Source organism: Lygodium microphyllum, chromosome 28 (assembly GCF_053477565.2).
Source record: "Lygodium microphyllum isolate KBCC chromosome 28, Lygodium_microphyllum_v1.1.10, whole genome shotgun sequence".
NCBI lineage: Eukaryota > Viridiplantae > Streptophyta > Polypodiopsida > Schizaeales > Lygodiaceae > Lygodium > Lygodium microphyllum.
Genome location: NC_141162.1, coordinates 28,962,815 through 29,102,365, shown reverse-complemented (window position 1 = coordinate 29,102,365; position 139,551 = coordinate 28,962,815). Strand labels below are relative to the sequence as shown.

General features: G+C 41.4%; 1 protein-coding gene across 1 annotated transcript; it reads left to right on the top strand.

The window, feature by feature from the left end:
- The first annotated feature begins 63,397 nt into the window (after positions 1–63,397).
- PGR7 (proton gradient regulation 7) lies at positions 63,398–132,617 on the top strand. The gene is made up of 5 exons (XM_087670311.1): positions 63,398–63,873; positions 91,109–91,189; positions 130,025–130,132; positions 131,825–131,974; positions 132,303–132,617. Exons 1-5 carry the CDS (start codon positions 63,484–63,486, stop codon positions 132,513–132,515), a joined length of 942 nt encoding a protein of 313 aa, XP_087526437.1. The 5' UTR covers positions 63,398–63,483; the 3' UTR covers positions 132,516–132,617.
- The last annotated feature ends 6,934 nt before the right edge of the window (positions 132,618–139,551 follow it).

Genomic DNA, 139,551 nt, shown 5'->3' with positions numbered 1-139,551 from the left:
GAGCTTTTGCTTTTGAGTGTTAAAGCACAAATGCACTCCTCACGGGGAGCTTGCAAGACTTTGTTTTTGGCTTTATTGGTAGTTAGTAAGTGCAATTCTAGCTCACATTTATTTGTTTTAAATTTACAAGACAATGATCAAAGTTGAGATGTATTTTATTTGGCTTTTTGTATTTGGTGGTTAATGAAGATGTCCTTTTGTGGAGTGGCACTTAATAAAACTTCAGGTATATTGATGAATACCTTGTTCTTGTTGCCTAATTGAATTTCTTATTTACATAAGCAAGGAATCTAGCTTTTGTATGAAGCCCAAATGTCTTTTGTTTGGAGCCTTGGTTAGAAACATCCTTTTGATTAGTCACTTGGCTAGGGCCCTTAAATGTAATTTTAGCTTGGACACAATAAGATGCAATAAGAAAATACTTTATGTTGTAAGTAGGAGTGATCATTAAAAATTGTTGATCATAGCAAGGTCCAAAACTATTGTGAACCACAATTGTTATGTTTATATTCTCACTATTGTGGATTATATCTAAAGTTGTTCCCAAGAAGGTCGTTGGCAATACATAATTACCCCTTTAGGAAAGGGAGAAAAATGATGTTATCAGGATTGAAGGAAGAAAATTGGTGTAATTAAAATTCTTAGAAATTTTATTAATTAGAGCTTGATTGTCAAAGTAGAGTCTTGGTTAGGTGCCACAATTTTGCAGATACTTGTAGTGCACTTATGCATCAAACGATGTCTTGGAAAGGGTGCTCATATTGTCATCAACTCATTTAACAATATTGACCAATGACTCACTTGAGGCATTTTTTATAAGATTTAAGAGCTTTTATATGTCCTTGTTACACAACAATATGCACAATGATTTAAGACTCCTTAGGTATTCTTGCATAACCATATCAAAGGTTTTTAATGTTGGGTGTATTAGTAACTTCATAGTTGGTAGTGAGCCCTTGTGGGTTTAGAGATCTCATCAACATACGTAAGGTTCCTCATGAATCTTCTTTTGAATCCTTCCAATGATGTATATTATTGTGTGCACCATTATGAATGGAGTATTGGGTTCACTTATGTTGATATTGGTGGATATCATAATGTATCTAGACCTAGAGCTTGTCTGGTAGAAGAAAATACCATATTCTATTCATTCTATGGCAATTTCTTAGAAATGCAAGCTTTAATGAAATGTTTGATGAGAATCTAACAATTAGCATTACGAGGGTTGCTAGAGAATGTGAGATTCTCATTGCACTTCATTTTTATAGCTACTAGTATCTTGGTTGGGTGGCCGATAGCTACCATTGCTAGGACTAGTATTTACTAGTGTGGAACTAGTAGTTGGCTATTTGCTAGTTGCCAATCTTACTTATGAGTCCTAGTGGTAGTTACCATTTCTATATTGGTAGCTACCAACCATTGTGGTAGCTACTAACTACAAGATGACTTAGGAAAAGACAGAAAACGATGAAGCCTGAAGAAGAATAGTTCTCCTCTGTGAGCACGAGTCCGTTTCTCCTCCCAACCTCGCCTAGATAAGTGCTGGCTCCTCTCTCCCCGTTTCCTCTGCCAACCGTCCACTTTTGGTGAGTCCTACTATTCTTGGACTCTCTTACTCTCTAGGCTCCCCTTAACCCCATTCGGGCGTCCAAGAGCCCGGACGGTCATTCTCGTGCGTGTTTCCCTAGATTTACCTTAATGTCACATTAAATGTCACTTTAATGTCACATTCAATATTTGTGACCTTAACGCTACATTAAATATCACTTTTAATGTCACATTTCCTTCCCCTTAAGAATCGGTTTCGTCCTCGAAAACGATACTTGGAAGGTCTAACTGTAAATCGGGAAACCTTTTCTTTAAAGTACTTACTCGCTCCCATGTTGAGCTTTCTTCTGAATAATCTTTCCACTTAACCAAACATTCTTGATAAATAGTATTCCTTGTTCGTCTATTACGAACATTTAATATTCTTTCTGGTTCATGTGGATTAGATTGGTCATTGAATAGCTCCTCAATATCATCACTTAAGATTAGATTATCCAAATCACCCAGCTTCTTCCTTAATTTACTTACATGAAAAATTGGATGTATTTTACTACCAGCAGGTAGTTGGAGCTTGTAAGCCAATTATCCCACCTTTTTAAGTATTATGAAAGGACCACAATATCTTGGTGAAAGCTTTGGACATTGTCCCTTTTTCATAGTTTTAGTTTGTTCAGGCACCTTAAGATAGACCAATTCTCCTTCTTCAAAGGAGATGTCTCTTCGGTGAGGATCTGCATATGCTCTAGCTCGATTTTGAGTTTTTTTAATATTTTCTTGAGCAAATTTTAACATACTATTCATATCCTCCAAAAAGTCTTTAGCTGCCTGAACCTTTTCCTTATGTAGTCCTATTGCAAAAGAAGCTCTGGGCTGAAACCCATACATTAACATAAACGGACTATATCCAGTGGAAGAGTGCTTGGCACTGTTATATGCAAACTCTGCTATCGGTAAATACTCTTCCCAATTAGTTTGCCTTTTACTTACATATGTCTTAAGCATATCTTCAAGAATTTGGTTAACCCTTTCAGTTTGCCCATCAGTTTGCGGGTGATCCGTCGTACTCATGCTAAGTTTAGTATCCAATTTCCTAAATACCGCACGCCAAAAATGGCTATCAAATTTTCTATCCCGATCAGAAACTGTATTTGCCGAAAGGCCATACAATCGGTATATGTTCTCTACGAACAATCTAGCCAATTCTGGTGTTTTAACATCAATTGAAGTTGGAATAAACCTAGCCATTTTGGTTAACCTATCCACAATCACCCACACAGAGTCGTGCCCCCTCTGTGTTCTAGGTAAAGCAACAATAAAGTCCATGGAGATACTCTTCCATTTTTCCGAAGGAATTTCTAGTGGATGGAGAAGTCCTCCCATTTTTAATCTTTCAGCTTTATTAACCTGGCATTTATTACATTTGACTACATAGTCAAGGACGTCCTTATTCATTCCAGGCCAATAGAACTGTCTTTTAATAAGACTATAAGTCTTATTAACTCCTGGATGCCCCGCGCTAGGGGTATCATGACACTCAAAGAGTATCTGGCACCTTATTTCTGTATCTTTCGGGACACATACCCTACCCTTGTAGAGTAAATAACCATTATCAATGGTAAAATTCTTCCACTTGAATCCAGTTTGAGCAACCCCTAATGCTCCATTTCCTTGTTGAACATCCTCAGATATTCCTTCCTCAGTAGAAGCACTTTCATTTGAATCCCCATTTTTTATTACTTCCCATATGTTGGAATATGCCGGATCAACCTGGCATTTCCTTTTTAAAGATTCAAGCAAGTTGGAAGTGAACTGAGTAAAAGTCAATTCATTAATGATGGGCATTCTGCTGAGTGCATCAGCTACTATATTATACTTTCCTTTTCTATATCTTATCTCATAGTCGAACTCTTGGAGGAGTTCGGCCCATCTTGCTTTACGCCCGTGTAAATCCGGTTGATCATTAAGCCACTTAATGCTTTCATGATCCGATAAAATCAAAAGTTTGGCACCATACAAATAGTGCCTCCATTTCTTCATTGCATGTACTATTGCATACAGCTCCCTCTCATAAACAGAATAATTCTGTTTTGCACGATCTAATTTCTTGCTTTCAAAAGTAACTGGTCGACCTTCTTGTAATAAGACCGCGCCTATTGCCTTATCATTGGCATCAGCTTCAACCATAAATGGTTTATTGGGATCCACTATTAATAATATTGGAGCTATAGCGATAGCTACCTTAAGTTTTTGAAAACTTTCATTTTGGTCTGTTCCCCAATTAAAACTCTTTTCTTTCCCTTTAAGTTGGTTTGTCATTGGAACAGCTATTTTGGCATAATCTCGAATGAATCTACGATAAAATCCAGATAAACCTAGGAAGATCTGCAGCTCTTCCAGGTTCCTTGGAGATGGCCATTCAATAATTGCCCTTACTTTTTCTGAATCCATGTTGATTCCCTCTTTCGAGATAATATGCCCCAGATATTTGACCTCTTGTGCAAAGAATTCACATTTAGTTTTCTTCGCATAAAGGGAATGTGTTCTTAACAGTTGGAATACTAATTGTAAGTGTTACAAATGTTCTTCTCTTGATTTACTAAAGATCAAGATATCATCCAAGAAGACTACTACAAAATGTCCTAGATAGGGCCGTAAAACACTATTCATCAGCTTCATAAAGGTGGCTGGTGCATTAGTGAGACCAAAAGGCATCACCAAAAAATCATAATGCCCGTATCTAGTATGAAATGCTGTCTTAGGAACATCTTGTGTCTTAATTCTTACTTGGTGATAACCTGATCTTAAATCTATCTTTGTGAAGAATTTTGCCTCTTGTAATTGATCAAAAAGATCTTCCATTCTGGGCATAGGAAATTTATTCTTCACCGTTATTTTATTAAGTGCTCTATAGTCAACACAAAGTCGCATAGAACCATCTTTTTTCTTTACCAATAAAATTGGTGAAGCCCAATGTGAATTACTGGGTTGAATAAACCCTTTATCCAGGTAATCCTTAATTTGTCTTTCAACTTCTTGATGCTATGTTTCGCTTAACCTATAGGGTTGTTTTGAAATAGGATGTGTATCCTTATTTATATCAATTGGGTGATTTATATCACCCCTATCTGGTGGAAGGCCACTTGGTAAATCAGAAGAAAACACATCTTTAAAATCATCTAACAAACTACTTAATTCACTATTAACATTTAACTCACAAACATAAGAAAATTGTTGTTTTATATTACAGAAAGTAAAAGTATTCTGTACAGGAAGAGACCATAACATATATACCTCACAAACTTCCTTCTTTATCAGCTTCTGAACTTCAGTAGAACACAGCAAAGGATTATCAGATACTTCATGTTCACCTTGAATAACAAAAGTCTTACCATCCCTTTCAAATTCCAGTGTATTATGGTGATAACTACGTTTTAAGGATGGTTCCAATCCCCATAGCCACTCCCTCCCTAGAGCAATATCAGCTCTTTCCATGTTCATTATTTGGAAATCAAGTTTATCTTTATATCCTTGAATCTCAATTTCCAAATTGGATACCATTGTATTCCATATTTTATTGTCTTGGCCTTGCATCATACGAACAACATATTGATGCCCACCCTTTTGTTGGGGAAGTTTCAATTTTTTGACAATTGCATAATTTATAAAATTATGTGTGGCAGAGTCATCAATCATGACTCTAACCCTCTTTCCAGCTATGAATCCATGTACTCTAAGTAAATCATGTGGCCCAAAAGTAGGCTGCCACATAGAAGTTGACATACAACACTTATGTTGTACATCCATGTGCAAGACCTCTAAAGATTTGTACTTTTCATGCCCCTTTAATTCTAAGGTCTGCACTACATGGATTTGTTTTTCTTTTCCCTTGCCCTTGTCCTTATCCTTTCCTTTATCTTCCCCCTTTTTCTTTTGAGGGCAATTCCAAGCAGCATGGCTAGGGGATAGGCAATTGAAACACAACTTTTCTTTTTTTGCCTTATCAAAGTCATCAGGACTTAACTTTGGCCTTATATATGGTTTCTTTTCAAAAGGTTATTTTTTACCCTTAAAGAATGGCATTTTCCTTTTAAATTTGCCCACAAATTTTGAGGTTTTCAATTCCTTAGACTTGGGCTCCGTATCAGTGAGACTAGTGAGTGTACCTGGACGCATACTATCTTCATGAATTAATGCAAATTTAATTGCCTCTTCCAGCGTCTTAGATAAACTCCATTTTACTTCCTTTTTACAGGCTTTATCGAGTCCCCTAATGAATCCTCTTGTTTTTTGGAATTCATCTATTCCTTCCCATTTGAGGATTATCTCACGATATTCCTCCAAATATGTCAGCAGGGGTCGTCCCTTTTGTCTGACATAATCCCAATCTTCCCAATTTCTTTCCATTTCATTTTCAGGAAGGAATTCTTTCAAAAAGACGGATTCAAATTGAGCCCAAGTTTCAGGTATTTTATTTGCCTCCTTTAAAGTTCGGCACCACTTATATGCTTTGGGCCCCAAAGTTAAACTAGCCTCCAGTGCTTGGAGATGTGGTGGGGTATTTTTTAGTTTATGTAAATCTTCCCATTTTTGGAGGAAATTAAAGATTGTGTCTTTATTCCTATCTTTTTCCTCCTCGTAAAATTGAGGTGGTTTCATATCTTTTAGAACTGGATTATCCCTCAATTTATGGTAAGGTTGGGGTTCCTTAGGATCTCGGATAGTCATATCTAAATCTTTCGATGAAGATGGGACATCCGAGGTTTCTATCTTATTTTTATCTCTTTCCAACAATAAAGTTAATTGAGATTTTATTTCAGTGAGTGTTTGGGTTAAAAAATCCATTTGAACCCCTGAGCTTGCACACGAGCAGTAAGATCATCGAATTGTTCTCGTGTAGCAAAAAATTATTCCCATTGTTCTTCTTGTATTTCTGGTTCATGGGGATCTACCATAGGTTGGTCCCCAGAACTAGAGCTTTCCATTACCCTTTCTTTCCCTTTTTCTGCCATTAATACACTGGAATTGGAAAGCAAAGATAAAAAATTTGCATACAAAGTAAAGTACTTCCCTGATTTTAATGGCAGACAGTTGTTGCTGGTTTGGAAATAAACCCGAAGAGTAAGGAATAAATTTTATCGCCTGAACAAAGTCGGTCACGCAGGAAATGGAGCTTCTTTGCAAAAACGACTAGTATTCAGCCCCCTTCTTTAATAATCACGCAGGCCATCAATGTACCTGTACTTGTGATATAAATACAGTCGAGGCTGAAAAGAAGAATTCCGAACACGCAGTCGACTGATCAAACATGTATCAGAAAATAACTTCAACTTCAGCCCGTGAAAAGGAGAAGAATGCGTGTTTTGTTGGTGTGTTCATGGAGGGGCATTCACAGACAGGCGTGGCCAGGATTCGGTGGCCCACGATCAGCCTACGGCGTTCACGAACAGGCGTGAAAAAAGTGGCTGCCCTTTCGATACGTTACGTGACCAAAATTACACGTCACGTCAAGTTTTTCGTGACGTGTCACCTAACGTTTGACCAGCAGCTTACGGGTCCGTCGACTGTCGACTAAATGGATAGCGGGCACTTGACGTTTGACCAACGGCTTTACGGGTCCGTCGACTGTCGACTGAATGGATCACAGAGCACTTGAAAATCCGTCACTGCCCTTTCGTTGAAGATATCCAGGAATCCACACGGCTCTGATACCAATGCAAGATGACTTAGGAAAAGACAGAAAACGATGAAGCCTGAAGAAGAATAGTTCTCCTCTGTGAGCACGAGTCCGTTTCTCCTCCCAACCTCGCCTAGATAAGTGCTGGCTCCTCTCTCCCCGTTTCCTCTGCCAGCCGTCCACTTTTGGTGAGTTCTACTATTCTTGGACTCTCTTACTCTCTAGGCTCCCCTTAACCCCGTTCGGGCGCCCAAGAGCCCGGATGGTCATTCTCGTGCGTGTTCCCCTAGATTTACCTTAATGTCACATTAAATGTCACTTTAATGTCACATTCAATATTTGTGACCTTAACGCTACATTAAATATCACTTTTAATGTCACATTAATGTCACACTAACCCATGCTTTTTTTCAAATATTATAAAAATGTGGAGCTAGTGCTTACTGAAGCTTGATTGGTCCTCAATAGGTTCATCAAGGAGACTGGGTAGAGTGTGAGCTTGGCTATTCATTTGCCTTAGGAGCTCTCCCATTTGTGCGTAGGATCAATGCCAATGTGGTTTTTCCTCATTATGTGAACTAATAACTAAGGATAGGTGCTTTGCTTCTAGATGTTCAAGTGTGTGTCTCTTAAGGCAAAAAAATAGTGTACATGCGAAATTGCAACTACAATTTCTTAAATAGCATAACTAGACTAAAAATCCATTAGATGCACAATCCTTTATAACAATGCATATCCCTCCTTCATACAATGTAGAGAAACTAAGTCAAGACATAGAGGTTGCATCAGACAAATTTTTACATACTTGCAATCTCACATTTTGTGATGCATATTCATGGCACAATAAGAGGGGTCTTGTAATTAGTGAATTTGAGAGGAAAGAAATTTCATAATGTTGCATGGTGAATTAGTTCATTAAACAATATATCAAAAGTCTCTTTCAAAAAAGAATCACAATAAAAACCAATTCTATATACAAACATTATTTTGATTATTTGAAATAATTAAACATATAGCATTTATAAATGTTTGAAAGTCTCCTATTATCCATGCTCCTTTGTAAATTTTGGCTCTAATTTTTTCATTATGCTATGGGGAAATATTTTAGAAATCATGGAATGTACACATTTATCATTTACAATATTCTTGCCATTTTGTGGCTCTAGAGCAAGTAAGGTGCTTAAATGATTGTAGTATTCCCCCATTTCTATTGAATGCCAAATTGTGTTCAAACATTGTGGTTGTGTGTGTGTGTGTGTGTGTGTGTGTGTGTGTGTGTGTGTGTGTGTGTGCGCGCGCGCGCGCATGCGCGTGCATTTATACTCCTTGCAACTCAAGCTCCAAGAGGTATGCTATAATACTTACATATATGCATTTGCAATGCCATCAGTTGTTTCAAGTTCATTAACTAATAATAAATCGTCACTTTCTTTTTTGGTGAGGTATGTAATGCATACAATCAACATGTGATGTTTGTGCTTTCATCACTCATCGCTCATTATCATAATACACATTGTGATAAGTTGTAAAAAAAAGTTCGGCTCCATAGCATATGCACCATAAGATTTCACTACAAAAGTATCTAGCACATCATAAACACCAATTTCTCTACATCTATTTCTAGTCATAGATAGGCTTTTCTCTTAAAGCAACTATATGCATTTTGAAGGAGCAATTTGGTATGTGCTTTCTTTATTGTCATGCCAAACTTGCATATCATTTTTGAGTGGCAATGTGGTCCTTTTCTACTTATCATGCCACAACTGCTTATCCATTTATATTATTTGAATCATTAATGACATTGCAATCCTCATCTTTGCACATTTTTATGACATATAGTAGTACCAATTGGAATTTATATTTTGAAATGCATTACCAAAGGCAATGTACCCTTTGTTAACCCTTGACATATGATGAACAACTCTACTCATAATGTACTTTTCAATGTTTCTTATATGTCCAAAGACCCTTTTGTCTTTGTTTGAGACTTTTTCCTCATTAGTCCTTTCCCCAAGGATCTCATATTAGAGTTTGATCTCATGACTACCACATAGTGCATCCTCAAGAGAGAGAGTTTAACATCACATGACTTGGTGGTATTCTATCACCACCGTGATGACTTTCACTTTTCAATTGCATATACATATTCGAACTTGCTTCCATATGAGCATTTTAAAAAAATATTATGATTGCTTTGTAAAATATTATGATCACTGAGGTTTCGCAAAGCAACAACATTTGGTAAATGATTATTTCACCATGAAATATATATTTCTAAAGTGTTTACATTGTTGTTCAAAGCTTCATGATGCATAATATAGTGTGAGAACTAAGAGGAGCAATCCAACTTGATGATGATACGGTCCTCTTATTTTGACTAGCAGGAGAAGCAATTGGATTAGGTGATGATATAACCATGTCCATTTGTGTATTTCTCTTTTGAGAGAATACACTAGAAAGGTTCAATTGTAGAGTATCCTTCTTTGGACGTGCAAGGCCCATAATCTAGAGCAACATGTGATGTATACCATTTTTTGTTAGTACGTAAAACTAAATACCTATGGTATTAGGTTTTTCCACATCTTTGTGTGTGTGTGCGTGCGTGCGTGCATGAGTGCATGCATGTGCGCGTGTAAAAAGCAAATTCGTAAATAAAGAAAAATAACTCAAGTAGATGTGTGTGTATTTGATGGAGACCACGAACTCCAAGCTCCATATAGAAATCTTGATTTGTCTATACTTATTGCTCACTACTCTAAACAAAAATACTATCAACCATAGCCAATATATCCTTCCAACATTAAATTAATGTGTCAAATGGCCACAGCCTATTATTCTACCTTACTAACAATGAATGGTAAGAATTAATACATATTATACTCATTGCAATAAAGAACCACACTATACAATTAGGAAATTGCATATCCACTTAAATGCGCTTAGCATTATAAGTATGGTATAATAAATGCTATTGATACTTTGATTTTCATCCTCGTCTTGCTACATGCATGGAGGTTTTGTAGAAAGTGTACTCTTTGAAGGATGTACTCCTCCTTAATCTTGGGAGTTAGCATTTGATGTCCTAATTTAGTGCACCATCTTAAACTATGGGGGACTAATCTTGCTAACATCATCCAGGCATCATCCTAGCATCAAACTACAAGTTACAAATCTATTTGCCTATCATCATCCATGACACCTACCTATGATTAGCAATAATATATTGATCATTATCGTTGTCTTGCCATTTTTAGAATATGTAGGTCACGCTTGGGCTATAGTCTAGGTGCTCAATCCATTTGAGTATTGAGACTACTTTTGCATTGTACACTGCAGCAAGCAAGCTCATACCAAGTTCTCAAGAGAACTACCTAATATCCTAAATCCTATAGTATAATGATGTTTTACCAATAGTAGAAGTGCACATTCGAGAATGTCATGTAGCATTATAATGAATGAAGAGGTTTTGTTTACTTGTACAGCTATGTGCAATGGAACCAATAGTCGCTCACTATGAATGTTTAGCTAAATCTCTTTACATTGTGTCAAGCAAATTGCATAATGATGGATATGTTTTGTTTATGCTACATGAATCATCTTTCTAACACATAAGGAGTATAATTATAGAAAATTGCATCATGTATAATTATATTTGAAACTTAAGAGCCGCTATTATAGCAAAAAGACAATGCACATTAGAAAACCTCAAAAAATACAAGAATTGCATGTGAATATAACATTCTTCTTTCGAAAAACAAAAACTTTATGGATCATCACATGTCATAAGCAACAAGAAGAATATCTCTTTCTTAATATGTCATCACATTGGGGTTGCAATGCTCCTTTAAACCATTCCATGCAAGATACATGGCATCCTAACCCTTCATGTGTGGATTTTTCTTACCATTGTATGATAGAAACATCAACATGTTTAATGTCTCTAAACCTAAGTGATTTCTCAAGAGACTTTGTTTTATTCATTTAAGAAAATCTTCTCTCACAATCCACTCTACTTGTTACAATCACGAGCCATGCATGCCAAAGCTTCTTCATTTCTCCATGTAGTTTCTCCCAATGCTTATCAACATCACATATTACCCATGCCTTATGCATAATCATAACTCAACATGTTCTTTCTAATTGGTCACGAAATCTTCATATTGAAAATTCAATGAATTCATATCAACTAAGCCCTCAATTTTTTCTGATAAGAAAGGCATCTACTCTTCCTATTGTGAACATTGCCTTATGCTTAATAGGTACTCCTTTAGATCAAATACTTTTGCTACTTCAAAGAGATTGATATCTTTGAATTAAAGACACAAGAATGATATTCCAACAAATCATCGACCTTTGGACATGCAACTCTCCTAAGATTTTAGATTGCCACTAGCACCCTTATCTCCAAAAGCACGAGTGTATAGAGCATGCATTTTTGTCCACATATATCACATGCATATCAAAGATATCCATCATTTTTTGTTCAACAAAGGACATGAATTGTTGTGCTCTAAGATCAAATACATCTCTATGAAACCTTGTCTCTCATGTCTCCATTGTTACTACAAGCACAATGGCAATGGAAGTTACATCAATCTTGTTACATTGGAGCTTCATATTTAGGATATAGAAATAGTAAAAAGCATTTGCAACTACATGTTGGAAGAATTATAACTTCAAGGAGGTAAGAAAGTTACATAATTCATTCCTTTCGATAGTTACAATCGAGCAAGCATGGACTTTATGAATTTTGTTGCAACCTCAACCCATGAGAGCCAACAAATATCATATATAGTCAAAATCTCATGCATTGGCAATCTCTTTAAGCTCTTTGTGAAACTTATAAGAACTTCTTATCCACTTTTTCCCCTTCTTGATAATCTCTTCTAAAATTTTAGAAATAGGAGATAGCTCTAGTCCTTCTTTAGATATCCCTTCTTACCATGTTAATTAAAATGATGATTCTTCTTCCATAGGATACCCCTCTATGAATCTCCAACAATTGGAGCACTTAGAGACAACATCCTCACCAAAACCTAAATCTGAACACAACAAGTCTACAATAGAATACTCATAGATGAGTAAACATTGTGTGCATGTTGGTCATTAGTAAGAAGTTGGAGGAGCCATAATGAAGTAGAGATAGAGAAGATGAACTAAGGCAAGGCATCTTGAGGGACATATGTATGCCAAGAATACAGACTCGCAAGAGTTCAAGCAATAAAGAAACTACATAGAGAAGGGACCAACAATATACAAGCGTAGTTGATGGAACACAATAACTATATACATAAGAACACTCTCTAAAGCAAAGCAATAAAACATAGAGAAGATGACCAAAAACAAGACTATGGTTACATAGAGAGTAAAAGAAGATCAATCAAGAGAGAATAGACTACTTGCATCCAACAAAAGCAAAGACTAGCTTGAAAATATTGTCATCTAGCCCTACATAGGAGTAGAAATAAAAAATATAGATGTTGATGACAAAAATGCATGTAGGAATAGCATTAAATGCAATCAACTTGCAAGGAAATAGTTTATCTTAGCTTGCAGACACAATATGCAAACATTGTGAGTAAAACCACAAGATTTTGGGCTAACAAATGGTCACCCAAGTAGTAATAGGGCAAAACAGGTCCAATCAACAGCAATAGAGATAAAATGCAAACTTGTCGTAGTAAACAGTATGAGCACACCTCAAATGGGAGATAGCAAGCTAGTATCAAACCCCAACCTGAAATATGATACCATGTCAAAGTGGATGCAATGATGGAAGTGCGTGAAACTCTTATCACAAACTACACAATACAAGAGATGAAAGAAGAGAACCCTATAACGAAAGAAGAGTAGATGGTTTAGAGAACTCATAAGAATGCCCAAGAAATGGAATCCATATACCAAGACAAGAGGTAGTACAAAAACAACAACGAGTCACCAACTGTGTGGACATTGGCTTTGGCTCCCTCTCTCCAGCAAAAACAACATGTAGGTGTATGCTAAATGAATGATAAAGGAGGAGGGATCCCAACCTAAAATTAGTCCATGAAGATGAACTAGTTGGTCAACAAAATCCGGTTGGGACCACCAAAAATAAGTCAGCCATCATAAAGTACATGTTAATCACAGTGTGGCACAAAATAAAATGTCACCCAAGACCACATCTTAACTAGAAAATGTGCCCAACCCACTAGAATATGTACAAACTCACACATGAACTTAATGATTTGCTAATAGTGTGACAATGGTAGCCACCACTAAATGTATGGAAGTTTTAAGTGCTTACATTATATGATGTACTAGAGCCATTAAAACTTTGAAGCTTCAAGAGTTTAACTTCAAAGGATTTGAATACATCATAGTTTAGGGACATCAATAGTTTGAAGCTAGAAACTTTTAGTTCTTACATTACCTCATGGGTTACAATCATTAAATATCAAAGCCTTAAGAACTTCGTCATTCTATAATCGTTCAAATTATTTATAAGTTTCAAAACTTGGTATTCATTTCAATGTACCTGAAAACATTAGAGTTCTTGAAGAATCTAGAGTTTAGGACATCAAAAGTTTAAAGCTATATAATATTAATAAGCATGCGATAATTTACATCATTTCTTTGAACATATCAAGATCTAGGCTTCCTAGGCAAAGTGTTTTGACAACCATGTGGTCTTGGCAACATTGCTTTCAACATCTCTCTTTTGCTTGAAGGGTGAACACATTGTGATTTTCATACAATCTATTCCACCAAGCCAACTATTGAGCAAATTGGAGACAATTTTTGTAAGATAATGTCTTATCTCTAGGTCATGGTCATCCATTTTCTTAACTATAGCAAGTTGTGCCTAGGGGATCCCATAATATCTTGAACACATTGTCATCCACCATGATAGTATTTGATGGCACAAAATCTAGTTTCAACTCCCAAAAGTATAATAACTTCTTGTAAAACATTGGTTATTCCTAGGTCTTTGAAAAGCATTATCTTATGTATAGTTTTCTTAAGCAAAGAATACATTGAACCTATGATGGAAAGAAACTCTTTAATAAATAAAGTATTTTCCCCTTCTTGTGAGACAAATCCACACAAATACATCAAAAAGTGACAAGCACCAATCTAGGAATGATTGAGCATCTTATTTGTAATCAATAAATAAGTTAGAACCCATATTTAGAATTCATAGCTCAAACCAATAGTGTGGTACTATCTTGAGAAATATAATTAAACCAACAAAAACTTTGGCCCTTCTTCTTATTCCATGAGATGTGTAATGTATACAAGCATCCTTTGATCACATTAAATATATGTGCTTTCATCAAGTATCAGCAAAAAATATGGGCTTTTGTTAAGTTCAACACATTGATCTTATCAAAATACACCTCATAGGCTGTGAGAAAAAGTTGTGCTACATAGGAAAATATGTATGCACCATAAGAGTTCACCATAGGTGCATTTGGCACATTGCAAGGTACCACTTCTACCTCAAAGTTGGAAATGGGGTTTTCCTTTAAAGTAATTGCATATAAAGCTACCTTCTTTCCTTCTTCATTGTCATGCCAAACTTGCACATGCTTTTCAAGTGGCAATGTGGTCTTTTCCTACTTTTCTTACCACATTTCCTTATCCTTTATATGTTATTTGGATTGTTAATATTCTTGTAAGCCAAGTCTTTGCACATTTGAAATATTTACACCAAAGATACTATATACTTTGTTGACCCCCAACATCATATGATGAGTAGATCCACTCTTAATAAAATTTATAATGCTTATAAGTCTTAAGTATTGGGGTAAAGGCCAATAGCCAAAGGTTGGATGGGCACCCTTTGTACTGGTATACACTATACTATCATATGTAAGTGAAGATCGTGAAGAATAAGGCTAGAACAAAGTACCCACTAAAAGTGTCGTATGTGCTTTGTGTCCTCTCTCTCTCTCTCTCTCTCTCTCTCTCTCTCTCTCTCTCTCTCTCTCTCTCTCTCTCTCTCTCTCTCTCTCTCTCTCTCTCTCTCTCTCTCTCTCTCTCTCTCTCTCTCTCTCTCTCTCTCTCTCTCTCTCTCTCTCTCTCTCTCTCTCTCCATTACATTGACTCCATGTCGCACCATTTCTTTCTCTCAACCTGGTGTTCAAGTGGCATTCCATAGAAGCTTGTAGTTAGAGTGAGGAGCACAAGGTGTCAAGCTTTGTCATGATTTTGAGGATTCAAACTTCATTGTGACATTTATGATTGCTATCTAGATTAGAAATGTATATTATCACCATGATCTTTGAGTTAACTAAACAAATTCTTTGATTAAGGAAGCTATTGAGCCTTAGTTTGAAGGCTTCCATAACCTAATGTCATAAGCCTATTCTAAAGTGTTTGAATTCAAGGTAGTTTGGTTGGTTTTTGGATTGCTTGGCAAGAGATTTGGGTACACATATTGATTTATGCAAGCACAAAGGCTACTTAAGCATAGGGATAGCTTGTTGTCTCATAAGCAAGTGGTAAGCTTATATGGAAAAGTAGGGGGACCTACTTGCTATCTTAAAGCTTAGGTCCTACTTATGTCTACTAATAGAGAAGAAAAAAGAGATAAATTTGGTGTTTAACTAAGATTTTTTTGCTTATGGCCTCTACTATTCATTTGATTGCTACAAGACTTTATTCTTAACAAAAACAATGTACTTTGGTGCAATGACTTTCACTTGAGACTTTGCCTCAAAGTTGGGATACTTTGAGGACTACAATAAATAATGTAGGTTCCAAGGGCTCTAGTGCAATTACAATGAAAGGGAGGTCAAATAAGAGGGGAAAATCCTATGATGGAGGGAACTCAAGAAATAAGTCATGCACAAGGAAAGATATGGAATACTTTTATTGCAACAAGAAGGTTGCATTAAGGACTACTTTAAGTGGGAAAATAAGAACAAAAGCAAGCAAAAAAGTGTTGAAAATGGTAAGAAAGATGAAAATTTGAAGACTAAAATTCAAGAGGTGAAGAGCATACACAATAATAGTGATGATGGTGATGCATTGTATATCTCCACTCTTGGGGATACATCTAATGTGTCACTACAAATGATAGAATGTCTCAAGATTGGATCCTTGATTCACAAGCATCACTTCATGCTACTCCTCATTAAGAGTGGATTGCTATACATAGCATGGATAGAATGTGATATGTTTGATTGGGAAGCAACTTTGCATGTAGATTTTTGGAGCAAGAGATGTTGCTCTTGGAAGATATGTAAAGGGTTACTTGTTGTTGCTAGAGGGCCAAGGTTTGGCACTTTGTGCTTTTTGCACATATCTAGTGTGAGTGACCACATTCTAGTTGTCACTAAATCATAAGGAGAGAAATATATTTGATCAATTTCAAAAGTTCTTGGCTTATGTGAAAAATCAATCAAGTAGGAAGAAGCTTAAATGCTTAAGCGCTAATAGTGGTGGGGAATATACTTCTTATGTATCTTAGAACTTTTCTAAGATGTCTCATATCAAAACAAAGTCGATTGCTCCTAAAAACTAGACTCAAAATGGGGTGGTTGAAAAGATGAATAGGACCATACAAGAAAGAGTTCAAAGTATGTGATCAAATGTTAGTCTTGTAGTTTTTTGACTAAGGTTATTAAGAGAACTATTCGCCTAATCCATTGATCATGTAGCAAGCCATTAGATGGAAAATTTTCTAAGGAGGTGTGGTCTAAAGAGAAACCCACCTGTAGTCACTTACGAGCATTTGTTTGTGGAGGCTATATGCATATTAAAGGACTAGCTAAATAAGCTTGATCCAAAGTCTAGAAAATGCACTTTGCTTGGGTATGATGATTTACAAGAGATGGAATACCATCTATGGGATCCAAACGCTAAAAAGATAGGTCACAGTCATGATGTAATCCTTAATTAGGAGAAGATGCATAGACATCCCATAAAGTCTATTCTGATACATAGGGTGGGTTTCCAGAGCATGGACAACCACCATATAAGTAGCATATATGAATTATCCTACATGATGCATGACTTGGATAGCTACAAAAGGTTAAGGTGGATATACCACATCCAAGTAGACAACCACACATAGAATAGGAAAGACAATTGGGATAACTAAATGCCTTAGCTAAGCCAATATTAAGATGATCTATGAGAGCCTCTAGACCACTAGAGAGGCACACTCTTTCTCTTGATTATGTTGTGGTGATAGACTATGGAGAGACTTCATGTTATGATGATGATATGACCAAGGATAATATAAAGAATGTAATGTAAATAGAGATGGACTCTTTGGCTAAGAATTATACTTGATATTTGGTTCCTTTACCTAAGGGAAAGCCTTCCTTACAATGCAAATGGGTTTATAATCTAAAAATGTCTCCATTTGATGTATTGCCTAAGTACAATGCAAGATTGGTAGCGAAGGGATTCAAGCAAGAGAAGGGGACATTCTTCCCACATGTAATTAAGATGACCACTCTTCATATGGTGCTTGCATTAGTTGCTAAGGAGGACATGGAACTTATGTAGATGAATGTCAAGATAGCTTTCTTGCATGGAGATTTACATGAGGATTATTATATGCAATAGCCAAAGGCCTTGCTATGAAAGGCAAGGAATAGTTGGCATCATGCAAGCTACATAGGATTTTATTTGGATTGAAGCAAGCTCTTTAGAAATACATGAGATCCCAAGGTTATACTAGGAGTGAGTTTGATTGTGCTTATATACAAGGAAGGCTACGTATGGTAGCCTTACAATCTTGATCCTTTATGTGAAGGATATGCTTATTACTAGGAGATTACTCATGGATGTAGATAAATTGAAGAAAAGGTTACATGAAACCTTTGATATAAAGAAATTGGAAAATGAGGTCACATTTTTAGCAGACAGATTATGAGCAGTAAAGACAAAAAGCTTCTCTATTTGTCTCAAAAGGAGTACATTGGGAAGGAACTTGAGCATTTCAATGTAAAGAAGGGGAAGGCTATCAATGCTCCATTGCTTCCATATTGAAACTTAGCCAAGGGGATAGCCCTAAGTCAGATCCAAGGGGATAGCCCTAAGTCAGATAACTAGAAGAATAAAATGTTTAAGGTCCCTCATGCATCTGCGAATTGGTAGCTTGATGTGTGCTATGGTTGCTATACGTCCATACCTTGCTTATGCAATGTGAGTGGTTACTAGGTCCATGTCTTATGATCACTCCTAGATTTTTGTAAGGATAGCATTCCATACCATGATTGTTCCCTAAGTATGATAAAAACAACCTTGCATGTAGCATTGTGTGGTTAATACAATCAGTACATACCATATACTCCTTGCAATAAAGAACCAAAGGATGACTAATGCTACTCTAACTTTCACACTCACCTTGATCTATGAATACCAACCATTCTATAGGAAGTGTGCATTGTGTAGTATGTATTGATACTCACTTAAGAAGTTTACACTATGTAGTATGTATTGATCCTCAAGTTGGAGTCAATACTCACTCTTCTACTTTAATGCACCATCTTTAACTATAGATCGATCAATGATATCATCTTATAGCATCATCCTAGCATAAAATTTTAAGTTAGAACTCCATTTGGCTATCATCATCCTCATCACTTGATTCTCATTTTAGAGATAATATATTAAAGATTATCATCATCTTTCCATTTATGGAATCTATAGGTCACATTGAGTTGTGTCCCAAGTGTTATCAATCCATTTGAATCTTGAGACTCTTCCCTTTTTGAAAACCAGTCACATTGATTTTACAAATAAAAGAATTTTTTCCCTAGTCAACTCAAGCTCCAAGGGATATACTATAAGACTTTCATATAATGCATTTGTGAAACCATCAATTCTCTCAAGCAATCTCATAAGACAACTATTGTGACATGCCTACCTAACGAATCCTTAATGGCACAATTTCAATAGTCCATCAAGAGATATGCCTAGGCAACTCCATTCAAAACTCCAAAAGAATGTTCAAATTTTGTGGAGTAGGGTCACTTGAGTTTACCCTCGTAGTAGAGGAATCTCTACTACATTCCCACAAGGATCAACCTACAACAAGGGTTCCCAATTGACTTCTAAGATTAGCTAATAGATTGCTAGTATCGATTATGGGTAGTTGCTTATGTGAGACAACCCAAACTGAAGCAAATCTATGTTGCACTTAGTCCAAAGAGAGTGAGAGATGAGGGGGAGCTAATGCATTGACCCCTCTATCCATAGGGTAAAGTCTCTTGCCTAAAATGAAACAAGATCAAGATCTACATTGACACTCTAAGATAGTCAATGTTCAAACCTTCCTAAATTTCATTAACCTAGGATATGCTTAAGGGAAACTTCATGACTAACCAAAACCACCCTACCGAATCCATCAAGGATTTTTCCTCCTCATTCCCATTTCTAGTGAGGTTTCTTAGTTGTCTAATTACCTACCACCTTTAGTTTTATTTATAAAAGTAGATTCCTTAATTAACCCATTAAGAATGGGTCATTTGCATAAATTAATTATGGAAATGAAAACAATATAAAGATGGTCAATATAAATATGAATTAACCCATTAAGAATGGGTTCATTTGCATAAATTAATCATGAATATGAAAACAATATAAAGATGGTCCTTCCAAAAAACAAAACTTTTATTCCAAGTTAGGTAACAATGTTTTATTGCATCAATTTGATAATTCATGTATAGACTTCGCCCAAAGGGATAACCACCAATCCACCTTTAGTTAGTATCGAGGTCTTCATGTGATAATGATTCTTAGCTTGCAGATGGTTAGACTAATCTTAGCATGCCCCCTGGCTCTTGGCACCTTCTACCTAGCATCTAATCTCTACGAAAAGACCTCTCACTTCCAATACCTGGTCCTAGCATCTACAGCAAATGAAACAACTCCATGGTGAAGAGCCCCACAACTAGCCTTAGCAAAGGTCTATATGCATCTAAAGTTTAACCTATGTTGGTACAAACTCAAATTAGAATAGAGAATCATCTAAGCAGTTTTTCTTAATGCACTAAACAATTTTTAAAGTATAATCTATGCATCAAAATCCATTCTAGGTGTGTCTTTCCCTCCAACTTAAAGATATCAATCTATCATCCTTAATGGGTGGGTTTTGCTTGATTGCCATGAACTTAGGAAGGATATCAATCTAGTCTCTTGAAGAGAATTCAACTTTTGGGTTACTTTGGCACTTTACATTGAGTCCAAATCCTCTCTAGGGAATCTTTTGATTCTCCTAAATTTTAAATAGTTAAGTAATAAAGGCCTTTACGGTTTCTTCAAATAATAGTCCTCTCTTATGCATATAAAAGTTTAGCTACATGACTTGTTAAGTCTACAAGAAGTTTCCTTTACAAGGATTTTTTAATGAATCCACTAGGTATCTATAGTTCTCTAAACCTTAATCAAATTAATCTAGGCTATTTATCCTTTGTCTTGAGTTTTATAGTAAGGGTGGCATCTTGCTAGTACAAGAAAATTAAATCCCTCAACTAGGATGCTTGTATTCTCCTTAACTAAAATTTCATGTGGTAATACCTTAATGAAATGGGTTCTTAAATGATGCTTAAGGTTATTGAGTTCAATCAAGATTAGTATCCTTCTTTGCTTGCTTAGACTATCTTAAACATCACATAACTTATCATTTCTAGTTTTGAGAAGGACTACAATATGACCTAGTGTCCCCTCGAATCCTTCTTTTAGAGGAACCCTAGCTAAGTTCAACTTAGCACTTTATTAAGTGTAGTTTAAGGAAAGGAATCCTAATAAATTAGATATATTAGAGAACTTTGACTATGAGTTTCTTCCTTTATTCGATCCATGTTCGGTCATCATAAGAATAGAATGTATTCTAACTATCACAACCATAACATGGTATGCACGAACTAGTCCCATCTTGGTAGGGGATTCTCTTTTTGAAAATCCCTCCTAGGTAATTAATTTATGTTCAGGGAGTTGTAACTTGTAAGCATTGAGTCCTTGGAACTTTAGGATCTTGTATGCCCCGCAATATCTTGGGCTCAATTCCTTGAATTGTCCCAAGGACAAGGAACGTTTCTTAGGGTGCACATGGACAAAGACCATGTCTCCCTCCTTGAAGATCTACTCTTGCCTTCCTAGATCAACATATGCTTTTTGTCCATCCTTGGAAGCCTAAATATCTTGCTTGAGAGCCTTAACTTGCTCATCCATTTCTTACAACGTCTTCTTGGAAGCTTCTACCCTTAGGGTAGGATTGGAAAAGTTGAGTGGTGTAAGACTGTGGGAACTCTTCGAGCTCTACTCCGAGGCCTACGGACCACTTATTACTCAAGTGTTTCGAACTGAGTAGCCATGGCTACCTCTCACATAGCCGTCGCGCAATGCCTACCTTGTGGGTGTAGTGAGCTTACCTTGATGCTCGATTGAGTACCTTCCTCTCTCTTGCACCCCTGCAGCTCCTCGATCCTTGAGGCGAGCTCAAGCAACCTCAATCCCTCTCCCATGAGCTTCATCCTCCATAGCCACGTTCAAGACCGGAGGAGAAGATGAAGAGGGAGAATGGAGAGCTTCTTCTCCAAGATCCCTTGCCCTCCCACGATCACTCCCTCACACACTCTCACGCTCTCAGTCCCTCTCACAAGCACAAGCAAGGAGGCACGAAGGTGAGAAACAGGAGGAGAAGAAGAAGACGATGTCTGCCACACACGAGGATGATCTTCTCATTTACTTTCTAACTTTATATACATGCCCTAATTTCCATGGGCGGTCATCTCCCTTTTTTACATGGCCGGCCATTAGCCTAGGCCCCTTTTCTCATTGTCCGTCTATCCTTCTAGCTTCCTTTCCACCGCCTGTCTACATTTACAAATTGCACGGGTGAGAGCCCGGCACTCTTTTACACGATTTCAAGGTGCGCCTTTTCCATTTTAAAATGCGTCTTTCCCCTTCGACATTTGCCTTGGACTTTTGAGGTTGCCCTTGCGCTTTTGGTCTTTTTTCCTCTTCTTTCTTCAGTCAGGCTACCTTTTTTCCGCCTTTGCCCTGCGTCTTTTCCACTTTCTTTTGCTTTCTTCGTGTTGGGGTTAACATTACCCCCCTCCTAGACGAGTGCCAGTCCCATGGCACTGTGGCGGGAAGTAGTGGGATAAAGGATGCTATTGCTAGGTGTGACTGGCGGTTAGAGGACACTGAGGCTTGTGAATGAGAGGTGAGGGGGTTTGATGACGATGCCCAAGAGAGATTCCAGCGTGCTTTAGGCTTCCTGACGATTGCGGCATCTTTCTCACTGTCCTGGTGCCCCTCTGGAACTGGTCGTCGTTTGAGTATCCGAAACGCTTGAAACAAGAAGCAGTCCCTTAGGAAGATGGTATTGGAGGGATTTATTCTGGAGAAACCCCTTGAACGCTGTTTGTCGTGAAAAGCCGTGGCATGGGCTGAAAAACCCTTGTCTGGGAGTAGAGAATCTTCAGTTTTGAGTTGAAAGTCTTCAGGCTTGTGGTGCTAATAAGCGATCCGTAGATCTTGAGGTAGGGGGCATGGATCAGCGGACGGTGAGGTTCCAAGGTCTATGACAATGGCAGCCCATCAGTAGGCGGATGGTTGTCAACATGAAATCTGTGGAGCTATTGATACCTTCGCAGCGAAGCTCCTGAAGTTGCAGTAATGAGGTCATGTCCCACTTTTGGAAAAATTCATTGTCATTGGAGGATGTAGTAGACGATCGCCTTCAGCCAAGCAGCCCGTTCTTGAAACATGAACATAACCTGTAAGAAAAGTGGTGCACTTCCTAGGGGGTGTGTCTATCTCACTGTGCAGTGCATGGTGCCCATGCTAGTGGAACTGGGAGATGGGTCTAACCTTAGGCAAGCCCTTGGTAATGTCCCACACTTGAGGACCCAGTTTGTGCGGCTTCTGAGGTGCGGTGCGAAACTCAGGGTGACATCTGAAAGTCCTGCCCTTGATGTGCCCTGAGTGTGAAGTGGGGGAGGGGCTAGAGAGGACTCTAGATGCAGTGAGTATGGTGCACCACAATAGTGAATGAAGACAGCAAGCACTTTTTTTTTTTTGTGGTGAATGAGAGAGAGAACATTGGGCGATGTATGGGGCACCTATTTAGTCACGGGGTGGTCGCAAGCATTGTGATAAAAATGCGCGACTTTGTAGGTATTCCTTAATACCGTCTCTAGCTCTTAGAGGAGTGGTGGACAAAAAGGGGTGATTACACCTTGCAAAACGGGTGTCACTCATATTTTCTAATAGTTCTAAGCAGAAGGCCGGGAGGAGAGTAGCGTGCATCATCAACCTCGTCATGGCTCTACTATCTATTCCTAGGTTAAGATCAAAAAAGAGTGGAGGGAGATGGGCTAACTCTACTGCAGGTTTCTGGAGTAGCAGGAATTTGAGAAGTCGAAGGTAATTATAAGTGGTTAAGAATGCTGGATCAGGGCAGGAAGGGAAGTCAAAATCCCCATGCAAATCTCTGTTGCAATCCACTCCATGCCTACGGGGGTAGGGCATGTAGATGGGATCATTACGCTCTTCGGGGAGGGAGCTACAAAATGCGGTCCAGGCATCAAAATTGGTGTCCCAAATCCTCCTCCGCCATTTCGGTTGTGCCTGGTAGTCTTGGACGGATTTGGGAACCAGACCAACCTTGTCTTCCCAGTATTCTCGTGGCTCTTGTCTCCACCTGGTTACTATTATGCTTCTCTCTTCTATCCATCTGTTTGCGAGTTCGTTAGCCAGATCTTTGATCTTGGCTACGACTCCTAGAGGTAGGGCCCGGTCCAAGGATCGTGGAAAAGTGAATGAGAGCTCGAATGGCCTCTTACATAGCTCTCTCTGGCGCCATATGACCAACTCCTGAGGCCAATCTACAGGATGTGTATCATTTCGCAGTGGCATGGGCTCCTTAGGAAGTTGTCATGGAAATATGCGCGCTCGGCGTTGGGCCTCTTCTGCTAACTCTTGCCTCCTTCTCCTTGCTGCAATTATGCGTTCAGATAGCTCGGCATCGGCAGGTTCCTCCTGTGGGATCTGTGGTTGAGGCGGACTCAGCATCCTTTGTGACTCTTCTTCCTCATCTTGCTCGAAGTCCGAGCCCTCTTCGACATTTCGCTCTACCATAGGAGGAATGACTGGTGGTGGTGGCGGTGGTTGCTCCTGCTCCTGAAAACCCAACTCCTTGAGCTCCGTAGTGGAAAGGCATGTACAGCATAGGTAGTAGAACTGTTGCTCTTTAGTTATTCATGTACTTGTTGGAAGCTCCCGCTCTTGAAGGCCGTATCGTAGCGCCCGGGTGCTTAGTTCCAACTTTCTTTTTACCTGTTCCACTGTATCATCACCCTCGGCTTGCATCACATGGAGCACCGTATTGAGAAAGGCCTATCGCTGGGTCTTAGTGGTTATCTCTACAGCCTCAATCCTAGCCTCGGCCAGCATTCTTGCACACTCTGCCACTGCAAGCCATTCTATTAAATCCCTCACCCTGCCAAAGTTCTTTCTTTCCCACTCCACGGCTCTCTCCTCCATATTTTGCCTTTGTTCCTCTAGCTGGCCCGCCAAGGTGGTTACCACCTGTTGCTGCTCATTTGATAAGAACCATAACTGTTTTCTTCCGTTTAGTTTCTGAGCGAGCTGCTCTTCAGCGATCCCTCTTGCTTGATCAACAATGCTGAGCCTGTGGTGCGCTTCGGTCAGGATTTCTGATTTCTCTTGGACCAACTGTTCTAGGCTCTGGATTTCAGCGCGGAGCAACCTCTTCTGATTAAAGGTCATGGCCATGAGGGCTTCCACGTCCTCCTGGGAGGTCTCCAGCGCATCTTGCAGTCTCTGCACTTCATCCTGTAGTCGTTTTGCTTCAGCTGCTGAGACCCCCAGCCCTTCATTTTTTAGGAATTCGATTTCCCTGATTAGCCTGTCCTGTTCCTCTTGCTCGTGCCATGACTGGGGCTCCACTGCATATTCTTGTGGAACAGTGGCTTCGCCTTCCTGAACCTCCCGGTAGAGCTTTTTCACTTGGACCACCCTTTGCTGGAGATCACTGTATTGCTGCAACAGAAGTTTTATGTTCCTTTGTTCCGCTACCAAGCTCTGCTCCTCATCCTCTAGCCTTTGCCTAAGGGGCTTTCATTGGTTTGGGCTTGCTTCATTTTCTCTTCCAGCTGGTCTTGCAGGGCCTTCATCTCTCTCCGTCTGTCAGCTTCCTGCCTTGAGACCTCTAGCCTGAGGCCCACTGACGTCTCCTTTTCTTTCTCTAGTTCCAGCAGCGCCACCTTCTTTTCTTCTTTTGCCTTGTCCAGTTGTGTTAGTAACTCGGCCACATATGCGTCATAGTCTGCGGCAGGTATGGGAGTATTGGGCGTGGTGGTCGATGCCTCTAGCCTCTGTCGTTTGGGATCTTGCCGAGACTCTGCATCTGTGGGCGACGGGCCTTTTCAATCGAGTTTCAGGGGTAATTTCGGCCACCCTGCTTACGAGCATCTGCATCATGGTCATGAGCTGTGCCGCGTCGAGAGAAGGCGTGGGGTGTGCAGCAGCGACGGTCATGATTTCAGCTGTTGTTGGCACAAAGGAGGGAGGGAGTGGATGTAGGAGGGACTTGCCCTTGCCTACGACCACTGGTGCTACTTCCGCACTTGCGCTGGCTTCGGCTTTATGGTCGGGGCTTGCGGGTACGAGTTCTCCGTCCCCATGGGTCTCTTCCACCGACCTTCGGGTGGCTTCCGCCAGTTCGGCCAATTCCTTGAGTCGCTGCTCCTCAACCTCTTCCTCTGCCCTCCTTTTCATGTCCTCTTCCACCCTCTTCGACTCCTCTCCTATTCTCGCGAGCTCCTCCTCCTCTTTCCTCCTCCTTTCTTCCTCAGCCCTTCGAGACTCTTTCTTAGCCTTTTTGATGTCAGCCCGTTCTTCCTTACTTAATTTCTCTTTTTTCTCCTTCTGTTTCCTATCACTTTTGCTTTGTTCTGAGGGTTTGGTTGCTCGCGGAGGTGGTACTTCCTGCTCTTCCTCGTCGCTCACTATTCTTTCGCTCGATTCCCCTCTGCCATGGTGAGCTGAGCTTTGATGCGCCGCTTCCTCCTCCATGACGCCCTCATTCTTTATTGCTTCGTCTATGATGACTGTCAGGATTCCCCCATATCTGATTGTAGCCGCTTTCGAGGCCGGTTTCTTCCTTGCGGAACGTGCTGTTGAGGCAGGGGACTCTCCTTCTGCTGGTGCTTCCGTCGGAGTGAGGAGGGCAGCTGAACTTTGAATGGTCTTCTATACGAATCCATTCCAGTCTATTTCTTCAGGGGTTCCTGCTGCTATGCTTTCCAACAGTGGGACCCCGATCCTGTTCATCAGCGCATTGTAACGCTGGCCCGAGAAGAGGGTATGGATCATTTTTGCTTGTAGTTTCACCACTGGGTCCAGGATGTCAGCCAAGTTGATTCCATCCACAGTATGCACCACTTCTTTCTTGACTCCCAGCACGGTGTAAACGTCTCACCTCGGCCTTCTCTCTTTCTTTGGCACAAGCCCCAGGGCCTTTTCTACGATCATTGCATTGAGGGGCACTTTGATTCTCCTTTCTTGCTCCCCTGTCCTTACTGTGACGGTGCCACAATTCCTGCTTTTGTCGAAATTCCTCAGGAAATCCGCGCACATGCTGTAATCCACCGCCTGCCCCACCTTCTCCACGTACTTGTGGAGATGGCATCTGTCCACTAAGTCCTTGATAGCGGGTTCCTCCATGATGGCTTCATCCAGATTCAGTGTGTGCTTGAAAGTGAAGTGGCTGAATCTGCGCGTCTCGATGGCGATGCTGAATTTGGTCATTTCCTCTTCTGAGAATGGTAGTTTGCCTCCTTTGTCCTGTCCTGCCATGGCGGTGACCTGTCAACACACCATGCCAACATTTAATGCCTAACAATCGGCGCATTTCTAATTAGAACTAAGTTTGAGAGAAGAATAGATGGGCTTAAAGTGTGCACACTTCCTTAGAGGTTTGACCATTGCTATTGTTTTATTCTGCAATATTCCTCCATGGAAACTTTCTTAATTAACAATCTGCTAGCTAGATAACATAACTTTTCATCCTTGCTCTGCTCTTGGTCACCTTGCTCCCCCCTCCGTCAGGAATCTTGCAAAGAACCCTTCCTAGGATTAGCACAGGAAGGACGAGGGAAGCACTTGTTCGCGTGGGTTAACTTACCTAGCTAATAGCCAATCGTAGAAGTTTGGATTGTATTCGAGTTGGGCATGACAATCCAGAGTGGATGGTTGGATGGACACTTGGGAAATGTAGGTCAAAACATCGTGGAAGAGATCTCCGGTACTGAGGCGACTAGCAACATGTAATTCCTCTTGGGTGAAAAATTGGTCAATGTAGGGGTGGGCGAGCACATGGTCATCCAGATGCTGATCACGGGTGATGGCCAAGACCCTAAACGAGATAGATGCCACGTATGTGGGGTCATATTCGATAGATATGATTGCCCTGCATTGCTCAGCATTGGTCATTATGCGACGACCTTTTTTCTCCCATTGGATCCTTAGCATAAACCACTGCTGCAAGAATGTGGAAGGTGAGCTTGCCATCTGCGTGAGCTCTTGCAGCTCCTGTTCAGGAGCAGAACGCGGAGGCTTTCGATAAGAGGTAATAAGCCTTCTGAGGTGCAGCCTGATCCTTCGAGATTTCATCGTTTGCTATCAGTTCAGCAGTAATTTTGGGAACTTTAGTAGTCATAAGTTCGTATTCCTCCCAAGTGCATGGTAATGCACGAACCGCCGAAGCAAGCATTTCGTCAAGAAGACCTAGGTCTAGCCTCTCGTAGCTTCTAGCAAATGTAGTGAAAGTTTCATCTAACATTTTAATGCAGGTTATTAAATCGTCCCCAGAAGTTGCGGCAAGGTCCTTAACCAAAGAGAGGAAAGGTCGTATTGCGTATGAAGGTTTAAGACCTTCTGGTGGGGCTGGTGCAAGTGGACTAGATAATTGCGACTTCCTCATCGGTGTCATGGGTCGGGCCTCGCATTGGGAAGCCCTTTGAGATACTATAGGAAGCTCTAGAGGCACGAGGGTTGTACATGGTTCTGAGTGAGCAGTAATCGTGGTTTGTAAGTTCTCAGGATTAGGTAGGTTTAGGACCTGGGGCATTTGCTTTGGTCGATAGATGAGCTGAGGCTTGTTAGCCACCATTGGCCCTGGCCTGTTAATTGTGTTTTGGGCGCCACTTGTGTAAACCTCTCTCGTTAGGAATAGATTGCTTGTAGATGAGCTTCTTAGCTGCCATTTTTAGGTGCCCAAATCCAAGGATTGCCCTGTAGTATCCTTGTGCCTGCAAGAGGTCTTTGGGAATCCAGCGCGGCATGGTTGTGCGTCTACGGCGGTAGTGCCTAGACTGCCTCTTGGGTCGGGACGGTTGACAATTTGGACGTTTAGGGTCACACTTGGGTGGTTTACCCTGATGTGGTTTTTGCCGTTTCGGCACCCATAGAAACTTGGACTCTTTGGCCTTGTGAGCACTCCTGGTGGGCATGGGTCTGGGGTTGAGAACTCGGCACGAGGCCGTAGTTTCCGTTTGTTTAGACCCGGGCTGAAGCGTGGTCATGGGGGTTTCTATCGACGGCTTCGTAAAAGTGGGGGAGTTAGGGCAGCCCTTGTTGAAAGTTGTCACTATGCGCACATTGCCAATGGTAAGATGTATGTGATTTAGGTTGTAATCCACATTACAGTTGGTTTGTTTCTTGAAAGTGCGACCTAATAGTGATACATTACCAGCGTCCTTGGTGCCAGGCAACACATGGAAGAAGGCCGGTAAACTTTCAGAATCGATGGAAACGACCACCTTGCATTTCCCTAGGAGTGGGTAAGCGGTACCCCCAAACGGGGTGAGTTGAGCATTAGTGGGCTGTAGTTGCGGTTGACCAATGCGTGTCCAATGGTCATGTGTTAGGATGTTGTAGTCAGCACCTTCATCAATCAAGGCGTCAAAATAATACACCGCTCTTGCTGCAACTGTGATCTGCATGTATGCCGGTGCCACTACTTCTTCGTCCTGATCTGTCAGGTCAGTTACAGTAGCCATGCGGACGTTCAGTGGGGGTTCTAGCATGGGCGACTCATGTAATGGATGTGAAGGAGGATAGTACTTCTTAATGCGGCTGCCATTAAAAAATCCTATTCCCTCACCATCAAGTATCTCCAACTCAACATTTCCGGTCCTACCGATTACGCGTACCCTGAAAGGCCCTAGCCCCCGAAACTTCATCTTCTGTTTATGTCCTTTTACCGAGTACAGCAGAACAAGGTCCCCTTGTTCAAAGTCTCTCTGCATGACATGCTTGTCAAACCACATCTTTCGTCGAGCCTTTTCACAAATCAAAGAGTGAGTGGCGAGGAGTCAGGTCTCCGTTAAGCGCTCAAGTTCTACTAAGCGGTTGGTCCAAGCCTCTCTGCCCTCCCAACGTTCCTGGACTGCTAGCCTCAAACTAGGGATGAAGAATTCTACGAGCATAATGGCTTCAGTTCCGTAAGTCAGCCTAAAGGGCATCTGTCCTATAGCCGTTTTATAAGCTGTGCGATAGGCCCACAAAGCCGCCATTAGCTTGTTATCCCAGACACTTCTCGAAGTAGACACGACTTTTGTAAGCACGTTGACTAGAATTTTGTTTGTGGATTCGGCTTGGCCATTAGCCTGAGGGTAATAGGGAGAGGACTTCTGATGAATTATTAGGAAGGTAGAGAGCAAGTGGGCAATTACTTCATTAATGAAGTGTGTGCCTTGGTCGCTTACAAGTTCGATTGGACAATTGAACCATGAAATGACTTGCTCCCACAAGAACTTAGCAGTGGTCCTAGCATCGTTCATTCTCGTGGCTCGTGCCTCTGCCCATTTCGTTAAATATTCGGTTGCCACTATGATGTATCGAGCTTGGGAATATTGTGCTGCAGGACTGACAGGCCCAATAAAATCGATGCCCCATTTTTCAAAGGGTTATCGGGCTATGACAGGGCTCAACTCCATCTTGTCCTTCCGCACAGGCACTCTGGTCCTTTGGCACTCATTGCAGTGCTTTACAAATTTAACTGCATCGCGGAATAGGGTGGGCCACCATAGCTGGGATTGTACCACCTTTCGAGCTGTTGTGTCCCCACTAAAGTGTCCTCCAGCAATTCCGCCATGTGCTTCGTTTAATGCGCCGTGCATCTCGTGCTCACACATGCATCTACGCAATAAACCGTCTTGTCCCAACCTGTAGAGTTGGCCAGATATCAGTTGATAGGGCTGAATTTTCAAGATAAGTCTCTTCAGCCTGGCCTTCTCAATGGGTCGCTCCGGTAGTCCATTTTCTAGCACTTGCACTATGTCATCGGCCCAATATGGCGTCAGATCAGCTCTAAACAATTCTCGTTCACTAGACAAGTTAAAAAGATGGCCGTCTGGTAAATCATCAGGCATGCCTTGTCCAGCGGCTTCTCCTGTGGGTATGCGGGACATGTGGTCAGCCATGTAGCGAGCTGCCTGCTGGCAAAACTCACCGAGTAATCCAAATTATACTCACCAGGCTGGCATAACATGGCTCCAATAGTGAACTTAGAGGCATCTATGTGCACATGGAATGTTACGTTCCAGTCTGGGGCTCGCAAGATTGGTGCAGTCGTAAGAGCCTTTTTCAATTCTTCATATGCGCGCTGGCAGTCCTCCGTCCACTCAAACACTATCAACAGCTTGTACAAAGGTCTAGCTATTAATGCATAATTTAGCACAAATCGTCGATAATATCCAGTGTGTCCCAAGAAGCACTAAACTCCCTTGTAGTTGTCCGGTGGCGGTAGGTCAACAATGACTCTGACTTTGGAAAAGTCAGTGGCAATGCCGTTCCATGACACTACGTGCCCCAAGATGCATCCGTGTTTTACCCACAAGCCTCAAGGGGTCTTGAGCAAGAGCAATGTAGATATGAAGCAATGGAGCTTCAATGGTGGCTGCCCCAAACTGTTCACAGCCTGTGTGACCTAAGAACTGAAGTAAACCTTGAAGAAAATGATCAAATACCTCTAATGTAATGCCCTGAAGATGCCCAACAATACCGGGAAGGTGCTCGCGAAGCCGGGGAATCAGATATGGCTGTCAGGAAGGAGACCCAATGCAAGTGAGGAGTCGATGGGAAGCTGAGAATGCCACGAACTAAGCTCAAGAGTCGAGAAGCCAAGCTCTGATACCAGTTGAAAGGTGAGAAGGATCGAAGCTTACATGCGAGAGCTATGGCGGGAGAGCAAGAGCAAGAAAGAGAGAGACAAGAAATGGAAACTCCAACAGTCACAATGTGTGACCGGGCCTTCCTTTATTCAAACTGTCACTAAAAGAATAAAGAATAAAGTGACGATGACAAGCCCCTGCCACCTGCAATGTGCAGTGGCGGTGACTATCAATGTAGTAATACACGGGCGACTAGGCAGAGGCGCCTTTACCCCCAACACCCCAAAGAGTAGAGGGATATGAGGCTCAACTAAAGTGATATAAAAATATCTGGGACTTTAACTTAGAGGCATGGATGGCTTTCTATAGCACCTTACCTATGAAAGGGATGATCCTACCTATATGCCCTACCCAAGGAGGATTGGAGTTTACTTCAACCGGGAGGTACATGGTAGGTATGACTTCCCTTTGATCTACAATGTTAATGCATCGACCCTTGAAGAAAGCATGACTCCACTGAAAGGGACCTCCACCCATCCATAGCAAGTTTCCTCAAAGACTTCTCCTCATGCCTAGATCCCACATTCATCACCATCTATAACAATCTCCATCTATTGTGAATATTATTAAAACAAAAACCTACTACAGAGGAAGAGTGATTATTGCCCCTCTTTTTTGATATCAATGTCGAAATAGATAGCTCTGCGATGGTGTGCCTCATGATGAGAGCTACACCTTGCCAGCATTTTGTATAAACCTATTATAAGACATGAGTGACAATAGATGCACTGGGTGTAACCACCCATTTTTGTCATCTACTCCACTCAATATAAGAGCTAACTTGAAGGGGTATATGCAGAGCATGGCCTTCCTAAGCAAAGCCCTTAAGTCTCCACGCAACTTAGCCCCTACTCACGAATGGAATGCCTCCTAGTGTGCTCCCTTTATCGTTCAAAAAAAGGGGAAGAAAAGGAAAAGAAAAAGATGAAAAAAATAAAGGACTAGAGAAAAGAAAAGGAAAACAAGAGAAAGAAGTGGAAAGAAAAGGAACATACCAATGAAATTAACCCATCTATACTCAGATCACTGCACCTAGGTAATACCCTATCCCTCCCCCACATCACAACTTAGGGCACATCAAGGGCAAGACATGATTGATAGACTTGTCTCCCTAAGTCACTCATAGCACCTCCATTTACACGAAGTGGGTCCTTAAGTGTGGGATAACACCTTAGATTTTCAACCCATCTCCTAGTTCCACTATCACTTGCACAATACACAGTATGGTAAGTGGAGCCCCAAGGGAGACACCAAGGAAAAGGGGTTTCTACTGCAAGAATATCTATATTGTAACATCAACAACCATCTCTTTCATCTTTTATGTGATCACAACAAAGAAAACAACACCACTAGCAAGAAATCTTGACGCAGCATCATAGGAACAATTCTCCCACGGTTTTAACTTCAACAAATTTGATCATTCTCTTCATATCCTTCATAGAATTCATCAACAAACAAAAAGAACACAAAATAAACACCACTTTGAATTGTAAAAATATCACATATGATTCATCTTCATTATCTTCCTAGTTGTCTTTCACAGTCCTTCATAGAAAGATGCATTGTTTGGCATAGAATTGGCTATCTCTAACTCTCTCTTTCTCTCTCAATCAATAGTACATCATCTCCTCACTACAATACTATATAATCACTCATAATAATCCTTCTTTGGTCGTGGATACCCCTTCCAAAAGGTGTCTCTGATATGAAAGGTCAGCAAAGCCACTAGAGTGACTCTTCATAGCTCATCACTGTCACTTCACTCTAGTCTTCTCTTGAGTCTTCAACAGCTATTTCTTCCACTTCCTTGAGCTCTTTTAAACTTACATTCACCTCTTTCCAAGGCTAAAAAACTTTCCCAAAGTCACACATACATCCCACATAACACTTACAAAAGCATACATAGCAGAACAAAACAGAAACGGAGCAGGGATAGAGGCTCTACAAAAGCTTAAGAGAGGGTCACAGAAGGTCAACAGAAGGCATTAAAACCTGATAACTCATACTAAAACCATTCCAAACTATCAAAAACAATTCAATGAGCTTTCAAAAGACCTCAACTTCCATCAATCATTAATCCATGCTCAGCTCTACTAAGCATTCAGTCCATTCTTCTTTCCCTTCCCATCGCTCATGTACTACCACTCTCAAGCTACTAGGGACAAAAAACTCTACTGGCAAAATCACTTTGGTTTCATAGGTCAGCTTGAAGGGCGTCTGCCCAACTACCATCTTACGGGCTATCCTATAGACCCATAGTATTGCCATGAGTTTGTTATCCCAGTCGCTACGCGAGGCAGAGACTACCTTAGTTAAGACGTTTACTAAGATCTTGTTCGTGGACTTCACCTGGCCATTAGCTTGAGGGTAGTAGGGTGATGATTTCCTATGGATGATCAAGAAGTTTGAAAGCAAGTGGGTGGTCACTTTATTAATGAAATTGTGTCTTAGCCTAACCTTCTCAATAGGTCTCTCTAGTAGTCTATGCTCTAGGATCTTGACTATGTCATCAGCCCAATAAGGTGTCAAATCAGCTCTGAATAAATCCCTCTCACTGGACACACTAAAAGGTATGCATCGAGTAGGTCATCTGTAATGCCTAGTCCAGTGGCCTCTCCTTTTGTGGGTATGCGAGACATGTCATCTCCCATGTAGTGTTGCTTGCCCTTGTGTACAACCACAAAAAAATCAAACTCTAAAAGCAGAAGTAACCATCGAGCTATGCATCCAATAACACAAGGTTTGTTGACAAGATAAAGCAAGGCTTAATGTCAACAAAGAATATAAAAGGCATGGCCAAAAGATAATGTTGAAACTTATTTACAACAAATACCATGGCCAAACCTTCCCTCTCCATTATGGAGTAGTTCATCTCCATATCCATGAGTAGTCTATTAGCAAAGCTCACTAGATAGTTCAAAATGAAGTGCTAATAGTATCCTGTGTGTCCTAGGAAGCACTGAACTCCCTCATAGTTGGTTGGTAGTAGTAAGTCAGATCTTTGAGAAGTCAGTGGCAATGTCGTTCTTGGACACCACATGCCCTAAGATGCATCCATGTTTCACCTAGAATTAGCACTTTTGGGGGTTTAAAGAGAGACTTAGAGGCTACATCATTCAAAGACTACGTGAAGCTTATCTAGGTGTTCCTTCCAGCTAGTCTACATGCAAAGATCATCAATAAATACTTCTAGCTCTTGCCTAAGTATGTCCTTGAAGATGGTGCACATTAGACACTGAAAGGTAGCAAGAGCGTTCATCAGCCCAAACGGCATGACTATGTGTGCAAATACACCCCATTTCATTGTTGGGGGTAAAGGCGCCTCCGCCGTGCCGCCCCATGTATTACTACACTGACAGTACCTGCCACTGCACACTGCAGGTGGCGGGCGCCCGTCACGTCACTTTATTCTTTATTCTTTTAGTGACAGTTTGAATAAAGGAAGGCCCGGTCACACATTGTGACTGTTGGAGTTCCCATTTCTTGTCTCTCTCTTTCTTGCTCTTGCTCTCCCGCCATAGCTCGCGTGCAAGCTTCCATCCTTCTCACCTTTCAACTGGTATCAGAGCTTGGCATTCTCTTGCTCAAGCTCGACTCGGTGCTTCCCGACCTTCGCATCGACTCGCTTCACGCATTGGGTCTCCATCCCGGCAGCCATAGCTGACCTCTCGAGCTCCCGACTCTCCCCGGCTTCCCGAGCTCCATCGCGGCCTTCTTGAGCTTCATCAGGGCCTTGCCCTTGAGGTATTGCTTCAGCATTTGCAGGCATTTGAGTGTATTCTCAGTTTGAAATAGGGCAGGAACAAAGGGCAGCCACTCTTCTTGAGCTCCATAGCTCATATCTTCCCTCCCCTTTGCATTGGGCCTTCATGGCTTGGTATGTGCCTACCTTGGGCCATCATTGAGCCCCCCCAACCATCATAACTCCACGTGATTGGCAGCAGCACTCCAGGCCTCAACACGCTGAATATGGCGCCCATTTTCAGACTTTGACCTCCACGTTTTACAGCCGAATGCTTTGTTGCTCATGGAGCACTCATCATTAGCCTATTTGGAGGACATTTGAGCCATTTTTTCGATGTCATTTTGATGCTTTGGCTTGACATTGAGGTTGGGAGCTGATCATTCTCAGTTTTTAAACTGTCATTCACTACATAACAGTGCTGGAAACAGAGCAGCACCCCTGACACTGACATTTGTTGCTTATGCCTCATTCCATTGGAGCTATTTGATGCCCGTATGCGGTCTACTTCCTACCCGGATATATTGGAGATGTATGCATTTGGTTTGACCATGATTTTGGCTTGAATTCGGGGCTGAAATCTACTGTTTAGAACAGTAAATACATGCTGGAATAACAGTGGGCTGAAGGTACTTTACATGCTTTGGCACTTACCTACCGATACCGGATGTATGGTTTGAGCTTTGGCATGATGTCTCTGACATTTGGGGACGACTTGGACATATGTATGAGATTATGGGATGCTTTTGAGCTTCGCATTAGCTCCGTCTTCACTGGCATTTGGACCGACGTGGCATGCTTGTGGACCGCCTATGCCTCATGTCTCTGCTTGAGAGTTAGGCTTTTGCATTACATGCTTTGGTTCGTGACATATGCTATTTGGTTCGTGTATGCCATACCAACATTTGGAGCTTGGATTTGGATGTATTTGAGCATTCCCGGCTTACTTGATCACTGATCTTGGTTGCTATTTGGATGTCATTGAGTTGACCGAGAGCTTATTTGGGCTTATGTATTGGTTCATGGTTAATACGACCGGTGCTTCATGTATGTCATGCTCTCTTGGATGCGGTTGATGCATTGATAGGGTCACTTATCACTGGTGCTTTCTCTTGGGTTGTTTGAGCTTCTGAGCTCTCTTTGTATACCTTTTGTGCCAGTGGGAGCATTTTACATGCTTGCTTGACCTTTGACAATTGCATGCTATTGGAGCACTTACATGTATTTGGAGCAGTTTATGTCTTGAGCAGCTACATACGCATTGAGACTTTGGGATCATACTCCGATCTTTATGGATATGCATTGATGTACTCTTGGTTCACAGGATGCTTATGAGCTGAGTCTCATATTTGGATCTTTCTCTTTGAGCAGACACCTATTTGTGTCAGGTTTTGGCAGTTATAGGAACACTTTGCCTAGAGTGTCTGGGCGTGTGCCTTTCACTGGTAGATGTTATTTTGACATGCTTCGGTGTTGAGCTCATGTTCTTTTCACTGTCATTGGCCTTGCTTATGTCCGTTTCATGCCAGCTTTGGACCTAGCATTGTTTGCTTGACATTGGATCCTATTTTGGGACAGTTTGCTCTCTAGACTGCATACCTGCAATTTATTACAACAAGCAGTTATTGGTGGACTAAGGTGTACTTTTCATGCTGAAATATCCTGATTTGGTGTACCGCACCTATTACTAAGTGGGCAGCAACTCTTGGCACACTTTGCTCGCCCTTTGGACCCCGTTTTGATCATTTTTGGGCAGTTTCTGTAGTAAAACAGCAAGCATTTTTGGACTGTTTGGGCATTTCCAGCCTGCATAATGACGTCATCTTCGCATGATAGTGCCATCTTTAACATCACAAAGTTGGATGGTACCAACTACTCTTACTGGAAGAGTCAAATTTGGCAGGTCTTGGTGCAGAAATCTCAGATTAAGCCACTTCGATTGAGTGGGGAGTAGCGTGAAACTATGGACAATGACGACTAGCTTGAACTTGATGAGCTATGCAAGTCCATGATTGTATTGTCTCTCACTGAACAGGTACATTATAATGTATTTGAGGAAGCACAGAGTGCATGGGATCTATGGAATAAGATCAAGAATCTTTATGATAGGAAAAGTCCGGCGAGTCAGATGTACTGGTTGAAGCAGCTTATGGATCTGCGCATGAAGGATAATGCGACTATGTCTGCTCACTTGAGCCAGTTCCATGCTATACTGAAGAACCTGACTTCGCAGGATATCACCTTTGGAGAGGAAGTAACTCCTCTTTTCTTGCTTGGGACTCTGAATGAGTCATGGGATGTTTTTCGTACTGCTCTTTGTGCCTCTAGTGCTACTCTAAAATTGGCAGATGTTGAGAGTGCTCTTCTTCAGGAAGAGGTGAATCGCAAAAACTTGGATGCCTCTCGTGGTAGTCATGCTTTGACAGTTAGAGGCAGGAATGACAGGTATGACCGTGGTAATGGCCGAGACCGTGACTCGCAGAAGGGTCGGTCTAAATCTCGTGGCAAGTCGCGTAGTAAGTCACGTGGGCGCAATGCAAATGTCACTTGTCATCATTGTGGGAAAAAGGGCCATATTAGACCACAGTGTCATGAGCTGCACAATGAGAAGCGCAAGGATAAGGGGAAAGATAAAGTGCAGGAGAAGTCCTCTGATCGCAGCATAGTACCTGCGAAGTCCAGCATCAAGATTGAGGAAATTAATGTCACGCAGACTAAGGAGTCCGATGGTGGTGATGATTTTATACTTGCAGCTAGTTCTTCTGATGCTTCACACTTGACTGAGACATCTAGTATGTATGCACAGTGCTGGTTATTGGATTCAGGAGCATCCTTCCATGTGACGCCTCACCGTGAGTGGTTCCACTCTTATTGCACTATATCTGGTTCAGTCAGACTTGGAGACGACAGGTCTCTTGACATTGTGGGCATGGGTGATATTCAGTTGCAGTTTTCCACTGGCAGTTCATTTTTGCTTAGGGATGTACGTCATGTACCTGCGCTTACGCATAGTCTTATGTCTGCAGGACAGCTGGATGATGCAGGATTTCATGTATGTTTTGGGGATTCTTCCTGGAAGATTACTCGTGGCAGACTTGTGCTTGCTAGAGGCGCCAAGGCTGGCAGTCTCTATCCTCTTGTTGTATTTGGGTCCTCAGTTGACCATGTTTTGGCAGTGGGTTCTATCCCACATGTATCACTTTGGCATGCTCGTTTAGGGCACGTCTTTGAAGGGAATGAAAATGTTATCTGGTTTGCAGTATCTTCCGCCTTTGGATTATGCATGTTTTGACTCGTGTGATCATTGTCTTTATGGTAAGCAGAATAGGTCTACGCATAAGAAATCGGGTAGGCCACGCATGAGTGAGCCCTTGGCATTGGTGCATTCCGATGTTTGTGGGCCTATGCCTTGCATGTCTATGGGTGGCGCGAATTACTTCATTACCTTCATTGATGATTTTTCTAGGAAAGTATGGGCTTATCCCATAAAGCAGAAGTCCGATGTCTTGGCAGTTTTTCAGAGATGGCTTGCTCTTGTTGAGAACCAGACTGGGTATAGGCTGAAATGCCTTAGGACAGATAATGGGGGAGAATATGTCTCGCATGCTTTTGAGCAGTTTTGTGATGACAGGGGTATTAAGCGTCAGTTGACCGCCCCTTACACCCCACCCCAGAATGGTTTGGCTGAGCGCATGAACAAGACTATTCAGGAGCGTGTGCGCTCTATGCTTAGCCATGCAGGCCTACCCCAGAGTTTTTGGGCTGAGGCAGTTAGTACGGCAGTGCATGTCATAAACCGATTGCCTTCCAGTGGATTGGATTTCCAGGTTGCAGAGGAAGTTTGGGCTGGTAAGCCACCCTCTTATGCGCATCTCCGTGTCTTTGGATGTGAGGCATTCTGCCATGTGCCCAAGGACAAGAGGAGTAAATTGGATCCAAAGATCATTAAATGCATATTCCTTGGCTATGGTGAGTCAGGAGAGATGGGCTATCGCCTATGGGATCCACAGGCGCGGAAAATAGTACGCAGCCATGATGTCGACTTCCATGAAGACAAGATGCACAGGCAGCCTGAGAAGGTGGTTGAGATCCGCAGAGTGATCTTTCAGGAGGAACCTAGAGCTCCAGCACAGCCAGTAGTACAACCTGCAACAGTTCCTCCACAGGGCCAGGGTGTTGGACAGGCAGTTAGACAGGCAGCAGAGCCTACGATGAGACGGTCTGCTAGAGACAGACGTCCACTTGACAGATTTCAGCCCTCTATGCATTATGTTTTGGTTACCGATGCAGGAGAGCCTTTCACTTATGATGAGGCTATGCGCAGGGGTGACAGTCACTCCTGGGAGAGGGCTATGCAGTCTGAGATAGACTCCCTGCATAAGAATGAGACTTGGGATTTGGTTGCCTTGCCTAAGGGCAAGAAGGCTTTGCCATGCAAGTGGGTGTACAAGCTGAAAAGTACCCCTGGACACCCCAAGCCGGCATACAAGGCTAGATTGGTAGCAAAGGGTTTTAAGCAGGAACATGGTGTGGACTTTGATGAGGTCTTCTCTCCTATGGTTAAGATGACCACCCTGCGCTTAGTCTTGGCTTTGGTTGCACAGCTTGACTTAGATCTATATCAGATGGATATCAAGACGGCTTTTCTACATGGGGACTTGCATGATGAGATCTATATGGATCAGCCTAAGGGCTTTGCAGAACCTGGCAGGGAGCACCTAGTGTGCAAGTTGAAGAAGAGCTTGTATGGCTTGAAGCAGGCACCTAGGGAATGGTATCATAAGTTTGATGCCTTTATGCAATCACAGGGCTACAGCAGGAGTGCTATGGATCCGTGTCTTTACACGAAGAAAGCCCGTGATGGCAGTTTGCTTATCTTGGTACTCTATGTTGATGATATGCTGATAGCAGGGAAAGCTCATGATGAGCTAGATGCTCTTAAATCTCAGTTGAAGAAGAGCTTTGAGATGAAGGATTTGGGACAGGCCTCACATATACTTGGGATGCGCATTAAGCGCGATAGGCATCAGGGGCTTTTGTATCTCTCACAGCGGGAGTACATTCATAAAGTCCTTGAGCGCTTCCGCATGCAGGACGTAAAGCCTATTGGCTGTCCATTACCTTCTTATGTGAAGGTATCACAGGCCGATTATCCGCAAACAGATGAGCAGAGGGCCGAGATGGCCAAGATCCCTTATGCTTCAGCTGCGGGTAGTTTGATGTATGCCATGATAGCCACTCGTCTAGATATTGCGCATGCAGTTGGTGTTGTGGCACACTATATGGCTACACCTGGCAGCAGACATTGGGATGCCGTGAAGGATATCATGAGGTACCTGAAGGGCACAGCAGATATGTGTATTTGCTATGGCAGCCAGGATACAAGGGTCGTGGGGTACACTGACTCCGATTATGCAAGACATGCAGATAGTAGGAAGTCCACTTCTGGCTATATATTCACCTATGCTGGAGGGGCTGTCTCTTGGATGTCCAGGGTTCAGAACTATACGGCTTTGACTTAAGAACTGAAGTAAACCCTGAAGAAAATGATCAAATACCTCTAATGTAATGCCCTGAAGGTGCCCAACAATGCCGGGAAGGTGCTCGGGAAGCCAGGGAATCAGATATGGCTGTCAGGAAGGAGACCCAATGCAAGTGAGGAGTCGATGGGAAGCTGAGAATGCCACGAACCAAGCTCAAGAGTCGAGAAGCCAAGCTCTGATACCAGTTGAAAGGTGAGAAGGATCGAAGCTTACATGCGAGAGCTATGGCGGGAGAGCAAGAGCAAGAAAGAGAGAGACAAGAAATGGAAACTCCAACAGTCACAATGTGTGACCGGGCCTTCCTTTATTCAAACTGTCACTAAAAGAATAAAGAATAAAGTGACGATGACAAGCCCCTGCCACCTGCAATGTGCAGTGGCGGTGACTATCAATGTAGTAATACACGGGCGACTAGGCAGAGGCGCCTTTACCCCCAACACCCCAAAGAGTAGAGGGATATGAGGCTCAACTAAAGTGATATAAAAATATCTGGGACTTTAACTTAGAGGCATGGATGGCTTTCTATAGCACCTTACCTATGAAAGGGATGATCCTACCTATATGCCCTACCCAAGGAGGATTGGAGTTTACTTCAACCGGGAGGTACATGGTAGGTATGACTTCCCTTTGATCTACAATGTTAATGCATCGACCCTTGAAGAAAGCATGACTCCACTGAAAGGGACCTCCACCCATCCATAGCAAGTTTCCTCAAAGACTTCTCCTCATGCCTAGATCCCACATTCATCACCATCTATAACAATCTCCATCTATTGTGAATATTATTAAAACAAAAACCTACTACAGAGGAAGAGTGATTATTGCCCCTCTTTTTTGATATCAATGTCGAAATAGATAGCTCTGCGATTGTGTGCCTCATGATGAGAGCTACACCTTGCCAGCATTTTGTATAAACCTATTATAAGACATGAGTGACAATAGATGCACTGGGTGTAACCACCCATTTTTGTCATCTACTCCACTCAATATAAGAGCTAACTTGAAGGGGTATATGCAGAGCATGGCCTTCCTAAGCAAAGCCCTTAAGTCTCCACGCAACTTAGCCCCTACTCACGAATGGAATGCCTCCTAGTGTGCTCCCTTTATCGTTCAAAAAAAGGGGAAGAAAAGGAAAAGAAAAAGATGAAAAAAATAAAGGACTAGAGAAAAGAAAAGGAAAACAAGAGAAAGAAGTGGAAAGAAAAGGAACATACCAATGAAATTAACCCATCTATACTCAGATCACTGCACCTAGGTAATACCCTATCCCTCCCCCACATCACAACTTAGGGCACATCAAGGGCAAGACATGATTGATAGACTTGTCTCCCTAAGTCACTCATAGCACCTCCATTTACACGAAGTGGGTCCTTAAGTGTGGGATAACACCTTAGATTTTCAACCCATCTCCTAGTTCCACTATCACTTGCACAATACACAGTATGGTAAGTGGAGCCCCAAGGGAGACACCAAGGAAAAGGGGTTTCTACTGCAAGAATATCTATATTGTAACATCAACAACCATCTCTTTCATCTTTTATGTGATCACAACAAAGAAAACAACACCACTAGCAAGAAATCTTGACGCAGCATCATAGGAACAATTCTCCCACGGTTTTAACTTCAACAAATTTGATCATTCTCTTCATATCCTTCATAGAATTCATCAACAAACAAAAAGAACACAAAATAAACACCACTTTGAATTGTAAAAATATCACATATGATTCATCTTCATTATCTTCCTAGTTGTCTTTCACAGTCCTTCATAGAAAGATGCATTGTTTGGCATAGAATTGGCTATCTCTAACTCTCTCTTTCTCTCTCAATCAATAGTACATCATCTCCTCACTACAATACTATATAATCACTCATAATAATCCTTCTTTGGTCGTGGATACCCCTTCCAAAAGGTGTCTCTGATATGAAAGGTCAGCAGAGCCACTAGAGTGACTCTTCATAGCTCATCACTGTCACTTCACTCTAGTCTTCTCTTGAGTCTTCAACAGCTATTTCTTCCACTTCCTTGAGCTCTTTTAAACTTACATTCACCTCTTTCCAAGGCTAAAAAACTTTCCCAAAGTCACACATACATCCCACATAACACTTACAAAAGCATACATAGCAGAAAAAACAGAAACGGAGCAGGGATAGAGGCTCTACAAAAGCTTAAGAGAGGGTCACAGAAGGTCAACAGAAGGCATTAAAACCTGATAACTCATACTAAAACCATTCCAAACTATCAAAAACAATTCAATGAGCTTTCAAAAGACCTCAACTTCCATCAATCATTAATCCATGCTCAGCTCTACTAAGCATTCAGTCCATTCTTCTTTCCCTTCCCATCGCTCGTGTACTACCACTCTCAAGCTACTAGGGACAAAAAACTCTACTGGCAAAATCACTTTGGTTTCATAGGTCAGCTTGAAGGGCGTCTGCCCAACTACCATCTTACGGGCTATCCTATAGACCCATAGTGTTGCCATGAGTTTGTTATCCCAGTCGCTACGAGAGGCAGAGACTACCTTAGTTAAGACGTTTACTAAGATCTTGTTCGTGGACTTCACCTGGCCCTTAGCTTGAGGGTAGTAGGGTGATGATTTCCTATGGATGATCAAGAAGTTTGAAAGCAAGTGGGTGGTCACTTTATTAATGAAATTGTGTCTTAGCCTAACCTTCTCAATAGGTCTCTTTAGTAGTCTATGCTCTAGGATCTTGACTATGTCATCAGCCCAATAAGGTGTCAAATCAGCTCTGAATAAATCCCTCTCATTGGACACACTAAAAGGTATTCATCGAGTAGGTCATCTGTAATGCCTGGTCCAGTGGCCTCTCCTCTTGTGGGTATGCGAGACATGTCATCTCCCATGTAGTGTTGCTTGCCCTTGTGTACAACCACAAAAAAATCAAACTCTAAAAGCAGAAGTAACCATCGAGCTATGCATCCAATAACACAAGGTTTGTTGACAAGATAAAGCAAGGCTTAATGTCAACAAAGAATATAAAAGGCATGGCCAAAAGATAATGTTGAAACTTATTTACAACAAATACCATGGCCAAACCTTCCCTCTCCATTATGGAGTAGTTCATCTCCATATCCATGAGTAGTCTATTAGCAAAGCTCACTAGATAGTTCAAAATGAAGTGCTAATAGTATCCTGTGTGTCCTAGGAAGCACTGAACTCCCTCATAGTTGGTTGGTAGTAGTAAGTCAGATCTTTGAGAAGTCAGTGGCAATGTCGTTCTTGGACACCACATGCCCTAAGATGCATCCATGTTTCACCTAGAATTGGCACTTTTGGGGGTTTAAAGAGAGACTATAGAGGCTACATCATTCAAAGACTATGTGAAGCTTATCTAGGTGTTCCTTCCAGCTAGTCTACATGCAAAGATCATCAATAAATACTTCTAGCTCTTGCCTAAGTATGTCCTTGAAGATGGTGCACATTAGACACTGAAAGGTAGCAAGAGCATTCATCAGCCCAAACGGCATGACTATGTGTGCAAATACACCCCATTCCATGGCGAACGCTATCTTATGCATGTCATTGAGGTGTACTTGGACTTGGCTATAACTTGAGAAGCTATCCAAGAAACTATAGGCCTCTTTTCCTGCTACTCTCTCAAGCATGTGCTTCATATAAGGCAACAGATAATTATCTCTCTTAGTCACGGTGTTGGCTTTCTTGTAGTTCATGCACACTCGGATTTTTTCATTCTTCTTTAAGACGATCACAATGGGTGACACCCAATCTATGTGCTCACTCTCATAGATGAGTCCTACCTTCAATAGTCTATTGATCTCTTCCTTTACGGTGAGCATACTTTGGATTCATCGGGTAAGGTTGTTGCTTTATTGGCATTGCGTCAGGAGTCATTAGAATGTTATATATTACGACCCTTGGATCGACTCCTTTGAGTTCATCTAAGGACTAGGCAAACATGTCTATGTACTCTTACAAGAGAGTAATAAGATCGGCCTTTTCTTGCTAAGTCAAGTCGTCAGCTATAGACACAGGTCGAGGCTTCTTCCCTCCCTTGCCAAGTCGACTTCTTGACTTTAGAAGGTCCGTCTATCAGTTCACTCATCTATCCTTGTCTTTTTTCACCCAACAAGATCACTACCCTATCCCCTTTCTTGAATTTAGTGAAACGCTTTGGTAGGTCTTGGGGTTTCTTTTGTTGTTCTACTTCCATCCCTTTTAGTTGTCCTCCCTTTCCCTCCTTCAACCTTCACTAGAGGATGCAGTTTCCCCTAGTGGACCAACAAGTCCCCTTTGGTGTGTCTGGTTTTAGGTGGTCAAGGTATCTCTAAATCACTCTCAAATCTTACCTTTGATTCCAAGTTGAACTCACAACCCTCACTAAAGGATGCAAATTCCCCCGGTGGTTGCAACTCTGAGGTTGACTCCATCCTAAAGAGTGATGCAACACTTGATTGGACTAGCCCTGCTTGTTCGTAGTCCATCACACCTAAGTGATCCAACTAGGTGCGATTGCATTCTATTCTGAGGATTTCTCTTCCATTCATAATTGCATTGGCTCTTTTCGGCTTGGAGTCTACCTTTATTTATTCGATCACTCAACTGTCAATGTCGTACTCTATCATCTCGGCCTCTTCTTCACTACTTTCAGTTGTGACGAATAGTAGTTCGCATACTCATCCTATGAATTGCTACTCTCTGATCGCTTTTCATCATCTACATCTCCATTCTCGACTCTCTTTTCATCCGTGATCAGTGCCCAATTGTATCTAAGATTTAGGTCATGCACTTTGGTCCATTGCCATTTCGGTTCATCCATGAGATCTTGGAGTGGCTTTAGATTAGTGTTGGATGATGAGCTAGCTCCCTTGTTAGATACTTAAGAATCTCCTGGAGTTCAAGTCTACTAAACAGGACATGGAAAGGAGTGGGCATTTGTTGCCTACTATGATTTTTGGCCATCATACAGAGTGGCACTAGTGGTAGGGTCTTGCCCCTTGGAAATTGTGGTGTGGTGGCTTTCTAGGACTCATCGGCTGTCATTTTTGCATGCTTATAATATTTTTGCTCATCCAAAAACTAGAGGTCGATGGTGGCTAATACGTGCATCCAATCCCACTCATCTTCTTTGGTGTAGGGAATGTACTTCGTCAATGGTCCATACAAATTCCTAGCTTAGGTGTCTCCTTTCAAGATGGAGGAGATGGCATCTAAGTCAACTGGCATGGTCATCTAGGTGTCCATCTCGAATCTCACTACCTCCTATTTGTTGCCTAGGAATATGAGGCCATTACCCTAGTCTTTCGATTACTCACACATTCCTCATCCACGGTCGGCCTAGCAAGATGTCGTAGTCTAATCCCTTCATAGCAATGAAGTTCACCGAGAACTGGACACATGATATCTTCAAGGGCTAGTCCTTCAATACGTTGAATGGATTAACTTTCATGTCATTAGCCAGCGTGACATTAAACCTTGCAGTTTTCACTGGCGGGTTACCGCAAATTTGCAAAACTACATGGCTAAGTACACTAACTCCTGCTCTCGTATCTACGATCCCCTTTCTCTTGACATCTCCTAATGCTGCCACTGGCACGATTGCATGCAGCTCCGTGTCCTCCCAGGAAAGCATTCACATGCAAGGACTTAGGCACTGAGTTCAATGTGAGGCTGGGTATCTACATGGCTATGTCATGGTCATGCAAGTCAGCTATTCCTGGCTCATTAGATCCCTCTACCCATTGCTCGATTCTTGCCATAATGAAGGGTTTTGCCTAAGTAGATCCCCCATCGGCAATGTTATAAGAGCCGATAGCAAAGTTGTAAGCAGGCCATTAACTACTTGCCTTTTGTCTTACCCTACACTCTTTTGCCACTAGTCTTGAGTAGCCTGCCCACCATTGGCGTCTAAGCCTTGTCTTCGTGGTTTTGCGTGAGGTCCAAACGCATTTCTTGAGTTTATGCATGTTGGTGAGACTACCATGCTTACACTAGAAAACTTGTTGATCTTATCTTCTAAGATGGGCTTGGCATCCTTTAAATGCTCTTGGGCTTCTCTCACCCACTCCTTAACCTTGTTAACTATTTCTAATTGGCGCTTTGGATTAGGATATTTCCCACTCCCCTTCTTCGTGATTTTAAGTGTTGAAGTCTCAACCTCTACATCTACCACTTGCTTCCCTCTCGTTAGTGTGGTCGCATTGTCCATTTTTAGTGTCACATTGGCATCATCCCTCTTTTTCTTTCTTTGACGAGTCTTCTTTCCTATCAAGGCCGCATCAATGTTGCTAGGTCCTGGCAATGAAATACCAGCCTGCTTCATTTGTGCCCTAGTCACGACATTCAATGAGATGGGAGTGGCCTTGCCATCCATCATTTCGACTCCAAACAGCCCCAAGGGCACTGAAGATACAATGGCTGAGCTAGTAGATGCCTGGGACATTTGACATATAAGTGAGTGATTTCACACTCGGGGCATCTCAAATTGACCATTTCTCGGTTGGGTGGATTTCTCTCTTTCGGGGCAACGAGATGAGATATACCCTAGGTGGCCACAAGTCCTAGTACGAGATTGGGTCTTGGCTTTTCCCTCCTAGGCCTCTACCCCTTCCCCAACCTAACACCATCATCAGTATTGGTCTAAAGTTCATTAAGATGGGATTTCCCTCATTGTCATATGAGAGGTAAGGGTTTACACGTCTCGTCTTCATTCAGCTCTCTACGTAATGTATTCGAGCGTCACTCAATGGATGGGTCACGAAGGGTCCAGGTGGTCTAGGTATGCCTATAGGATTGATGTCCATTTTGGGGACAGCCAGCTAGCTTGAAATCATTAGGCACTCGAAGAGCTAGTGGGGCTTCCCTTCCAAATTGAGGTGGTCTATTCCCCAAGTAGTATGGCTACTTGTAAAGCTGCAGATATGGCAATCGGCTCGATAATTGGCAATGCATAGCATCGTGATCAAACCTATCGCAGTTGGCACAAGTTCTGGATCAAGGATCCGCGCACTCGGTCAAGAGGTGGTTCCCTCCACAAAGAGGATCTCTCCCTGTCAAACTAAGTAGAAACCTCTTGTGTGTTTCAAACAAGGGTGTACACAAGTCTTGCTTTATAATGGACACATTGTAAATGAGGTCGTGTAGGTCTTCTAATCGTTTCCTGGAGCTTGGCCACCTGTAGCTTTACATCCACCAATTCTTGGCTAGGGTCAACACTCTTTCCTTGCTCTTGATTACTCTGACTAGATCTCTTGCTAGTGGCGGTAACTCTCTATGAGGCTCTAGAGGCTGCATTATCTCAACTTGTGGCTCTAGAGCTTCTCTCCTTGAGCAAGTCATCTACGCAGATGGCTTCTTCAAAGACCCTAGCTAGCACATCCCTTTGCAAGTTCGGTTTGCCTACCAAGGCCTTGTAGAGCTCTTCACTCCTAATTCCACTTATGAATACACTAGAGACCGCTCACTTACTAGGTCACTCTGCGGGGCTGGGATTCTCTTAAAGAGACTCCGTATGTGGGTGACGTAATCTCTAATGTCCTCCTTCCTTTTGACTGGCATTCATCAATCGAACCATGAGGTTATCCGAGTACCTTGCGTCAAAGAATCTCTTGACGAAGAGACTCTTGAGAGTATTAAAAGTGTTGTGTTTTGTGTCATCTAGACTAGTGTACTACATCTGTCCTTTATCTCCGAAACAAAGTTCGAAGGTTTGCACAAGTTGAGCAAGGTCCATTAGGCCATTCGCCTTACACACCTGCTCAAATTGCTCTACGGAGCTATATGGGTTGTTGTTGGGCTAGTACTTGAGATTTAGACCTTCTATTGCACAAAACCCTACTATGGTTTTCTTCCCTTTCCCTATTTTCCTACCTAAATGCCTACAAATCACAAGCAAATGCTAATGCTAATCAAACCAACTTATCCAAACTTTAAAAATCTAAAACACTTACTTGCATCAAAGATCAAACACCCTTTCTTCCTACCTATCTACCTCAAGCACTAGTTTGGGAAAAACCCTCCAATGCTCGATACCGCTGAAACCCTCCAATGGTCATAGCAACAAAACCAAAACGTGGAAGCTTTCGCTACCGCTGAGACCCATGGACCGCTTATTACTCAAGGTTTCAAGCCGAATGCTAATGGCTACCTCTCACATAGCCGTACACGCTCTTAAGCCTACAAGTGTATTGAGCTTACCTCAATGCTCAATCGAGTACCCTCCTCTCTCAAGCAAACTAGTAGCTCCACGATCCGAGATACAAGCTCAAGCAAGCTCAATCCTCCACCTTCTAGCTCCATGCTCCATAGCTGCACGTATGAGACAAGAGAAGAGAAGAGAAAAGAAGAAGAGAGGAGAAGATTGAGAGCTTCTCCACGGTTCCTCACCCTCACACACTCACTCCCTCACTCTCTCACACACTCTCTCTCAAGCACAAGCACAAGCAAGCAAGGAGAAGAAGAATAAGAAGAAGAAGAAGAAGAGAGTCACTTTTTCCACACACCAAGAATGAGCTTCTCTATTCACTTTTTGGCTTTTATACATGCCCTCATCCCTTTGGGCACCCATTCCCCTTTTTACATGACCGGCCATCTTACCAAGGTCCTCTTTTCCCATTCCCCTCTATTTACATTATGCATTCACCTATGCCCGTCTACTCTTTACAACTTGCACAAGAGGAAGCCTGGCACTTTTTTACAACAATTTTGGGGCACCTTTACATTTTAAAATGCACCTTTGCCTTTGCCTTTACCTCAACTTTTAAGGTTTCCCTTGCTCTTTCGGCCTTTTCTCCTCTTATTTTCTTGTCGGGTCACCTTTTTCCGCTTTGCTCCGCATTTTTGAATTTTCTTCTTCACTTCTATTTTCTCTATCTTGCACTGGGGTTAACAAATACGCATAAAAAGTCTAGTATGACACACGTGAGCCATTGGCTCTTGTTCATTCAGATATATGTGGTCCCATGCCTTGCAAGTTGTTAGGTGATGCGAAGTATTTCATTACCTTCATTGATGACTATACGCATAAGGTCTGGGCATACCCTATTAAGCAAAAATCAAAAGTCTTGGCTACATTGTAGTGTTGGCTTGCTTTGGTTGAGAACTAGTTTGGGTATAGACTGAAATTCATAAGGTTATATAATGGGGGTGAGTATGTCTCTAAAGCCTTTGAGTAGTTTTGTGATAAGAGAGGTATTAAGCATCAATTGACTACCTCATATACCCCACCTCAGAATGGTATAACTAAGTGCATGAATAGGATAATCCAGGTACTACCATACACTTGATAAAGCACTCCCCATGTACTGCTCTTGACCATCAAGTTCTAGAGGAGGTATGGTCTGGAAAACCTCCCTCATATGCTCATTTACATGTCTTTAATTGTGAGGCTTTCTACCATCTACCCAAGGATAAGTGCAATAATTTGGATCCTAAGTCTAGAAAATACTTATTTCTGGGTTATAAGGGATGCAGGTGAGATGGGTTATCACCTATGGGATCTGTAGGCTCGGAAGGTTATCCGCATCCATGATGTTATTTTCCATGAGGAGAAAATTCATAAGTAGCTTGAGCATGTCATTAAGATATGTAGGGTAATATTTGAGGAGGAGCCTCTTACTATTGTACAGCCAGCTAGACAACTTGTAGTAATAGCTCATGCCTGGATGGTCTAAGTCCCTGATGCTCCTTAACACATGCCCCTGTATTGCAATTACCTGACTTTAATAGAACATTCTTCCTAGTAGTCACTGATGCTAGTGGATCTGGAATAGAAGTTGTCATTATGCAAGATTCACATCCCATAGCCTACTCTAGCTGCAAACTTAAACCATCTGAACTCAAGTATTCTACCTATGATAAGGAATTTCTAGCAATAGTACAAGCTTTACGACAATGGAAACACTATTTAATGGGATCTAAATTCATGATCAGGGGTCTTGGTCATAAGTATCTTTCATATGGATAAGGGAATCAAAAGATATCCCATAGATATTATGAATAGTTGGTCTTCTACTCAAGGCATCAGCAACAACATTTTTTTTTCCACGTTGATATTGGATAAGTGGGTGGAAACTTTAAATAAAAGCAGTCCATTTAATATGACAATCAGAGATTCGTGGCTGACTAAGGAGATGAAAGCAGCCTACTAGAGATAGACGATAGCCTACGTAGTTTGAGCCCTCTATGGATTATGTTATGGTGACATATGTTGGTGAGTCTCTTAGTTATGATGAGGCCATGTGTAGAGGTGATAGTCACTCTTGGGAGAGGGCCATGCAGTCAAAGTATGACTCACTGCAAAAAAATCATATGTGGGATTTGGTTTCTTTGCCTAGTGGCAAGCATACATTGCCATGCAAGTGGGTGTACAAGTTGAAAAGTATCCTTGGACACCCCAAGCAGCCGGGATACAAGGCTAGATTGGTTATAAAGGACTTCAAGTAGTAGGAACACGGTGTAGACTTTGATGAAGTTGTTTCTCATGTTGTGAAGATGACTAGCATACTCTTGGCAATGGCTTTGGTTGCTCAGCTTGACTTCAATCTTTATTGATGGATGTCAAGACCGATTTTTTTCATGGGGACTTGCATGATGAGATTTAAATGGAGCAACCTAAGGGCTTTGTAGAACACGGTGGGGAACACCTAGTGTGTAGATTGAGGAAGAGCCTTTTTTGCCTTTAGCAAGCACCTAGGGAATGGTATCACAAGTTTGATGCCTTTATGTATTCATAGGGATATTCTCGCAGTGATATGGATCCGTGTTTATACACAAAGAAGGCTCGTGATAGTAGCCTTATGATTTTGATCCTTTATGTGGATGATATATTGATTGTTGGGAGTGCTCATGATGAGTTGGATACCTTGAAAGGTCATCTCAAGAAGAGCTTTGAGATGAAGGATATAAGACAAGTCTCCATATTCTTGGGATGCACATTACACGCAATTGCTCTAAGGGGCCACTCTACTTATCAAAGAAGGAGTACATCCAGAAGGTCCTTGCCTATTGGTTGTCCTTTACCTTCTCATGTGAAGGTTAGTCATGCCGATTATCCACAATCTAATGAGCAGAAGGACAAGATGACCAAGATCCCTTATGCATTCACAATGGGTAGTTTGATGTATGCTATGATAGTCACTCGTCTTGATATAACATTTGTAGTGGGAGTTGTGGCACGCTATATAGCTACACCTCGCAGATAGCATTAGGATGATATCAATGGTATCATGAGGTACTTGAAGGGCACAATAGCTATGTGCACTTGTTACAGTGGCCAGGATATTAGAGTCATGGGATATACTAACGTTGATTATGCAGGATGACGTGTAGACAATAGGAAGTCCACCTCTCACTACGTCTTCACCTTTACTAGAGGTGTTGTTTCTTGGATGTCCAAGGTACATAAATGCATAGCCGTGTCTACTACAAAGATAGAGTATGTTGCAGCCTGAAGCTTGCAAGGAGACTCTCTAGTTAGCCGTTTTGTGGTAGACCTTGGCATTACTGATGTAGTCCCTACACTGCATTCAGATTCTATGAGTGCTATTTAGTTGGCCAAGAATTCAGTCTTCCATGTGAAGATGAAGCACATTGAGGTGTGTTACTACTTTATTTGAGAGGTCATTGAGGACAAGTCCATTAAGCTTGTCAAGATCTCCATTGACCAAAATCCTGCACACCTGCTCATTATAAGTCTCTTAGTGGAGCATTTTGCCTTCCTTAGAAAGTTGATGGGCATTGGGTGAGATGATGTCTTTTCTCATCCTGTTATACTTATGTACATTCGTACTTTGTCACTTTTTTAAAAAATTTATCTCCTCACTAGGGGCACATTTGCCCTTAAGTAGGAGGTTGTTGGGGGTAAAGGCGCATGGGCCTGGCTGCCCGTATATTAGTTATATTGACAGTACTAACATACCCACATACATGTACACTGCAGGTGGTGACTACCCATCATTGTCACTTCATTCTTTATTCTTTCAGTGACATTTGAATAAAGGGAAGGCCAGTCACACATTGTGACTGTTGGAGTTATATCTCTCTCTCTCTCTCTCTCTCCACCATAGCTCTTGCTTTTGCTTTGTGCTTCCGTCTCACCTCCCTTCATAACTATGGGACGCTGCGGATCCCATATGCAATAGCCCAATCTCACATACATCCCCATAACCAAAAAGATGCATTTCATGGACTTAGGATCTAGCTTATTGCGCTTGTCTTTGGAAATATGGTAGAATGCCTCACAACAACCAAAGATGCATAAATAAGCATATGATGGAGGTTTCCCAGTCTAGACCTCCTCTACAAGCTGGCAATCAATAACTATGCAAGGGGACCAGTTAATCAAGTATATGATAGTAGATAGTAGTAACTATCTCAGTCCAAAAGTATTGTGGTAAGCCTACTTGGCTAAGCATATTGCGGACTCTCTGCTGAATCATCCTATTCACGCATTTGGCAATACCATTCTGGGGAGGGGTGTAGGGGACGGTCAACTGACACTTAATACCCTGCTCATTGCAAAACTGTTCAAAAGATTTTGAGACATACTCACCCTTATCATCATATCTTATGCATTTTAGCATATGCTTCTTCAGTAGTGTTGTCATGTATAGCAACATATGCTCTATTATGATTTGAATCAAAATGCCTCTTGAAACATGGATGGGTTGGACGATCACTCTTTTTGTAGTAGTCACAAGGAGAATTGTTACGTGTGTCCCACAGCACAGAGGAGCGAAAAATGGAAAAAAAGGGAAATAGCAAAAAAGGTGCAGGATAAAAGCAAAAAAAGGCGCCTTGACCGGTAACCAATCCCTGAAAAATTTAAATGTTCGGGCATGACCCTCAGAAAGCCTCAGTGTCGGCCCAAGACAACAAAAGAGAAAAAGGGCGCACCATTAAAATGTGGGAGTGTCCCCGAATCTTTGTAAAAGAGTGCCAGGCTTGCTCCTGTGCAAAGTGTATGCATTAGTTGGGAATAGGATAAATTAGAATGGTGGGAAATGGGAAAAAGGGCCTAGGCTACGGCCGGCCATGTAGAAGAGGGAAAAGGGGATGACCACCCAAAAAGGATTTAGGGCTTTGTATATAAAGTTGAAAAGTGAATGAGAAGCTCATTCTTTGGTGTGTGGCAAAAAAAGTCTTCTTCTTCCTCTCTTCTTCTCTCCTTCTTGCTTATGTGTGTGCTCTTGAGAGAGGGAGTGTGAGAGTGTGAGTGTGTGTGGGAGTGAGGGATCAAGAGGGTGAAGCTCTTCACCATCTCCTCTTCTCTTCTTCTCTTCTCTTATCTTCTCTTCTCTTGCGCGCGTGGCTATGGAGGATGGAGCTTGGAGATGGAGGAGGCTTGAGGATGCTTGAGCTAGCATCAAGAATCGTGGAGCTACTGGGGTGCAAGAGAGAGGAGGGTACTCGATCTAGCATCAAGGTAAGCTCACTACACTCGTAGGATCGACGGCGCGTCAGCTAGGTGAGAGATAGCCATTAGAGCTCGCTTGAAACGCTTGAAACAATAAGCGGTCCGTGGGTCTTGGTGGTTGAGCGAAAGCTCCCACATTTTGGTTCCGTTGCCGGGACCAACAGATTCAAGCTTGAGCACTTGCGCGCCTCATATTGAGCATTGAAGTAGGGTATTCATCCCCGAAACGGAGCTTGAGATAGGTAGGAAGTTGGGTGTTTTTGATCTTCAAAATAGGTAAGTATTTTGGGATATTCTGGTTGTTTGATGATTGGAAAACATGGAGAAATTAGTTCAGTATTTTGCTTTCGATTTGTGTTGTGTTTAGAGTAGGTTAACAGTAGGAAATCACACCCGAGAGGCATAGGGTTTGCTGCTGTAAAACAGGGAGAAAATCGGGAAAAACAGGGAAAAAATGGAGGAAATGCGCATTTGAATGTGTAGGAATCGCTAGGAGAGTGATCTGTAGCATCCGGGGAATGACCAGCAAGGTTATAAGTTCTGGAAGGGCAAGGGAACCCTCATTTGCAACCAGCTGAGAGTGAGAGAGAGAGAGAGAGAGAGCTTGGGCGACCGTTCGATCGACAAGGGCAAGGAGTGACGTTGCTATCGGCGATCCCCAAGTATATAGATCTCTCCCCCATCACTCCAACATCATTCCTGGTGAATTTTGTAGTCTATCGTCATCAATGTCTTAAGATTTTGGACGAAATTGTGCTCGAAAGTGCGTCGGGCTGGCGGAATCGAACACCCGATTCAGGGTCCGATTCTCAAAATCGGACGTTCGATTTGGAGAATCGAATGCTCAGACAACCGTCCGATCGGACCAACCCGTCCGACTCGGACACTCAAACGCTCGGACCCGTCCGACTCAGACACTCGGACTCGGACACTCGGACACTCGGACGCTCGAACACTCGGACCCGTTCGACTCGGACACTCGGACACTCAGACCAACCCCGTCCGATCGGACTACTTGTCCGATTGTCCGATCGAGGAAATTAGACTCACGAATTAGTACACGTCAGCAATCGGACCACACGCCTGGTCCGATCGGACACCTAACCCCCGTCCGATTCTAAGACTCGGACGGCTCAAACTCCAGACCCACCTGGTCCGATTCCTAGAATCGGACCACTGGTAAATCGGACGTCCGATTCCCAGAGTCGGACACACCTTGAAAAAAAAAAAGGAAAAACATCAAAAATTGACCCCCACGAGCGACTGGAAGCGCAACCCACTCTAGGACAACATGGCTAGATAAACGCAGTTGTTTATTTGTAATAACATGTCTTCATCATATTGTTTTGCCCAACAATCATATGTAGTGTGACCATTTCTATTGCAATAAGAACAATGTTTGCTAGGAAACTTGAGACAAGAGAAGTTACCACCACAATGACTCCTACGTGTAGAGCATGGAAAGGGATGCCTTCAAGAAAGTAAAGCTTGGTTGATTTGTTTTGATTGTGTGTCTTCTTGTGAGATCACAACTGTTTTTTGATTTGTGTGTCATCATTCATGTCATTGTGAATATTCAGTAAAAGAGACAACATAACTTGCATAATCCAAGGTGCCAGCAGAGATAAGGCTCTTCATGAGAGCTAGTACATGACATCATGAAGAGTGAAAATGTTGTTTGAACCAAAATACAATTGGACGTCACCAATACCAATTATTTTCAATGCCAAGTCATTACCCAAACGGATAGATTCAATCATATTGCAATAGGAATGAAACCACGATCTATGAGGGGTCACATAAAAGGAAGTCCCTAAATCTATCAACCAACACTGAGTATATCCTGACAAAGCATCAGTCAGCTACTATGAATCATCCAAAGAAGAAGCTGCCAAGATAAAATCATCACAAATACATCAAGTTGCACCACATTAATCTCCTCATTCTTGACACCAGACTTGCTAGGCACAATGTTGTGATAATCATTCTTACCCTGCACTTTACCCTTTCCCTTTTCCTTACACTTGTCTTCGCACATTTTATGGCACTATGGCTGAATATAACTTGCTTTCCCACAATAATGACAAGTAAGACCATACTTATGGCCATGAGACTTATTACGAGACTATCCACGTGTCTTTAGACCAAAACTTGTTAGAGTCTCTACCACGGCCATTTCCATCCTGCCGACCTCTCACAGTCAATGCATGTAACATATGGGAAGCATCCACACTCTTTCTGTTTACCTCTTCTATCAAGAGGGTACTCTTCAACATCCTACAATTTAAGCCCATCCTTAGCACACAGAGAGGCATACGAAAAGTTTCCCATGACTTAGGTAGAGCACCAACCAGAAATAAAGGATGTAAAGTATCCTTGAACTCCATCTCTTGCGAAGCTAAGTGGTTGATGATTGAGTGAAACCCATTCAACTATGCTGACATAGAAGTCCCTTCCTTTATGCAAAGGTCCATCAACTGTTTTACCAATAAATTTGAGATGCAAGACTCTACTCATCATAAAGATTCTTAATCTATGTCCAAAGCTCATATGCAGTCTGATTTCTAGTTACAAGATTGTAGTGAACTTGCTTAAAGAGTGATAAAATGATTGTGGACTTGCATAGCTCATCCCAATCCTCAATTGTAATGTTTTTGGGTTTGGCACCCTCATTTTTGAGTGGTCAAACCTACAATTTATGAACTAAAACCTACCATATCTAGGTCTTCCAATATCTATAATTGGTCCCATTCAGTTTCTCAATATTGGAGATGTCATGAGAACCACTAGCCATAATGAGACCAAGCAAGTACAAAAAAAGGCAAGATAGGCTAATGTAATACCTTATAAATCAGCTTGAAAGTTGCTATTTTTTCCATTTACCACCATATATGTCCCTTTCATCTTCAAAGCTCTCCAGATTTAGTTTTTTTCCAAGTGGAGTTGTCTTGCAAGCCATTGCAAGTCACTATCCATGTCTTGTACATGTAGTACTTGTCTAAAATTGGTTTTTATGATGAAAATTAGGACTAAATATGAAGAAAAAGAGGAGAAAAATGGATCAAAGACCAATGTTCTAATATCACTTGTTAAGGAGTGGACTAGAGAGAGAGAAAGAGAAGAGAGAAGACTATAGAAGAGAGAGAAATGAGATACACAGAAGAGAGAGAGTAATGAGGAGAGAGAAATACTAGAAAAGAAGAGAGATCAAAGATAGAAAGAGAAGAGAAGCCATAGAAGCTATGAGAAAGGTGACGAGGAAAGGGACAGTTATGTATTAATGTTTTGAAAAAGATCTAAAAAATTACATGCCTCTTCATTTTATACCTATGTCAATGTGACATGGTAATATTATTATTTCTATACTAAGCATATCATCTTTCCAACTTACACGAAACACATTATGAGTCCTAGTGAAAGAGGAAAGTTTCAATCTATATGCTAAGTCTTCAATACACATAATTATAGGGTCCATAAAACTTGTAAGCAAGTTTATTACTAGAACAATTCTTCAATGTAGAGTAATGAGACTTGGGTACTTTGAGCAAAACTAACTCTCCTTCTCAGAACTCTAAAGGTCACCCACTATTAAATCAAGTGGGAGACAAGAGATAATGCCAAAATAATGAGCTATCCACAAATTGTAAGAAAAAGACTGTCAAGTCCTAGTGATTGCCCTCAAATAGAATGCATAAAATTAAAATGATAGGTTGCGGTAATAATTTGCAGCAATATGCCAACAACTAACTATGGGCAACCAAGAATAAAGAAGCCAAGAATAACCAGCACTAAAGATTATCACAACTGCAATGTGTTAGAAACCATACATGCAATAGGCATATATATCATACATAAGGTAAGTATGAGGGGTAAATGAAGAGAACGACTAGGTGCATAATCCACTGAGCAAAGCTCAATACATAACCCAAAAGCACATAAATACCACTGACAACACCATGATAAACATAAGTACCAAGTCCAAGCCAAGGGATCAAATTAGCCCACGATAGGGTAATTGCATTCAATAAATATCAAGAGAGCATGTACATGTCACAATGAATTTCACTATCTCACTATAATAAGCTCAAGCTCAACTACATAAACCAAATGCTTTGCAATACATCCAAGTGCCAATGTGGCTCAGTACATAATGCCAAGTAGCTCCCACTAAAGCAAAAGGCAAATGCTAAATAAGCAAGCAAAGCTCAAAACATCATGTGAATGACATCCAGACATCCAAGATCCATAGAGTATATAACCAAAAGCATAAACCCAATATATATTCTTCAAGCCCATAACTATGTAAGCCACTGAAGCAACCAAGACTTGAATCACAGTCAAGATGAATATTGCAAAGCTCAAAGTTGAAGCTCAAGAGCATCCCATAACATATTCGAGTACATAGGCCAATGCTAAGTATTGATACATGTATATGAGACACTCAAATGACATTCAAGAGCAATAGGCATTTGGTATTCCCTATGAGTTGTTGTCCATTGTATTACAGTAGTGAAATATGTGCTGAAATTGAGCCAATGCAATCTCAATTAAAGCCCAAAAGCATTCCAAATCATGTGTTAATACGTATCCCCAAGTGTCATTCGGGCGTCAATACCAAGCTCCGGAAGTATCAAATGACAAGAGGCATATGCTTTTCCCAAATAAATGACATTCAACTCTATTATTACAATGATGAAATCTCTAAGAAAACTGAGCCCAATGTGTGCTCAAATCAGCCCAAAAGCATAACTATACTATTTGAGCATCAAAACACCATCCTCAAAGCATCAAACATGCATTATGGAATTTAATGTTTATTGTCCAAACCAAAATAGCTCTATTTTGTGTGAAATAAAGAACAAAAAATTACACCGAATCAATTTATGAATACCAAGCTTTGTAGATCTCATTGTGCTCTTCATTTCTAGCTATAGAATGCCTAAATCCGATATCATATGCAAAAGTTATGGCCAAAATAAGACAATGGTATTAAGTTGCCATAATTGTCCACAACTTCTACAATATGCTTTGTATCCACTCAAAATGGATAAAATGGTTGCTTCTCAACTCAGTAAGCATTCAAAAAGGCTTAGCTAAGCCTTGGGAAGCTCCTCAATAGCGTGGATCAAGTTGGAACAAGCTGGAAAAAGGAAAGACTCAATGCATACCTTGAGAGAAAGAAACAATGGCTGCCATGAAACCTTGAGTTGAAGCAATGGTTGGCTCTAATATCAGTTGAAGGGAGTGAGCCCAGACTGAAAGCACACAAGCTAAAGCAAGAGCTATGGTGGAAGGAGCAATAGCATGAGAGAGAGAGAGAGAGAGAGAGAGAGAGAGAGAGAGAGAGAGAGAGAGAGAAGATATGGAAACTCCAATAGTCACAATGTGTGACTGGCCTTCCCTTTATTCAAATGTCACTGAAAGAATAAAGAACGAAGTGACAATGATAGGCACTTGCCACCTATAGTATATAGGTATGCAAGTAATATTAGTGTAGTAATACACAAGCTGCTAGGCACAGGTGCCTTCTCGAGGGGGTCACTCATGAATATATGCATATATCACATGAGTTCAAAATAAGGGGTTTCAAAAGCACCATTTTTATATATTTTTTACTTAGAGAAGGGTTTCATATAAAGGGGTTACTTACAGATTGAATAAAAAATGTTCATATTTTATTCAAGAAAAATCCACAAATAAGGATATTTATAAATAGGCCTTGAACGCACGTGATATAGAGAATATACATAGAGTGAATCTCCCGGGGGTGCCTTTACTCCCAACAATATCCATTCAAGATCTAAGATCCAAAGAGACATACCCTATCCCAACATATCCTTGCTATCTAGAACTTACAATTGGCATATCTAATGGGAATCAACAAGCCTATGACTAGCAAGTCCACTTTGGAAATCATCCGTCTAGTGATAACAATCTATTGTGGCCTTTGCTGCAATGATTAACTTCAAAGTGTGGGTTGATTATGACATTTAGATTGGTTGAAGGTTGAACAAATTCAAAATGTTGGATGCCTCTCATGCAACAACAATTTGACAAAACCACCTCGATCTATTATACTAACATAAGCCAAACACCACAATTGTTTCTTTGGATTAGCCAAACTATCCCCACTAGGTATCAAATTGTGATGTCTCGCCTCCCCATGTGAACTTGTCCAAAAAAGAAAAATAAGGAAAAAGAAAAAGAGTGACCAATCCACCATCCCCCCCACCAAATTCCCTAGATGCTACATCCTAGTGTAGGTCAGAAAAAGAGAGTTTGAGTCTCCGTATATGGATAATGATTGCTTGTATGGAGAGAGAGATGCTCCACTCGCCCCTTTAATTATCAAAGTACATGAAGTTGACCAATCAATCTTTGTGAGACCTAAGAGAAGAGGACAAGGATTAATGGGTTAGAAATAAGTAAAAATGACCAATCAAAGTAATTGAAGTTGACCAACCAATATCATTGATGAGTGAGGAGGATGAGGATTAATGGGTCAAAAATAAATGTGTTTGAAAGCCTCTTTGTGTGTGGATATGTTAGACAAAATAACTTGACACATGGTTTAAAATTTTATACGTGTATATATAGGTGCCAATTGAGAGAGATAGAGAGAGAATGTGTGTGCGCACGTGTGTTTGTGTGTGCATATGTGCATGTTTTCAAATTATAAACTAGGATAGTCAACGTATCAAATGAAAACATCATCACAATAGACAATGTGGAGAGAGGATTAAATGGCACTAACAATCTCATATAGATTTGCAATTACATGCTATGATGTGAAAATGAAAGCATATTCCAAGTTTCCAAGATATCAAGATACAAAATAATTCAATGGAGGATATTGCATTCATACAATGTTGCAATGCTATAAATTAGATAGAGTTACAAAAGCAGAAAGAAATCTCTAACAAAAGACTAGTAACCTCTCCAATCTTCCACAAACAAGTTAGCATAAACGAAACTTGATGTAGGCATCACTTGTTTAACACAAATTGTCATTCGGTCACATCAAAATTAGTTGATAAACTTGAATAGAGGACGAAGAAGATGTGTTGCCTTGTTTATGCATTGGTAGCCAACAACAAGTAAGGGTCAAAATAAAATTGAATGAGAAATGGATAGGACTTCAAGTAGAGCAGGGTGTCCATTATATAGAAGCCAAAGTAGTGTAAAATTGTGTTGCCATGAATGGCCAAAATACAAATGTCCAAATTTTAATTACATATTTTATGTATTTGGGGTGATTAATTGAATTTAATGTACTTATCATCCCTTTTTTTATGTGTATTAAAAGAGATACATATTTTACATACCATGTTCATTAGGCCATCCTCATTAAAGATGTTATTCAAACACATTGAGAATGCGTGAGTATACACATGTATATGAGACCCATTTTAAGTCTCACATTGGTAGAATGGTAATGTCACTAGAGGGAAAATCCTTTGAGAATAGTTGAAATACTGATGCATGTGTGTAAAATACCCACAGATTTTTATTCTTCAAACATGCTAAAAAGTGAGTTAGAATAATCAATTATACATGAGCCCCATGGACTTTATTAGGACTTGTGCATAGATGCTATTCAATCATGTCAAAAATGAGTTAGATGATTAATATACAAGCTCATCATGTGTAGGTTTTTAACATAACATAAACATAATAGTGATTCTAAGAAGAGGGAGAGACTGGAATTGTAAATATACCCATCTATGTAATCAATATATACCCAAGGATTTACTTGTGTGAGGATGTTGGAATGTTTAGGGTTGATGCATGTATGCAACATGCATTTCAACCTTTGAGTTATAGGATGGAAACACAAGCAATATTAAATGGAAAAGCAATGTCAACATAGTTATATTGATAATGATATATGCCAAAAAATGCCCAAATAGTTGTGCTTGTGAGATTGTTGTGGCAACCCACATATGCATTTCTACAAGGAGGGGTCAAATGATTAGATCAAGGTATTGGGCTACTTTAGATGGGTCATTCATCGGAGTTTGGTAGAAGTAATTAGACCTTTACAAGAAGAAAAGTGTTGCATCACAAGCATATTGGCTAAAGTCCTACCATAGATTGTTTAATTGGAGATACTATAGTCTCATGCCCACTAGCTTAGGGCTGGATGTGTAAAGTATGGGACAGACACATTAATAATCAATTTGCTATTGCCATGTCCATAGGATGCCCTTGTGCCATTTGCCTTTTCCATGCTTGTCTACCTAGTTTGAATTTGCCCTTACTTCAACTATAATTTAGACTTTCGTCCATATGTGTGTGGCAATCAGATTAGTGCCACCCCCAAGCATATCAACTTGTGAGTGTGTTGTGAGGACTTTAAGTCTGCGCGTGGTCACATGCAAGTCTAGGTCACAAATAGAGAATATAAAAAGGAAGGGAGAGAACACAAAAAGGAGAGAGAGAGAGAGAGAGAGAGAGAGAGAGAGAGAGAGAGAGAGAGAGAGAGAGAGAGAGAGAGAGAGAGAGAGAGAGAGAGAGAGAGAGAGAGAGAGAGAGAGAGAGAGAGAGAGAGAGAGAGAGAATGTATTTCGAACTAGTCTCTTCAATTGACAACTCTTGTGAACTCTAGCAAGTTCATGGAGTACCCTCATTTTTAGAGGATACACCATGGACTCTCAAAGTGCCAGCACACAGGTTGCAATGGTTAAAGTGTGCTAGCCATACATAGTGTAAGAGTTGCATTATGCCCAAGCATATGGACTTGCGAGTGTGCTATGAAGACTTCATGTTTGGATAGCCCACACACAAGTCCAAGTCATATATATATATAGAGAGAGAGTGCAAAAAGAGAGAAAGAACACAAAAAGGGAGAAGAGAGAGAGAGAGAGTCTTATAAACAAGTCTCAAGTTGTCAACTCCATCAACTCCAGTAAGCTCATCGAGTACCCTCATTTTTAGAGGGGACTCTTTCAACTATGTAAGTGTTGATAACCGAGTTGCATAAGTAAAAGTGTGTTGGCTACAAACTGGCTACACGTCTTATAAACTCAATTATGTGGACTATCCCAGGCGATGACCTAGGCATAGCTTATGTCTAATCTATACTCCATGAACTCCATGAACTTGTGTAGATAAAATTTAAGTGCGTGTGGCCTAGCTCTTATCACTCCACCCTAGTTTCACCGAATATACACATAACTTTATACATTTATATGATTTTCTATGAAATGAGAATTTCTTTTTGGGGCAGTGGGTCCGGATGTGGAATATAGATAAGGGGAGGTGGAAGATTGGAGAGAGAGAGAGAGAGAGAGAGAGAGTGTGTGTGTGGGGGGGGGGCAGAAGCAGATGTCCATGAAGTGAAGACTCAGGAGAGAAGCTGCAAGAATGACCGCGTTTCTGCTGCAGAGAGGGGCCACATGCTGTCCGCCTGGCTCCCTCTCCCCCCTGGGAACTGCATTCCCTCCCACATCCCGAGGGCTCCTGACCCCTTCAAGCTACCTCTCCCTGCCAGTCTGCAAATGTGAGCTAAGCCATACATCCTCATCTTCATTGCCTGCACGCCGCCCCTCCCCTGCCGAAGCCGCGCGAACCCTCATCGATGTCTGCACCGAAGGCACCCTCTGCACATCTTTCCCGCCTGGTGGATGGCCATTTGGCAGCGGCGTGAAATTCGCGGTGGAGCCGGATGAGGGCCTTCCTGTCTTTCACCTCCATCCTTCCTCACTGCTCAAGCAACACCTAGATGCAGATTGCAGATGCAGCTTGCACATCCAGGTTAGTTCACAGTTTTGGTCATAAGTTTGCTTAACGATGCAATGAGCGGCTTGGGTCATCCTCAAAACGTGTTCTCAGATAGCATAGTATCTATCAGGAAATCTGGTTTCCGTGACGCTTCAACTTCGACCCAAGGGGTTTGGCCTGGCTTGTTGGTTTGTCAAAAGTTTAATTGGATCATAATAAGATTACTTTGCCCCATCTGTGGCACATGCATCCATTCTAATGGTACGGATAACATTCCCTGTGATAGCGAAGAGATCATTGGAATTACATGCCTTGTATGCTGTTGGAGATTGCATTATTAACATTCACTTTTTTGACCAATTCTTCTTTTTTAAGAAAGATTGCATTCCATGTGATAGAGAAGAGATTATTGGAGAATTACATGCCTCGTATGCTGTTGGAAATGGCATTGTTTACGTTCACTTTTGACCACTCTTCATTTTTATTAAAGGCACCTATACATGATGCATTTGGGAATGATTGCTTGCTAATAATGCAGCATAGTCACCTTCATCTGAAGGTGGAGGTGCACTTGCTCTTCATCTTTCTCTCAACATTACTATCTGAAAGAAGACCCTTCCCGGTATGTAAATCCCAGAAGAGATGATTATAGGGAATAGTCAAGTAAATCTTAATGCATGCGTCTTTCTTAGCTTAACACCCCCTCTCAGGCTTAATATTGGAACCAAAAAGGCACTGCAAGCTCAGCTCACCCCATGTTTTTACCCCGAGACATGCTAGCAGATTTGTCAGCTCATGTGTGAGTCTATGCATGTAGATACTGTGCACATTATCTAGGATATTTTAGGCATTTTTTATGGTCTTCCTTTTGGTCATATTTAGCATTTATTGTTGTCCGACCTGATCATATTGAGGACATATTTTTGTCCTATATATTCAGGCTCCTCCTCCTTACTCAGTGACTCATTTGCCATTACACATGGAGACTCCATGGAGAGAGGAGCCAGTGCCGGTGCCCATGGAGATAGTTACTCACTGTTGTATGCGATTGTCTCATGTTGGATATATGGATTCCATTTCCCGAGCATACATTTGAGTTCTCATCTGTATTGTGTTCTTCAGTGTTCTTTCTTTCCCTTTCTCTTTTGTTTTGAGTTCTAGCAATTTATTATAGCATATGTTTATGCTTCCATTGCTGCTCCACTTGTGACTTGGTATTAGATTTCAGGTTCCATGCTCCTGTTGTATTTTCTTTGCTGATTTCAGGACCTTTTTGACCATTGCTGATTAGGCGCCTGCTGCTCCAACCAGGTGACCTGGTTTTCCTGCGTTTTTATTGATGTCAACATCCGTACAGCCTGCGTCACCCCCCTCCTGCATGCATGTCAGTTCCAGCCTGCGTTCTGGTGTTTCTGCATTTCCTCTTGGCTGGGCGATTGCATTATCGGGCCGTTTTTGTTGTTCCAGGCAGTTTCTAGTTGATTTTTTGACTTTTCACAGCTGTTTTCTTCTAGTTTTGGTCAGTTTTTGGTGAATACTGCATGTGAACTCTGATTTTCTGCAATCTGTGCTTGTGGTTTGGCTGCGTTTTCTCTCCAAATACCTTCTTTTCTCTACTTCTCTTCTAAATCCTCTATAGATGGCTCCTTCGTGCACATCCACTGATATAAGTTACATAGATTTGATTATCTTACATGGAATGCTATGATGAAGGCTTGGTTTATACAAAAGCGGTTATGGTACATGCCAATATGGTTTGTGGAGCTATTGAACGTCCTCAGCGGCCTTCTCCTATTCCAGCTGATTTTGATGACGATAACCATGATGAAGCGGTGCATACATGGGATTCAGATGATACCCGTGCTTACTTAGCCTTACTTCGGTGTATTTCCAAAGAAGTCCTATTGGCGATTACCTCTTGCAAGACATCTTTTGAAGTATGGACGAAGTTGTAGGTAATGTATGCGGCACCTTCCACCATGAGGGCAGTTACTCTTTATGGACAACTCTAACAAATTCCATTCAAGGCCAAAAATACTATCCAATGTTTTCTACTTCGTGTGACCCAAATCTAGAACCAACTTTGGCACACGGAGTTTGCCCTTCTAGAGGCTCATCTTATTGGACTCGTAGTCTCCAAGCTCCCTTCTGTGTTTGATGGAGTAGCGAATGCTTTGAGGATGTAGACATCATCGATTCATGTGAGTTTTACTTATATGATCTTGATGCTGCTTGAGGATGAGGCATCATTGCGGTTACAGGGGAGGCTTTCGTCAAGTTCTAGTGAGACTCTTGCAGCTTTAGAGAGGGATTCGAAGAAGAAAAAACCATTGTGGAAAGAAAGGTCATTTACGGAAGGACTGCTAAGAGTTAGCGGCTTTGAGGAAGAAGGAGAAGAAGACGAAGTGGAATGAGGAGTCTGGACTCTAACGACGAGTCATCATCTACCTCCGACTTAGACTCCGATCCTCCAGCTAAGGAGAAGTCCAAGGCGTGGAAAGGATTGATGACCCCTTTCTCAGTTGCTTTTTAGTGGTGGTGATAGCGGCATCCCTCACGACTCTCTAGTGCTAGAGAGGGTGTATGAGAGGGTGGTGAGATGGGGCAGTTGCGCCTCATCTATACATCTATACACATGTACAAAATCTAGAGAGGGACTTCCCTGACACATTGATTGAAGTCTGACAGGTTCGAATCTTGGAGCTAGGATTGACATCCAGGTTCATGATGGGTCGTTTATTTGATAGACAGCGGGCTGTCAGAGTGCAGCGGTGCGGAAGCGTAGGACTGAGAGAGAGAGAACGCAGAGAGAGGAGAGAAAGAGACAGTGGAAGATGAAGATCTGCTGTATAAAGTGTGTTGTATACAAAGATATGCAGATATGTATATGGGCGCAGTGCGCTGGACTGTGTGTCTCCACCTCGACGATGCAACCTGCTGTTCACCTCGAAGTCCGTTGCAGTCTGCATTGTCTCCTGTCTGAAATCTGCGAACAGAGACGGAATCTGCGCGTGCCACCGGTCTGTAATCTGCGAGCAGAGAAGTGTGGGAGACTGCCGAAGAACTCGGCTATTTATAGCCAGAATCTGGGCGAAAAACAGGGCAGGTCGACTGCATTAAATGCAGCTGATTGGAGTGCAGACAGTCGGACTGCCATGTGGCAGTCCAACTGTACAGTCCGACTGGCCTGTGCAGTTCCGGTCAAGTGATGATCTCTAACACCCCCTCTCAGAGCCTGGGCGGGGCAGAAGCCTGAGGGATCTGGAATGTCGCCGAAGTAGAGCCTGGGGAAGTGCCTTCGTAAACAAATCTGCAAGATTGTCCTCCGTCTTGCAGTACTCCACAGTGATGGTCTCATCCAGAAGCTTCTCTGTGATGAAGTGGTACTGGATCTCTATGTGCTTCGTCCGGGCATGAAAAACAGGATTCTGTGCCAAGGCAATGCAACTCTCATTGTCACACTGCAGCAAAGTAGGACGAGTCTGGGGGCAGCCAAGCTCCTCCAACAATCTCTGAAGCCACACAGCCTCACATGTGGTGGAAGACCCGGCCCGATACTCCGCCTCAGTAGACGAAAGGGCCATCGTGGGCTTCTTCTTGCTACTCCATGAGATAACATCTGCACCCAAGGTAAAACAGTAACCTGTAGTAGACTGCCTGTGGTCCACATCACCGGCCCAATCCGAGTCGCTCCAACCTGCAAGTACAAGATCTGAATCATCTGTCCCTGCGGGATAATGAATCCCTAAATCAGACATCCCCCTTAAATACCGAAGTATCCTCTGAGGAGTCTGTCAATGCACCGTCTGAGGTTCACTCATAAACCCTGCCAAGAGCCCAACAGCAAAACAAAGATCAACACGAGTGTTGAGAAGCCAAATCAAGGATCCAATCAATTGACGATAGCGGGAAGCATCTGCCATAGGAGAAGCTAAATGGGAAGTGGCCTTCCAGTTCGGATCCATAGGAGTAGAAAGGGGCCGACAATCCTCTATCGCAAAAGAAACTAAGAGCTCCTGTACATCTCTGCTGAGAGATGAAGATCCCCCTCTGAGACTGATAAATCTCATGGCCCAAAAAGAAATGGAGTAGACCCAAGTCCGTCATCTCGAACGTCCGATGTAAAGCTGACTTCGTCTCGTGGACCTGCTGTGCATGATCACCTGTGACAATCAAATCATCAACATACAACACAAAAAGCACACAACCATCCTCGGAAGTGTGAACATAAAGCTGCGGATTGGCCGAAGAACGCCGATATCCCAACTGAGACTGAAGGAACGAATCAATCTTCTCGTTCCATGCATGCGGAGCCTGCTTGAGGCCATACAAGGCCTTCTTCAACCTGTAGACTTTCCCATCTGAAGATCCAAAGCCAGGAGGCTGCTCAACATAGATCTCCTCCTTCAAATCACCATTGAGGAAGGCCGACTTCACATCCAACTGGTAGACAGGCCATCTCCTATGGCCAGCCAAGGCAAGAACAGCTCTAATGGTCGTCATACGAGCAGTGGGGGCAAAAGTATCATGACAATCAATCCCTGGGCGCTGTGCAAAACCTTTAGCAACAAGGCGAGCCTTGTGCTTATCCAAAGAACCATTGCTAAGGTATTTGGTCTTGAAGACCCATTTGACACCAATCACCTTCTTATGCGGGGGGCGGGGCACGAGTGACCAAGTGCCATTCCTCTCAATAGCCTCCAACTCGGCTTCCATAGCTTTCTTCCATGGTGCGGACTGTAAAGCCTCCTTCACGGAGGTGGGCTCTCGATCTTGCATAACACGGGTCATCAAACAATAGTTAGAGTAAACAAGCTCCGTAGAATGTGCCTGGTGCGGCCGTGAACGCCGCGGACCATCCTGTGGTCCCCACTCCTCAGGAACCCCCTCGATCCCTGAATCACGGAGTGTGTCACGGGCCCATCGAGGAGGAGGCCGAACCTCCCCTCGTCTCTCTTCATCAGCTGAAGACTTTGGAATATCCACCGGTGGTAACTCCTCAGGGGTGACCGGTGGAACAGTAGACTCTGTGTTAGAAACAGAATCATAATCAAAAGGCACGGACTCCAATGGAATTGTAGCAGGAGCCCAACTCGTCTCTCTTCATCAGCTGAAGACTTTGGAATATCCACCAGTGGTAATTCCTCAGGGGTGACCGGTGGAACAGTAGACTCTGTGTTAGAAACAGAATCATAATCAAAAGGCACGGACTCCAATGGAACTGTAGCAGGAGCCCAACTCTCCCCTGGATCTCCAAGAACGGGATGCTCCTCACCCGTTGATATAGTCGGAACCTCCACAAACCGCACATCTCGACTAGTGTACACATCCCGCTTGACGGGATCATACAATCGATAGCCTTGGGATTGGGAGCTGTAGCCAACAAATACCTATCTTCGGGAAGCTGCTTCAAATTTATCACGGTGAGCCTTGGGAATGTGAACATAGGCATCACACCCAAAGACCCTAAAGTAAGAAACATCGGGCTCGGTCCCAAAGTAAGCCTCAAAAGGTATCATCCCATCAACGGCCGAAGTGGGGGATTGATTAAGGATGTGGACTGCAATAGCCACAGCCTCGGCCCACAGAATGTGAGGGGTATGTCAGTGCTCCATCATGGTGCGCGCCATCTCGATCACACTGCGTTTTTTCCGTTCAAGAATGCCATTTTCTTGAGGAGTGTTGGTATTAGCAAACTCCTGGTGAATACCTTTATCTGCACAAAAGCGAGCAAACTCATTAGAAACAAATTCACCACCCTTGTCGGATCGCAAGGTCTTCAATCTCTGGCCTGATCGGTTCTCCTCAAAGAGAAGCCAATCCTTGAAGTGGGAGAAAGCTTCTGACTTCAATGCCAAGAAATAGGCCCATGTTATCCTGCTGCAATCATCTACGTTCAGCATGAAGTACGAGCTCCCACGCAAGGACTCGTTCCTCATAGGGCCACATAGATCTGTAGATACAAGCTCCATCGGCGAAGTAGACCGCCGCGAAGCTGTGTGGGGAATGGCATCCCTATGGTGCTTCCCACGAATGCAGGAGACACATGGCTGCTGGCTCACCACAATATCCGGCAACCCTCGAACAAGCTGTCCACGTGACGCCCTCCGAAGATAATCATAGTTGAGGTGACCAAACCGAGTATGCCATAACTCTGACCGTGTCTGAGAGGTAAGAAGGAGAGTAGAGAGGGCGGTGGAAGACTTGAATTTATAGATGCCGTTCTCCTCATATCTGGATGATAGAACCTTTCTTGACCCACGATCAAGGACTCGCACCGAGTTACTGTCAAACTCCACCAAAAGTCTAAGGGAGCAAATCTTATGAACTGACAGGAGATGATACCCTAAACCTGGTACATGCAAGACCTCTGAGGTATGGGTACCACCATGTCCATTGGGAATAAGCTGCATCTTACCCCGTCCTGCAATAGACACGGAAGAGCTATCTCCAATGAGAATCTGCCCACGCGAGGGCCGCAACTGGGCAACACCATCTGATGAAGGAGTCATGTGCCGGGAGGCACCACTATCAACGATCCACTCTCGAGCCTGGGGAGCCGTCATCGCAGCATCAAAAGCATTCGGTGAAGAGTCCTCAATGACAGCTAAATGAAGAAATGCAGTTGATGAGGGTGCAGCCACCGCTCTAGAATCCTTCGTGTCCTTCTTGTTGGTGTCCTTCTTGTCTTTGTCAAGGCAATCCTTCTTCCAATGGCCAGTCTTTCCACAAATATGACATGTGGATTCTTTGTCCTTGTCCTTGTCCTTCTTTGACTTGTTATCCCCCTTCTTCTTCTTTTGGTCTTTCCCTTCTTTTGAGAGGCTTGACCTGTCAGTGCCTCCGGCTTGGAAACATTCTGTCCCTTTAGTTGTTCCTCTTGGTCCAAGACCATGGGAAACAACTCTTCCCATCGAAGAGTAGACTCCCGCCCCGAAGCAATAAGGGCGGAGTTGAATGTACCGAATCGTGGCGGCAACTGGGACAAGAGTGTGATCGCCATGTCTTCGGAGGAAATCGGCTTCCCCGCATTTTGAACCTGCATCTGAAGCTGTCTTAGCTTGTTGATGTGCTTCTGCAGTGAAGAAGACTTGTTTACGGACAAGGTCCGCATCTGAACCTCCAAAGAAACCCGCTTCATAAGGGTCATCCGGTTGTACATCTGATCAAGCTCCAGCCATATCTCCCGAGCCACCATCAAGTGCTCGATGTGAGCTATCACGGCTGTAGTACAAGACAGAAAAAGAAAGGAACGAATCCTGGCATTCAGTTTGTCCCAATGAGACTGAGCCTTGGCCAACTCCGCACGTTCAGACCAAGTTGGGATATCGGCGCTCTAGGGCCAATCCACAGCTTTATGTGTACACTTCCGAGGGAGGTCGTGTGTTGTTTGTTTTGTATGTTGAGGACTTGATTGTTGCAGGTGATCATACCTAGAAGGTCGATGAGACGAAGGCAACCCTACATTAGAAGTTCGAGATGACGGATTTAGGACTTCTCCATTTCTTTTTGGGCCATGAGATTTATCAGTCTCAGAGGGGGATTTTCATCTCTCAGCAGAGATCTATACAAGAGCTCTTGGTGACTTTTGAGATGGAGGATTGTCGGTCCATTTCTACTCCTATGGATCCAAACTGGAAGGCCACTTCACACAAATTCTCCTTTGGCGGATGCTACTCGCTACCTTCAGCTGATTTGACTCCTCAACACACAAGTTGATCTATGTTTTGCTGTAGGTCTCTTGGCTAGGTTCATGAGTGCACCTCAACAAGTGCATTGGCAGGTTGCTCTGAGGATACTTCGGTTCTTGAGGGAGACCTCCAACCTCGAGATTTTCTATCCAGTAGGTACAGGTGCTTCTGATCTTGTTCTTAAAGGTTGGAGTGATTCAAATTGGGTTGGCGATGTGGATCAAAGGCGGTCTACTATAGGTTATTGTTTTACCTTGGGTGTTGGTTCTATCTCTTGGAGTAGCATGAAGCAGCCCACGGTAGCCCGATCTTCGACTGAGGCAGAGTATTGGGCTGCATCTTCTACCACATGTGAGTCTGTGTTGCTTCGACGGTTGTTGGAGGAGCTTGGTTGCCCCCAGACTCGTCCTACTATTTTGCGGTGCGACAATGAGAGTTGTATTGCCTTGGCACGGAATCCTGTATTCCATGCGCTGATGAAGCACATAGAGATACAGTATCACTTCATTAAGGAGAAGCTTCTGGATGTGACCATTGATGTGGAGTACTGTAAGACTGAAGACAATCTTGGAGATTTGTTTACGAATACCCTAGGCTTTACTTCATTGACATTCCAGATCCCTTTGTTTGTTGCCTTGTCAAGGATCTGAGAGAGGGTGTTGAGAGTCATCTCCTGCCACATCAGCAGTGCCACGTGGCATTGCTGACACATGGCTGCAGTCGGACTGTCCGACTGCATTTAATGCAGCCGACTTGGTTATTTTGGGGTATTTTTTAGTCATTCTTTTCAGTCTTTATAAGTCTGAGTTTCCAGCAGTCTTGAACACTTGTATCTGACAGATTACAGCTTGTTGGTGACGGAGACATCACTTAGGGCTGACGGAGATCGAGGTCCTCAAGGCGGAGACATACATATATTTTCTCTCTGCACCTGTGTATAATTCTGCATCCTTATACAACATTCTTCATTGCAGATTTTTTGCGTTTCATTGTCTTTTTCTCTCTCTCTCTCTCTCTCTCTCTCTCTCTCTCTCTCTCTCTCTGTGTTCACTCTTTGTCACGGTCATTCGCTTCCGCATTGCTTCACTTTGACAATGGGCATATTATCTCAGGAGTCCAAAGGGCCAACCTAGAGAAGCCGATGCTTCGGACCAAGGGTGCTCATTGGTTGCTTAGTGGCATATTAGGATTTACAATGTCAATGTTAAATTGCTTTCCCAATCACTTGTTCGATGTGTTGGTTGGTGATAAAGAAAAAAATAATAATAATGAGGTATGGTGGTAAAAGAGTTGCTAGTGGAGATAGCTTAGTATCCGCTTAGGTGTGTGCATAATGAGATACATTGATGAATGCTACATGATGAGAATGCGCATGCACCATGGTGCTACTTGGATAGTGTATCTCGTGGGAAAATCATTCACCTACCAAACCGTCCTTTTATAAAGATGATGATGATCATACAATGCAAAGGGGGTGAGTACACAGGGAAGGAAGGCCGATGTCCAAGACAAATGCCAAAACTTGTTGGTATCAAGTGAAGGGCGGGATCCCCTTCTCAACCATGCATGTCTATATCGATGGAGGAAGAGAAATCTGATGTTGGTGGAACCGGTTTCTGGCTCACATAAAGCGGTAGTTTCTTCAATTAACACTTGGTCTTTTCTCACACACACACACACACACACACACACACACACACACACACAAAAACATAGACCTCACTTCCTCGCTCAACACCAGATTGGCCCCAAAGACCGGCGCTCCTCTCGGTATTTCTTTATCAATTAAAAGATGGAAAATTACAAAAATGAAATGTTCCAAAATACATAACGTGTGAACAGTTGGTTTTTATCTTTTTTGAGTCAATCCTAGCTGCATAAGAACAGTACAGCATGACCAAAACAACATCCCTTTTAGGAAAGCATTTTCTATAACCATAACTCAATGATTCATGTACAGAATTGCAGTCTACAGATCTTTGAATTCACTGTTCTTACTGTCCAACATGTCTGTGAAAGATGTGGGATCTAGGACATGGCAGTAAGTTATGGTAGATGGAAGGAGAAGAGTGGACTCATGATGGAGAAGACAAAGACACTGTTTGTTACACAAGTAAATTAGGTTCCAAGATTGAGACTTGGACTCATAAACACAATCTTGTGTATGTGGACAATGACACTGACGCATTAAGAAAAGGAAGCAAGTACAATGCTTTATAGGAAAGTAGGAAATTGCAGTAGACACCACTGTGCATATGGGATAGGTAACCCTGCATGTCCTTGGCCCTGAAGCTCCATACAAAGAGGCTGTCAATGAGTGTGATTGTTGAATCTCAACACCCCTCCTCAATCACAACTAGAAATGCACAAAGTGTGTAGAGGCTGTAATGAGAACCACCTGCAAAGTGTGGGCACACCACAAACATGGTAGACACCAGAGGCTGTCGCAGAAAAGGCTTAGTGTGGGCACCAAAACATGATGGACATCCAGAGGTTGTAACAGGGGTCTCACAAAGTGTACAAGGACTGTAATGCCAAGTTACATGAGGAGTTTATAAAGCTTATAGCAAGAAGCATTAGGGCAAGGAAATACAAGGCTTTTAAAACAGTCTATCAGAGTAATGACTCATGAGAGTAGAAGGACTGATGAGTCTTGTCCTTCCGATCTTGGTGGTCTTTATCTTCTTCTTCTTCTTCATCTTTTGGTCCATGGTCTTCTTCTTCTTTCACAGTTGCAAGATAGGCCTTTTGGGACCTCTTCCTAGCATGACAGAACTTCTCAGTGTGTCCGGTCCTTTTGCAGAAGTCACAGAAGAGCGGTTCCTTTTTACCTTTGTATCTGTTGTTTACATATAACATTTGTTAATCCTTTGAAGTGCTAGGCTCTTCTTTGCTTTTAAGTTTCTTTTCTTCCTCTAGCAGAGAGGCTTTAATGTCAATAAGTTGAGGATTAGGCATATTGGTTAGAGTGGTTGATACATTATCATAAGCAGGAGGCAAACTTTTTAACAAGACACCAATACAAACATCTTCATCCATTTTTAGCTTTATCCCTGCAAGTTGAGTAAGCAGGCTTTCCATGTAGTTCAGATGGGATGCCAGGGATGTATGAGGCTTCATATCAAGTCGGAAAAATTCAATTAATAGACCATACTTAGACGACTTTGACTGTGCACCAAATAAGGTATCCAATTTGTCCCAAGTGTCATGGGACGTGTCACAAGCATCCACATGATGGATGTAGCTGTTGTCCAATTCCAGTTTAATGATGGCTTGTGCCTTGTCATCATTCTTCTGCCAAGTAACTGCAAGGTCCGCATCCCGAGGTTTTTTCTCTTTGCCATTTGTGATGGCCCAAAGACCCTTCTTCATCAGAATGAGCTTGATGCGGGTTTGCCAGGTGTGAAACCCGACTCCCTCGAACCGAGCATTTGGAGAGTCTTTTCCCATGTTGGATAGCAGCAGCAAATCAGTCCCAAGATTCTCAGATGTTACAGGTGAAGGAGCAGATTACAATGTGTCAAGAGACACAAGTAATGGTAGTGTGAAAACACACTATGTAGAGATTTTGAGCTTGAATCTTCCTTGCTCGGGGTCGTTGATCCTTCTTCAGTCTTCTCAGGTCCTTTCGTTCCTTGATTTGGTGCTGGGACAGTGGATCAGAGTGGGCTTTAGCTTGGTTTAGTGTCAGGAGTGAGAAAATGAGAGAAAAAATGAGCTTGGGAGATTTTGGCTATGGTGGAATTAGGGTTTCTGAGACAGGGGCCTGGTTTTTTGCAGATTGCAGGAGTTGTAGTTGATCATTTCCCAAACTTTTTACATGTATAGGAAGCTTATGTCATAGCCTTTCAAAGCCCCATGGTTGCAGCCTGGAATTCGTCGCGTGCTGGTGGCGCAGACAGTACGATCAGCAACGGCGCAGTTTTGGACAGCGACGACGAATTTTTGCAATGCCAGGGCTGTCAGTTGCCAATGTGCCTCTGTGATGTGCCAGGAAGGAGCGCAAGGAGTCAAGAAATGATTCTCCAGAAGAGAGCTTGGGGAGATATTGCCTGGTTCAAGAGATCTAAGAGCTCAAAGGCAGGTAGGTGCAGGTTTGGCTATGGCTGCCAAACAGGGCAGTGAGATAAATGAGTAGAAGATGAAGTCTTGAGTTGGATTGAGCTCAAGCCGAGCTAGATGAAAGTGAAATGGAGCTGAAGGAGTAGTGCCATGCCCGTCTGTGCTCTGATACCATGTGAAAGATGCGGGATCTAGGACATGGCAGTGAGTTATGGTGGATGGAAGGAGAAGAGTGGACTCATGATGGAGAAGACAGACACTGTTTGTTACACAAGTGAATTAGGTTCCAAGATTGAGACTTGGACTCGTAAACACAATCTTGTGCATGCGGACAATGACACTGACACTTTACTGAAAAGAAAAGAGTACTATCATTTGCATGTCCTTGGCCTTGAAGCTCCATACAAAGAGGCTGTCAATGAGTGTGATTGCTGAATCTCAACCATGTCCAGAACAACATCCCTTTTAGGAAAGTATTTTCTGTGACCAAAACTCAATGATTCTTTTGCAGAATGGCAGTCTGCAGAACTCTGAATTCATTGTTCTTTTGGTTCAACATCTCTAGAACAACATCCCTTTAGGAAAGCATTTTCTGTGACCAAAACTCAATGATTCATGTGTAGAATTGCAGTCTGTAGATCTCTGAATTCACTGTTTTTACTGTCCAGCATTAAAATAGTCCTACAAACAGCACTAAATTAGAGCTGAAAAACCCTATTTTTGTGTGGCATGGTCATTACTTCCTTTAGTTTCTGCATTGGAGAAGCTAACAACTATTTTGAACCTGGACAGTGAGGCTCTTGCCTCAACAGAAGTGCAAAGAAAACACAGAATTGTACCTTTATGGAATCAGCCCATCATGCAAAGCATTTCCTCTGAGAATAGAGAGAGAGTTGATCAGAGGGAGCAAGCTCTACCTCCGTACATGAGTCAGAGACGAAGAAGTACTCTCCATAGCTGATGAAATTGCAACAATCTGCCCTCAGCTCCTCAAAACTTTATTCTCAGATCTGCCTCTTATGTCTATTACGTTTTTTTTTAATGCTCTCTGTCTCTCTTTTGGGAATTTTGTGCCACATGGCATACATGTAACAATTTTTCCGTTTAAACCTTCCGGTCTGAAATTCTCCATGATTGGTGCAAAATTTGACCTCGGCACAGACCAGAGAATTAATCCTCATGCAAAAACGAAGATAATGACGCGAGCAGATTTTGGGGTCCAAAAATAGTAACTCCCTAAATTTTAGGGATGGTGACCCCTGCATTCCTCGAGTTGTTCTAAGCAACTTTTATCATTGCAACCACATCAAAAAGTCTAATGTGGTTCAGTTACAGTGACTTTTATTCCATGAACATTCTCACATGTGCATCTTCTGTCTTGGCCGGACTCATTGCCCTGCACCATCTCCAGTGGCACACAGTCCCAAACCACTAGCATTCTATTCTTCAGTGCCCATTCAATATGGAACCGGTCTTAAGGCTCAGTCAAACCATTAGTCCAATTTGTCCCAATTGCTTGTTTCCTGGTAGCCATAGTCAGAAAGCTTCAAGCTTTTCCATTCTTCCAATTTTTCAATTTCTGAGTACTAGCAGTGATTCTTATCACTAATTGATCTTCTCCAAAGTTAAGTGAAGATTTGAAAGCTCTATTTCAAAGTTCTTACCCTCGGTGGACCTCTTTAGTTAATCAAACAATCCGCATGTCACATCTCAAGTAAGCACTAATGTTGCATTTTACAATCATGTTGCTAGTTGGATATTGACTCAATCTGGTTTTTTATCAGAAAATTAAATCCATCAAGTGCTTTATAACATTTATCTCTTCTTGCTTGGTTGTAAGGCTATGTATACAACTATAAACACATAGATCATATCCCAATATTAGTTTGCTAGTACATCAGAGATATGAGTGTTATTGTACTCTCCTCTAATTCATCCAAGAGCATAGAGTTGATTGATAAGCCGTGCTCCACCAAGAACTCCTCTAATAGGCCACATTATCAGGAAGAGCCTGAAGTCCAATCAAAGCTCACCTTGTTGAAACCTAGGAAAACAGTAAAGCCTAAATCAAGGGTGGTTCGAAGAGCAAGACCTCCTAAATCCTATCTTGAGATATTGCATATGTATGATTTCCAACCGTTTTCAACTCTACAACTTTAAAACTTGGCTATCAGTTTTGCTATTTGGTTGTACTTAGCCACCTATAAAGGACTAGACACTGCCATTGCTTAAGGCAATTGGTAAGACCTTCCTATAATGGCCATGGCCTATGCAAATGTAAGGCCTTAAATTCACAAGTTCAATGGAAAAGATTTCTATCCTTGGCAAGTCTTGGTAAAATACAAAATGATGGAAAGAGGTTACTAGCCCTTTATAAAAGGGACCAAAGTAATTGACCTATCCAATCCCCTTGATGTAGAAGATGATGAACGGGCTTAGTGCATTATCGTGCTTCATTTAGATGAATCTTTAATTCATCATATTGACCAACTCTTTACTGCCAAGGAAAAGTGGGATGAGCTTGAAAAGCTCTACGGTACTACAGGAAAGAACTCCAAGATATTTCTTAAGATCGAGTTTTTCAGCTTGGAATACAAACAGGGAGAAGATCTAAGCAAGTTTATTTCACATATGAAGGGGCTTATGGCACAGCTTGCCTCTGTTCAAGCACCCATCCATGATGAAGATGCCATTGCCATCTTGCGAAAGTTTGTGAAGAAGGTTTTTCCAACCCTTATGACTGCCCTAACTAATATCCCGAACCCAACCTTGGCAAGTACCATCCAATCTTGCTTGGATGAAGAGAAGAGAAACCATATTGAAGGAACTTCAGCAATCACTTCTCGTGAGCAAGTGTTGGTCCATACCTGAGGGGGGAAACTTTGACATGTCTTGTGATGCAATGCTAGCCTGGCATTGAGGGGGGGTGTTACAATATAGGCATGGGAATTCACCCTAAGCAAGGGTCTATGAGGGCAGATGGATGTGAATGGCCTTAAGGGACAGGGGAAACCCTAACCTTAGCTTGGCAGAGGCTATATTAACAGCCTATGGGTCACTATCAAGAGTGAGATAGAGTGTACCCAAGTTGTACTCTAAGCAACTTAGTAAGCAAGATTTTGTTCTTGTACTTTGAGCTCTCATATCCCTCTTGTGCATATTCTTCTTACTACAAACTCTGATTCTCCACATAAACTTTGAAGTGAATGAATGTTGTAAATGAATGTAGGAGTGTACAAAATGCTCAAAGGCAGAGCAATGAAGTGTCGGAGAGTGGCGTCCACTGGAGACAGATCCCAAGTATTGGAACGGCTAGTTGGAGATGAGAGAGTGCTGAATAATGAAGGGCAGCATGCTGGTCACCAAAACGCAGCAGTGAGAGGCTGAAATCTGGTAAACATAGTAGTGTACTAGCAGGCGAAGGCTGAAAACTAATCCTGTCAGGTGACAATAGGAGAGGTGTTTGCTGATGTAGATGGCATGTTGGACAGCAAAAACGCAAATATTGCAGCAGTCACTTGGTGGAAGAGATAGCAGCAGCTTTTCGTTTGGTGCTAAATGCTGAAAATGTAGGCTAATCAAGTTCCATGATGACACAACAAATGGAGACCTCCAAATAGCAGGGCCTAGGATTGGATAGTGATGGGTTGCAGTCGCTAATGGCTGGATAGCAGATGGTTGAAATTTGTATAGTAGAGTCAGAAACCTGCACAAAATGATAAGGCTGAATGGTGGGCAGCCTGTCTATTTATAGATGTTGAAGGGTGTTCCAAAAATTAGAGTTTTGGGGGACCATTGAAACTCTCTCAAACCATGCACAAAATCTCTGTTTTTCATTAATTGTGTTTTGGGGATGTTTGAAGATGCTAATCAGTTGCAAAGCGTGTTTTAGCTCAACACCCCCTTTAACGATCAAAATTGAGCCTAAAAGGGAAGGTCTGCAATGTTTACCCCAAGGCGTTCCACCCCAAAGTAGCTAGGGCATTGGACGAAGGGTACATGGCGGCTACCCAGTGGCCTATCAAGACTATAGAGGCGATGGTAATCTTACCAAGAAAGTCCAAGTAGTCACCCCAAAGAGGACAGGGCATGAGACAAAGGGTGCTCCTTAGCTATCTAGTGGCCTACCAAGCCCTATAAAGGTGGATGGAACCACATTGAACTTCTATTTTGTTTTTGTTTTTTTTCCTTTTTTGGGTTGGGTTCTATAGATAAGTTAAGTTTGTGGATGGTGGCCGATTAAGCAAGAGTGACCAAAAAGATAGGAGTAGGTATGGTACACCCAACACATCACAAAATAGTACAAGCTTACCCATCGAGTTGAGGATGTCGATGACGAGGGAAAGAGAGGAAGTATCATATAGAGTGGTGTAATTTGTTGGTGGAAACGACTTAGGAGCCGTCTAGTGGTGCTCTGTACAATGGGATGTGTAGTATGCTACATGTTGAAAATGCTCATGTAGTAGATGCCACTTGGATAGCGTTCCTTTTGGGAAAATTGTTCACTTGCTCAAGTGCCCTAGTACAATGATGATAAAATCATGTAATGCATAGGAGAAAGTACAATAGGAGGGAGGGAGGCCGATGTTGAAGACAAGTGTCGAAACTTGTAGAATACCAAGAAGGGTAGGAACCCCCTTTCAATGTGGATGTCCAATCAAAGAAGGAAGAGGAGCTTGATGATGCCGGTCTTCATGTGGTGTTGAGAACCATATGGAGGAAGATGATGAAGCATCCTTATTGGAAGAGCAAGGATAAAAGACATCGCCATGATAGCATCAATAGAGATGTACAATCCGCCGCGAGAGAGGAAGCCTCCATGTGGGTAGAAGAGCAAAACTCCAAGTAGATGGAACCATGAAAGAAACTGTGTGCAGCTCCTATCTCTAGCTCAGGAAGGACCGGTGTAAATATGCATGTGAGTCCTATATTGAAACACAAAACCTTGCAAAAGAGATCAAAATTTGTAAGCATAGAGGTGAATAGCGAGATGCTTTAAAAAACAAAACTGAAAATAAAGGAAAGCAAAGCTAAGTGCAATGCAATGAGTATGTAAGTAGGTAGCGGAAGTTTAAAAAGGGAAAGGCTAAGTGTGTGGCCACCATTGTATACATCTACAAGGCTCTGCCAATGAAATGCTTGACGAGGTGGTGAAGTGGTCCTAGAAGATGTAGTGGATGCCCTAGAAATGGATGCGTAAAGTGCAATAGATGAGTCACTAGCAATCCAATCAGCTAACCTTTAGGATTATTGAAAGATATAGGCTGTTGAGGCTGTCCGCGTACCACATGTTTAGTAGCCACTGGGGCAGATGGAGTAGATGGTGCAATAGCGGGAGGCGTAGCCCCACTAGATTGGCCAGTCGGATGGAGGCAATCGCAATAGTCTACTATGGTTTTCTAGGTGGAAGAACCTAGGCCTTAGTACAAGACTCCTAGTCCATATGGCCCGACCTCTAGAAGGGTGAGTAAAACCTATTTTTCTTAGGAATTTGTTTCCAAAGGGGTTGTGTTTCTTTGGTTCCATCGGATGAAGTGGTGTCACCCTTGTTTTGGCTTACCTTTGCATCTTGTGAGTTCTTGCTACTGTTGGTTTTCCCTCCCAAAGAAGAGGCAACCAACCCTCACCCCTCTAAATAGATGTGTGTGGAGGAGTTCTTGTGGACTTGATCGTGCAGCCTAGCGTAATGCAAGAAGTGACACTCAAACTAATAGAAGGTTGGTAATCTAGGTAGTGAGATAATTTGTTGGATAAAATGGAAGTGTTTGCTAGGTATCTTGTTCAAGAAGAACATGATCTAATTGTTATCTAACTTCAAGGAGTCAGTAGTGACAAACTCGGTGAGTAATTGCTGATATTCGGCCAACTTGACTTTCAGATCATCCTCTTCCTTAATGGAAAACTCTTGAAGCTCAAAATTGAGATCGATACATCGAGTGCAATCTCGGGCCGTATAGCGGTCAATGAGATGACTCCAATGTTCAGACGTGAGGGGAAAATGCTGTAACTGAGAGTGGAATTCAAGAAGCAACCCTTGCATTAACTCAATATTGACCGTGACATTGAGGACTCTTCATTGATGTATGTGATCGGGGTGAGTGAGTTGAGGGTCACATATGTTAATGGAGAGCCCGCAATGTGGTGGAATTCAACCCGTTAAAACGAGTCTTATCCGTGAAGGCATTCTTTGTTGTTGCAATAGGAGTGGTAGTGCTAGGAGATAGAGGTGTGTAATGGGGGTAGGGTGGATAAGAGGGATAAGGGGGAGTGGGGTACACCTGGGAAGCAATCCCAGAGTGCCCACTATGCATACAAGAAGTGTGCACAGTGGATCCAAATATGGGCATGGGCGGACTAGGTATGGACGTGGTAACTGCATGAGGAGCCCAAGGTGGAGGGATAGGGATATAGGGAGCAGAGGATGGAAATCCCTGTGTAGGAGTAACCGAAGGGATGTGTGACGATAGTCCATAAGTAGAGGATGGATATCCCTGCATTTGAAAGGTCGTGTGGGGGATTTTGAGTGTTGGGGGGTGTCCATCACAGTCGTCCCAGTGTAAGGATGTGGTGAAGTGGGGGTATGTGGAAGGTATAGTGTTAAAGAATGGCATTCCTCCTAATGATGCACTGTGAACTGTACTGAATGGAGGATAGGTAGATGGTGGGATGGGGAATGGGAAGGTGATAGGAGCTGAGATGGAAGATCCAACCCCTAGTGTGCTTTGTGTGGAAGTGGAGTGTAATCCAAGATTTTGGAATGAATTTGTGAGTAGATCAGAATGGGAAGAAGATAGTGGTGGGATGGGAGGGATGTTAGAGATATGGTCATTCCTTGGACAGGCATGTGTCTAATAAGGCAATGTTCATGCATTTTCTTGTCAGATTGGCATTCAAGAGTAGTTTGCTAGAGTTTGTACAGCCTGTACAGTCATCACATTTATTGCTGGAGTACCATGTGGCAGTGCAGGGCAGTTCCGCATGTGTGGCAGTGAGTGCAGGATGCCATGTCAGCAGTCGGGGACAGTCACGTCAGCAGTTGGACAGTTTTCTGTAAAATGCAGTTGACTTGTACCAAATTTTGGGCCTATATATATCTGCCTACCTGCACACACCCAGGTATTTCAGATTGCAGATTTCTAGGCTGAGATCGTGGAGATTGCAGCAGACTTTGAGGTGTACAGCAGGGTGCCATCATCGAGGAGGAGATACGTAGACATACGCATTGCACTTGTGTACATAGCTACATTCCTTATTCAGCATTCTTCATATCTTAGATCTTTGTTCTTCTGTCTCTTTCTCTATCTCTTTTCTCTCCATTTTCACTTTATCTCTCAGTCTTGGTCATACACTTCCGCATTGCTGCACTTTGACAAGGAAGTTGAGAAGTGTGGTTTACTTGCTCAAATGAAACAAATGGCAAAGATATACCTAATGAAGGGTATGTGCTTTGAGAGCCTCCTCTATTAAAGTGAACATATTGAAAACCATTTGGATTCTACACACTAAAAGGAGAAGTAGAACAGAGTTTTGGCTCATACGACTCAAAAGGGTTATACGAACTTGACATAATGCTTGGTTGTGATGAAGGAGATGGACCACTAGACACATTGAATGTTGTGGTTCCTCCAAGATCAGAGAGATGGCCAATCTCACCAATTGATCTAAATGGAGTAGTAGCACTTGTTGGAGGGGTGTAAACTTGACTGTATGTGATGCCCAAGTACTCCTCAAACTCTTCCTCTATAAGATGACCAAAACGTGAAAAAGAAGATGGTAAAAGTGAAGGTGTGCCTACGTCCTCCTTGAGACTATAATGCCTTCTTAGAGCCTATAGTAATGGAGAAGCTTGATAGGGCATCATCATAGGATCCCTAGAAGAAGGTGCTCAAGACATTATGAGTCGGAATTGAGTTGCGTGTGAGTCTCACACAAAGACTAGTCTCCACAATCATCGTAGGATACTCTTTAGAAGAGCACCAGCTCTGATACCATGTAAAGAGATGCTAGGGTTTGTACTAAGGAAATGCATAATGTACGACCAAGACTTAAACACAAAGACTCAGATAGTGACAAGCAAAATTCCTTGAACGCAAAATGGAAAACGTAAACGCAAAACTCAAAACTCAAACACAGAGAGAAGAAACTTTGAAGTGAATGAATGCTATAAATGAATACAAGAGTGTACAGAATGCCCAAGTGCATAACAATGAAGTGTCAAAGAGTGACATCCACCAAAGACGGATCACGACTATCGTAATCAATAATTGGAGTTGAGAGAGTGTTGAATAATGAAGGGCAATAGTTTGGTCACCAAAACACATCAATTGGAGGTTGCAATCTGGTAAATGTAGCAGTGTACCACTAGAGGAAGGCTGAAAATTGATTACCGGAGGCAGAGAACTGTCAGGTGACAAGAGGAGAGCTGTTCATTGATATAGATGGTCTATTGGACAGAAAAAATGTAGGTACTGCAGCAATCGCTTGGTGGGAGAGGTGGGAGTAGCATGCCGTCTAGCGTGAGATGCTGAAAACGCAGGTTGTTTAGGTGGCAAGATGACAGAGCAGATGGAGAGTTCCAAATAACGGGGTGATGGCTGAAAATAGGCCACCTAGGGTAGGATAGTGATGGGTTGCAGTCGATGATGGCTGGATAGTAGATGGTAGGTGGTTGATGGCTGAAATCTGCACGGTAGAGTGAGAAACCTGCACAAAAGGATAAGGCTAAATGGGGGGCAGCCTGTCTATTAATAGATGTTGAAGGGATGTTGAAGGGTGCCCCAAAAATGAGATTTTTGGGGGACCACTGAAATGCTTTGAACTGCACAGCAAATTTGTGTTTTTCATTAATTTTGTGTGTTTTGGGGTTGTTTAAAGATGCTCAGCTGTAAAGTGTGTTTTAGCTCAACAGGTGTGACAGTAGCTTAAGGTCCTTTTGATGCAGGTGACAGCATGTAAGAGGGGGCGGCATCCTTCCTGGTGGTTCTAAGTTGTAAGTGACAACCTCTCATGATTGTTTGAGCAGGGCAGCAACAGTTCTTCAACCTTTCTCATAATGAAACTTTGAAATTTCTCTTCAACATTCTCTCTCATCCTCCAGCCATGTCTTAAGTTATCCTAGCAAAATCCAGCTATTTGAGTCATCAGGGTGGAGATATTGGGAAATTTATGTTGTAAACCCTAGTTTATAGCAGAAGTTAAGGTTTGATTGCCACTCGGGATGTGTACGTAGAATTCAGGGCTTAGAACTTGAATTTGAGAAGTTGCAATTGAGGAATTTCAGGGATATTCAAGAGGCCAGCTAGCAGCCAACGTCGAATTTGGGGCTGAATTTGTCTTTCAAGGAGCAGATTGAAGGCCAATTCCTAAGCAAACCAAGGGGTAAGTTGGTTTGGAGGCTTGCTGGTTAGTTTTGACAAGAAATGGCACTTGGATTAGTGGAGGAGGTTAGAGCATTTTACTTGTACTCTATCCATTTGCAATAAAAGTTAAAGAAATACCGTAAAGGGTGCCAGTTCTGGGGCCAATAGGTTGTCCATTGTCCAAGATAAAAGTGGTAAAGCGTGTATTTCAATTTATATGAATTAATTACTTGCTAGAATTAGTGTTAAATCAGGTTAGTACCACCCTATCTGAGGTGGAGGGTTGGTTTCATGAACTCACCTCTATAAACTCTGCTTTGATATATATGATATTTAATAGCCTACATGTGTAAGCTTTGATAGTCGATACTATTTGCAAATAAGCTTATTTATCAATCTTCAACCAACTCCTGCAAAGGAAATGTAGTGTCAATCTTGTAATCTTGGTCTTCTTGCAATGGAGTTATAGTGCTAATCTTGCAATTCTGCAATTCTTGTAGTGGAACATTGACTTGTTTTTCAAATTGAGCAATGCAATGATTTGAAACATTATCTTGTATGCTAGAAACATGGGTATTTTGAACAAATACATCCAAAGATGATGCATTTTACACTACGAGTATTGGCACTTCTTCAAGTTCTTGCAAAGTTCCTTCATTGAAATCCAACTTAGTAGCTGCATTATCTTTCTTAGCAGCAATAAGAGAACCAAGAAAATCATCCACGATGACATTCTCATTGCAAAAACCATAATCCTCAAACTTATCATCCGTAATAGCATCATCTTCTTGAATACATAACTGATCTTTTTGATCACCAATTTGATCATCTTCATTGTTCATAACGTTTGGCTTAGCTGATTGAAGATTGATCGTGGTAGTTTGAAAAATACCAAAATATGGAAAATACCTTGAGATTATTGATGCAAAGTATGTAATGATTCACTCTCCAGTTGTTGGCTTCTTTGGCTCTTGTTCTCTCTTGCTCCCTTGACCTCAATCTTTGGTAAAACCACGGGTAAAGAGTACCAATTATCATCGTCATCACTTGAACTCGAATCGAAATCTAAATTGGAATCTAAAACATCTTCATATCTTTCCTTCAACTTTTCAGTTGCTGTAAGTAATCTTTCAATATGCTTAACACTTGAACAAGACTTAACTTTCTTACTTTAATGATAATCATGCCATTTATAAGGATCATGAAGAATATCCTCAAAAAAATCCAATTTCTCCCATGCTTTTGAACTTGAACCCTTCTTTGTTTTGCTGATGAAAACCTCTTGCGCATACAAGCAAACTCATTACATAAATCAAACATGTAGATTTTCCTTCTTCACAAGACCCATGAATATAAGAACAATTCTTTGAAGTATGTCTAGACTCAAAACAAACTTTGTACCGCTTTTTCTTCTCCTTTGATTTACCCATTGCTCTCTCGTTAATCTTGCATAGGCTTCTTGTAATAGGCGAAAAATATTGCTTTCTCTTTCTCACTAGAATTAGCTAGAGTTTGTTATAGAGAGGTATTCTTGCAACAATTCTTGCATTTTGAAAATATTTTTGTGAATAATCTGTCTTTATTTTCATCCAGGATTGAAAATCTTTATGCTTCTCCTCTTGCAATCTTGTGAAACTCCTACCATTGTTGCTTTATGAATTGTTTCTTCAATTCTGAGACTTGTTGCTAGACACAATAACAGAGTAATGGTGTGTTATATAAGCAGAAAGGCGAAATTAACCCTGTAAACTACATCATCTTGCTTTAGGTAATATATCACTACTTCAGGCAATTCTCACTGCTTCAGGTAGTGACAAATAAAATTCAGATTTTTGGCATCAAACAAAGTTGTTTTTACTGGTGTTTTAAACCAAATATACATGGGAGCAATAATAGGGTATACACAATGAAAACCCTTTGAATTGCATACATCGATAAAACAAGGTGGTTTTTCACAAATCTTCACACTAAAGGTTTAGGATGACAATGGCAGGATGGCCAAAGTGCTGCAGCCCCTAATCTATACGGAATGCATAATAGGACTGTAGTGCCTCATATGGAAATACATGTCACTCTGCTGTAGGCAATGCCAGAGAATACACAATCCTATATCAGGCAACTCATAGGAAACCCAAATATAATGACATAGAAACATGAGAATACACACTACAGCACTGATACTTAGAAAATGAGAAGCATAGAATATAGTGAATATGCTGAAAATAAATAGAAACATAGTGAATCATGGCACCAATTGTTAGATCTCATATATCATCGTAGGAATTCATTATACAACAGGTCATGAATATTAGGAATGATCAAAACGTGAATGACACCACAAATACCTCTTTAGGCCACGCTTAAAACTGCCTACTTAACTGCACTTCATGAGGTATACAACTTCGTGAGGCATTTTAAGTCTACACCATAGAGGAAATAGTAAAGACTAAGGTTCTAAACCATGCTAAGGGCAAAGATAATGTGTCAAGCTAGTGGCTAACACTCTCTCTTTGTTTTGCGACAAGATAATAGTGATTTGGACAATGTCTAGACTCTACCATCACATCCCAAATCATAGCTTCCACACACTTCTTTTTGGCCCCTTCTTGTTCATACAAAAATGGAGAAATTGACCAATACCAACTATCAAAGTTGGAGCTTTAGGATGCAATTTTACCTCATGGAGATATAATTTATGGTTTATTGTTGGTCGTCTGGAAGAAAACCCACCACCAGATACTAACCTAGTCTTCTAATATGGAAGCAAAAAGATGCAACTACCTCAATGGAGATCATTCTACGTTTTAATAATCAACACTGCAAATCTCATTTGAAACAAGTTTAAGAATGTCTATGAAAAGAAAGATGATATTCATCAAGTTACTACCTTGAGGAAACTTGTAAGTTACTACCTTGAGGAAACTTGTATTCTTTACCATGTAAGAAAGACAATCAACAACATAGTTTCTAGAAATGTCGTAGGCTCTACTTGATGACCTTGCTCATTGGATTAGAGATCTTACTATGCAAGAAGTAGGGCCACTATGAGAATGTATGCCAAGCCAAGAAGGACTATCCACAGTAGTAGCGACAAGAGCAGTATAGCACCGGTCTAACTATGGCCATTGCAAGGGCTTTGATGGTGAATGAAGATCACATCACAATTGCGGAGAACCATGAATGGATTTAACTCTACTCCAAATGTTTGCTAGATGCATTAGTAAACCAACAAATTGAATTCACCTGGTTTTTGGATATGGAGGCTACTTATCATATGACTCACAATGATGAGTGGCTTACCAATTTCATTGCTTATGATGGATCCTTGAAGTTTACTTTGCATGAAACAATACTCAATAAGTTGAAGGTTATGGGGATCTCCACATACAACTACCAAACGGTCAAGCAACTACAACTCTGAAAGGTATATTACATTCCTAATATTTCCAAAAATTTACTCTCTCTTAGTCAAGTAATTGTGAATAGAGCCACAACCTACTTTACTCGCACATCTTGTACTCTCATCTTGCCACTTTTCGATATATTTCTCTTTTTTGGCGAAATCCCTCAAATAGATAAACTTTACTCGTTAGATGCATATATTTTTCTTCCATTTGTACTTTTGTTTCTCAAAGTAGGGTTTGTGTTTGTTTTCATTTGAAGAAGTGTCAACCTTTTTAGGACTTGCTTTCCTTGCTTTAGAGTTGCAAAAAAGATCGTAATATTCTTCTTTTGACATTCTAAATTGGATACATTTCAAAAAAATTTCCCCAAGAAATCACACATAAAATGCGAGCTCTATGTATACTTGCTTCTCTTTCTCCTTTACCCTTTTGCTCAATATTTACCTCCTTACCAATTCATGGTGAACTCCCTTTACTTACGTCTGATAATAATTTTGATTTTGGTGATGAAATCTACTTATGGACAATCTCCCATCCTTTGCCATTAAGCTTTATTTCCTATTGCAAAGAATCACCTCTTTTGCTATTACGACTCCTTTCCTCTTCTTTGACACCATAGCAATGTTGAATGTTGCTATTGTAGTTCTTCAAGGATTCTATTCTATTCCTTTATAGCCCTCCCTTGATGACATCCTTTGAGCACAGCTCCACCATCTCACCCTTTGGAAACCCTATCCAAGGGCCAATATGATCAATAGCATCATGTGGCCTCATGTAGCTCTAACCACCTAGCCACTGTACAAATGGCGTTCCTTCTACCTAAGTAATGTGCACCCCACCCTCACCATGTATGTGAACCCCTTGAATAATCCTCATGGGACTGATACGTGATCCTCTCGTGATCCCAATGGGAACCCAACCTAGTCCTCCCATGGGACTTCACGCCCACCACCCTCCTTCTCAACTACCCTTTGTCCCCATGTGGCCTTACTCGATTGCCTCCCTTCACACCCCATGTGCTCCTTGTTCTTCGTGGTGCCCCTTGAGTTCATTGTTGATGCCAACTTTTGGGCTCCACTTGTGGAGCTGTGCTAGGGTTTGCAAAAGAAAACATTGAGTGTGTGACCATGATTAAAACACAGAGAACTCAAATACAAATGCAAAAATGCAAAATGTAAACACCAAAACACAAATAGAGAAGAAGGAGAACTTTGAAGTGAATGAATGCTGTAAATGAAGGAAAGAGCATATTAGTTGCTCAAGGAAGAGCTGTCCAATAGTTGATGACTCTAGTGGGAGCGGGCTGGGGATGTAGTTGGAGAGTGATGTCCATTGAAGTGTTAGCGATTCAGAACCTGGTCAATCGGACTGACCAGTCGGACTGCCACGTGGCAGTCCGACCTGGTACTGCCGACCTGCCTGTTTTTTTGCGCCCAGTTTTTGGCTATTTATAGCCGATTTTTCCAGCAGTCTCCCACATTCTTCTGCTCGCAGATTACAGGCTGGAGACTCCCGCAGATTCCGTCTCTGTTCACAGATTTCAGACAGGAGATCGTGCAGACTGCAGCGGACTTCGAGGTGAACAGCAGGTTGCATCGTCGAGGTGGAGACACGCAGTCCAGCGCACTGTGCCCGTGTATATATCCGCATATCTTTGTATGCACACTTTATACAACAGATCTTCATCTTCCATTGTCTCTTTCTCTCTCTTCTCTCTCTCTGCGTTCTCTCTCTCTCAGTCCTACGCTTCCGCACCGCGGCACTCTGACATGAAGATGGATCCCGAGTGCTTTAACTACCAGTCCCCATGTGGCCTTACTCAACTGCCTCCCTTCACCCCATGCATCCCCTTGCTCTTCATGGTGGCCTTGAGCACATTGTCCATGCCAACTGTTGGGCTCCACTTGTGGAGATATGCTAGGGTTTGCAAAAGAAAACACCGAATGTACGACTAATATTAAGTGTGGAAGTGCCTTGAAGGTAATAGAGCATCCATATGACTATGTTCCAATGAGGGGAAGTGAAGAACCAACTCAAGGTACTAACTGCAAATAAGATGGTCAATTGAGGGTTGGTGGTTATGGAACCCACTCAACAACTCAAGGAAAGTCTCAACAGCATAAAGAGACCATTCATTTTGTTGATGATAGGAATGGATCATAATTTTGGAAGGAGAACTTGCTTGCCAACTTGCCTTATCCAATCATTCTCTTTGTACCAGAATGTTCTATATATAATTGCTGTACCTCGGTCAACAGCATAAGGAGACGATTCATGTTGTTGATGATAGGAACGGGCCATAATTTTTGAAGGAGAACAGACCATTGCTTGCCCACTTGCCTTATCCAGTCATCCTCTTTGTACCAAAATGTAGTATAAATAATTGCTGTACCTTGGTCAAGTGATCCTTTTACAGACTTCAAATCTTGGATAATGACTTAGTCCATGTGTTAACCTTCACAAATTAGAGATTGATTGAGAGAAATTTGAGTTGAACCCTCTCAAAAGCTGCTTCGTGGGGAAGAACACCAATTTAAAAAAAGAATAGAAATATTTTAGAATGCCTGAACCAAAGATCACTGTTTCATTCAAGTCTCAGTTTGGTGGTTATGAATTTTGTATTATTACATAAAATTGTCTTTTGAGGATGGAATGTTTATATTGGCTGTTGGTTATACATAAAGATAGTTAATTCCTCTGCTAGGTATTTTTAATCCACTTTGACTACAGATTGGTTCATTTTGATCTACAGATGGAGCAACCTGGCCATCGCAAGCCTCAATGCACTTTCAAAGGTCAAGTTTTACAAGCTAATGATACAGCAATGAAGCAGGTATGAGTGCCATGTGATATTACACAATGGCTTAGTAGTCTCATAGACATCTTTTGATTTTGTTCTAGAACCATGAAAGCCTTTTTAATGTTGAATGGTATAAGCATAGGCAAGTTTCCATCAACCAAAAGGAGTTTGCACATGATTTTAGGACAAGAAATTTGCAACTTATTTCGGGACGATCTGTAATAATAACAGAAAAGTTAATGAGAAAACCTCATTGTATTGTAGTTTTTACAAGTTATAATTGACCACATTTATGTACATGGTTCTCGCACACTTTAACTTATATAGAAATTGTATGATAACAATCAGTATACAAATAGACTGAGCACTAAAAAAGCTCTATCCAATCCTTGATGAGGTTGTTAGGAGGAGGTGGGTGTAGAGATGTTCAAAAGTAAGTATAACCATTTAAAACAGTGGCCTTGAAAGTAGCCGAGCTTCAAGCTTGCAAATAGTCCCGAGTGTCTTGAAGTGCACCCAGAAAGAGAAAGGAACATAAGAATCAAAGTGCTATAAAAGCTTGCCAAATCCAAAAGATGAGAAGCAGAGTTTGAAAGAAGCAAATACTTTCTGAACAAGCTCTTGTGACTGAGGAAGCACCAAAAAATGTGTGAAGTCTTATTTGAAGCACTATTGTGACAAGTAGCAGGATTAACCCTTCTGGTGGCAAGCAGTGAACCTGAAGGAACAACATGGATAATACATCTCCAAAGTCAATGGTGCCCTATGAGTGGCAGCTTGCTGTTTTAAGAGTCTTTGATGCCATTATCAATTGAATAATAGAATCAGTGCAATGCTATAATGCAGTGGCATGCTCAGATATCAAAGGCTTAGGTTGAACTTTGAAGCATGAGATACATTCTCTTGGCAGCCATGTTATATAGAGAATAACCCCTATTCTTGTATTGGAGTCCTCCAAGCCTGGGGAAAGACAGAACAGTACCATGAGGAGTGAGAACATCAGCCACTCTAGAAATGCCTCTCATTGCTAGAAAGTAAACCTTTCTTGGTTCAGGAACAACTAGAGGAGGATAAAAACATTAGTCCAATGAAGACCTTCATTATACATTGGATTGCCTTCAAGCTGAGGCTGGTCCATCCATTGTGCACGCACACATGCACACCCCCAACTAAATCTATCCCAAGAAAAGTGAATGTTTCTATCCAATGCCTCCCATGTTATGCATTGTTTTGTGCAAGACTCCAATGTGTCGGGTCACATCCTTGATCATCAGTACTGATTTAGAATATAGGATTGAGAGTCTACATCAATACCTCCGCAGGCCTTGTCTGAAACATTTTTGACATTTGGTGAAGTCTTTGGCTCTAATTGCCATCTCAAACAGCCCATTCCTCCAGCCTTCCTTTGGAGAAAGCATGGTAATGACCTGATTTAACTCTAATTACAGCAAGCAAATAAATTCACATATACTGAAATGTGAATGTTACCACTTAATTGTGTACATATGACACTTGATTGACCCAAAAACCTGGCGCCCCTTGTGGTATTTGAAACCAGCAGTTGGAAGCCCAAAGGGCAGTAAACCGCATTTTAGCAAACACAATTTTGTAGAGAATTTGCTGAGATTACTCTCTTGTTTCGTTCCATGTAGTCTCAGAAAGTGCACTAGGCTCAAGATCTTGAAGAAGAAGAAAGGATCTTAGCCAATAGTGCTATCATAATTTGTTTTTTTAATATTTTACTTAAAAACAATAGCATACATTGTCGAGGTTGCCCAATGAAATCCCCATGCCAAGTGGAGAAAAATTGATTGTTTACCACAACCCATCTATGTTATAAGCTTATTCCATGGCTAAAATCTGTAATTTTCTGTAGCAAAAAAAAAAAAGAGTGGTTGTCTCTAAACTTGGATTGCTTCAAAATGAAAGAGAAGAAGTCCCAAATAGCTAATATAAGCTTTCCAAATGAGTGACCAGTTGCTTCTTAATCATGTCGCAATTTTGATTAAAGACTAATTAACGATTTAGTCATTAATCTTAAGTGAGCTACTCACTAGGCGAAGCTTTAGCTCGAGGCTTGCTTAATAATGTAAGTGTATTAAGTAAGCTTCTTACTAGGCGAAACTTTCAATGTAACTGAATTCTAATGTGTAAACTTTCAATTTAATGAGAGTTTCAGATTGTACCTTGTTCATTTAGCCTTGTCCATGTACCATATGGTCCGTACACTTATCCATCGCATGTCCCAGTTTCAAAATTTTCATTGTTGTTGCAATGGTTACCATGTTAAGAGCTAGGGATACCAGAAATATATTTTATTTTAATTAAAAATATTCATAAAATTTAAATAAATCATTAAGCTTATTTCTCATTCAGATGATGCACGCTCTTCTTGAAACTTCTCAAGTGACCTCAATTGCATGTAGTTAAGATACAACATGGTATACTAAATGACTGATACATGTTTTTCAGTAACCAAGCATACTACCATTACTGCATGTATTATCAATGTACAGCTTTTTATACACGTTTTCAAGTAACAAAGCATGTTTTTGTTACTCCATGTATTGTCAATCTACAATTATCTATAAATGTTTCAATGTAACCAAGCATTTAATAAAGTGAAAGAAAAGTTTACATCGGATCTAGTGTTGATCTTTTCAGATCTTTGAAAAGCTTTCATTGTTCAGTGTGATACATGTGGGAATAACAATGGTACAATTCTAATACAAGAAGATAATGCTGTGGCATATGATAGTAAAATTTTATAACGTGCTGAGAAAAAATTGTAGGTTTATGAGAAAGGGTTACTTGTTGTAATTTATGCTCTTTTTACTTGGAAATACTATCTACTAGGGGCTGATTTTGTTATATAAATAGATAATCAAACTTTGTGATATTTTCTCATGTAGATTAAGTTGTTTGAGAAGCATTTACGATGGATCAATATTTTATCCACGTTTCACTTTTGAATAGTACATGTGAGAGAGAGGGATATGTCACCATAATGAGAAATAGACGTAATGATTTAATTAAACTTCATGAAGTTTTTTAATTAAAATAAACTTTAATCCTGGTACCCCTAGCTCTTGGCATGGCGACCATTGTAGAGGTAGTGAAAGATTTGACACTAAGGCATGTAGTGGACAACTGTGAAGACCACGTGGTACATGACTAAGGCTAAAGGAACAAGGTGCAATGTGAAACTTTTATTAACTTGAAAGTTTTCATTTTAGAATTTAATTACATTGAAAGTTTCGCATAGTTAGCATCTCACTTAGGACACTTTAGTTATGAAGTAGAGCGTGAGTTAAAGTTTCATCTAGCGAGTAGCTTATGTATGATTAATGATTAAGTCATTAATTAGTCTTTAATAAAAAAAGAGATATGATTAAGGAGCAGTTGATTACTCATTTGGATAGCTTATCTTAGCTATTTGGAGCTTCTTATATCTCATTTTGGAGCAAAGCAAGTTTAGAGAGAGTCACTCTTTTTTTTTGTTGAAAAAAATTGTAGATTTCAACCATGGAATGAACTTACAACATAGATGGAGTGTGGAAAGTAGTCAAATTTTCTCCTCTTAGCATGGGGATTTCATTGGACAGCCTTATAACTTTATATATAGCAAGGTCGGCTATTGTTTTTGAGCCAAATATTAGAAAAACAGATTATGATAGCTCTATGGGCTAAGGTTCTTTATTCTTTTTTGAGATCTCAAGCATATGCACTTTTTGGGCAATTTTGTCGCGAAGAAAGCAATATTCTGATAGTTTCATCGCGCATAACTCCTCTTGTTTGTGAGAGAAAAAGCATGGGACTCCATGTAGACTATACATGAGAGTTATCTTAGCAAATGCTTTGTGAAATTGGGTTCAAATGCTTGTTGTCATTTTTAGAGTTTGGTAGGTTGAAGTGTTCATTTGCAGTTTTCAACACTCTATAGCTAGTTGGAGACTAGCAGTGAAGGTGTTAAGGTTATTTTGTATCCGTGTGGATCAGTTATGTCATGAGAAGTTGTTTAAATACAGTCATTTGTAACAAATTTCGAGCACATTTTAGTAATCTAAAAAAATATTGAAAGGAGTGTTAAGCCTTTGGATCAATAAGTGTTGATGTGTGGTGTTGGAGCATATCTGCTCGAGTTGTGTGCGGAGTTTTCTTGCTGAATTTATTGCTAAAAAAACTTGATGTTCTTTTTGGTTTTTGTTGAGATTATTGAAATTTGCTCGAAATTGGTTAGAAATGGTTGTATTTCAGTAATTTCTCGGGATATAATTGATTTATGGGTGTATAAGGGTTTTGAAACCTTGATATCTTCACTATTGCACTCTAACTAGTTGTAGAGTGTTTAAAACTACGAATGAATACTTTAGTTTGCTAAACCTTAAAAATGATAGTAAGTATTTAAATCCAATTTTACAGAGCATTTGCTGAGATAACTCTCCTATATAGTCCCCATGGAGTCACATGCTTTTCTTTTCACAAATAAGAGAGGTTTCACACAATGAAATGGTTAGAATGTTGCATTCTTTGCAATAACATTACCGAAAAAGTGTACAGGCTTGAGATCTCGAAGAAGGAAAAAAGATCTTAGTCCATAGCTCTATCATAATCTTTTTAAAAAAAATATTTAGCTAAAAAATAGTAACATATCTTGTTGTATATAGAGTTATGAAGTTGCTTAATGGAATCCCGATGCCAAAAGGAGAAAAATTGATTGCTTTCCACACTCCATCTATGCTCTAAGCTCATTTCTTGGTTGAAGTCTAGAATTTTCTATAATAAGAAAGAGAAGTGTAGTTGTCTCCAAACTTGGGTTACTTCAAAATGAGAGAAAAGAAGTCCCAAATAGTCAATATAAGCTTTCCAAATGAGTAACCAATTGCTCCTTAATCATATCACGTTTTTGATTAAGAGTTAATTAATGACTTAATTATTAATCATAAATGAGATGCTCACTGGGTGAAATTTTAGCTCAAGGCTTGCTTAATAACTTAAGTGTCTTTCTTGAGCTGATTACTGGGTGAGACTTTCTATGTAACTCGATCTAAGGTGAAAACTTTTAATTTAATGAAAGTTTCACATTGTATTTTGTTCCTTTAGCCTTGGCCATGTATCACATGGCCCGTACAGTTGTCGACTGCATATCCTAGTGTTAAATCTTTCACTCTTGGTGCAATGGTTATCATGCCAAGAGCTAGGGGTATTGTAATTAAAGTTCATTTTAATAAAAAATACTCATGAATTTTAATTAAATCATTAAGTTTATAAGTTCATTTTTTATTCTAGTGACATGCCTCTCCTTTTGAAACATTGTAAGTAACCTTGATTGCATATAATTAAGATTCAATATAGCATACTAAATAAGCAATACATGTTTTCATCAACCATGCATACTGCCATTACTAGATATATTGTCAATGCACAATTATTTACACATGTTTCATTTAGTATGGCGTGTTGGATCTTGGTTGTGTACAATCGAGATCGCTTCTCATGTTTTAAGTGAGGGGTATGTCATCAGAATGAGAAACGAATTTTAATGACTCAATTAAATTTGATAAATATTTTTAATTAAAATGAACTTTAATTTTGGTATTCCTAGCTCTTGGCATAGTGACCATTTCACTGATAATAAAGGATTTGGCATTGGGGGATGTGGTAGATAAGTATGTGAGCCGTATGGTACATGGTTAGGTTTAAAAGAACAAGATGCAATGTGAAACTTTCATCAAATTGAAAGTTTGCACTTTAGAATTGACTTACATTGAAAATTTCACCCATTAATAAGCTCATTTAGGCACTTAAGTTATTAAGCATGCCCTGAGCTAAAGTTTCGCTTAGTAAGTAGCTCACTTATGATTAATGACTAGGTCATTAATTAGCCTTAGTAAAAAACGTAATATGATTAAGGAGTATCTGGTTACACATTTGGAAAGCTTATCTTCGCATACTGGGAAATTTTCTCTCTCATTTGGAGAAACCCAAGTTAGATATGACACTCTTATCTTTCTAGCTGTAGAAAATTGCATGTTTCAGCCAAGGAATGAGTTTACAACGTAGATGGAGTACAGACAACAGCCAAATTTTCTCCTTTTGGCATGAGAATTCCATTGAGCAGCCTTATAACTCCATACATAGCAAGATATGCAATTGTTTTTGTGCAAATTATTAAAAAAATCAGGTTATGACAACACTATTGGGTGAGATCCTTTCTTTTTCTTCGAGATCTCAAGCCTCATGCGCTTTTTGGGTAATTTTGTCATGAGGAAAGTGATATCCTCACAATTTTATCGCAAGAAATCTGCCTTGTGTGTGAGAGAAATAGTGTGGGACTGTACGAGGACTATGCAAGAGAGTTATCTCAACAAATGCTTCGTGAAATTGGTTTCAAATGCTTGCTGTCATTTTTAGGGTTTGGTAGGCTGAAGTGTTCATTTGTAGTTTTGAATACTCTATAGCTGGTTGGAGGCCTATAGTGAAAGTGTCAAGGTCATTGTGCTCCTGTGGATCAGTTATATCATGAGAAGTTGCTTAAATATAGTCATTTGTAATCAATTTCCAGTATATTTTAGTAATCTAAAGAAACATTGAAAGGGGCACCAAGCTTTGGGGCCATCAAGTGCCACTATGTGGTGGAGAAGCACTCTAGCTTCAATTGTGTGTGGAGTTTTCTTGTTGAATTTACTGTTAAGCTGAATTAAGTGTTTGCTAAAATGTGGTGTATTGCCTTTGGACTTCCAAAGGCTGGTATCATGGTTCTATTGCTAGGACATCACCGACTTTCTGAAGGAGGTGAGCTTGCGGTTGTCTCGAGGAGCAAACACATGCATTGTGGTTTGCCGTAATCCAGTTACAACAAGGTTGATACTCGCTGAAAACAGTGTACAGCAAGGGGAAAACGGTAAAAAATATCACACAACAGTGGTAGGACTGGGAAACATGAGTCCCTTCTTGAAAGGCACTCAACACATGGTTTTGAGTGTCGAAATTTTGAAAATGCTTTCGGACAGCGAGCAACAAATGTGATTGGTGAGCATGCAACTCAATCGCATGTAATTCCACAAGTCCAAGGTGCTCAAGAAGCAAATGTTGCAATGTTTGTGGCACAAATAGCAAGTGCCGTTATAAACTTGCAATAGTTAATTCAGCAACCTTAATTTGTTGAATTTATGCAGTCAGTTCCTCATGCTAAAGGGAAAAAAGTTGCTTCACATTCTAAACAGCCAAGTGAGGCACATGGGCAAACTTTTCAGCCAAAGGTATTTGCATACACCAGCACGAGTAATGCCGAACGTGCTGGGAACTCTAGTTCAAAAGCATGATCATCTGTTAGGGAATAATGTGCAGCAATCCTCATGGACAACAAACAATTCTTCCACCATCTACGCATCCAGGTTATTTTGGGGGTGGATTAGTGTTTCAAGCTATGGATGCCATTGCATCCACCAATCATCATGGACAACAAACAAGTAATCCACCATCTATGCATCCAGGTTATTTGAGGGTGGATTAGTGTTTCAGGTTATGGATGCCATTGCTCCCGCCAATGTTGGCATGTGAAATGCAGTTGGTTTTCAGTGACGTATGTTAGGTGTTCATGGAAACTATCATGGGGCAATGGAGCCCCAAATGCACACTAGCATGTATGGTAACATTGGTATGCAGGCTGGTATGCAAACTGAAATGTTTGGTGATGTGGGAGGCACTACTGGGCATATGTCAAATGCAAATACAGCAATGGCATCATTGAGAGCACCCTTTTTGGAGTCACCCGTGCATGATAGCTTGACTCCTTTGGGTAAAGTTAAAGACTAGAAGAAGGTGGGGCAGCAGTCAAATTTGAAACCTTGAATGGTATGCATGATTTGATTGAAGGCTTTGATGTTCATTCAACAATTTGATGCAAGCTACTCTGGGGGTAATTTTTCGGAGCCTTCAAAAGTGGGTAAGGTAGCCTCTTTTTTAAAAGGAAATGCACTCTAGTGGGGTGAACAACCCTTTTGATGCAAGGCAAGGCACCAACAACTTGGTTGCAATTCAAATAGGTTTTTTGTTCTCAATGGCTCACAAACACTTTTGAAGTGGATGTGACAACAGCTTGGCACAAATTGTATGCAATTCGTTGTGCTGATTTGGAAGAGTACACAAACAAATTTTGGGCAGCTTTGTTGTTGGTTAGCTCTCTTTGTGAGGTCACAATGGCTGAGCAAATAGAGACTTACTATTGTGGTCTACCCAAAGAAATTTGTGACTTCGACACAAGTGACCAGCATGGCACAATTGATTGAAAATGCAAATACAGCTTATGCATTGATGAAAGGACATGTCATAGGATTTAAGGGCAGCAAAGATACTTCAAAGGGCAATGGTGAAAATAAGAGTAGCAAGATTGGATCTTTGGGCAACAAGTTTAAATACTCAAGAAAGGGTCAACATGCTGAAAATTAGTCAAATTTATTCTTTCAAAACAGCAGACAAGGCAAAAGGTCATTTACTAGTGCTAAGAAAGTTGCTGAAAGAAAGGCATTGTATGATGTAAAAAAATGCTATGTTTGTGAACAAGAGGTGAACATAGCATGCGAATGCCCAGAATGTAAGTCTAAAAACCATGCAGATGAGAGTAAGGATCAGAAAGGCAAGAAGCATAAAATTTTTATTGGATTGGTATCTGATCTTGTTTGTGAGCAACCAGGCACGGATGCTTGAGAGCCATGCCGTGCATGGGGCAAAGTGAAGGATCAGCGTGCTTTAGTTTTCTTTGATGCAGGAGCTAGTGCCAAGTTCATTTCCCTAGAATTAGTAGCCAAGTTGGACATTAGAGATAATGAGATGAGTCCCATGGGTGAGACTAGTTTGGCTTCTCTTGGACATGCAAAGCAAGCCACCCTTATCATTGGAAAACTCCGAATTCATGTGCAATCATATGTGCATAGTGAGGATTTTCACATTATGCCATTGGAGGGTTGCGATCTCTTATTGGGTATTCCATGGTGTCATAGAGTGCACGAAAATAGCTCTCACTCATAAAGAAAGGCAACATTCTCTTGATGTAAAGTTGAAGAGAGAGTCTATTCCTCGTGTCTGCTTTTGCAATTTCTTGAGTAATGAAAAATCATACTTACATGTACTTAGTTTTTGCAAAAGATGTTAATAAAGATGATGCTAATTTTAGTGTTTCAATGCTGAATAATGAGTACATAGAAATCTTAAAAGAATTCCAAGATTGTTTTTTTGACTCCTTACTTGGAGAATTACCACTTGAAAGGCTAGAGGATCATTCTATTGACCTTGTGCTTGGTACTACACCTCCAAATAGGCCATCCTATAGAGTGAGTGCTGCCCAACAACATGAAATAATGAGTCAGGTTAAAATCAAATGCTTGCTGTCATTTTTAGGGTTTGGCAAGCTGAAGTATTCATTCACAGTTTTGAACACTCTATAACTGGGTGGAGACTAGCAGTGAAGGTGTCAAGGTCACTGTGCACTCGTGGATCAGTTATGTCATGAGAAGTTACTTAGTTACAGTCATTTGTAACCAATTTCAAACATATTTCAGTAATCTAAAGAAACATTGAAAGGGGCGCCAAGCTTTGGGGCAATCAAGTGTCAATGTGTGGTGGAGGAGCACTCTAGCTCCAATTGTATGTGGAGTTTTCTTGTTGAATTTACTGTTAAGCCTAATTAAGTGTTTGCTAAAATGTGGTATACTGCCCTTTGGGCCTCCAAAGGCTAGTTTCATGGTTTCATTGTTGCTGAGACATTACCAACTTTTTGAAGGAGGTGAGCTTGTGGTCGTCTCGAGGAGCAAACACACTCGTTGTGGTTTGCTGTAATTAAGTTACAACAAGGTTTTTCCTTGCTGAAAACAGTGTATAGCAATGGGTAAATGGTAAAAGATATCACACAATAGTGGTAGTAGGAGTGAGTAACAAGAATCCCCTCTTGAAAGGCACTCAACACATGGTTTTGAGTCTCCAAATGTTGAAAATGCTTTAGGACAACGAGCAACAAATGTGATCGGTGAGCATGCAACTCAATCACATGTATTTCCACAAGTCCAAGGTGCTCAAGAAGCAAATGTTGCAATGTTTGTGGCACAGATATTAAGTGCTGTTATGAACTTGCAACAGTTAATTTAGCAACCTTAATTTGCTGAATTTATGCAGTTAGGTCCTCATGTTAAAGGGAAAACGGCTGCTTCGCATTCTAAACAGCCAAGTGAGGCTCATGGGCAAACTTTTCAGCCAAAGATATTTGCATACACCATCACGTGTAATGCTGAACGTACTGGGAATTCCAATTCAAAAGCATGATCATCCGTTAGGGAATATTGTGCAGAAATCCTCATGGACAACGAACAAGTCCTCCACCATCTACGCATCCAGGTTATTTTGGGGGTGGATTAGTGTTTGATGCTATGGATGCCATTGCTCCCGCCAATCTTGGCATGTGAAATGCAGCTGGTTTTCAGCAACCTATGTTAGGTGTTCATGGAAACTATCATGGGGCAATGGAGCCCCAAATGCACAATGGCATGTATGGTAACATTGGTATGTAGGCTCATATGCAAACTGGAATGTTCGGTCGTGTGGGAGGCACTACTGGGCATATGTCAAATGCAAATGCAGCAATGGCATCACCGAGAGCACCATTTTTGGAGCCACCCGTGTATGATAACTTGACTCCTTTGGATAAAGTTAAAGACTACAAGAAGGTGGGGCAGCAGTCAAATTTGAAACCTTCAATGGTATGTATGATTTGATTGAAGGCTTTGATGTTCATTCAACAATTTGATGCAAGCTACTCTGGGGGCAATTTTTCGGAGCCTTCAAAAGTACGTAAGGCAACATCTTTTTTAAAAGAAAATGCACTTCAATGGGGCGAACAACCCTTCCAATGCAAGGCAAGGCATCAGCAATTTGGTTGCAATTTAAATAGGTTTTCTGTGAAAGAAAGGCATTGTATGATGCAAACAAATGCTATGCTTGTGAACAAGAGGGAGATATAGCACGTGAATTCCCAGAATATAAGTCTAAAATCCATGGAGATGACAATAAGGATCAAAAAGGAAAGAAGCTTAAAACGTTTGTTGGATTGGTATCCAATCTTGTTGGTGAACAACAAAAAATGGATGCTTCAGAGCTATGCCGTGCACGGGCCAAAGTGAGGGATCAACATGCTTTAGTTTTCTTTGATGCAAGAGCTGGTGCCAAGTTCATTTCCCCAGAATTGGCAGCCAAGCTAGGTATTAAAGATGATGAGATGGATCCTATAGGTGAGGCTAGTTTGGCTTGTCGTGGACATGTAGAGCCAATCACCCATAGCATTGGAAAACTCCGAATTCATTTGCAGTCATATAGTGAGGATTTACACATTATTCCATTGGAGGGTGTGATGTGTTATTGGGTATTCCATAGGAGGGTGCAATGTCTTTTTGGGTATTCCATGGTATCATATGGTGTATACAATGATTGATGTATATAATAGGAAAATTGGACTCACTCATAAAGAATGGCAAGATATTCTTGATGTAAAGTTGAAGGGAGAGTCTCTTCCTCATGTGTTTGCTTCAACAATTTCTTCAATAATGAAAAATCATATTTCTGTGTACTTAGTTTTTACAAAAGAAGTTAGTAAAGATGATGGTAAGTCTAGTGTTTCAATGTTGAATAATGAGAGGATTTAATTTTTTAAAAGAATTCCAAGATTGTTTTTTTGACTCCCTACTTGGAGAATTACCACTTGAAAGGCCAGAGAATCATTCTACTGACCTTGTGCTTGATACTACGTCTGTAAACAGGCTAGCCTATAGAGTGAGTGCTGCTCAACAATGGAAAATAACGAGTCAGGTTTTTGAGCTGTTGGAAAAGGGTTGATTTATCCCAGTTCATGACCCTTTGCTCACTTATATTTCTTATGCAGAAAAAGGATGGTTCATGGCGAATGTGTATTGATTATTGTGCCTTGAATAAAAACACCATTAAAAATAGATTCACTATACCAAGGATTGATGATATCCTTGATCGGTTAGAGAGAAGTGAAATCTTTAACATAATAGACCTTAAAAGTAGGTATCATTAGATATGTATAAGGCTAGAAGATGTGCATAATACAGCTTTCAGGACCGCTTTTGGATTATATGAGTTCTTGGCCATGCCATTTGGGCTTACAAATGCACCTAACGACGTTTAATCGCATGATGGATCGAATTTTTTGACCCTACAAGTCTTTCATTTATACATTCTTTGATGACATCGTAGTCTTTTCAAAGAACAAGGCAGAACATCGGATGCATTTGACTATTTTGTTTAAGGAACTTAGAAATACAAAGTAAACCACATTTTAGAAAACACTTAAATTCAGCCTAAGAGTAAATTTAGCAAGAAAACTCCACACACAACTAAAGCTAGAGTGCTCTTGCACCACACATTGACACTTGTTGGCCCTTCAGCTTCGTGCCCCTTTCAACATTTCTTTCGATTATTGAAATATGCTCGAAACTTGTTACAAATGGTTGTATTTCAGCGGTTTCTTGTGACATAATTGATTCACAGGTGCACAATGGCCTTGATACCTTCAATGTTGGCCTGCAACCAGTTGTAGATTGTTGAAACTACGAATGAACAGTTTAGTCTGCGCCAATGTAGAGTTAATTATACATGTTTCCAAGTAACCAAGCATGATGTTGTTATTGCATGTATTGCCAATGTACAATTATCCATGGATATTTCAATATAACCAAGCATGTTGCTATTACACCATGTTCTCGCAATGTATATTTTTTTAAAAAGATAGTAGTTACTGTACTAGTATACAACCAATAGTAACTGTACAAATCCATAGCTATGAAAATGGTGCTCATTGTACTAGTAAATAACTAAACATAACTGTCAAAATACAAGTGTCTCGTAGGTGATCATAGAAATATATATATGGAGTCTGAAAGATCTTTAAACACACTCTAGATATGTGAGCATATTTGTACTAAGGAAGTACAAGCATCCCCCTCTCTAGAGCATCATGTAATGCTCCAAATCTACGCTCTCTTGAGCTTGGGCTGAAGTCGGCTTCAATTGAAAAGCTTTAAGGTAAAGTTATAAAAAATAAGGTGATTCTATGAAAGCATCCTTCTCCATTCATTTTACATCAAGACGTATATAGTTTTGAAACTTCATCAAATAGTGACGGTAGACTTTACCCTTAACCTTCCTTATGTGCTAATATTTGCTCAGGAACAAAGATTTCATCAAGTTCCTCAACCTTTGGTTGTATCTCATCACTGATATTGTCAGACACATGTTAAGAAGAGTGCTAGGGTTTGCACTGAGGACACACAGAGTGTACGACCACGACAGAAACACAAAGACACAGACACAGAGACAGACACAGACGGCAAAACTCAAATCCTAAACGCAAAACTCAGAACTCAAACCCTAAACGCAAAACTCAAAACTCAAACACAAACAGAAAAAGGGAAAGAGAGAACATAACTTTGAAGTGAATGAATGCTGTAAATGAATGTAAGAGTGTACCGTGTGCTCAAGGGCAGAGCAATGTCAGAGTGTGACGTCCACCGAAGACGGATCCCAAGTCTGTGACCACTAGTCGGAGTGTAGGAGTGCTGAATAGTGAATGGCAGCAGGCTGGTCACCAAAACACAACAGTCTGGAGGCTGGAAACTGGTAAACGCAGCAGTGTACCAGCGATCTGGGGCTGGAAACTGTGCATAGTCTGCTGTAAACAGCAGGCTGAAATAGTGTTTGAGAGTGTCAGGGCCTGCAATGCTGAAAACGCAGGCTGGCTGACCTTGGAGATGATGGACAGCAGGTTGAACAACAGTCTGGGACAGTTTGGAGCAATCGCCAGCAGCTGAGAGTTGTTGCTTATGGGACTTCCCAGACACAGATATGCACGGTTGGCCCTTGAGTCCTTAAGGCAGCTTGCCAGAGAGGGTGATACTTCATGTTGGTATGCACAGATGTCGGCCTGGTTTGAGCTGCATGGCTTTAGCATGGGCAAGTTACCCCCCTTTCAGTACTCCCTTGATGCACCATCTCTTGATTTGAGCAGGTTAGGTATTCGCAAGATCATCAGGATGGATCTTACCCAGTTGGATATCAGGCAGACATGGTTGACGCCAGGGTAGGAGCTAGGGACAAAGATGGCTTTCTACCACGAGCATTTCCTTCATACTATAGATGATGAATTTATTGTTCGCCTGAGATACACAGACACCCATCTTTCCCATGGGATTAGATGTACTATTGGCCAGTTGCGCACCTCCTCACATCAGCTAGAGATTGAGACTGGCAGATATAGATCCACCCCACCCGAGGAGCGCATATGCCAGATATGCCAATTAGAGCCAGAGACAGAGGAGCATTATATCTGCCGCTGCCCAACGTATTATAACGTTCGTGGTCATTTCCACTCTCTTTAGAGACGGATTTGGACCACTATCTAGAGTCATGGATTTTACCGATCAACGATGCCTTAGCCTCTTTCTTCTTGAGATACGACGACTTCGTGACATGCGCCTCAGGAGTATAGCTGCTTCAGGACATCTAGGCCCTTCACACAGAGGCAACTCACAAACTTCTTTACAAAGGAGACTTAGAAGACTTCAATACAGTTATAGCCACAGTGCACACTAGAGCCTCTCTCAGCGCCAGAGTCCACACACAGACAAGGAGTATTGATTGATCGAGCCGTTCAGCTTAGCCGATCCAGATGTCCTAGGCCTTGACATAGACACCGAAGACATCTTCATAGGTGGATACAGGGGATTATTGTTGGGGCTAGAGCTAGGCCCTCCATACCCACATGAGATTGTACCATTCGGAGCTCATTGTTACTAGATAGAGCTATTTGTTTTACACATAGACATAGTTAGTTTCCTTTCTTATTTTGCTTTGTGCTACATATTTTGCCCAGACAGTTTGTACCATTATACACATGATTGTAACTCATGGTCTCATAGGTCATTTTGGCCTTTTGTAGACGTTAATATATCATATCATATCATTTCTTTGTCTCTCTGCGCCTAAGAAACTGTGAGAGTGCGCTGCAAAAGAGGGAATACGAACACGGAGGGAGAGAGAGAGAGAAAGCACAAAATAAGGAAGAGAAATCTGCACTGACTGAAATGAATGCTGAATACAAACGGGAAGGCGGAAGGAGACTGATCAGTCCCTGCACGCAGCCCACAGCGTCAGTGAGGGCACCAGAACAGGCTGATGATGATGGCAGCACCACCACAGGGGAGGAGTGTCGGAATCTGCAAGAAGACAAGTGATCAAGTGGGGAGGGGGGTTGCCTATAAATAGGCAAAATGACAAACCCTAACCCTAACCCTAAAATGGGCGCAAACCCTAAAAATGCCCTAAAATGGGCGCCCCACATCAATGACCAAAGAAGTGGCCGGGCAGCCAGTGGCTGCCCACTAAAAGAGGCCAAAAAGAAATTCACATCCTAAGACAGCCAGTCGAGAGTGACTAGCATGTCAGAGCTCCTAATGTCCTCGTCTGACTCAGACCGAGACTCATAGGCAGGAGATGACAAGGCATGACAAACATGACTGCTAACACCCCCTCTCAGATCGTGGATGTGGCTGAAGGCCGAAGAAGAAATAGATCCTGGGGTGGCAAGAGAAATGCCAATGTCGATGAAGTCCGTCGATGTAGACTGCTGCTGAAGGAGCTCCTCACGATCCTGGGAATCCCCCTGTAAAACACTAGGGGCCAGGGAATCCACAGCCGCATCACCGAGATTGTCCCCCTATGAAAGAGATGGGGGGTACGAGGGAACCACAGGAGGAGAAGGTGGGGGATGGGAAGGAACCTACGGAATAGAAGGTGTACAAGGGGGAACGGGTGTAGCAATAGACAACTGCCTCAGAGGACCCTGTACAAGAGAAGAGGAATGGAGCTTGTAAAGCCCGCTCTCCTGCCAACCTGTAGATAAGACAACTCCTCTAAAAGAATCCTCAATAACAACGGCATGCTCGGTGAAGATCACTCGTGTGCCAAGCCTCATAAGGCCATAAACTGAGAGGAGGGGAAGGCCCAAAGCCGGAACATGTAGGGCATGTGAAAAGGAGCTCGAAGGTCGGTCGGTAAACAAAGGCAATGTGCCAACACCACTAATAGGCACCGATAAAATGTCACCAACAGTGATTGAACCCTCTGATGGACGGAGATCCTGTAACAAATCACCTCGGGGAGTCATATGACTCGAAGCACCACTGTCCACTAACCAAGGCTGCGCAAAAGACACTGCAGCCATGGAAGAAGGATCCTCCCCCAAAGCATGGATATAAAGGAACACTGACTCATGGGCAACAACTGGTGTAGAGGTAGAAGAAGGCTCCGATGTAGATCCACCCTTCGCTCCCGGACTATTAGAATATGAAGCTCTTTCATATGTGTTTGACTGACATGAGTTGGACACAGCTAGTCTAGCTATATTAGTTAGGTATATTAAATAAGTCGGTACTCTAGTCTTTGTGGTTGGTGTGAATGGTCCTTCTGGACTTGTAAATACTTGACCTATGTCTTTTCAGTAAATGAAAAGAATGAGAGAGGAAGCATGTTGCTTCACTCTGTGTGTTGCTCTCTATCTGCATCCATGAAAGCTAACATGGTATCAGAGCCATGAATGGGCTCACTGGTGGAATGCACTGAAGAAGAAGACTTGAAGATTGACCTGAAGGGCTGGAAAAGGAAGAGGACTGACAGTCATTTCCATCAATGGTCACACAGAGGTATGCATTGTTAAGCATTGGATTCTCATTGCTTGAAGGAGGAGCTGTGGCTTGCTGAGGAGTCTCCCAAGGATTGTTTGAGCTCTAGTGAGTGCTTCATCATTATAATAATCATCAAATCGTGCTGCAGAAGAGGTCAGTCCAGCCAACGTGATTGCGCCTGTTTTGCAGGCTGAACTCCATGGCTGGGATTTATTATATGGACTGCTCACCAAGGCTCCATTGAGCATTAACAAGTATGTGGCTTGTTTGGAGGCTCACCAAGGCTCCATGGAGCATCAACAGTGGGCATTCATCATCATTACCATCAAATCTGATCTGAATATACTCTGAACTGTCTGTGTGGACTGTGCCTGTGAATAGGCTGCTCTCATTGGGAGAGATTTAAGGTGAAAAGCACTTGTCAAGTGGCATAGAGCATGGATGCATACCAAGGAAGGTTCTTAAGGGTATACTCTGCTATTGCCCTTGTGGGAGCTCATGTGTGAGCTGTAATAGAGTTGTACAGATCTGAATACACAGGGCTGAACTGTTATTGGAGTTATAGGGATATTATACAGTTGTGGTGTTTGCATTTTGGATGCTCTTTGGCATGTACATTGAGCTTGAATGTAGCACATGATGCTTGGTAGAAGGCATGTCATATTTCTTGGGTATTTTGACATAAATTTGGAGCTTGGAATGGCTTGATCTGAGAGCTTGTGATAGGCTGAAAACTGGGAAAAAAATTGCAGACTTAAAGCACTAATTGGTTACTCCTGTTCTTGGAAGAACTAGTTGATTTGGTTAGCCCCACAGGTACTTGAAGACTTGGTCTGTGACTGTTAAATGCTTGAGCATTGGAAACAGAAGTGATGCAAATGTTTTATGATTTTTTGGGACTGAAATCAATCCCTGTTGCCAGTGCATTGGCTGTTTGAAATCTGGGAATGTATTTACGACATTCATATATGCTGGTTATATACTGTTTTGTGCTTCTATGCTTATGTACGGCTTGACACATGTACTAGCAGATATCTATGAAAGTTTGGGACATGTATGACATGTATACCACTCAGTTTTGGACTTGAAACCACTGCTGGTCACTCACAGAATTACAGTTTTCAGACTGCATGTATGTACCCTGGCAGTGAGGTTGCAGGAGTTCAAACCGAAGTAAATACATAGCACTTGTACTGACTGTTTTACCTACAGGTTAAGCCACTTGTTTGTGGGCTATTTTGGGTTGTCAGTGGGCTGAAATACCTTGGTTTTTTACTGCAATTAATTGCAGAAAACTGTCATAAACAGTTCCAGGCTGAAGTTGAACTGTTAAAAAGATCTTGGTTTGCAGGTAGTCAGGCAAGGTCTACAACATGGAAAATGCTGACAGAACTGATAATGTAACCCAGATTGTGGGAGAAAAGCTTGATAGCAACAATTATGCAATATGGAAGTTCCGCATGGAGAACTTTCTGATAGGCAAAGGATACTGAGACTTAGTGACAGGTGTTGAGGCTGAACCTGAAGTTCCAGAAAGGAATCCTACAGTTGATCAAAGACGAGCGCATCGAGCTTGGACAGAAAGAGCTCGCAGGGTTTTACATTGGCTGTCATTATGTATCTCGGATGCTATGGTGAGCAGATCATGAACTGTAAATCCCCAGCAGATGCATAGAATATATTGGTCAAATACTATAGCACAACCACAAGTGCGTGGAAGATACAATTGAAGCAGAAATTCATAACATGGAGAGGAAGAGCAGATCTATACATGATTATGTCACAGAGGTTAAGACCATAGCAGATCAGCTGGCATCTGTTGGTTCACAGGTTGAAGATGAAGATATGGTTGCAGTGACTTTGAATGGCTTGGGTCCTAAATACAAGTCTTTTGATACTTCAGTGTCTGTGCGGGCTGAAATATGTGACTTTAATGAGCTGGTTGCATTATTGATTCATGAAGAGGTGAAGCTTGGCTTAGCTATAGGGTCAAGCAGTTCAAAGAATAAGGATGCAGTTTTTTACTCGAATCAGCGTGGCCGTGGCAGCCGTGGTAGGGGCTATGGATCTAGTAGAGGAGGCCAGCAGAATGCATCCTATGGTAATAGCAATCAACTGTCATTAAATGCAAGAGGTGGTGGAAATTTTCGAGGCAGGGGGAGATCTAACTTCCGTGGCACAGGTTCATGGCAGCAGCAGCGTTCGTCTGACAATCCGAACAAGGATAAGGATTGTCATTATTGCGGAAAGCAGTTAGACGCATTATGAGATATGTTAAGTCCATTGTAGAGTATGGGTTGTTTTATGTGAGAGATAAGCCCTTGAAACTAGTTGGATACAAGATGTGGATTGGGCAGGATGCTCATATAATCGTAGATCTACGAGTGGTTATGCTTTTGGCTTTGGAAAGTATGGGCATATTGCAAAGGACTGCTGGAAGAAGCAGGGAAACCAAAAGGGCAAACAACATGGACACTATGCTATGTCCAGTCAGGCAGATGACTCTGGTGATAGACTGTTTGCCATGCAATATGTCAAAGATAAGGCTATTGAAAAATCATCTGATGATGTAGTGTGGTATATTGACTCAGGGGCGTCGAATCACTTGACCCCTCACGGTGACTGGTTCACTGATATGGTGGTTGAAAAGCATGGCTATGTATGCACAGGTGATGACACGCAGCATAGCATTGAGCATAAAGGCAAAGTGCCTCTTGTGGTTCATGATGGCAGAAAGAAAAATTTGCATGATGTATTGCATGTCCCATTGATTACGAAGAAACTATTGTTTGTTGGTCAGATGACGGAGCAGAACTTGCAGGTTAGATTCAATAAACATGGCTGCTTTATTGAAGAGTTTGGCAATGGATGCAAGTTGATAGCTCGTGGTCACAGGAATGGCCGAATGTTTACTCTTGATGCTTCTTTGCCAGAACTGAATTCAGCTATGTTTGCCCATGGTTCTGACACTGTTAGGGATTTGGAAATATGGCACAAGAGAGTGGGGCATGTCAATTTGCAAAGGCTGCAAATTATGCAGAAAAAACAGCTGGTTACAAGTTTACCCAAGTTTCAATATTCAGATATTGGTCATGTATGCGATGCTTGCCAGTTCGGTAAGCAGTCTAGATTGCCGTTTGTCAGGCATGTAAGGCAGAGTACACGTCCATTACAGTTAGTGCACTCTGATGTTTGGGGGCCAGCTCATAATGCATCTATGGGAGGTTCCAGATATTATGTATCTTTCATTGACGACTACAGTCGCTATACTTGGCTTTACATATTGAAAACAAAAGATGAGGTCTTTGCTGTTTTTCAGCAATTTAAAGCAGAGGTTGAGAAGGAGTTTCAATGCTACATCTCTTGCTTGAGATCTGACAGTGGTGGGGAGTATGTATTAAATGAATTTGATGATTTCTTGGCTGAAAATGGCATTCGTAGGCAGCTAACCTGCAGCTACACTCCGCAGCAGAACGGAGTAGCTGAAAGAAAGAACAGGGTTCTGATGGAAGCTGCTAGGGCCATGATGAATGAAAAGCATATGTCGCTTTACTATTGGGCAGAGGCTGTTATGACAGCCGTATACATTCTGAACAGGACTCCCACTGCAGGTATTTATGAGATGACACCATTTGAGAAGTTGTATGGCTATAAGCCGGATGTAAGTCACATGAAAGTCTTTGGCTGTCTTGCTTATGTGCATATTCGAGATGAGAAAAGGAAGAAGCTGGATCCCAAAGCGCATAAGTGTGTTTTCATTGGATATTCGCAGGAGAAGAAGGCATACAAATGCTATGATCTCTCTACCAGGGAGACTTTGGCGAGCAGGGATGTTATCTTTGATGAGATGGGCTCTTGGTATGTATCACCAGTTGCAGTGCCATCATATATGCCTTCCACTCAAGTCTCTACAGTTGATTTACAGCAAAGCACTGCTATGACAGGACCTAGTAGTCAGATAGTATCCCCATGGATAGGGAGATTGAGGAGCTCACCGTCCACTGACACCAGTATGTCAGTGAGGGGGAGACATGATGTCTTGGACAGCAAAGGAAAAGAGAAAGTTATTGAGGATGCATCTGGTATGATGACATCTGGTAGAATGACTTTCTGGCTACGAGTCTGCTGATACTTTAGACAACAAACTTGGTATTCTAACTATCTATACGCCTGGCACGAGGCAGAGCAGGTATATTCCGTCTCATGAGAGAGGGGAATCGAGTAGTGCACCACAGCTTAGATCGCAGAGGGTCAGATACCCTGTTGAGAGGTTGCCATACAGTGGCTACTCCACAAAGCATTATGCTTACATGACAAAAGTGATGGAGGTCAAAGAACCAGGTACATATGCTGAAGCAGTGAAAGATGAGAACTGGTGTGTAGCCATGGACGAAGAAATGAATGCCTTAGCTGAAAATAAGACATGGGATTTAGTGCCACTGCCTGAAGGGAAAAAGGCCATTGGCTGCAAATGGGTCTACAAAATCAAATGCAAGTTAGATGGCAGTGTGAAGAGATACAAAGCCAGGCTGGTCGCAAAGGGGTATGCCCAACAGTATGGACTTGATTATGAGGAAACATTCAGCCCTGTTGCCAAGATAGCAACCATACGCACTGTGATTGCCTTGGCTGCTGCTAAAGGCTGGAAATTGCAGCAACAGATGGACGTTAAGAATGCATTTCTTAACGGTGACCTAGCAGAGGATGTCTATATGGTTTAGCTGGAAGGGTATGTTCACCCTGATTTTCAGCATTATGTATGCAGGCTGAAAAATGCATTGTACGGACTGAAGGAGGCTCCGAGAGCTTGGCATGCTAGGATCAGTAACTACTTGCAGAGATTGGGTTTTGCTGTTGGCAGGGCTGATCACAGCCTATTTACAAAGAAGACTGACAGTGGCTTGGTAGTGCTGGTCATATATGTTGATGATTTGATAATCACTGGTGATGATGACTTGGGCATATAGCATGTAATGAAGATGCTAAAATCTGAATTTGACATGAAAGACCTAGGAGAACTGAAGTATTTCTTGGGCATTGAGGTAGTTCCATCTGAAAATGGTTTATGGTTGATGCAGAAGCACTATGCCATGGAGATGCTGAAGAAGTATGGCATGGCTGAATGCAACCCGTTGGATACACCTCTTGATCAGAATGTCAAGCTAGACATGAACACTGGGGCTGAAGTAGAGGATGTGACTATGTACAGGCAGATGGTTGGCAGCTTGATTTACTTGGCTATCACTAGGCCTGACTTGAGCTATGCTGTAGGGCTCATAAGCAAGTTTATGCAGAAGCCTAGAAAGCCGCACTTGGATGCAGTTAGACGTATTATGAGATATGTTAAGTCCATCGTAGAGTATGGGCTGTTCTATGTCAGAGATAAGCCCTTGACATTGACTGGATACACGGATGCAGATTGAGCAGGTTGCTCATATGACTGTAGATCTACGAGTGGATATGCATTTGGATTTGGTAGCGGCATGATTAGCTGGAGCAGCAAGAAGCAGCCTACGGTTGCTTTGTCGAGTACTGAGGCAGAGTACAGGGGTGCTGCATTGCAGCATGTGAGATTTCATGGCTGCTCAAGCTTATGGCTGATTTGGACGTACATGTAGATGCTCCAGTGAAGTTACTATTTGATAATCTGAGTAGTGTACTCTTGGCTATGAATCCAGTCTATCATGCCAGGACGAAACACATAGAGGTACACTACCATTTCATCAGAGAGATGGTTCTTGCAGGACGAGTGGATCTTATGCATGTAAAGACAAATGAACAGGTTGCAGATATCTTTACCAAGTCTTTGGGTAAAGATAGGTTCTGTGTTTTTAGATAGCTGTTTGGAGTACAGATGCTGTCTTGAGCTTGAGGGGGAGTGTTAGAATATCAAGCTCTTTCATATGTGTTTGACCGACATGAGCTGGACACAGCTAGTCTAGCTATATTAGTCAGGTATATTAAATAATTCGGTACTCTAGTCTTTATGGTTGGTGTGAATGGTCCTTTTGGACTTGTAAATACTTGACCTATGTCTTTTCAGTAAATGAAAAGAATGAGAGAGGAAGCATATTGCTTCACTCTGTGTGTTGCTCTCTATGTGCATCCATGAAAGCTAACACGGACGAAGGTGAGGGTACTTCTTCCAGCATTTCTCCTTGGGATGTGTCCCTTTTCCACAGTGTGGGCACTTCGGTCTCTTTGAATCTGAGTTAGAGCCTGAAGAACTGTCCTTCTTCTTAGCCTTTGACTTCTTCTTCTTCTTCTGTCCTCTCGAACCTGCAACAAAGGCTCTAGTGGAGTCGGATCCACTAGCACTGACCTCTCTGAGTCGCTCGTCATGCTCCAAGACAAGCGGGGATAGCTCCTCCCATAGAAGCTTCTCACGGGTCCTCGATGTAAGAAGGCTGGTGTAGAAGACATCAACCGAGGCGATGGCAGCTGAGTCAAGAGAATCATAGCCATGTCTTCAGAAGATATCGTCTGACCGAGGGATGCAAGCTCATCCGTCATATCCTGTAATCTGTTAATGTGGTCCTTCATGGAAGGACTATCATCAATAGCGAGCATCGGTAACTTCTTTTCGAGAGAGATCCGGTGGGCAAACGTCTTCTGTTGATAGAGAGACGCGAGCTTTCTTCACACGTCTGCTGCAGTCTTCAATCTGTGAACATGAACAAGGACAGAATCTTGCAAACTCAGAAAGAGGAAATATCTGGCTCTAGAATTGAGCTGATCCCATAAGGCTGCACGATCCATAGATGTCCCATCTGTGGGATCCACCTTAGGCCGGGGAATAGGAACAGGAACAAGCTCCCAAAGATTTTGAAGGAGTCTAAGATACACTCCACCTTGCAGGACCATAGAGAAAAGTTGGAGCCATCCAACCGGTCCTCTTTGGGCAGCTGAGGAAGTACGGGTACCTGTATAGGGGGTACCAAAGGCTGCATCTTCGGCCCACTGGAAGGGGCTCGCCGAGATACATGAATAGAAGGGGGATGGGAAAGAGGAATAGACTCCGGACGACGGTCCTCGTGATAGAAATCACGCCTCCGTTCAGATGAGTGTCGAGACAAAAGCTCATCATCTGAGTCATCAAAGCCCGTAAACTGATGAGAAGGCATCTTCCAATCTGCAAAACACCAAACACCAAAGAAAACTTTGCCGATGCCGAAGGATGACTAGCAGTATGGTCACCAATCACCAAAATGCAGGCGGGGGAGGCCTACAGACACCTGGAGCTGCAAAACGCAAGGTTGTCTGATGAATAGCACCAAGACAGAAGCGGCCAGCACCAAAACACTGTCTGGGAATAGGTCGCCAGCAAGAAAAGAGCCGCTTGGAGATGGAACAACAGCCAGAACAGCAAGGCGCAGGCTGGAGGAGTGTCGCCCAGCTAGAGGAGTGGCCGCCCTGACTGAAAACGCAAGCAGGAAGTGGTTGCTGATGACGTGGCAGCCTCTGGAAGGGGCGTTTGCAGCAAACACAAGGATGGTGACCTCCTGGAAGGGCCGCCTTGGCTGTTGGGGATGAGGCTAGCAGCAAACACAAAGATTTGGGTGATCTCCCGCGTAAATCTCAGCTCCTTGTACTCTCCTTCGGCTCTGATACCATGTGAGAGTGCGCTGCGGAAAAGGGAATACGAACACGGAGGGAGAGAGAGAGAGAAAGCAGAAAATAAGGAAGAGAAATCTGCACTGACTGAAATGAATACTGAATACAAACGGGAAGGCGGAAGGAGACTGATCAGTCGCTGCATGCAGCCCACAGCGTCAGTGAGGGCACCAGATCAGGCTGATGATGATTGCAGCACCACCACGGGGGAGGAGTGTCGGAATCTGCAAGAAGACAAGTGATCAAGTGGGGAGGGGGGCTGCCTATAAATAGGCAAAAGGACAAACCCTAACCCTAACCCTAAAATGGGGGCAAACCCTAAAAATGCCCTAAAATGGGCGCCCCACATCAGTGACCAAAAAAGTGGCGAGGCAGCCAGTGGCTGCCCACTAAAAGAGGCCAAAAAGAAATGCACATCCTAAGACAGCCAGTCGAGAGTGACTAGCCTCCCCCATCATAACACATGACAGACATGTCAGAGCTCCTAATGTCCTCGTCTGACTTAGACTGAGGCTCACAGGCAGGAGATGACAAGGCATGATAAACATGATTGCTAACAGAAACACCTACTGTCTCGATCTTCGCGCCTAACCTGTCACTACAAACTGGTATCAGAGCTGCGGTTGAGGCATTCATTCCTCTCGAAGTTCGTGAGCAGGACAGGCAAGCAGGTCGTGAGCCACAGAAGGCTCCAGCGTGGAGAGTGTTCACCTGGGCCCAGTGTGGAGAGTTAGGAGCTGTAGTGTGGCAGCGTGGTAGTGCTGACGTCAGATGCTGCACGGCTAAGAGACGAGACTAGCGGGAGCTGCACGTGACAACTATTGAACTAGTGAGTGGGCTGACGGTTGGCAGTGGGGCGACGACTGTTGGATTGGCGACGACTGTTGGATTGGCGACGACTAGTAGTTGCGACCAAGCCAGCGCAACCATCGACATGTGATGGGGTAGTTGCAGCGACGAGCAAGCTGCACGACGGAACTGCTGACGGGCCTCCACACGAGACGCGACAGTAGGTACCAGGTGGCGACATGGACGGCGGGTCCGTTGACCCCTCGTTCAACAAATTTTTTCTTCAAAATTCATTTTTAAAAAAAAGTTCCCCTACCTAGGGTTCACGTCTGGAGGCACAACACTAATCTCCATGCAATTCAAGCCCAGAAATTTGGGGCTTTTCCCAAATTTGGGAATCCTAACGTAGAATTGGACAATTTGACGCAGAAATTGCAAAGTTGGTGCACATTTGCCCGAGAATTTTGGGGTTTTTTCACATTTCAGTGAAATCTTTCAATTTCATTGAAATTAGTGCACGCTGGACTTGGAAAATTTGGGGATTTGTCCAGATTTGGTGCAAGCAAGATGCAATAGTGATATCTGTCTCAGAAATTGCAGGAATTTGTGACATTTTGTCCCCGACATTTGGGGCTTTTCATGTACATGCACAAATTGGGCTGAAATTTACCCAATTTCTCGACATTGACGCACATTGGACCCCGTGCAATTTGGGGCTTTTGCAGTTTTGACAAAATTTGTGCAGCATTTGGTCAATTTATGTACATGCACGTTGAATTCCATGCAATTTGGACATCAACACTTGGTAAAATTTGGGGGTTTTGCTGAAATTGCTCTATTTTGGCAGAATTGGCCTGTTCTATGCATGTCAGAGAAAATGCAGATGTGTGGCTGATGCTTAGAGCACAAATTTTGGGGCCTTTGACCGTTCGTACCAAATCTTATGCCCGTGGGTACATGTCCAACAGAAATTGCAGCTAAAATTTGGGATTTCTCATATAATGTGATGTATATGCCCTTGGAACAACTGTAATCAGTTGTGAAATGTTGTAGCACATGGTTTGGTGCTTCCGAAAATTTAATTACAGATCTGAAATCTGTGCTCCTTTGTGGTCATTTATTGCTGGTTGGTACTTATTTTACCTTAGTCACTTGGGTGATAGTTTTGGGCCTGCATTTGCTGGTTTTTTGGTCACATTTGGGCTAAAAATCATGACTGGTAGCAATGATAGCAATAATCTGATGCACATAAAGAAACTTGAAGGAGCACATAACTTTGCAATTTGGCAAAAACACTGCTACAATATCTTGTTACAAAAGAAGTAGGCAAAGCCGATCAAAACACAAGGGGCAAAGCCCGCAGATATGGAATAGGTTGATTAGGATGAGTTAAATGAGCTTGCATGCTCAACCATCAAGCTATCGATTTCTGATGCCTTGTTGTTCACCATTAAAGGTTTGGATTCTGCATATGCTATTTGGACTAGACTGGAAGAATTGCATGCACAGAAGAGTGCTGGAAGGAAAGTGTATTGGCTGAAAAAGCTTATGGATTTGTGTATGAAAGAGGGTATAGCAATGTCTACTCACTTGAGTGAGTTTAACTCCATTTTCAGCCAGCTGGTTGCCTTGACATTCATGATTGATGAGGAAAATAAGGCTACTTTCTTGCTTTGCACTCTAACAGAGGGTTGGGATTCATTTGGGGCTGCTATGAGCAATTCTAATGTGATTCTTTTGTATGCTGATGTAGAGAGTGCTCTACTCATGGAAGAAATGAATCGACACAACAATGCATCCTGTAAGTCTTCGAGTGCTTTGCATATTAGGGGCAGATCATAGCAGAAAGGCAAATATGATAGCAAGGGACGTAGTAAATTACGTGGCAAAGATGTTGAATGCCATCATTGTTGCAAGAAGGGTCACTTTAAAAGTGACTGCTACAAATGGAAAAAAGAGAAAGGAAAGGGCAAGAAGACAGATGATAGCAAGGAAGAGAAGAAAGACAGTCAGCCTAAGAAGAGCAGTGTCAAAATTGAAGAGGTGAATGTAGTCACTCATGACAGTGATAGTGGGAGTGATGTACTCTTTGTCTCTTAACACTTTGGTGCACATGCTTTACTTGCAGATACAGATGATGACATGTATACCTGGATTCTCGATTCAGGTGCTTACTTTCATGTCACCCCTCATCGTGAATGGTTCTCTGCCTATACAGGGGGTGGACATGGTGTTGTCTATCTTGGGGACAACTATACATGTGACATTGCAGGTATTGACAGTGTGCACTTGCAGTTTTAGCATGGCTCTGTCTTTACACTTCAGCATGTATAGCATGTATCTTAGCTCAAGAAGAGCTTGATTAGCACATGGCAGCTAGATGATGATGGTTTTTATACCACCTTTGGTGATGGAAAATGGAAGATTTGTAAGGGATCTAGAGTGATTGTCAGAGGTTGTAAAAGTGATACTTTGTAGCCTCTCCATGTATCTAGTGTGAGTGATTATGTTGTTGCCGTGAGACTGAGCAGCCAAGCGTTTCTTTGTGGCATGGCCAGTTGGAACACATGAGTCAAACAGAAATGGAAGTGCTTTCTCGTTTGGGTTACTTGCCTTGTCTTTGTTATGTTGATTTTGAGCATTCTGATCATTATATTTATGGTAAACATGCACAGACGTCTTATAAAAAGTCTATTTCTTTGAAATCTTCTCCTCTAGAGTTAGTATATTCGGATGTGTGTTAGATGCCATGATTATCTTTAGGGGAAAGAAATATTTTGTCACCTTTTTGGATGATGCTACACGAAAGGTATGGGTTTATCCTATTCGTAGCAAAGATGAAGTTCTTGACAAGTTCAAAAAATTCTTGGCATTGGTTGAAAATCAAGTTGATAAGGCACTCAAGTGACTTCGCTCTGATAATGGTGGGGAATATTTGTCCAAGGCCTTTCAGGCATTTTGTGATAGCAAAGGAATAAAAAGGGAGCTCACTGCCCTTGATAATCCACCCCAAAATGGAATTACAGAGCGTATGAATTAGACCATACAGGATAAGGTCCATACAATGATGTTGCAAGCTGCATTACCCCATGGTTTTTGAGGCAGAGGCTGTTATGACAACCATACACTTGATTAATCGGTCACCAAATGGGGCTTTGGGGGGAGGGGGGAGTTCCCCAAGAAGCGTGGTTGGGCAAGTCACCTTCATATGCTCACCTGAAAGTGTTTGGTTGCGAGGCTTTTATGCACATTCGTAAAGAAAAATGTAGCAAACTTGAGGCAAAGTCTTGTAAATGCATTTTCCTAGGATATGGTGACGAGGGTGAAATGGGGTATAGACTGTGGAATCCCGAGAAAAGAAAAGTAGTTGCAGCAATGATGTTATCTTCCGGGAAGATGGCATGCATAAACAACCTGAAAAGATCGAGGAGATCCATTGTCGTGATGCTATGCGGACACAGTGTGAAAAAGCATAGAATGCATCATCATCCGACTTTCTTATTGATCAAGAGAGTCAATGTGATTTGAGTTATTAGTACTAGTGTGAGTTGCATGGATTATCCAAAAATACTAGATTTTTGTATAATTTTAGCCTATTTTTGATATTATTTATTGTAAAAATCCGAAAAAGTTAGAAAAGCTTCTAGATTAGGATGGCATGCAAAAAGCAAGTTGCTTTTTTAGCCAGTTATGGGATTTTCATAAAAAAGGATAGATTGACGAAATCGCGGGTGTCGCGATTGCTGTAAAGAGGCTGAAAATTGCACTTTGAATAGAAAGGAGTGATCTGAGAGATCCGTGAGTAGCTGTCTTGGAGTTTTACCCCCCTTTCGGAGTCAACGGAGCCTTTAGATTTGGGTTCTGAGCAGCAGAGAAGGAGCTATAATTTTGATGCACGTTTTGTTTTACGAAGAAGCTCTAGGAGATCTAATGCCTGGAGATTGCTTCCGAGTAGTGCAAAGATTCCAGGTTCTTTCAATACATATTGATTCAATTCATTGTGCTTTGTCTTTGTCGTGTTTACCTCTTGTCTATTCTCTTTCTTCTCCTCCATCTCCTATCTCTACTTCCTTCTACCTCTGATCCTTGGTGGATTCGACCTTTCGTCAAAAACCCCTCCGACATTGGTGAACCTGACGTGAAAGGTCGTCAGAATAAGGAAAGACAAGATGGGAGAACCTTCGAACACAATCTCCAGTGATATTTTGCAACAGTTGGTGCAAAATATGAATATGTTTATGCAGGTACAACAACAACATGCGATGCAAGCTTCTGCTCAAACAGAAAGTGGTGTGATGAATGCTTTGCAAGCAGTTGAGCGTGAGGTGAAGTTATTCAATGGCAGAAATGTATATGTATATGTACATACCTATGCTCAGAAGATGGAATTCTTTGGAGTGGCTCAATTTGCATGGAGCCGGTATTTTGTACGTGTTACTGTACACGAACTGAAAGCACAGATTATTGAATTACACTTGGAGGATGCTGATTGAATAGCTTTCAAGAAGGTACTAAGGGAAGAATTTTACGTTGAAGATACCAGTTTGATTACGCGCAAGACTTTCCAGGAGTGGGTTTTACAACCCAATAAGGGTCTTGTGGCTACAGAATTGTTAAGAGAATTTGAAAGTCGATTTATACAGTTGGATCTTGCAAAACAACAAGCTCTTGCAAGCCAGAAAATTGAATTGTTTCTACATGCAGCTGATCTTGAGCTATAAGACAAGGTTGATGATTTGCTAGAGAATTAAACTACAGAGATAGGTTTGAAAACAGAGTGGAGACATGCCAAGGAAGCTATTACTGCACTTGTGAAGAAGCATAGAAGAAGAGAAAGACTGCATGTCTCTAGCTTGCCCATTGTTACGGGCAAGACAGTTGATGTATCCAATAAGCCACCTACTTCTGTGGCTAACCCTATGGCTGTACTTGCTATTGTTCCCTCTGTTAGGGAAGATGTCTTAGATGAATTGGTTGAAGGCATGCGAGATCTTCAATTGAAGGTCACAAAATTGGATGAAAAAGAACAAGAGGAAAGGGGACGCGCAACAGCCCCTAAGCCAGGAAAAAGATGTGTGTGGTGTGACAGTTTGCAGCATGAGAGAAAGGATTGTGCTGCCTATTAGGAGGCCTTGGCACGACAACTCATCTTTTGGAAAGATGGCAAGATCCATGCACAAAAAACAGGATTGCCTCTTGCTTTGAATTTTGGAAAGAGAGGTATGCAGAAGTTGTTGGAAGACTTGGCTGTCCGAAATGCTTATGCGGTGGTACATGCTTCTACTTTTGGTCTACAGTTGGATAGAATGTATGGCCAAGTGATGGTTGGTCCAAAGGCTGAAATATGGACACATGCTTTACATATAGCTGAAAAGAGAAAAGTTACTGATTGTAAAATTTCTCATACAGGGCAAGGCATTCGTGGCATAACTGGTTGGGAATCACTGATAGATGCATATTCAGTGTATGCATATTTAGCAAAGGTATAAAACACGGATGTACTTGTTGAAGAAAATAAAAAAAGAGATGAAGATATTGCAAGGACATCTAAAAGAATGACAAGAAGTGTGTATCAGCCTAAAGCTGCAAATCAGCCACCTCTCGAGCATGTTATATAAGAGGTCAGTCAGGAGCAAAAACATGATAACAAACAAGAGGGCAAAAAGAAGGGCAAGCAGCCAGGATATAAGTTGCAATCTGACATTGAGACAGCCACAGATCTTAAGAAGGTTCTTGAAGAACGGATCTTAAACAGTCGGGTGGAATTCACCTTGGGAGAGGTGCTTGGCATCGCCAAGCGAGAATTTCACGATGAGATCATTGACATAATTAAGAGGAAGCATCAATTTCTTTGTGATACCACTAGTGCATTGCTGCAATTTGAAGAGAAAACTGGTTTGTTGGGTATTCGGATTGAATATAAGCATGAACTAAGTACTGGATTATCTATATAGAATGCTACTAATCAGTGGATAGCATGTGGAAAAGAGAAGAAAGTGGCTGAAAATGCATTGTCTTGTAGCAATATGTATGGTGGAGTAAGGCAGATGCAACAATATGGGAAAGAGACTCTAGGATTTATTCCTCGAAGTCACTACATAAGAAATCATTGGGCTAGGGCTACCAGTGAAACGGTAGTGAAAATAGGGGAACGTGAAACTCCTTGTGTTGCTTTACTTGACTATGGGTCTGAGATAAATGTCATTGAGCATGGATTGTATGAAAATGGTGCATGGCTTGTAGATACTGATCATGGTTGGCATATAAGGGCTGCAAATAATTCTTCTAGAGAGCTTTATGCTGTATGTCCTAATATAAAAGTGACAATTAGTGATGTACAAGAAGAGCAACACTTCTTTGTGCAAGATAATTCCTCATATGCAGTGATTTTGGAACAGCTCTATATTACAGGAGTGCGTATGGAAACAAAGGTGCTTGATGATGGTTTTGCTTATGCAAGAGTCAGAAGCAAGGATGGGAAGAAAGCAGTTCAATTTCTTACTGTTTGTGTTAATCATCCTAGAAATTGGGATACGCTTCGAGTGTCTCCTTTGGCTCCAAATGCAAGGGAATTCAAAGACCTGGATTTTCATTAAGCACTGCTGTAATGCGGGGCTACACTATGCTGTTCAGAGGGTGTACTCGCCTCTTGATGAAATGAAGCATGTATTTCCTTTTGGTTATTCTCAACTTACAGCAAACAGTTCATGTTGGCTTAAGCCTATGGAAGCTTTGTGTAAGGCTGAACGCATATCTATGAAACGGGCTACTAAGGAACTGAGAGCATTGGGGTTGTTAGTTGAAAATGATGGCATTTCAGGCATCTTTTATGGGCTGAATATTAATGACACTATGGCAGAAATTTCAGCAACTATACATGCAGAAAATGAGGCTGAAAACAGAGTGTTGTCAGTATGTTCTTTGGATATGTATGATATTATAGCATTGTTTGCTTAGCAGGAAGAATTACAATGGGCTGAAGCACTTGTGGAGACAAAGTATAAGACAGTTGACAAAAAGTTGAAACCAATTGCTTTGCCACTTCCACTAGAGAGTGAGGGTATGTATGAAAAAGTGTCAAGGCAGCCAAGCTTACGGGATCCTAAAGATATAGGTCATCAGTTTACATCTGAAACATTACAAGAATTGAAAGTTGGTGCAGAAGGGTTTCTTTTGCCTGCTAAGAGAGACTGTTTTATGCGGATGTTGGCTAGGTATGGAAAGGCATTTGCATTTCAGCCAAGTGAAATAGGTTGTGTGGATCCAAATGTTGTCTCTCCTATGATCATATTTACTGTGCCACATGTATCATGGAACTTGAGGCCTATTTCAGTACCTGAAGCTTACTTGTCAAAGTTGATGAATTTGTTAAATGAAAAGATTCGCATGAAGATCTTGGAGCCTTCTTTAGCCTCGCACTTAAATCATTGGTTTACTGTGCCCAAAAAGAATGGGACTTTGAGATTTTTTCAAGACATGCAACCGGTCAATAAAGTGACCATTAGAAATGTGGGTGCAGGTCCTATGGTTGATGAATTTGTAGAGGCTTTTACAGGTAGAGCGATCTATTCTTTGGGTGATCTTTACTCGGGTTATGATCAATTTCAGCTTGTAATTGAAAGTAGGGATATCACAACCATGAACACTCCCTTGGGGTTAGTATGGATGTGTACTCTCCCATGGGGTGCAACAAACTCAGTGGCACACATGACAAATGCTATGAATAGGGTACTGAGGGATTTTATATCACAATTGATAATGCCCTTCTTGGATGATATTCCAATCACAGGGTGTGCAGTGGGTGAAAAGAATGAAGAGATGGATGCTCATGGATGCAGACAGTTTGTTGCAGACCATATTGTGGATTGTGAGAGGATTTTGATGCGTCTAGAGGAGGTGCATTTAACCCTTTCTGGACAAAAGTTTGTCTTTGGAGTCGAAGAGGTTTTGATTGTTGGGTATATGTGTGGGCCCTATGAGCAAAGACCATTACCAACAAAAATAGATGGGATTGATAGAATGCAAGGTGTATGCACGAATGTATCAAAGGTGCGTAGATTTTTGGGAGCATGTGTGTTTTATTTGATTTGGATTTCTTAGTTTGCACATGTAGCCGATGCTCTATATCAACTTCTGAGGAAAGGTCAGAGATTTCATTGGGAAAGGAAGCATCAGAAAGCAATGGAGAAATTGAAGCAACTCTTAAAATCTGCTCCTACATTGAGAAAGATTGACTATTCACATGGAAAGTCTATCATTATTGCTATTGATACAACCCAAATCAGGATTGGATGGGCAATTGGGCAAGATGATGAGGAAGGGCAAAGATATGCAATACGCTTTGGTGCTTAAGTATTGACTTAACAACAGAGAAGATATCCACAGGTAAAAAGAGAATTATGGGGAATTGTAACAGTCCTTAAATGTGATATGAGTATTTTATGGGTGCTCATGTAGTCATTGAGACTGATTGTTTGCCGGTATTGGGTATGATTACTAGTTGTGCTATCCCGGACATTGCTATGCTCCGGTGGATTGCATACATAAAATCTTTGAACCCTAAATTTCAACATATTTCAGGAAGAGATAACCTAGTGGCAGACATGTTATCTCGAGCACGCTATGAGAATGAAGATGGGATGATGGATGAGGAGGAAGAAGATGACTTTTTTGTGGCTGAAAATGATGTTGCAAGAGTGAATTTTGCAATGCAATTGTTGCTACAGCATTAACAGAAGCTTAGACAACAAAGAGAAGGCACTTTAGATGTTTTGCATCTTGTATAGAAGTGTTTCTGGAAGACAAATATGGAGGAGAGTGGCTGAGAATTGGTCAATAACTCAGTACATTAACAAAGAGAGATGAATGGTCAGATGAGGAGTTTAAGAAAATGAAGAGGAAAGCGAATGGGTTTTCCTTAAAAGATGGATACTTATGGAAACATGCTAAAAAGAAATAGGGTATGCCATTGCGAGTTTTGGGTGACAAAGCTTCACAAGTAAATGTTATGCAAGAATTTCATAAAAGCTTGTGGGCTGGTCATAGAGGTTTTTGGGGTATTTTTGTAAAGATCAAAGAAAGATATTGGTGGTAGGGTATGTATAAGGATGTTGCTCACTTTGTGGAAACATGTACAACATGTCAAATGTATTCATCTGTGAGACATCGGGATGGATTGCACCCCACATATCCATTGTCTCTTCATTTTAAGTGGGTGGTGGATTTGGTCACAATGCCCACAAGTCTTTGGCAAATGAGGTATCTTGTGCTTGCCCGTGAAGTCTTGACTAATCAAGTGGAAGGAAGAGCTTTACGTACTAAGACAACAAATGCTGTGTGTACTTTTCTCTTAGAAGAGATCTTTTGTCGGTATGGCTATGTGGGAAAGATTACTGCAGATAGGGGTGAGCTGGATGCATATGAAACTCATGATTTCTTTGCACGGTTGGGGATAAAGCTTACTTTAACTTCAGTCTATAACCCTGAAGGAAATGGCAAAAGTGAAAGAGGTCATCCATCTATTGTGAAGGCATTGGCAAAAGTGGAGAGAAGATAAAAGACTGGCCACGATTGCTCCCTTATGCTTTGTGGGCTGATAGAACAACTCATAGTGCTGCTACAGGATATATGCCTCCATAATTGATGTATGGTTAAAAATCTATTATGCCGATAGAAGAGATGACAGTCACATGGAGTGTGCTACCTTGGGAAGAGGAGTTGAATCGAGAGGAGTTGTTGGCCTTGTGCATTAGACAGTTGGAAAGAAAGTCAGAAGACATAGAGGCAACAATTGCAAAGTTAAGGGCAACAAGAATACAGAACAAGAAACGGTTTGACAAAATACATAGACTGAGACCAAGAACGATACAAGATGGGGATTGGGTATTGGTTTATGATAGCAATTTAGACAACCAGCATAGTACCATACGTAAAGTTTCCAAAAGATGGTTTGGACCCTATGTGGTAAGACAGGTATTTGACAATGCTACTCATGCATTAAATGAGCTGGATGGAACAACCATAAAACTTTCGGTAGGAGGTAAATGAATCAAATTATTCAAGAGGCGGGAATCTACTGCCTATGAGTTGCCAGAATTGGAAGAAAATGGTGGCCATAATACAGGGGATAGCCAGGAAGATATGGAAGATGAAGAAGCAAAGTATATGGTTATAGAGGATAAGGAGGACCCAGAATCCAGTGACAACTAGGATTTTGGCATATAACGGAGGATGTGCAAGTTCAAAGGGGGTGGATGTCGTGACGCTATATGGACATGGTGTGAAAAAGCATGGAATGCATCATCATCCGGCTTTCTTATTGATCAAGAGAGTCAATGTGATCTGAGTCATTAGTACTAGTGTGAGTTGCATGGATTATCCAAAATACTAGATTTTTGGATAATTTTAGTCTATTTTTGATATTATGCATTGTAAAAATTTGAAAAAGTTAGAAAAGCTTCTAGATTAAGATGACATGTAAAAGTAAGTTGCTTTTTCAGCCAGTTATGGGATTTTCATAAAAAAGGACAGATTGACAAAATCGCGGGCGTCGCGATCGCTGTAAACAGGCTGAAAATTGCACTTTGAACAGAAAGAAGAAGGAGTGATTTGGGAGATCCGTGAGTAGGTGTCCTGGAGTTTTACCCCCCTTTCCCCCACAGTATTGGAGCTGTCAAACGCAAGGGGAGTAGCCCAAATGTTGTTGCCAAGTGGATAATGATACTAGGGAGTGACCTGGGCAGCAAAACACAAATCCCCTAGAGTATTGGAGTTGTCAAATGTAGGGGGAGCAGCCTAGATGCCGACACCAGGATAATGACGATGCTAGAAGATGAAGGATGAGTCGGGTTGCAAAAACGCAGGTCACAGTAGCCTTTGTGATAGACAAGTGACACTAGGTGATGGAGGAGGAGCCAGGCTGCCAAAACGCAAGTCCCAGCAGCCCATGTAATAGATGAGTGATGAAATCACCGACGCTCGGTGATGGAGATTGTTGCCAGAGGCTAGCATGTTGACAGCAAGTTGGAGATTATGATGCTAGGCAAGGAGAAGGTCTCTAGATTGAAAAATGTAGGTGAAGGTGGAGCATGAAGAAGAAGGGTGTGAGAAGAAGGGTGTGAATGCCACGTAGATGATGGTGATGCCAAGTGGAAGATGCTCCAAATGCAAGGCGTGATGATGAAATAGGGCACTTGAAGCACAAGAGGAAGGGTGAAGGCAGTCGTCGTGAGCCATGAATCACAATGTCTTCTTGAAGGGGTGTGAGGGCAGTGGAAGGGGTTGGGGAGAGAAGGGAAGTGGTGGTGGCTGGAGAAGGTGGTGAAGAATGACTAAAGAGAGAGTGGTGTCGAATGAATGAAGTGACTGCCTATTTATAGGTATAAGTTGTCTAGGGTGGTGCACTACTATGTGGGCGCCCATTGAAAAAGTGGCCACCAACCCTTTTTGTGACTGTCAGTGCGAAACCCTAAATGAAGTGTGTAAATTGAAGAAGCAATTTCTCAACACGGCTTCTGTTTCATTATGGAGGATTAGGTGAGGCCTTTGCAACTATAGAGAGGGGTGACAAGAAAAGATGTCAAAGGCCCAATGTTGTCATTGTGGTAAGAAGGGACACTTGCGAAAGGATTGCAAGGAGTTAGCAGTCTCAAAGAAGAAGGAGAAGAAAAAGCAGGATGTTGACTTCTCCAACGGGTCATCCTCTTCCTTAGACTTTGACTGTGATCCTCTGGCCAAGGAGAAATCCAAGGTGTGGAAAGAATCTAATTCTTTAGATTGGGAGAAGGGCTTGGTAGCTCCTTCCTTTGCTGCTTTCTAGTGCTAGTGATGCGGTCATCCCTCATGAATCTCCAATGCTAGAGAGGGAGTGTGAGAGGGTGGTGAGATGGGTTAGGTGAACCTCATCTATACATGTATATAGGTGCACAGGTTTTAGAGAGGGATGCCCTTGATGCATCGTGGCAAGTTCAAATCCTAGAGCTAGGACTGCTATCTAGGTTCATGGTGGGCTGCTATCGATGTTTATTTCAGCACTTGACAGTTACAACTTTTGCCTTTGGTAGCAAATGATATCTCAAGGTCTTGGGTACACAGTGTGAAATAATTAAGTGGCCCTCCACTTCCAATATGTGTCCCCATACATGCCCCTTTCACTAGGTAATGTCCCATACCACCCTACAGGAGTGAGTAAACAATGGTTTCACGCACGTCATCGTGTCTTGTGTCAGATAACAGGTTGACACTCTGGTACCAAAGAAACATGCCCCTAGGATCCAACTTGCACATGAGACACGGCATTAGCCATGCCCAAAGCAAAGAACATAGAAGGAATGGACACTACCTCTTGGTTGCCCATGATGATTTGCCACGGCCTCAAAGTAGCAGCTTCTTAGGCCTTGATCGCTAGCACCATTGAGAAATTTGCACAAAGGCATCAACCCAATGCTATCTCAAACACGAGTATGAGACAAGAAACATACCTTGTCGTGCCCTCCTCTCAATAGGTAATGTCCCATTCCACCCTATACGAGACAAAAGTTTACTTGTTAGGCATGGACCATCGTGGTCCTGTGCGCAAACGATGGTTTCTTGCATGTCATTGTATCTTGTGTCAGATAGCAGATTGACACTTTGATACCAAAGAAACATGCCCCTAGGATCCAACTTGCACATGAGACACGACACTAGCCATACCCATGGCAAAGAACGTAGAAGTAATGGACACTAGACTCACTCCTAGCCAAATGGGCTCACCCTTGAGATTGGGAGCTAGGAGCAATTGGGCTATGATCACGTCTCAAGATCTGAGTCCCATACCACCATCCCAGACATTCTAGTGTGCAGACATACCAGCCTATAGGCCAAGTGTCCAAGAGTGGTGATCGCACAACATGTGTAATAGGGCCTTGAATCCTGTAAATATGACTGGGCTGCCTATAGGCGAAGTGTCCAAGAGTGGTGATCACACAACAACATGTGTAATAGGGCCTTGAATCCTATAAATATGACTGGGCTGCCTAGCCCTAAAGTGTCCCTAGTGCATTTGCACTAGGTCACTTTAATGACCATTGTGAACAATGCTACTGTTGCACATTTGGATGTCCAAGGATGTAAAAATCAGCCAAACAATAGTGAAATCAGGCCCAGCTTTCAAAGGAAAGGGGTCTGCTTATGAACACCCAAGCTGTCAATACTGCTAGTCCTCATCAGTGGGAATAATGGCCAGCAGCAGCAAAATGCCTGCCTGACCAGCCTTACTACTTCATTTGGACCAGCTTCAAGCCTGCAGTTTACTTCTACATGCAGTAGTATTAGGTTTACAGTTTTCTTTTGTGCTGAACGTATGTTGCCCTTGTCATTCATCTGTGTGCAACCTTTCATCCAGTCAGGTAGTACTGCCTCATTTGGAATGCTAACATTGTATCTCATCTTTTGTCATGGTACTTTGCTGGCCATTTCTGTTTTGTGACATGGTGATAGCTTAAATTCTGTTTGCACCACTGTTGAACAGTATGAAACTATGAAGCATTTGGTGACCTGTAGAACATGTTTTGTAAAAGATTGGCATGCTATGTTGTTGTTGATTGGAATGTGTTGGTTACGTTTTTATTATCTTTTCTGTAACATGTCCTTGGGAACTGCCTTCTTTTTGCACTCTGCAAGTATCTGCACTTCTCATTGATAAGATCTATTTGACCTTTTCTTCTTGGTGCAACAGAAACTCAAACTTACTTGGGAAAGAAGATTTGAAGAGGAAATTAGAGATTGCGATAATTTTCATCTTATGGACATTGAAAGTGTTCTCCAATCACTAGATTTTGGTGAGGTAAGGGCATTCATGCTTATTCTATGTAAGCTTCAACTTTTTATGGTTGGAATGGAAACCTTTTTTCTGTTTTTATTATTCCTACAATACTTTTGCGAAAGTTGAACTTTTTTGTTTGGTCAACAAACCTTTAACTCTGTAGTAGATCATTTGTTGTGAGGGTCAGATTCTTTATCACAAATGAATGAAAAATCATTTGAAGTAGCAAGGTGTCATAAAAAATCCTCAACTGATGACTCCCCAGGTATCGATGTTTTACTTCACAGAGAACCTTGGTTACTACTTTCACCATTCAAAGATCCTTGCTGCCTTATCATAAAGGACTTTGGTTCCCATGAAAAGATTTTGCTAATAGGCTCCCCCATTCATCATAACGAAGGAATTATGTAAATTCTTGTCAAGTCATCAGTGGTTTCTTAAGTACCTGAACTTGTAATTCTATCAAGATCTATACATATTCTACCACCAGAAGCTCCTTGAAGGCCGTGTACTGTTGCCAGATCTTCTAAGTATCAAGGTGCACATATTCCATGATTGCAATGCTCATATTCTGAGGTTCTATGAATAGAATTATATTTGTTCTGGATTACTTCAATATCTGCCTATGTAAGAGTTTTCACAAAGGTGCTTCTGCTAGATAAGGGTTCAATTAAATGATTGGATCTGTATGGTGAGAGAATGAATCTCTTGGGTTCAAGAATTAAGATATACAACTGGGTTGATGCATGAGCAGAGTATACCTGATATAGAACACAGCCATGGTGCGTTGGCTGGAGCTTTGGAGATGGATTTTCCCAATGCCAACAAATGGAGTGAGTCATCCAGTATGATGGACAAAATGGGCATGACAGGTGACATGGCAACCTCAAGCTTCGCGGGCACTTGATTATTAAGATTATTTATGTTTTATTAGGGAGCAAGAACGTACATCCTACTTTAAGATGAAAGTGAAGATACAGAACACAGAACTGGAAAACGCTTTTGTTCCAATAGTGACTCCTGTTTTGGCAGTTGTCAAGTTGTCCAAGAACTTCTTCAGCAATAGATTGGGCAAGGTGTCCTAGGGACTTGTTGGATTTCCCAACAACTTAATCAGTTTTCTTGCTTTGTCCATTTTCTTATCTTGCCTAGTTTTGGTCTCATGCTGTTGTTTGATAAACTCTAGTAATCCCTCTACCAAGTTCTAAGGAGCTTTAGTGGTAGCTATGGAGCATATGACCTGATTTGCGGTCTTCCTCCTAATTCTACATTCTTTGGTTCTCATTATATTGAGCTTCCAAGGCTTTGGGGAAGTGGTTGAAAGATTAAACAGTGCCCCCTAAGTAATGCAATCAGTAGTTGTAAATGTTTTCATGAATAAGTCATCCCTACTTACAATAACTTTACTGTAAAAGTGTACCATAAGTGATGCCTTCCCGAGTTACAACTGCTCGTATAAAAGTGCACCCTAAATATTGCCGTCATTGGCTACAATTGTTGTGTAATGAGATGTCAGTTCTTGAACCCCAAACTTTATTCAAATGTTTTATAGTGCATAAAAAGGGTTAACTTTAGGGTTTGTTTGAGGGGACGCAAAACTATGGACAGTAAACTATGGACAGTTTACTGGGCTGTCACGGTGATGAATACCTTTTTTGTGATAAACTAAGTCTTTAACATGTAATCATTTTTGTTATATTGGAGCCATTGCAGGAGGATATCTGGGTGCCAAGTGCTGAGTACAAACAGGCTGCTGCTGATCCTCTTCGGGAATGTGCATCCAAAATTGTTGAAGACATGAACAGGAACCATTGGGAAGATGTGCACCGGTTTTGCAATGTGTATGCACATTTAAATGTATTGGTATGTCCCCCCGCCCCCTCCGCCCCTCCTGCATATATAGGTCAAATGATATGAATGTACTGTATAAACATACAAGGGGTGTTATGCTTGGTGCTAACATGACACAACTCAAAAACACAGAGAAAAGAGCAAATGCCATTGCTGGTCCATCTCATGAAGAGAAACACACACACATGCGCAGACCCCCTATTAGATGAAAATGGGAAAGTCATTATGGGGTTCTCTCTCTCATAGCATGTCTTTTGCTCAAATTGTTCCCTGTATAGCTACTACATTTTCTGGAAAAAATTTGTAAATTCTCATGGCAAGTAGAATGCTTTCTATGCAGGTGGAGGAAGCTCGTATAACATGGGTTGATCGGCTTGGGTTTGACATGCGTGTTCTAACTAGCTCCCATGAAATCATGGAGGTTAGAATTCCATTTACTAGAGAGGTTTTGGATGAAAGGGATGCTAGATCATCCCTCACCATGATGGCTCAGATAGCTTGGGAGTATGAGCGCAATTATAGCCCTCCGGAGATTCAAATGGTTAGGAGCTGAGCTGCTGGAAATGTGATGCCATAATCTGTTTGCACAATTCTCAAAAGAGTTGGAAAACGCTGTAAAATTCATATTAACTGCATCAGAAATCAACTCAATACACATGAGGGCTTGGACCATATTTTGACTCATGATTAATCTGAAGGAACCAACACGAAATGGATAGGCGCCTAACATCAATTCGTGCCTTAGCGTGATGTATCAAACAAACTCCATCATTCAAGTATTAGTTGAAATTTGAACCAATTATCATTGATCGATATGATGAAGATTCATGCTAGGAGGAAGGTGGAGGTGGACAACTCCTTTGTCCATGGACCATTACATTCGTTCATTCCTCATGGACCACAATGATAGCTCCTATTGAAGAAACTAAAAGAATTATAGAAAGACGTTCAAAAGAAACCAAGAATTTTGTTAATAATTCATAGCCGATCTGTTTAATATCACTTTTTAAAACCAACTCTTCAATAAATTTTTATCGATCAACTGAAAATCACTCATAAGATCATTCTGTGTTTTAGGGTTGGTGATACCAATGGGGCTAAAATTTTTCTTTTTTGATCCCCACATCCCTAATCTCTAATCCCTAAACTTAATGTTTTAAGCAGTGATTGCACCTTCATACCAGTTGGGTATTTTTGCAAGATTCTTCTGTGTAGGGCTAAGTCTTCTATCATTCTCAAGGACTGGGGATCTTTCAGGCCCTGGATTTCCAATTAAGCGTTGTAAATCAGACAATGGTTGTAGGTGGATCTCGTAATGATTTGGGCAATTGCTGTTGTAGGATAATTGGATGAGTGGTTCTACTTACAGGATCTGTGTTTGCGTATGTGGGGGGGGGGGGGAGGGGGCGATGGTCATGAACTTGTTATGCAATGGAGTGAGATGAGGGTTGTGAAATTGTTCATAGATCTAGAGCTATAATATGGCTATAGATGATCATAAATTGACAACAACATACTAAAGCAACTATGGAGAAATGAACTTGAGGGAACTCTTGAAACACAACTTATAAGGATTTTACAAGTAGCTATTGCATTTCTTGAAAGGAAGTAAGTACAAGGATTTCACTTCCCTTATTATAAATAGTTATATGAGCAATCAATATACCCTCTTGCTTATAATATCTTAATCCAATATGTAGGGCCACCTCACATTCGTTGGTTTCAAGTCATAAGGTCCATAAATTCTTTATGCACTGGGTAATACATAGCTTTCTCATTCCATGCATGATGACCTTCATCAATAAAGTTTGTAATTTGTTAAATTCACTTGTTTTAGATGTTGAGGAGTCATACTATGGGTTTATGGTTCATTTGGGAAAATTTTAATCATACAAAAAATATATACTACAAGCTCTCTTGTCAATTTAGTTGGTTGACTCAAATAATGTCTTAAAACAACTCTTCCAATCACAAATTGAAGAGGCCTTTAGCACAATACTTACTCCCTTGTTTCAAAGGCTAGTGAGTGTAAAAGGGACCTTACACAAATGTTTGCTGGTTGGTGGGGCATTACTGGAGACACTATAACCGATGCACAGTCCATGTAGTATTGCAATACTTATTCCTTTACTCTAGGACTAGCATAAAAAATATGCTTCGTGTAGAAGGATTGGATAGCCCATAAGTTTTTGCAAGAGTAGCATCACATCACTAGCACATATTTAGTCATATACATGAACAACAAGATATTTAGTAATGTATTTGAATCACTCAATAACTCTTTCAAAGAGGATCCACGAGTGGACTATAGATCATAGTGCGTTAGATTATGACATATGCTTACTAGTCTAGGAACTGATTTCTTATAATGGATAATACAAACCTAAAGAGTTTGGCTTAGTTAGCAATGCTAAAGTTTATAGCATAAGAACAAAGACTAATAAAATCTTGATGACTTATTGCTTCCCTTCAAAAGATGAAGAGCTAATAAGCTCTATTTGATGTGGAAACACTTATTGAGGCATAGGATGATTTTAATTGCTCACTTTCCGATGAATATGAGGTTTGAGAAAACCAATGTGGATAGATTGTTGTATACCTCATTCTACATGATCTCATGGCTCCAATAACATGAAAGAGTCGTGGACCTAGAGTGAGCATGGCTACAAATGATGATAAAATAACAATATAATAAATTAGAAAAAGGGATATGAAGTGAAAAAAATGCCTAAAATTCAATATATAGGTTTTTGCAAATAACTCTTGGATGGTTTGAGATAGTGTGCGGGCAACATTGTGACTATTGCCTTAGCATTCTTAGTTATTTCTTGTGTTGTAAAATGTCCAGTATCTCTCTTTGGTATAGCCTTTGTGTTTGGTGCCCTTGCACCATTAGTCGGTAGAGTTCTTTAGAGAAAACCAAAGAAATGGGGAAAATATTGTAAGAAAATCTATCTTGTCACATCAACAACCTTGTTCTTCATGCTTTCAAGAAAACTTAGGAAGAAAAAGAACACCACGAACATGAATTATGTACGCAACATCATATAATGAATCTCCCACATATTTATTACAACAAATCTTCATATCCACCAACCACAAATCAAATGAACACAAATGAATGCTCAATATTGAATGCAAAATAATTACATATGATTCATTACTCATCATTTATAATCTTCTTCCTTCAATCCCTCACAATCTCTCATAGATATAATGTTTCTAGCATAGAAATTGACTATATTCTACTAAATCTCACTCTCATATATGCTCTCAATCACTCATACATCATGATCCTCATCCAATACAATAGAATAATACATAATAATCCTCTCTTTTGTGAATACACCTCTTAAGAGGCATGCCTGATATAAAGAGATACTCGAGACACTACAATGACCTTTCAAGGCTCACTATTGTCACCATCACTTTAGTCTTCACTTCCAATCTTTAATAGCTATGTCTTTACTTCTTCGAACTCTTTTGAGCTCATATTATTCCATTTACAAGATTAGAAGAAATTTTCAAATTATCCCATAGAACACTTACATAAATAAAAAGAAAATATATTAATGTTGAACAGACCATCAATAGGAATCATAAAAGCTATGTAGCTCAAACCAAAACCAATCCAAACCATAAAAAACCATTCAATACATACTCAACTACACTCAAATCCAAAAATGGACAATCTCAACCTCTCAAACAGAAATAAAGCAAATCAAAATAGATGCAAAACAGGCCTATCAAAATCAAATAGTGATTAGATAAAACACATAAGTATATCACAAATCATTGAAAAACCATAATGAGCTAACCAAACAATATTCAACCCATCCCAAAACAATTCAAAACAAATCAAATACCATTCAAACCTATCAATTCCATTATAAAAACAATCATTCAATACCCAAAAAAATAACAAAAAATCCAATTATTTCAATCATCGACATATCCCCACACTTAATCAAGAAGCATCCTCGTGACCTTGGAAAAAGAATAATAAAAGCTCTAAGAAACCAATCACTCTAACTCCATCCAAGTCACAAAATAACCTAAGTCTGAACAAATATATGAAAGAAAACCATCAACCATTATTAACTAATCCTTAACTTAGCAAAATATAATCAAACAAACTATTAAAGGATATAAAATCTTTTCTTCCTCATTTGCACAAAATCCATAGCTCTATCTTCAACCATAATTCAACTTTGATATGTTTCAACTCCAACTTTGTCTCCTCATAATAATGATAACTCACACACACATACACATCTCACACAAATAAAACATTCACAGAACATTGAACTCACATTCACAAGAAAATGTAGCTTGAATGGCACAACTCCCCAAAAATTTGGACAATAAAAATAAGGGTTTTCATTAAAAATCAAGATTCATAAAAAAGCTAATACACTTGCTTATTTGGATAAAGACATTTCTTTTTAAATTGCCTACTAAGCTTCAATCTCTCAAATGATTTGCTCTCATCCACAAAATAGGTAGGAACTTTTTGAAGGAAGTCACAGGAACACCTTCTGATTGGTGGGCATATGTCCAATCAAATTGAAGATAGAAATGTGAACACGCAGACAAAGTCTTCCATGATCTTGAAACAACAAGCCAATTAAAAATTGGTCTCGTCAAAGAATCTTGTGAAGTCCATTGTTGCCGAGACGATGGAGTAAATCATTGTCAAACCCATTGGTATCCATGACTAATGGTGGAGGAAGGTTGATATAATCAAAAGGTTGAGGTAAGGGAATCACAAAGTTGAACAATGGAGAGAAGGATATGATAAATTATAGAAAGTGAAAATATTAAGTGATAGGGATGGTGGAAAAGGAGATAAATAAAATAAATTACATGAAAAGTGGATAGAACACGTCGAACAACAAAAGGATCAGAAGGAATAGGTGTAACAAGGCCATCTAAAAGGCTAAGCTCCTTAGAGTGAACATAAATGGTTGCTTGTAGAATATCATCCCCCACATAAAGATTGATATCCTTCTCATAAAGAATATGCAAGTCTCCTATGATATACATGAATGACAATAATTGTGCCTCATCGAAAACTAGATAATCAATAGCATGATCAAAAACTAATTTAAGTAAATCAATAGACCAAGGGTTATGCCACCCCCCTTTTGGTGCTTCCAAGTCAATAGTGCTAAGAGAGATATATAGGGAAAACTTCTATTGTTGGCATTTTATCCAAAAGTTAGGGGAGGCGATACAAGATCAAAAACATGAAGAAAGTCTTCATGCAAATAATTAATACCCTACTAAAGATGATCCATCTTAGCAAGCGAGAATCACTCAATTTGGCTTGTTGTGCTTTAGGCTTTCCAGCTTTTCTATGAAAGATTGAATAGAAGAGACTACAAGAGTACGACGAGAAACATATAGTTCACTTACTTTGTGTTGTAACTCCTCGATTATATTTTGTTGTGCTACAATAATTTTTTTAGAATGTTGCAACTCACCCTCACAATTTCCAATGTTAGAAGCTAAAGCCACCATCTTAGATAGGGGAAAATCATGCTCCTATGTCAAGAAGGCTTGAAAATCTTTGGTAGCAAAACTAACTTATCTGTCATTTGAGCAATGATTACTTTTTAGCCATCCAATAGATTTGTAGCTTTGGCACTCTCTTTGTGAATATCATTTTTAGAGTGACTCTTTTTGAAGTTGAATCCTCCAAAGCTTTACTCAATCGACTAGTCAAGGAATCCACCTTTTCTTGCAAAGAGGTATAGCTTCCTATATATAGAGTTGGGACAAAATAAATCATCATTGTTTCTAGTGTTGCCTGGAGACCATATGTGAGAGCATGGATCCAGATAATACTAATTCTAAAAATGGAGTTTAATGATCAAGTTTCCCTTCCGTTTGCATTGTAAATAGATTAGTATATGAAAGGAATGGAGGAAGGGAGTTGGTAGAAACAATAGGCACATGAGCCTACACAAAAGAAGGATTAGGAATAGGAATAGTATAGAAAGAAGTCTATAGTTGAGAACCTTTCCTACAGATCACCATGGTAGGAGGTTCATCTTCTTCATTAGAAATTTTTTGCATTGAAGGTTTGGAAAGAATTGAAGGTGGAGATTGCATAGGAGTATCATCAGAATCAGGAACAAGAATGCCACCTAGCGAAGGCTTAAGGGCAATCACCTTCTAGAGAAAAGCCCCATAAAAAACATTTGCTAAGTTGGCCTTATTGAACTCTATGGAAATGTCAATCCATCTTTGTCAAAAGAAACTATGCCCAATAAAACTTGACACCCTCAAGGATCTTAATAGAAGAAATAAAAAGCTCCTTGGATAGGTGTTTTGGTGTAGGCGTACCCAGACATAAAGCAGTTTAAACCTCAAACGAATGAGGTGGAAAAGCTAGAAAATCTAAAGTAGAAGACAAGGCCAAGGCAAAAGTGAAACAGAAGATGAAGGCGCGCCAAGAAGAATCAGGAAACACAAGAAGTACATAAAAGTTCTAAATCAAGGAAAAAGGCGCATGAGAAAAAGCGCGAGTCTATACTGTTGTAAAAAAGCACAAGGTGCACCATGATTTATTTTAAGAGTGTTAGACTCTCACCCGTGCAATTTGTAAATGTGGACAGGCAGTGGAAAGGAAGCTAGGAAGATAGGAGGACAATGGGAAAAAGGGCCTAGGCCATGGCCGGCCATGTAAAAAAGGGGATAAGGGGATGACTGCCCAAAAGGGATTTAGGGGTTTGTATATAAAGTTGAAAAGTGAATGAGAAGCTCATTCTTGTGTGTGGCCAAAAGTGGCTCTCCTCCTCTTCTTCTTCTTCTTGTTCTTGCTTGCTTCAGCTTGTGCTTGAGAGAGGGAGTGAGTGTGTGAGGGTGAGGGACCAAGGAGGAGAAGATCTCCATCTTCTCCTATCTTCTTCTCTTCTCTTCTGTTCTCTTGTCTTGCTTGCGGCAATGGAGCTTAGAGTGGGGAGCTTGAGGATGGAGCTTGCTTGAAGCTTGCACTTGGATCGTGGAGAGAGGAGGTAACTCAATTGGGCATGGAGCTAAGCTCACTACACCCGTAGAGATGGATGGCACGTTCGCTATGCGAGAGGTAGCCATTAGTGCTCGACTTGGAATGCTTGAAGCAATAAGTGGTCAGTGGGTCTTGGGGGTTGAGCAAGAGCTCCCACTACATTTTGTTCCATTGCCAGGACCAATGGATTCAAGCCTTAAGCGCTTGCGTGCTTCAAATCGAGCATTGAAGTGGGGTTTTTCCCCAACCAATGCTTGAGATAGATAGGTAGGAAGTGAGGCAGTTTGAAGAGGTATTTGATCTCCTTAGTAAGTAGGTTTTTGGTTTTTTGGATTCAGAAAAGCATCTTGGAGTAGTGTAGGTATTTGTTTTGTGATTTGGATGCATTAGGGTAGAAAAAACAAAGAAAAAAAAGACAAATAAGCATCAAGGTTTCTGCCGTCATAACAGGGCATGAGGGTTTGATTCATTTGCTGATTTCCATTTTTGAGTTTATTGGCTATTCTAGGTATATACAACTCTTCCCCTCCATCCATAGCTTTGATCTGGAGGTGTGTGCAATAGGCCGTGACTT

Coding starts and splice junctions, on each gene's coding strand:
- PGR7 (XM_087670311.1), top strand. CDS start 63,484: ATGACCGCGTTTCTGCTGCAGAGAGGGGCCACATGCTGTCCGCCTGGC. Junction 63,874..91,108: donor GATGCAGCTTGCACATCCAG/GTTAGTTCACAG, acceptor TTTGATCTACAG/ATGGAGCAACCTGGCCATCG. Junction 91,190..130,024: donor ATGATACAGCAATGAAGCAG/GTATGAGTGCCA, acceptor TTGGTGCAACAG/AAACTCAAACTTACTTGGGA.